Here is a 144,179-nt window from a genome sequence, read left to right as displayed (position 1 = left end):
CCTATACATAAGCTAAATATACATTTTGGTTCTGTAGATTTTGTTAAAAAGCTATTTTTATAATATGTAAATTACCTTGCTACCAGCAAGTAGGGCGGCTACTTGCTGGTAGCAGCCGCATCCTCCTCTCATAATGACGCCCCCTCCACTGTGTGATTGACAGGGCCAGGGAACGGGATCGTTCTCTGCTGGCCCTGTTTGAATTCAAAATATCGTGCCTGCGCCGTACCTGTCTTTAATCGGTGCAGGCGCACTGAGAGGCGGCCACTCTCTCGGCCACTCCATCCTCAATGCGCCTGCGCCGGGTGTAGATGTGACGTCATCGGCGCAGGCGCATTGAGGATGGAGCGGCCGCCTCTCAGTGCGCCTGCGCCGATTAAAGACAGGTATGGCGCAGGCGCGATATTTTGAATTCAAACAGGGTCAGCAGAGAACGATCCCGTTCCCTGGCCCTGTCAATCACACAGTGGAGGGGGCTTCATTATGAGAGGAGGTAGATACCTCCTCTTGAGAGGAGAGATAGGTCACCACACTGTTACAATCTGCAATGTATATGTGCCTAACATAAAACCGACTAATTGGCTGAAAGATGTATTGGGTATAATCGGGGCTTTTGCTTCTGGCATCATTTTGGTGGGCGGAGATCTAAATCTAGCTCTAAATCCGCTACTTGACACTTCTACTCGGAAATCAGCCATTTATTTTTGCGCTCTTAAATCAGTCCAGACTCACCTCAGAGGTCTCCATCTTAGTGATGTCTGGAGGTCGGTGCATGGTGACAGGCGTGATTATACATTTTACTCTAACCCCCACAAGTCATACCAGAGGCTGGACTACCTCCTTATTTCTGATAGATGTTTGCCTGAGGTGAAATCTTCCACAATCCATAATATCACGGTCTCTGATCATGCAGCGGTCTCCTTTGTTCTCAATTTTCCTGACCTGTGCAGCAGAGAGTAGACCTGGAGATTGAATCATACTCTCCTGGACTCAAGCACTCAGGTAAAGTCCATATCCCAGAAGTTAGAGGAATACTTTAGCATTAATGTAGATACCAGCACTCCTAGTGCCATTGTTTGGGAGGTGCATAAGGCGGTAATCAGAGGGGACTTCATTGCGCTTGGCTCCCATATAAAAAAGAGTCTAATGGGTAAAATGTCAGATTCTAGCATTGCCATACTAGAAATGTCCCACAAAGGGATCTGGAGGAATTGAAAGTTCTGAGGCAGGAACTAAAGGAGTTACTAAATGTTAAAGCGTCTAAGGCCTACATGAGGGTTAAGCACAAACAGTATGTACATGGTAATAGAGGGGGAAAAATGATGTCAGCTCTCATTAAAAAAACTAGATGATCAAGTCTTTATTAAATGCATGAGAGCGCAAGAGGGGACAGTTACCACTGACACTAAGCAGATTTCTAAGATAGTTAGAGATTATTATCATACCCTATATAACCTTAGACCTGAGGAACCAGTGGACGTGCGGTTGGCAAGGGATAGCGACATAGGGAATTTTTTGCAGCATTTGACCCTACCGGTTCTTGATGACCCCTCCAGATTGTCCTTGTTGGCCCAGGTTACTCTGGAGGAAGTTAAGAAAATTCTTGGTTCCACGCCGTCCGGGAAAAGCCCTGGCCCTGATGGGCTCACAGTGGCTTATTATAAGGATTTTTTTCCGGTCTTGGGTCCACAATTGGTTGTTTTTTTCAATTCATTATTGAATGGGTCCCCTTTGACTAAACAGGCGTTGGAGGCCCATATTGTTGTCTTGCCAAAACCGGGCAAAGACTTGGAAGTTCCATCCAGTTACAGACCGATCTCTCTGCTAAACGCAGACGTGAAATTGTGGGCTAAACTTTTGGCCAACAGGCTCTCCCCCTTACTGCCAGGGATTGTTTCCCCTGAACAGTCTGGCTTTGTGGGAGGGAGGGAGTGCAGGGACAGCACCTTGCGAGTTTTACAGGCCCAACAATTCGCTCTGAAACATGGAAAGAAGCTTGTGTTCCTCAGTACAGACGCAGAAAAGGCGTTCAACAGAGTTGACTGGAATTATATGAAGGCCACTCTGTTGAAATTTGGCCTCCCTTCTCAGTTTGTGGAAGCGGTGCTGTCCCTGTACTCTAGCCCTTCTGCTAAGGTCCAGGTTAATGGCATACTATCACCTGCCTTTAAGATTTCTAACAGGACCTGACAGAGATGTCTGCTATCGCTCACATTATTTATATTGTGTTTGGAAACATTTATCCAAGCTTTGAGACAGGACCCAGCTATTGAAGGGGTGAAGGTGGGCAGGGAGGTTCATACTGTAGCCGCGTTCGCAGAAGACATGCTTCTTTTTTTTTAACGAAGCCTGAAGAAGCATTACCTGTCCTTGTAAAACAGCTAGACGTATATGGCTCTTTGTCCAACTTTAAAATTAACCTATCTAAGTGCATAGCCTTAGGTATTAACATCCCCCGTTCGGCGTCAGAGTTCTTTTACGAGAGATTTTCCTTTCCAATGGCATGACTCCCACATAACGTATTTAGGTATTAAAGTGACGAGGGACTCCAACCAACTATTTCATCAGAACGTCCCTCCGTTGCTGTCAGACATCAAACAACAATTGATATCAAAATCCCCTTTCTGTCCTGGATAGGGAGGAAGAATCTGCTGAAATCTTATATCTTACCTAAGCTATTATACGCTATGCAGACGCTACCAATACCTCTCCCCCAATCCTTCTTAGCAAGGGTCCACAGCCTTTTCTCCTCTTTTGTTTGGGGTAATCGTAGAGCAAGGTTGGCATATAGAATCCTAGCCAAACCCATATTTAAGGGAGGTTTTGGACTTCCCGACACGCCCACCTATTATAGGGCGATTCAACTGAGATTGCACTCTGAAATCAGCAACCTTATGACAAACAAGTTAGGATGCAACATAGCCAGGCATTTATTAGGTCCTGGTGGCTTAGCGAGTTTATGGGATCCCAAATTAGCAGTGAGGTGTGGCAATTGCCGGGACAACCTTGACCCTCTCAGAGGAGTCTTAGCTGTATGGTCTAAGATGTCTGCACTTATTCGTCCTTCTCCTTGCTTGTCGCCATTTACACCCATATGTTATATCCCATACTTAGTTATGAAAGGTTTTCAGGACGACTTGAGACTATGGGCGGCATTAGGCACAGGGGCAATAGGAGACATACTGCAACAAAGAACGGTCCCTCCCATCCACAGCCTCCAGTCGAGGTTTCCACACATACCATGGTCTCCCCTGCACTATTCACAATTTCGGAAAGTATGTAACCAGTACATAGCCTGCACACCTGATCGTCTTGATCCCTCTTGGTATGATACGATCTTGCTTCAACAGACAAACAAAAAAGGGACCATTTCTAAGATATACAATAAGATACTAGATAGTGAAGATTCCGCTAGGCCCCTATTTATCTCCCAATGGGAAAAGGATTGGAGTACCACCTTTGACTCTAGCACGTTAGATAGGATCCTATGTCATTCTCACGGGTACTCCAGATGTATCCGGATTCAGGAAAATGCCTATAAGCTGGTTACCAGGTGGTATAACACATCGGTCAAACTTCATGCCACGGACTCCTCCCAGTCAGATAGGTGTTGGAGGTTTAAGGAAACAAAGGGAACTCTATTGCACATATGGTGGGACTGCCCCTTGATTTCCCCGTTCTGGGATATGATTTCTAGACACATTCAAGAGATTAGCCCTTCCCTCTCCACTTACCTCCATAGGGGTCCTGCTCAATTTGCATACTGTCAATTTCATATTAACAAAACACTCACTGCTGGCTTCATTAGTCGCAGCGGCAAAACTTTTAATTCCAATGTACTGGCTCACCAACAGATCAAGTGCAAGAGATACGCCAAATGGAGGAACTATCTAACATAGTAACATAGTACATAAGGCTGAAAAAAGACATTTGTCCATCCAGTTCGGCCTGTCATCCTGCAAGTTGATCCAGAGGAAGGCAAAAAAAAAACTGTGAGGTAGAAGCCAATTTTCCTCACTTTAGGGGAATAAAAATTCCTTCCCGACTCCAATCAGGCAATCAGAATAAATCCCTGGTTCAACAATCTCTCTCTAGTAGCTATATCCTGTAATATTATTACACTCCAGAAATACATCCAGGCCCCTCTTGAATTCCTTTATTGTACTCACCATCACCACCTCCTCAGGCAGAGAGTTCCATAGTCTCACTGCTCTTACCGTAAAGATCCTCTTCTATGTTTGTGTACAAACCTTCTTTCCTCCAGACGCAGAGGATGTCCCCTCGTCACAGTCACAGTCCTGGGACTGAATAGATGATGGGATAGATCTCTGTACTGACCCCTGATATATTTATACATATTAATTAGATCTCCTCTCAGTCGTCTTTTGAATAACCCTAATTTTGATAATCTTTCAGGGTACTGTAGTTGCCCCATTCCAGTTATTACTTTAGTTGCCCTCCTCTGGACCCTCTCCAGCTCTGCTATGTCTGCCTTATTTACAGGAGCCCAGAACTGTACACAGTACTCCATATGTGGTCTGATTAGCGATTTGTGGTAGGACTATGTTCTCATCACGGGCATCTATGCCCCTTTTGATGCAACCCGATATCTTATTGGCCTTGGCAGCAGCTGCCTGACACTGTTTTTTGCAGCTTAGTTTGCTGTTTATTAAAATTCCTAGATCCTTTTCCATGTCAGTGTTACCGAGTGTTTTACCATTTAATAAGTACAGATGACTTGCATTATTCCTTCCCATGTGCATAACTTTACATTTGTCAGTGTTAATCCTCATCTGCCACTTATCTGCCCAAGCCTCCAATCTATCCAGATCCCTCTGTAGCAGTATACTGTCCTCTTCAGTGTTACTTTACACAGTTTAGTGTCATCTGCGAAAATTGATATTTTACTATGCAAGCTTTCTACAAGATCATTAATAAATATATTGAAGAGAATAGGGCCCAATACTGACCCCTGAGGTACCCCACTAGTGACAGTGACCCAATCTGATTGTGTACCATTAATAACCACCCTCTGTTTTCTATCATTGAGCCAGTTACTTACCCACTTACAGATGTTTTCTCCCAGTCCGAGCATTCTCATTTTATATACTAACCTTTTATGTGGTACAGTGTCAAATGCTTTAGAGAAGTCCAGATACACGACATCCATTGATTTGCCGCTGTCAAGTCTAGAACTTACCTCCTCATAGAAACTGATTAAATTAGTTTGGCATGACGATCCCTCATGAAGCCATGCTGATATGGCGTTATTTGCTTATTTCCGTTAAGATGCTCTAAGATAGCATCTCTCAGAAAACCTTCAAACAGTTTACCCACAACAGGTGTTAAACTTACCGGCGTATAGTTTCCAGGCTCTGTTTTGGGACCCTTTTTCAATATTGCCACCACATTTGCCATGCGCCAATCCTGTGGGACATTCCCTGTCAATATAGAATCTGCAAATATCAGAAATAAGGATCTGGCTATGACATTACTTAATTCCCTTAGGATACGGGGGTGTATGCCATCCGATCCTGGCGATTTTTCTATTTTAATCTTTTTAAGTCGCTGATGTACTTCTTCTTGGGTCAGACAGGATACTTTTAATGAGGAATTTATTTTTACATTCTGCATGTCATCTGACAGTTTATTTTCCTCAGTGAATACATTGGAGAAAAAAATATTTAACAGCTTTGCTTTCTCCTCGTCGCTCTCTGCGACTTCCCCCTCATTACTCTTTAACGGGCCGACACCTTCAGATTTATACTTTTTAACATTTATATAATTGAAGAACATTTTAGGGTTAGTTTTACTCTCTTTGGCAATTAATCTCTCGGTCTCTAGTTTGGCCGCTTTTATTTGTTTTTTACATGTTCTATTTTTTTTCCTTTAAATATGCTTTTATATGCTTTCTTTTTGTCATTTATTGCTTTCTTTACAGTTCTATTTATCCACATTAGTTTCTTTTTGTTCCTTAACCTTTTATTCCCATATGGTATGTACCTCTCACAATGAGATTTTAGGATGTTTTAAAGATATCCCATTTTGTGGCTGTATTTTTATTTTTGAGGACTTTGTTCCAGTTAGTTAGGCCTATGGCCTCTCTTAGTTGGCTAAATTTAGCTTTTTTGAAGTTTGGTATCTTTGTTCCTCACTGTAGAAACGCTCTTTTGAATGATAATTGGAAGGTTATTACTTTATGGTCACTATTTCCCAGGTGTCCCCCAACCTGCATGTCTGTTGTTCTGTCTGGCCTATTGGTTAATACTAAGTCCAGTATGACCGTCCCTCTAGTTGGGTCCTGAACCAGTTGGGAGAGGTAATTGTCTTTGGTTATTGCCAAGAACCTGTTTCCTTTATGAGATATACAAGTTTTAGTTTCCCAGTCTATATCTGGGTAGTTGAAGTCCCCCATAATAACCACCTCATTATGATTTGCCGCCTTGTCAATCTCATTTACCAGTAGATTTTCTGTGGACTCTGGTATATTTGGTGGTTTATAGTAAACTCCTATTAGTAATTTATTATTGTTTTTAGCGCCATGTATCTCTACCCACAGTGACTCCACATGTTCATGTCCCTCACTTATATCTTCACGGAGTGTGGGCTTTTAGACCGGACTTTACATAAAGGCAGACCCCTCCTCCTCTCCGGTTTCGACGATCCTTTCTAAACAGACTGTAACCCTGTACATTAACTGCCCAGTCATAGCTATCATCCAGCCATGTCTCAGTTATTCCCACTATGTCATAGTCCTCCTCAAACATCACTAATTCCAGTTCACCAGTTTTATTAGTCATGCTTCTGGCATTAGTATACATACATTTGAGAGGTTTATGTATATTTTTTACCCTACACCTTTCCTTCTGAACTGTTCTAGTCCCTCCTTCCATTCCTCCCCCGGTCTCTATCTGCACTATCTTCCCATCCTATAACATAATTACCCTCCCCCACAGTCCCTAGTTTAAACACTCCTCCAACCTTCTAGCCATCTTCTTCCCCAACACAGCTGCCCCTTCCCCATTGAGGTGCAGCCCGTCCCTACGATAGAGCCTGTAGCCGATAGAGAAGTCGGCCCAGTTCTCCAGGAACCCAAACCCTTCCTAGTTGGAGTTCCCTGGCTCACGACAAATATTTGAAGGTTTGGACTCCATGGATGAAGTGGCAGAAAGGTCACTGCACCACTACTAGTGGAATGGGTTCTGCCCCTGCGTAGCCATATTCTACGCTGCTCCTTCTCTGGCCCGTGGGTATGGGACTCAGTTCATTTTTTCTTACCTGGGTGTATACACATAAGACTAAGGGATCTTGAGACTGATGTTTGAAAATGTATGACTATCTGCTTTGCCGTGCTTAGTTCGGGGGACGCGCAACTGTCACAATTGACAAATTTCCTGGATGATTTAGTAACCACGTTACTTAAGTTGTATCACCCATTTAAAACATCACTGCTATCTGTGAATTCATACATGTCTTCATGCTGTCTCTGTATCAGATCTAGGATGTACTGTTATGTCGTTCAATTTTTTGTGTTCTTGAAGTACACTTGTAAGTCTTTTTTTATGCAATGGTCATGATGATGAAAGAAAATCTAAATAAAGATTTGTTTAAAAAAATAAATAAATTGTTGTTATTTGTCTGCCAGAGCACCATACGTCCTGAAATTGAGCAGTTGCAGCGACTCTTAAAGGAGCCACATACCAATTCTGCTGCAGTCACCTATAGCAACCTGCATTTAAAATTGCATTGTAGCCAGTACTAAGCCCTCTAATCTAGTACTGGGCATCAAGGGACATGTCTGACAACAAAGATAGCACCCACTTTGACCGCAGCGATTCACCAGCAGCAGCTGTAGCCGCCTGCATTATGCCTCTCACTATGCCATACTATTTTGGGGCACCCTGGCTCCCAAGTTACTCATGAGAACCCCATTCACTCAGGGAATTCCGTGATAAAATGCTAGCCACGTTTAAACTATCTCCTGTATCACAGGATCAGAAAGGAAATCCTGATTGGCCAGTTACAGGGAGCTGCGCTCTGGTAGGTCAAGTCCTGGCCCCAGTCAGAGCGGAAAACCGCTGAGCAGATCCTAGACTGACTCAGTACCACCTTTGAGACTAGTATTGCCTCTGAACTTAAAATGCGCTTCTTTGGAAAGCGGCAACAGTCAAAGGAGACCTTGAGAGACTTTGCCCTGTCCCTGCAGGAAGCACTGCGAGCTGTTATTCAGATTGAACCCCATGAAACTAAGGGACAAGATCGAACCCTCAGGGAACAGTTTATTGAAGGTGTCCTTGATGAATCCCTCAAACGTCAGCTGAAGATGCTTTCAGCTCAGCACCCAGATACCCCTTTCTTGGACTTTAAGGAACTTGCTATTGGCATTCTAGGGGAAAGTCACAAAGCTGAACCTCCTGAAAACAAGAAGGCAGGGTCCGCACTACGGCCTGCTACTCACAGCCAAACAGCTGAGCACGGAGCTGAGGCACTCGTTCCAGATACTGTAGCAGCTCTGACTGCTCAAGTCTCCCTCTTAGCTGCGAATATGGAGAGGATGAGGAAACAGCTGGAGCGACTAGAACAGCAACCCAAGGTGGGGAAAGGGACTTCTGCAAACAGAGACCGCAATACACCCGTTCCACAAGAGTATCAACGTCAGCCAGTCTGTAGATTGCCAGACCCCGGTTATTAAAACATCAGGGAACAGTGATACCTGCATTGTCAGAGGTATGGACACATTGCAAAGGACTGCCATCAGTTAAACGGGTATGCCCTGAGGTCGAGGACCGCCCCTCAGGAGGAAGAAAACTAGGTCCCAAAAGATCCAGCCTTTATGCCAAGGTATGTGGGCGCCTGCCCCGTGATGGAAGTTGACATCAACGGAGTGAAGTTTTCTGCGTTAATTGATACCGGATCTCAAGTGACTACCATCTGCCAAGCAGCATTTGACACATGCCGAAACGGAGCCCAACTGATACAACCTCCTGAATCTTGGCTCCAGATCATAGCTACCAATGGCAAACCAGTGCCTATACTAGGTTATTGGGAACCTACCTTACAGATTGACGATACTGAACTCTCATGCCAAGGGGTAGTCGTGATTCAGGTCCCAGATGATGACAATTGCCCTGTGGTCCTGGGAATGAATGTACTCAGCAATTGCTACCCTGAAGTGCTAAAAGCCTTAAAGAAAACCCTACTGACTACACCCCATGAAACTCAATGGGTTATACACCAGACCATTCGAGTGCTTGCCGCCCAACAATAATTCAGCAATCAACGGGGCGAAATCTGCCGTATCCGCATCAAGGATGCTTATCCTATCAAACTCCAGCCTGGAGCAGAGACTCTGATATGGTGCAAGGCTTGCATCGGTATTCAAAGTCAAGACTATTAGGCCCTTGTGGAGCCAATACATCTTCAGGATCACCCCCTTGTCCTAGCCACCAGGAGCCTGATCATTGTGTCTCAAGGAAAGGTACCCATACGCTTAGTCAATCTGGGTTATGAAGCTGTGAAAATAAAAAAGCACTATCCAGTGGCCTGCCTATACCACATCTGCCCGCAGGATATCCTGGATTATCCCACTGCCGTGGCTCAACAATCACTCCAAACAGTGGAGGAAGCCAAAGACCCACCAGTACAGCCCTGGTGGGCCGAACTACACATTGGCGATACCACAACCTCTGCTGAGCAGATCAACTGTGTGCTGGACTTAGTCAAACAACACCATCAAGTCTTCAGCAAACATTCTCTGGACTATGGTCAGACTCGCTTAATACAGCACACCATTCCAACCGGCAATCATCCTCCAATCAAAGAGAGATACTGACCAATCCCTCCTGCCATGTACCAGCAAGTGAAGAAGATGGTTCAGGATATGAAGACAGCTAATGTCATCCAGGATAGTCACAGCCCCTGGGCTTCCCCCTTGGTCCTGGTAAAGAAGAAGGATGGAACCATCCATTTTTGTGTGGACTACTGTAAGATCAATAATATTATGCACAAGGATTTGTAACCCCTGCCACAAATTGAAGAATCCCTGGCAGCTCTGGGATCCGCTGCTTACTTTTCAACTCTGGATCTAACCAGTGGCTATTGGCAAGTTCCCATGGCACCAGAAGATAAAGAAAAAAATGCTTTTGCCACCCCAATGGGTCTGTTTGAGTTCAACAACATGCCATTTGTGCAATGCAACGCCCCTGGGACATTCCAGAGACTCATGGAAAGATGTCTTGGACACAAAAACTTTGAGACTGTGTTGTTGTACCTGGATGATGTGATCATCTACTTTTAGACCTATGAGGAGCATTTACAGCACCTGGCGGAAGTGTTCCAGACTCTGACCCAACATGGACTGAAAGTGAAACCTTCAAAGTGTCACTTACTGAAGCCCCAAGTGAAATATCTGGGACATGTTGTGAGTACAGAAGGCGTGAGACCAGACCCTGACAAAATAGCAGCAGTACAAAGCTGGCCGGCTCCCAAAACAGTCAAAGAGGTCAAGAGCTTCCTCAGATTTGCAAGTTACTATCTGAGATTTATCCCACACTTTTCTCAGATTGTGGAACCTATCCAGGAGCTTGTGAAAGGTCACCCTAAAGGATGTCAGAATTCCAAGATACCAGTGGAGTGGAATAAAGAGAGAGAAGCTCCTTTCCAACTGTTGAAAGAAAAACTTACAGAACCTCCAGTCCTGGGTTACCCTGACTACAGCCTACCATTTTGCCTCTATTCTGATGCAAGTAAGAAAGGTTTGGGAGCTGTACTATCTCAGACACAAGCTGGAACTGAAAGAGTCATTGCCTATGCAAGCAGATCTTTACGAGAGCCAGAGCAGAATGACCATAACTACAGTTCGTTCAAACTGGAGTTCCTAGACTTGGACTGGGTTGTCACTGAGAAATTTAAGGGCTACCTAGCTGCTACACCTTTCACGGTCTACACTGACAATAATCTGCTAGCTCACTTGAACACTGTATGTCTTGGAGCTCTAGAACAAAGATGGGCCTCTAGACTGGCGAACTTCAACTTTACCATTAAGTACCGAACTGGGAAATCTAATGACAATGCTGACGCTTTGCCTAGGCTACCTGCCCAGAAAGAACCAATTTCTACTGATGATCAGTGGGAAGATGTGGAAGTGCAAATATTCTACTCCCGATTTTCCCGACAGGAGGCCCTACACACTAGGCGCCCAACCTCTAAAGTCAGACCTGTGACCCCTCACCTCCAGTTGAGAAAGAGCTCTGGATTAAACTACAATCAGAGAGCAGAGCCATTGGAGAACTGTTGGATTATTTTTACAGCGAGCGCATACCGGAGACAATCCGACGGCGGAGAGCTGACTCAGAGCTAGTTCGCCTCTGGAGACAACGGAAACTACTCTTCCTACAAAGAGACCTACTCCTCAGGAGAACGCTTGATCCAGTCACCTGTGAGCGCCTACACCAGATAGTGGTGCCTCGAAGAGGTGCCAAGATGGTGATGGACATGTACCATAACCGGTCTGGGCACTTTGGAATCCCCAAAAAACAGAAGCCACCATCAGACAATGTTTTTACTGTATTGGCATGAGAAGTGACATTGAAACCTGGTGTCGAAACCCTTCATCCAATAGTGAGTAAAGGTCCTCTTGAAATCGTGGCAATCGACCACGTGAAACTGGAACCCAGCAGATCCGAGTATGTCTATGCTATGACAATCATAGACCACTATACCAAGTTCGTTGTGGCTGTACCTGTAAGGCTACTTTCACACTAGCGTTCGATCGGATCCGCTCATATTAATGCAGACGTTGGCTCCGTTCAGAACGGATCCGTCTGCATTATAACTTAGAAAAATTTTCTAAGTGTGAAAGTAGCCTGAGCGGATCCGTTCAGACTTTATATTGAAAGTCAATGGGGGACGGATCCGCTTGAAGATTGAGCCATATGGCTGCTTGCAGCGTTCAGGTGTCCGCTCACTGAGCGGAGCGGAGGCTGAGCGCTGGCAGGCGGATGCATTCTCAGTGGATCCGCCTCCACTGAGAATGCATTAGGGCCAGACGGCTGCGTTCAGGGCCGCTTGTGAGCCCCTTCAAACGGAGCTCACGAGCGGACACCTGAACGCAGGTGTGAAAGGAGCCTAAAGGACTTAACTGCAAAAACTACAGCTGCTGCCATGTGGAAGAGCTTCATTCTGCCATATGGGTGTTCTGACAAAATACTCACTGATCAGGGATCTGCATTTGAGTCTGTTATTCTATGAACTTTGTGCCTTGTACAACTGCAAAAAACTGAGAACTACCGCATACCACCCTCAGGGAAACGAACTGTGTGAAAAAATGAATCAGACACTGATCGACATGCTCAAGGCTGTGCCGCCTCACCAGAGGGCCGAATGGCCGTTACTCCTCCCTGAACTAGTGTACCTGTACAACTCATTGCTCCACTGGGTACACTCCATACTACCTCATGTTCGACAGACATGGCCGTCTACCCGCAGAGCTTGCCCTTGACATCCCTGTACCGGACGCTGAACCACTCCTTCCCCAATCTGAGTGGGTCAAAGAGCTTCAGAAACGCCTAGAGGACACCAAAGAAATAGTGGACTCTAAAATAGAGAAGGCTCAACAAAAACAGCACTTTGATATGCATGCACATGCTGAGCCCTTACAGCCTAGAGACCAGGTCTGGCTAAAAAACAATCACCCTGTAAGTAAACTGGATAGTCGCTGGGAGCATGAGCCATAGACAATAGTGGCCATCCCCTCATCAGAGGTCTACGAAGTCCAGAGACAGGATAAAGGTACTCAGTGTGTCCATCACAACAGACTGAAGAATTGCCTGCAGGAACCTGTTCAGGAGCAGCCAAGAGAAGAGGATACATCACCTGAGCTGCCATTGCCTTCCATGCTTGACCCCCTTCAGAGGTTTCTCCAACCTCAAATTCGAGTCCTGATGCCAGTGTCCGAGATTTCTCTGTCTACAGAACCAAGTCAGACAAATGACTCTAGCTCTAGTCCTGGACTCTAGCTCCACTCCTGCAGACTCTGGATTATCCTTGCGAAGATCTCAACGGACCACTAAAGGTCAGCTGCCTGCTCGTTATAGGGACTTTCAGCAGCAGCAACCAAGATGAAGCCTCCCAGCGCTTCCTGTAAGCGGTCTCTTGCTATGAGGAGAACCAACCATTAGACTATAGGAACCAAGCCATGGACACATTTTGACTGGTAAGAATAATTGCCTACTATTTATTGTGGACATTTTGGACCTTTTCCATCTCACCTTTTTGTGCCTGGACTTAATGGACTCCATCAGCCAAACCATACTTCACGTTGGATTACAAATTATTTTTGATTTTTGTGTTTTTTCCTACTTGATACAAGTTATGCAATGTTACAAGTTTGAACCCAAAGAAAGGACTCAAACGTGTACCTGAGCTCTTTGTGACTTGTACTGTTTAAATATTGCTTTAATTTTGCTTACATTTTTACAGGTTGAGCAACGTTCAAATATTTGTGCCCATTGTATGGACTCTTTTACAGATGCCGCAATGTGAATTTATGCACTGTATGTGAAACTGCACTAACTTTTGCCTTTAGCCAGAGCAGTAGTACCTTACTTTTGTGTGTCTTGCCTTACAGCTCTATTCTCTTTACACGGACTGCCTATCTGGACGCTTAATTCTAATGGCCTACACCTGGTGTTATATATCCTAGGTACCCAGGGTAGGATCAAGTGGTAAGTCCCAGGCAGTTCCAGCAAGGGTAACCCTGCTGCTTCGAGAATGGCTAGGGGAATAAGGTACCCCTCCTTCTCGCTTGTTATATGTACCAGGAATGGTAATGGGGCTTCTAAACCCCCTTCTTGGTGTGTCTTCCAGGAGTTCCATGTGATTATACTACCCTCCTCCTGTGACATTGCCAGAAGCGCATGGAGACGCTAAATACCTCCCCTTCTGAGCCTTTGCCTAAGGTATGGTACCTCAAGCCTTAGACCCACAATTTAGCTACCCCTTAGTCACCATAGTGATCGTGCTTTAAGCCAAATTTACCAGGCTTTGGTGCAGGAAAGGGAATACAGGATAAAGCCACCCTTCCATTTGCCAGTATTTAATTACACCATTGTGGGACTACAGAGTAAACACACCCCATGCTTTCTTTGGTATTGGTGGACGATATCCCAAAAGTCAGTCAGTAATGTTTGCTTTGTGCAGTATTTAGGTACACTGGTTATACCAAGAGAAGGAAACTGTATGTTGGACACCTTACTCTAGGCGGCAGGAACCTCAGGGTAGCCATTTTATGTTTGTCTTTGTTTGTCTTATGTGTATTTCAGGCAACCATTTGTATTAATTTGGGTACCCCCAGAGCTCATTCCTCTTATCCCTAGCACAAGCCAAGGACTGCTTGATTCAAAGTAAGGGGGAATGTAACATCCCAGAGTGGGGTTACTAAACGCTTTTACCCCGCTACAATCTACTAAGAGCATTAATATTGTCATCTGATGTGATTTCCTCATGTCATTCACCACTGTGTAGTTGAAACCATTTTAAATGTTATATTTTCTTTGTAATGTTTCAGGTCTACCAGCAGGTGGCGCATCGTTGGTAGGATTATTTTTAATGTTATGGTCATTCAGAATGGAACGCTCCAGTTCTGTTCTGCCCCACACCCTGCAGCAAGGGAAGGGAAAAACAGTTAGATCCAGTGTGTTCCAGCTCTCCTTTCAAGGGGAAGGCTGTGCAAGTAGAAGCTCCCATAAATAGGGATCCCAAACCAGGATCTTGTCTCGGTTGAGACCAAAGATCTTCATTCCCAGTCTGAGCCCTTCAGCCTCAACTGGTGACAAGCAAGTAGCCATCTCCAGAACTCCAGGAAAAACTATTCCCTGTGAGCATAACTGTGAGTACTATCCAGAGACCAGGAGAAGCCAAATCCCTCCTCAGCTAGTCAGTCCCATACACAGCAGAAGATAAACAGAACAGAAGACAGATTTCTGCCATATTCTCCAGTTATATGATAGCAGCCGAAGAGATAGTAATCCCTGCCATATATTGCCAATACCTGCTGGGACGCAAGACAATTGCTGTATCTCATGTGGATTAATGCTGCCTCCAGTAAAGACAAGTTGAACTATATTCCAAGTCTGGATCTCATTCATTGCTACCAAATCCCTCAATTACTCCTACTAGAAACACACTCACTTATTGCAAGTGAGCCAGGATCCAGGAAACCAGCTGTACCCAGGTAGGAGACACCGTTGACACTATACCCATTACTATACAGAGAAATTACACCACTCTGGCATTCCTAACCTGGTACGTGAGTTGCAACACTTTAAAGGGCCCTGAGACTGTACCCTGTGCACGCTGCAATTGGCGTCACGAACAAAAAACATAGACTATTATACCCATATCCGGACCTACTGCATATTTTGTCGTCCGCCTAACCGTACCACGGTACTGCTCATTGCAGAAGCCGAGGTCAAAATACCAGGATGGATGCGCAGTACAGGAGGAGCAGGCATAGGATCGTCAGGGAACAGGATCAGGTAAGTACAGGTATCCAACAAACGCCAGGAACCTAAATTAACAGGCAAACTGTGGCCAGCAGGCTGCCTGTATTTATAGTGGGGAGTGAGGGTCATGTGACGTAGCCAGCGTCACATGACCGACAGACCAACCAGTCGAGCACCGAGTGATCAGCTCGGCGCTCAAGGCAGACCTAGAAGCAGGGAGCCTCCCAGCTAGCAAAGCCGCCCTGGGAACGAGGTCAAACACAGATCCTCGCTCCCGAAGCTAAGCAGCAGGTCTGCAGCTGATGGGAGACCGAGTGCACCTTCGGCACCCCGTTACAAAGGGTGTAGAGAGGTGTGGCAATAGGGGTGGAGTTGTGGGGTCCTTTATACAGAGGGGCATCAGGAGGTCCGGTCGCCATTTTCGGAAAGCAGTTTGCAAGCGCCCACCCTCCCTCCCTGGAGGCAAAAGTGTGGATTTAGACTGAGAATGCAGTTGGGGGTACACAACTGGATGGGTTGTTAGGCGTGTTTGGTTTTATTTTGTCATGGAAGTTGAGGCGGTGGGAGGTCATCGAAGCTGGTGGAATGGGTTGGTGCTTCAGAATGGGAAGGCCTCAATGGTGGGGCTGGACGCTCATGATTGGGCACTTGGTTGGTTCTCTGAGGCGTCCATCCGTTGGTGGCTACGAGCTGGTGTTCTACGGCTGGAGGCAAGGTGGACTGGCCAGGTTGTTTGTGGATTAATATATTTCGGGCTTCTAGGACCTCCCTCGTCTGGGTTAAATTATTGTTTAAATATTATTGTTATTTATTGGTTAATAAAACGGCTGCTGTGGCAGATTAAAATCCGAATCAGGTCTCTGTTTTTTTTTATTATTTTTTTTTTGGGTAAAGGGGGAGGCAAAAAGGGGAACAGGAATGGAGCAAGGGTGGTAAGTAAAGAGGGCCACCAACAATTTATTCACGTAGAACATTTTTTTCCTTAGATCTGTTTATGAAAAAGTTATGAAACAATCAGCATGTCACCATTGCTGCATCATTGGGATGTGATACAATTTTGTAAGGTTCCTGTCAGTGGTGTGCCTAGGGTGTTTGGCACCTGGGGTCGGTCCTTTCTCTGGCACCCCCCCTCCCCCTCCCCTCCCCCCTCCCCCTCCCCTCCTCCTTAAAATGAAAGTTTACATGTGTTCCAATAAAGAAACAGTAATCCTCAAAATACAAGATAATTATATAATCAAATCAGGATTGTCTGCATGCATCAAACAGTATTCTAGAAATCCTGCAGACAACACAGTAATACCTTTCACATTTGGTTGGGTGGAGAGATGGCTCAGCCAAGGGGCTGGTTTAACAATTGTTATACCTTTGTTTGCAGAAATTGTAGAGAGAGGGAAGCTCCCCCTGCCTCTAATTGCAGCAAGTTGCCTTACAGAGAGACAGAAGACTGTGAGGGGTAGGAGGAGGGACTATATTTCTATATATAAGTTTCTATTGCAATAGGAAATAAAATAGAATGTAAGTAAAGAAAGAGAGAACACAAGGAATTGAGGGTCTATTTTTTTTATATCAATTTTGTTTGTTTCAGAATTTTCTATGTTATGTCCTATGTTAAGAGATATGTGTTAGTTTCTTGCATAAACGCGTATTTTGAGATTTTTATACTGATGACTAAAGATGAGTAAAGTTTTGAAAAATTCTATTCAGCAGCTTTGCCGAAGTTCGCCAAGAAACTCAATTTGTGACTTTGCCTAATCTTATTCTTCCCACTTGGTGGCTCAATCTCAGTGTAAAGGCTTGGAAGTTAACCCTTTTCATACCACCGACAGTAACTTTATGTCTGCAGCGGGTGCAATGGATGATGGTTGTCTTCTGTTTTAAAGAGCAGACACCCCTCATGTAGATGTCTGTGGAATGCTGTCCGTGAGATACTGGACTGGCATTGCAGGAGCACACGGCATCATAGCAACAGATGTCACCGTGCTCTTCTGCAATGCCAGTCTGGTATCTCATGGACCATGTTCCACAGACGTCTGCATGAGGCTTAATGCTGGTCACAAATGTTTAACCCTTTAGATGCCGTGATCATCAGAGTGTGCTTCAACTCCACCCTGCACCCCTGGCGGGGATCAGGGGAGCTAGAGCATGTCTGCAGCAACCCCTGTCCTCCTATGTGATGGTACCAAAGATGGTACACAGCATTGAAGTGGGAAAACCTTCCTCAAATCAATAAAATTGAGGAAGCCACAACAGGGATGCCATAATTTCATAAACATGAGAGGAGGATGCTACCGGCAGCCGAAGTATGGGCACTCTGATAAGCATCTCCCTGCACTGTCACTCTTAGAAACGTTATCCTGTTATGCCACCGCCCACATACATCGCTATGCAAACCGCCCACATACTACATGATCACAGACAAGATACTATCGGAGGCAGCTCCCTGACTCGGAGTCACTGCCAAGCCCTGCCCCCTTGTCCCCCCCCCCCTGCGCCCCGCTGAGCCCGAACAGCGCGCTCAAACACAACACATAAATAAGACAGAAACAAACACCATGCGCTGTATTTTTATGCTTTAATGTCCTGATGAAGGGGGCTGTTCGCCCCTGAAACGTGTAGACTTAGAATAAAGATATTCTTTACTTATACCAATCTGGTCCTGAGTCCATCTGTAGCAGTGCCAAACTAAGGGTATATTTTTTTTCCTCTATTTGTGAATCTCCTCATCCCTGGAAACCGTATCCCACGGTAAAGGGCAAAGACCCGGCAGCAGCAGCAGATACCCCCGAACACTGGATGGGATTTTTCCAGCAACGCGATACATAGGTGTTGTGACTCATCACAACCCTGAATGGTAAGCACGATCTGTGATAATTGTGTCAACTTTACAAACGGTACCACACACTGCCTCCTTTCTTTTCTCTTTTTCTTTGTATGCAAAGTAATACTTCCTGTTATTACTTTTAAACCTTTGCCTCTAATTTAAAACTATTTCCTCTTGTTGTAGCTTTTTTTTATTTTTATTTTTTATATTCTCTCCTCTTTTACCTTGTTGATTCCCTTTATGTATTTAAAAGTTTCTATCATATCCCCTCTGTCCCGTCTTTCTTCCAAGCTATACATGTTAAGGTCCTTTAATTTTTCCTGGTAAGTTTTATCCTGAAATCCATGTACTAGTTTAGTAGCTCTTCTCTGAACTCTCTCCAAAGTATCAATATCCTTCTGGAGATATGGTCTCCATAACTGAGCACAATACTCCAAATTAGGTCTCGCTAGTGCTCTGTAGAGCAGCATGAGCACCTCCCTCTTTCTACTGGTAATTCCTCTCCCTATACACCCAAGTCTTCTGAAATAATGATCCCTAAATCCCTTTCCTCAGATACTGAGGTTAGGACTCTATCACTGATTTTATATTCTGCTCTTGGGTTTTTACACCCCAGGTGCATTATCTTGCACTTATTAACATTACATTTTTCCTTTTCCATTAGGTGTATCCCTCCAGGAACATCAACCCTGTTACAAATCTTTGTGTTATCAGCAAAATGACATACCTTACCATCAAGGCCTTCTGCAATTTCGCTGATAAAGATATTAAAAATATAGGTCCCAGAACAGATCCCTGAGGTACCCTACTGGTAACAAGACCATGGTCTGAAAGCTAAACTGCTTCTGATTGTATCCTGTCCTAGAGGGAGAATCTCTAGCCTGAGTAGGATCTCTAGTCTGTGTGAATCTCTTGTCTGTGTATCTCTAGTCTGTGTTCAGCTCTGCCTGAGATCGCCATGCTTGCATTCCGCTTGTGTTCCAGGCATCTGCTTCTGAGCTAGTTTCCGTTCGTCTTGTTGTCTGTTCCCTGTGCTGTGGTTGAATGGGTTCCAGTTCTGTTGTTGTCTGTTTCACTGGTGCTTACACCTGTGTGGTTCCTTACAGGTAGGGGCCAAGTCCTTCCTGGAGGTGCGACCAGTGGGCCCTCAGCCCAGCTCATCCCCACCACCAGGGACTCTGTGAAGAATGGGGCTTGCTGGATTTCTGCCCTCTGGGTTTTGCCTCTGGTCTGCCGGTGCACTTGGTTCTGTGGTAGTGCTACCACTATTGCCTACCTGCTGTACTGTCATGTGCTTGTATTACATTTGTAATAAAGTTCTCTGTGGGTCCTTGGTCTGTTTTGCCGTGTCCTGTTTGCATGACGTCTTGAAGGTCTGCCTTGGGCCTCTGGCACATGACATACCCCCTGCTAGGGAAAGGAAGCAAGTGCTGGGAACGTCTCTGCTGGATGTGCCCAGACCAAGCAAAGCCAAGCCAGCCAGAGCACCTTCAGTCCTGCTGGATGTGGAGGCCACAGCTTAAAGCCTCAAGAGCCAGGAGGAGATTTCCCTGGCCTAATCTAGAGACAGACTACAAAGAGAGAAGTTGCAGCATAAAGAGGAATCTAAGTTATACAGCTAGCCTGCCAGTACAGCAGAGCCAGAGAGCAACCAATGTAGCAGAGTTGAGTTTGCCTGCCAGAGTTGTAATGCTAAAGCCTGCTGGGACCAAGACAACATTTGAAGACTCTTTTTGTTGAAATTTTATTCAAGTAAAGCTATTGAACTTCATACCAGGTCTAGACTCAAGATACTTCTTTCTTCCCTCACTTACTACCCCTATTTGTCTGCTTCAGAGTCAGGGTTGTGACATCACAGGGGGTGGCTATCTACAGATTGGCTGACTGCAAGACATTTTGGGTGATCTTTGGTTCCCTGGCTTCTTACTTTCACTTTTTAACATGCACAGCCGACATTTTTGGAAAACCTGATTTATTACTACGAAGCATGAGGAAAATCAGCTTAGTTGAGAATCAATGTTTCCTAAACTTCAGACTGAATACTGCTTTGAATGCTTCGCTCAACACTACTGATGACCTATCTTAAGGAATGGGACTAAGCTGCTCCTAGGCCATATCACAGATGAACGTATTGTCACAGTCCTAGGAAAAGCTGAGAGAAGGCCAGGACTCTCACTGCAGCGCTTGTGCCTTCTCAAAAAGCTGATCGGTGAGGTTCCCAGGTATCAGACCCCCACGATCAGATACTGGTGACCTATCCTGCAGATAGGTCATCCGTATAAAAATTTCGGAAAAACCCTTTAGATCAATGAGCAAAAACTTCTGTTGCTCATAAAAGTATTTCTACCACAAGATGCGGGGCACAACCACCAAGAGGACTAACCAGCTCAAAAGGATGGGGTGCAGAAGGAAGTCTGAATACATTGACTTTATTTATATAATGTGTACCTTCCTTACACAAAGTGAGCTTAACAGTAAGTGTGGCATAACTCCTTCTCTATCTCCTACAATCTGGTTCCTCCAGTAGTGAGAGATGATGAAGTGAAGGAGACAGGAAAGGAGTATTTGAATTGTATATTCCACCGTGTATAGAAGGCCTGCATTAACCATTTCACTGCCAATAATATGTCCTCACAAGGAAGCACTTCAATAGCCAAGAGTTACTACTCGCCAAGAGAACCAGGAGAACTACTCGCTATATCTCATGTTGTATAGCAGCTAGAGTTAAGAGTTTTAACCATTTCGGCCCTGGGCATTTTTCTGTTTTTGCATTTTAATTTTTTACTTTTACTTCTTTTTTTTTCTGTTCAGATAGCCGCATGGGGCTTGTTTTTTGCAGGCCAAGTCGTTCTTTCTAATCGCATCATTTAATATTGCAATGTAGTGGCAAGCTGGACAAATATTCCCACAAAAGAGGGTGGAGTTGGAAAAAAATGCAGGGTGTTTCTTTGCAGTAAAACTGACCTGTAATCTTCATTCTACTGGTCAGTATGATTGCAATGATACTACATTTATATGCTTTTCTTTTGTTTTAATATAAAACAAAATTAAAAAATTGTCTATGCATCACCAGATTTTGACAACCAAAACTTTTTTTTTAGTTTTTATTGATTTCATTTTTGAGAGTGTATAACTTCTTAATTACTTTTTATTCACTTTTATGGGGGTGAAGCAATGAAAAAGTAGTGAATTTTTTTTTCTATTCACCGTATGGGATACATGCTCAGCCGAACTGCTATGCTCGGCAGAGCAGATCCGAGTGTTTGGCCGAATAATTTGGGTGCTCGAATACAATTTAATACAATGGAAGTCAATGGGAGAACCCCAGGCACCCCCTGCTCAGAAAAGAAGAAAAAAGGTTAGAAATTGATGGAAACCTTATCAAAATGGTTTGGCAAAAGCATTTAGACAACAGCATTAAAACAACAGCATTAATCTCAATGAATAGTCTTGTCATAACACTACGCAACTAATAGAGGGCACTGTACATGAGAGATTCTGCTCATTTGCATGTCTTTCCCATATGCCCATGTTTCTGCAAATTAGTTTTTACATGACAATACTGTATAGAAAGGTTATTGAATATTATGTTAGAACAATCAGAAAACTAATGATATTGATCTAGGTGTGCAGGTTCACCCAAGCCATCCAACACATGCAAAATGACTTTGAGGTTAACTGGTTCTTAGTCAGATGAGAGCTGGTGTGGAATATCTCATAGTGCACAAGTCTGCCATTGTAAGGTATGCTGGCTGTTATCTGTCTCATGGATAGATTGATGGCTTGCACATACCTGGCTTTTGACATATAGCCTTTGTGTGGTTGTCTATTGTATGTCGTACATAATAAGAGTCTAAGATGCATCCAGCTATCTTCTTAATGCTGTTTCCAAACCATTTTGATAGGGGTTCTATCAGTTTCTAACCTTTTTTTATGAACCAGACACCCTCTTCTCTTCCAAGCAGAGGGTGCCTGGGGTTCTCCAATTGACTTCCATTCTGCTCGGGTGCTCGGTAGAACACATGAGCATACTGATATGTTTGGCCAGAGCACACGAGAACTTTGGTGCTCGCTCAACACTAATGCTTTTTAATAGTAAAAGCATTTTTGGGACACAGCAACCCCTATGAACTTGATATTATATTGTTTATTTTTATTATGGGGAAAGGCGGTTGACCCTTTGAAATTTAATATTATTTTTTATATTATTTTTTACCTTTTTTATGTCTCTTTCACATGACTCCTTCCCTACACTACAATGAATTACCTCTGCAGTATATGGGAGATTTAATATGTTCCTATAGATCCCTGTCACCAATTTTAACAACCTAGGTTCCTTCAGAGAGACCCAGGATATTATAGAGTATAAAAGCTTCCCTGATCTCTGTACTTGGAAGCCATTTGGTCCTTGGGAGCACAGCACTCCTGGGAAAGATGCCCCAGATGTCACTGTCACAATAGACCACAGCATTTGAGGGTCCAATGGGCTCATTTATGAAACCAGGTACACCAGTTTTTTTCAATCTTAACAGTGCTTATTTGCGACTTTTGGGTCCATTCACCATTTTCTTCATGAGAACGTCTGAGTAGACCTGGATTACGGCTCATTTAGTCCACTAGAAAAAAACAAAAAAGGCCAAGTTCGACGACCAGATCTATTTACTCCCAAAACAATATGGCAAAGGTACTAATCCCATAGGGGACAGAGGGGTAAAACTTAACATTTAATGTAGGTACTTCTAAAATAGACGCTAGAGGATGGACCTCTGTAACAAACAAAGATGAAACAGCCCTGAGGGCCTAGACTAAACATGCACAGTATGGTGAACAATACCATAAATATACAGAAACTTTCTCACCTGGATGTAGAAGTGGACCGAGGGTTCTCTCAGTCTTTGCTGGAGGTGGAAATGGACTTGTATTGGTAGGTCGCCATGCTGGAATGTGCCAAGCGTATTCTCCCCTGTATGTTGTTGAATAACAGGGCAAAAGCCCTAGAACACCCTATGTGAGGGACAGGGGCTATTACGCCCTACCTATCTATACGAGGAAAAGGGGCGTCCCCATCCGGATACCTGACCCTGTGGGGGCGGAATCCCTAATAAACCCTATGTGGGTACTCCCGACGTGTCACGTTTCATTCCGTGAGTGAACTCTTCAGGGAAGAAATGAGTAATAACAAGACTATGGATGGGGCTTGTATTACCAAAAAAAGATGGTAGAAGGAGGGTTTGCTAAAGGTCAGTCAATGTAATCATAGGTGAATGGTCAGTCGGACGAAGCACCGGTGAATGATCGCAGCAAACCTCTTAGCTAAAGTGCAGATTCACCAGTGGGTGATACCTGTCAGAGTCAAAATATGACCACAGGGTACATGTGATCCAATTAGGCTGTCAGCAGAGATTGCCCACCTGTCAGCGCCTTTTAAACTGTGCAAGAGATCGCGCCTGTTTCTCTGTGCCGCCCCACTTCCGGTCACGTGACTCCGGTGAGAGGAAGTCACGTGTCCGGTGGAACGCACGGAAGTGAGCATGCATTCCAGAATGATGCGATCCGGAGTGTGTGGCGCCATGCAATGACGTCACACATCACGTGACAAAGCACATAATCGGGAAGCAGCCGACTGCAGAGCGCATCACCACCAGAAGGCCACGCCCACAGACAGTGCGCCATAGAGGGAGCGGTTATAAGTATCAACAGGGGGCGGGACTGGGCACTAAGCGACCACATTGTCACACAGTGAATGCGGACAATCATGGCAGCGATTGGGGCCCATAGTTAGAGGGATCCCCTGGTAACAACATAATAAATACAGCAAGACCGAACTATTAGAAGCAGGCTTTAGGAGACACCAGCCCCAATGAGGAGCTGACTGGCAAGATGCCAAGAGAGAGCATGGAGACAAGGAATTAGAAAAGGGGGAGAGAGAAATTCGAAGTTTTAACTGCTCATTTTAGCCCAAGGGGGCCATGGTTTCTGACACAATTGGATGCCCCTTTAGTGGATGTGTCCCCTTGTGCAGCTTAGGCAAGCAATAAAATGTTGCTAAGCGAGGATGGGTAGGTAACATGAATTTATATTCATCGTCTGTGATAATTAGCAAGGTCTTGGCTTCGTCTAAGATAGTTTTGAGCTGTGCTCTAAATTTGTCCAACGGGGTTCTGTGACAGGACCTCGTATGTGGAGGAGTCCCTCAGCAAGGGCTCGCACATGTCGGTATATTGACCATGGTCCATAACCACAGTGTTACCCCCCTTGTCCGAGGGCTTGATCACTATGGAGTGATCGTTCTCCAAGTTTGTAATAGCACTGGTTCGAACCAGGTCAATATTAGAGAAATGTGAGGGACGTAGGTTCTCAATCTCTTTCGAGACCGTGTTGAGGAAAACATCCACACACGATAGCTCACCTAAGTTGGGGGGCATTTTGTTGCTTTTCAGCTTAAAGTTGGTGAAGGGTCCTTGACCTTCCTGCTTGTCAAGTTCTTTATCAAATCCGTACAGGAGAGGCAAGTGAATGCCCAAATCGCGGCAGTTTTTTCTCCTGTAATTTGTAGAACTTGTGCCAACGGAGCTTTCAAAACAAACAGGTTTACGTCTTTGATGATATCAAAATGGTTAAAGGAATTAGTAGGGACAAAAGAGAGACCAAGTTGCTCCTCCTTGGGGCTGGTGTCTGCTAAAGCCTGCCTCTAATAGTTCGGTTTTGCTGTATTAATTATGTTGTTACCAGGGGATCCCTCTATTTATGGGCCCCAATCGCTGCCATGATTGTCCGCATTCACTATGTGAGAATGTGGTTGCTTATTGCCCAGTCCCGCCCCCTGTTGATACTTATAACTGCTCCCTCTATGGTGCACTGTCTGTGGGCGTGGCCTTCTGGTGGTGTGCGCTCTGCAGTCGGCTGCTTCCCGATCATGTGCTTTGTCACGTGATGTGTGACGTCATTGCATGGCGCCTCCGGATCGCATCATCCTGGAACGCATGCTCACTTCCGTGCGTTCCACCGGACTCGTGACTTCCTCTCACCGGAGTCACGTGACCGGAAGTGGGGCGGCACAGGGAAACAGGCGCGATCTCTGACACAGTTTAAAATGCGCTGACAGGTGGGCAATCTCTGCTGACAGCCCATTTGGTACACACGTATCCTGTGGTCATATTTTGACCACTGGTGAACCTGCACTTTAGATAAGAGGTTTGCTGCGGTCATTCACCGATGCTTTGTCTGACTGTCCATTCACCTATGATTACATTGACTGACCTTTAGCAAACCCTCCTTCTACCATCTTTTTTTGGTAATACAAGCCCCATCCCTAGTCTTGTTATTACTCATTTCTTCCCTGAAGAGTTCACTCACGGAATAAAACGTGACACGTCGGGAGTACCCACATAGGGTTTATTAGGGATTCCGCCCCCACAGGGTCAGGTATCCGGACGGGGAGGCCCCTTGCGGGGAAAGTTCCTCGTATAGCTAGGTAGGGCGTAATAGCCCCTGTCCCTCACATAGGGTGTTCTAGGGCTTTTGCCCTGTTATTCAACAACATACAGGGGTGAATACGCTTGGCATATTCCAGCATGGCGACCTACCAATACAAGTCCATCTCCACCTCCAGCAACAACTGAGAGAACCCTCGGTCCACTTCTACATCCAGGTGAGAACGTTCCTGTATATTTTTGGTATTGTTCACCATACTGCGCATGTTTAGTCTAGGCCCTCAGGGCTGTTTCATGTTTGTTTGTTAGAGAGGTCCATCCTCTAGCGTCTATTTTAGAAGTACCTACATTAAATGTTAAGTTTTACCCCTCTGTCCCCTATGAGATTAGTACCTTTGTCTCATTTAGTCCACAGTTAAATACTTTGCCCAGTACATCTGTACAGTGGAACTAAATTGATTATAGTGAATGTCTTCTGTTAGCTGTTGGTTTACATAGCGTTAGTATTAGGCCATGGTTATATATTTCACCCTGTACATATGTCAAGTGGTGCAAATTTTTTTTTTAAATTGAATGCCTACCATTAACAATACAATTGTTATACACTACAGCCAACCCACAGTTGCCTGGGCCCTCCAAAGGAATGGGCAGTGGCAAAATTGATGCTGTTTCCTAGTGGTAGCAGCAGGTGCAGCAACAGGCCAAAGGTGCCACTGTCATCTACTGTTTGTGCTTTAAACAATAATTCAGCTGTACTGTAATGGCTAACTCACTCTTCACAATCATCTTACGTTACAACAGATACACACAGCCAGCAATCGGTGGGTACCTCTGACAGCACGCTTAGTTGGCATGGCTCAGGAACTGCCTCTCTGCACTGAACCTGTCCTGAACATGCCTCTTGGTTTTGCTGCTCAGTTAGCCAAGTAATGTATGCCGCCGGCTCTGCTCAGCTTTTCAGCAATGATGACCTTTGTGGGAACAGTCAGCAGTTACAAGCCAGTACAGACTTGGAGGAGGGAGAGGTCTACTGCACACTCCTTTAGGCATGCAACTACCAATGATGGGAGCATATATAGGAGCACATGTTGCAAGAGGTCAAGGATGTGTACAAGAGTCAGGTGAGAGTGACACACATGACTCGCAAACATACATGGATGATGCTGCAGCCAATCGCATGTGGGAGTTGGGTGAACAAGGGGCTTTATCATTATCAGGTGGTAGCACGCCCTTGAGACAGCAGGGTGAAAGCAGTGGGAGATCTGGAGCCGAACACGGGAGAGGTATAATATCTACTACTCGGTAGACTACCTGTGAGAAACACACTAGCAGTGCACATGTTCATAAACAGGCCTAGGAATTGGAAAATCTCAGTTAGCATCAGTTTGCACTAATCCGTATTTTTTGGGCATCAGTTATAATCAGTTCTGTCAAAGATGAGTTATTTTTGAACGGAGAAAGAGTCATTTTAATTTTTTTTGTTTTTTTGTTTCCTGTTCGTCTGACGGATCAGAAAAACTGAAAGATAAACAGTGATGTGAACTAGCCTTACAAAGCTAGAAGTTTTCTGGTTTCCTGGCTCCTGCTAGCCCACCTAAAGGTAAGTACGCATGCATAGTTACAATACTTCATTCTTTAGGAACTCCAGGTATCACCATGTACCACTAACCAACTACTTTACAAGAAATTAAAAAGGAAGAACCACTTAATACTTTGCTATGCATAAAGTTAATACAAGGCACTTATTCATGTATTGTGATTGTCCTTATTGCCTTCTTTGCTGGCTTGGTTCATTTTTCAATCGCATTATACACTGCTTGTATCTAGGGGTTACAACTACCACACAATCAGGCAGCAGCGGCCGTGCTTGCACACTATAGATAAAAGCACTGGCCTCTCTGGGTCCTGGGAAAGCAGAAGTGGACAATTAAACTCTACCCAGTTGCAGCATGTATGCATTGAGGGGATTGACACCTCCCTCTTTTATTAAGCAGTGGCATTCTGGCAGTCTGAGCATGCTCTGAATGGCAGGTGAGTACTGTGTGAAAGTTTTGTAATTTTTACAAAGTTTGGGGCATTACTAGAAAGTAATTACTTTTACTTGCACTGGACTTAATATCTTGTTATTTGTACTGACTGATCAGAATATCACCAGTGAACTTGTCCACAATATTTTCAACGTCATGTTTGTATGAGCATAGTGGTTTTGGTTAGGTCCAGAATATACAGGTATGTCTACTGTTCTGCAAATCACAATAAGGACTCATGGTACTGCATGGTACACATTTGATACATTCTTATGCAGACACATAAAATATAGCATAAACAACAAGTGACAGAGTTAGGGAAAATGTTCCTTTACAAATCTGAAAGCTGGTCATGTGCCACTTATCTCAAAGTATGTTGATCAAGAGGAAAAGTAAATAAAGACATGCTGCATTTTATTATTAATCATTGAATTAAGGAGTTGCATTTAGTCCTATTGCCACAGTTATATAAAATCCAGAACCTAGCTATGCAGTCTGCCGTAACCAACATTTGTGAAAGAATGTGTTGTTTTGGAGGGCTCACTAAATATGAGCATGGTAGGATAGAATGCATGCTACCATTGCAACAAGTCAGTTTGTAAAATCTCTTCCCTCCTAGATATTCTACAATCAATTGTGACTGGTATTATTGCAAAGTGGAAGCATTTAGTAACTACAGCAGGTTAGGCTAGCAAGTGGCAGACAAAGTAAAGTTACAGTGCAGAATGGCTGAGTTCTGAGGTGTATACTAGTCACCAATCCTCTGCTGACTCAATAACTGCATAGTTCCAAATCTACTTTGTCAGTAAAATTAGCACAAAAGCTGTGTGTGTGGAGCTTCACGACATGGGTTTCCATGTCCAAACAACTGCATGTTAGCCTTACATCTCCAAGTGGAGTATCTGGGTATATACAAAAGTTTAATATGAAACGCATTGCCAATTATTCCATTTGATTAAGCAACAGTTGCCAAGAAAAGGGGCTAACCACCTGGTTCTTCCTCTCTTGGTAGAGGTAGGCAGATCCTATTTCCTGCCAGGATGGGGAGAATGGAGGAGAGAGCCCAGTATACTAATCAGTGTTTCTCAGTAATACGTATTGTTCGGGGGGAGTGCCTAGTATGCATGGTACGTGTGTGCACCATTGTAGCCAGGCAATGCCTCTGTAGGTTTCTGGGAAAGATATTTATAATGAGCATTCCTAAGCCTATATGATGTTAGCATATATAAGATGTGCTAAGTTTTAATATTTCTTTCCCAAAAACCCAGGGCAACATTAACCGGTCTCCATAATAAAAATAATACCCACACAGAGGCCTCTTATCCAGCAAAGCTGGATTGTAAAACAATCAGGGTTTTTCTATCCTTTTGGAAAGAAAGCTAAAGTACATGGGTTTTTCCCACATGTGGATATCTCTTTACTTGTCTGAAAGTAATTGCAAAATATTTGAGCTTGTTAGAATTAAGAATGAGCAAATCAATCTTACCATTTCCAAATAAATTCCTGATGATCCTAAGAGAAACTCCCAAAGTAATATTCAGCTGAAAGTGAGACAAGATAACTAAAATATCCCAATCAGGATCACACTGCTCTCAATGAGAGAGGGAAGCTAGCACTTTCAGAAGATCCAAAGAACCAGACTGCCTCAATAATATATTGCCTTGCTTGGCTGACTTGCCTTTGGAAGGGTACTCTTTAAGGTGCTCTTTTTCATTAGGGAGATTTTGGTGGTAAAATAATTTTTAGATAGCAGAGTAGGAGAAAAAAAACACTGACATTCTTGTGCCTGGCCATAAAATTATTGATGTTTTATTCCCTAATCCACTACACAAGGTTTAAACAAAACCAAGGGAAGCAAAACAAACTTCACACTGACCACATAATACTCAATTTAAACTCTCCACTGGGATTCCTCAGAGCCCTCTAGACCTAGGGAAGCCTTCAAAAGGTCAGATAGAGGATACCATGACCTGCAGAAGAGGTCAAATATCAAAAAACCATACAGATGAATATTCATGAAAGAAATACTGGGCGTAATCCATAATTTGTGCTACTCATGATTGGAATTGGGCTATCAACCAGCATCACTTGTGTTATTGTCAACTCAATCAGAGCTCTGCAAGATGTGGTAATTAAATAATGCACCCCGTGCTGCCTCTAACTCTTCCATGTTTGTTATGCACGTGTGTGGAACATTATGATTAGAGATGAGCGAATCGAAGCTGACGAAGTGGAATTCGATCAGCAAAATTTAAGGAAAAATTTGATTTGCACCAAAGCCAAATTTCCTCGTGAATCATGGTAATGAATCTAATTTTTTCCTAAAATGGCTGCTGCACATGTGAGGACATGGAGCAAGGAACTCTGGGAATGCGGGATCACTGATAATGCCATACATGCAGCCAATCAGCAGCCAGACAGCCCTGGGATGTCACAGCCCTATAAATAGTCTCAGCCATCTTGGATTCTGCCATTTTCCAGTGTACTTAGTGCAGGGAGAGACGTCAGCAGGCACTAGAGACAGTGCTAGAAAAAACTTAATTCTGCTGAAAAAAACTGATTTACAAGTGCAGGGAAAGATTATTCAAGGTGTAGGGAAAGGATAGGGAGGAATCATTCTGCAGCATTTATGCTGAACAGGGTTGAGTAGGGGAGGTTACAGCCTGGTTAATACAAACAATCCTATTACACCTTGCTGCACTGACTGGGCACCTACATTGTCATTATACAGCTCTGTAATTCCAGCAAACCGTTCTGGTTATTGGGGTACAAGTGCTGTTTGATACAGCCATTAACAGGGTTTATTACAAGGAAATATTTCTACGTCTTATTTGCCCTTGTGCGGTGGAGTTAACTGTTCTAAAGCATTATTTGGCTTGTATAAGTGGACAAAAAAAGTGTTTATTAGCAGCTGTATGTTGAAGTGATACAATTAATGTGTGGTGAAGTGCTAAAATTAAAATTTTGTTGTGTATTAGTGGCAAAAATAAAATATGTTTGCCGCTTATCGGTGCAGTTACATGTTCTAAAGCCTTTTGTGGCGTGTATTAGTGGAAAATATATATATATATATATATATATTTGCCGTTCAGCGGTGCAGTCATTTGTTCTGAAGCCTATTGTGGTGTGTATTAGTGGTAAAAGAAAAAGCGAATTTGCCATTCAGCAGTGCAGTTATATGTTCTAAAGCCTTTTGTGGCATGTATTAGTGGAAAAAGAAAAAATATATTTGCCGTTCAGCAGTGCAGTTATATGTTTTAAAGCCTTGTGGCGTGTATTAGTGGAAACAAATATATTTATAGTAAAGGCTGTGTACAGCCTGCAATTGTGGGAGGAGCTCCCTCCCCTATTTATTCCTCACGGTACAAGCAGGAGGGTGCTCGTTTTGTGCTTGGTTCTCACCGCGGCTGGTCTGTGACACCACTTCCGGTTCCGTGTTCCAGAGCGCGGCGCCAGCAGTAAGTTAGTGCTTCAGCACATCCATGCGGTCGAGGCCTACCTCCAGCAACAGGCGCTTCTCCCCTTGCCCCGTCTGCCTCCTGCCCGAACGCTCCCTGCAGCCGAGATGGGCACTAGGCCTCGCTCGGGGTACTGGTCGCCGGCCACGTATGTCACGGCCAGTCGGCTTCCCCTCCAGGTACACTGGCACCCAGCCAGCACAGACTTTGCGACCGGGGGGCGGGTCCGTCTGTCATGGGGGCGGCGTTCAGCTGCCGCACCCACTATCCAAGGCTAGCTAGGTTCAGGCAGCAAACGGGACTCCATGCTGGCATGACCTGGGTTCTAGCAGGGTCCTGGGCACCGCCTGTGCTTCCAGCAGGGGGGAGAGGCTCCACAGATCCTGCACAGTCAGATCAGCCACTCGCACACCAGCAGTTCACTCTCACCCCCTGGGTTAGTGTGGGGGTCATGATGGTCCAGGGAGCCCGAGGGCAGCGGGGCTGGCAACTGCAGACAGCCAATACCTCTGTCCCAGCAGGCTCAGGCAGTGGGCGCCGCTTCTCCGGTCACTGCGGGTCAGCAGCTGGTGTTGTCTGTCTGGCAGTTGCTGCCCTTAACCCCTGCACTGCTGAAATAAAAAAATAGAATAAAATTTTAAGGGGGCAATAGCAGTCATCTCTAACGACATCTGGTTATTCAGGCCACACAGGGGCCCCACCTCTGCCCTTTTTTTAAGTTCACCACCATCTACTCAGTCCAAGTTTCCATGTTGCGCTCATGTATTTTCAGGTATCATGTATTCCCCGGATTCACTCAGGTGTTATGTTTCCCTGATTCACTCAGGTGTTATGTTTTCCCCGAATCGCAAGGTGTCATGTATTCCCTGAATCGCTCAGGTGTCATGTAATCCCTGGTGTCATGTATTCCCTGAATCGCTCAGGTGTCACGTATTCCCTGAATCGCTCAGGTGTCACGTATTCCCTGAATCGCTCAGGTGTCACGTATTCCCTGAATCGCTCAGGTGACATGTATTCCCTGAATCGCTCAGGTGTCATGTATTCCCTGAATCGCTCAGGTGTCATGTAGTCCCTGAATCGCTCAGGTGCCATGTATTCCCTGAATCGCTCAGGTATCAGGTATGGCCCAGGTGTTATGTATTCTCTGAATCACTAGGTGTTACGTACTCTCTGAATCGCTCAGGTGCCATGTATTCTCTGTATCGCTCAAGTGTCATGTATTCTCTGAATCACTCAGGGGTCATGTATTCTTTGAATCGCTCAGGGGTCTGGTATTCCCTGAATCGCTCAGGTGTTTGCGTTGTTTTACAGGTTGCATATTTTTCCTTAAACAGTCTTGTTATTCCCCTGAATCACTCAGGTTTAGGTTGGGCCTGAATCACTCAGGCTGCTGTATTTTCCCTGGTCGCACAGTGGGTAAGTAGTGGCCAGGTCCACTCAGGTTCAAGGCAATGCCCGACGCACCCAGGTGTCCTTCATCTTAACGAAAGGTGTATGTTTCGGCCTGATTCTCTCAGAATTCCTTGTAGCCTGAACCGCTCAGGATTCTACATTTTCCTGAATCGCTCAGGTTCCATGCATCGCCTGTAACGCTCAGGGTCTTTTCTGCAGGGTCCGGCTGGCTCCTGGTTCCCCGGTTCATGTCCTGCATGTCTGGATTCCCTTTTTCCACAGGTTTTGTTGCATGCTGCGCAACTTCGGGCCCTGAGGCTAGCAGTTCAGGGTCATCCAGCAGTCAGCCATGGTGCCCAGGCTGCATCCTGGCTCTCCGTCGCTTCATTCCAGTGCCACCAGTTCGCACCTCTCTCCGGGTCTCGTACCAACACAGGGTTATTTTTTCATGTAAACAGGGCCTCAGGCCACCGGAACTTCGAACCATCCTCAATGGGTCGCTGGGCTCCTCCGTGCCCAGTCACTTTACAGTGCAACTTTAGGTAAGGTCCAGCCGAGTGGCCGCAGCGCAGAGCTTTCCTTTATCACGGTCTCCAGTATCGCTGGAGAGTTGGGAGCGCTATCCGTTGATTCGGGTAGGTGGTGATCCTTCCTATTCCATGTTCATTTCCGTTTCCTGTCTGCTCTCGCTCGGTCATTCGGCCACCGCTCAAAAAAAATATATATATATTTTTCGGGGGGAAGCTTTAAATCACTTGTGTATATGCTTACCTCTTCCCATGCAGTTTAAGATGTCCCAAGCTACAGAGTCGGATGATAACCTGTCCTTACTCGGGTCTTCGCTGTCGGGACGCGTCAGTAACCCGTCCCTGCGTAGCTGGACGATCCCGAAACTCATCGCAGAGCTTAACAGGAGAGGAATCCGTCATCCCGCGTCTGCTAGGAAGGTGGAACTCTACCATCTTCTGATGACGGAGCCAGAGGGTTCTAATGACCAGCCCTCTCTCTCCTCCATCCAGCTGTCCCTGCTGCAGTTGCAGTCCACCATCGGCAGTCTGGCCAGTTCGGTGGCTAATATCCAAGCCAGAATGGGGGAATTGGAGTCCCGGCCTCCGGCGGCACCACCATCTCCAGCCCCACCTTCCATTCCTTAAACATCCCAGGACGCGGCGCCAGGTACGGTCCGTACCAGCCCTCAGATTGCTCCCTCGCACTTTATCCCGGAGAACTTAAAAAGGGATATCCTGACAGGGAAAGATGTAAACTTGGCATCTATTCTCATCGCGTCTCAGGACGTGTCTGAGAATAAAATAATTAATTGTGGGGAAGTATCAGTGGTTCTCAGGGCCAAGGACGCCCGTTTGAACCGAAAGCTATCCATTCCAGAATTCGTCCTAGCATTCAGCCTCTACCGAGACACCATCTGCTCCGTCCAGCCACACAGACGTGAGGAACTGGACTCGTACTTGTACTGGGTCACTGACTTGGGGTACAAATACGGTGGTACCAATTTCTATGACTACCACCGGTCATTCTCGGCCAAGGCAGCCGCTGCCCTCGCCCAGTTTCAGTTCATCACTGACTGGGCGAACCTTGACATGGAGTTATTCTATCGTCATTTCGCTGGGTTAAGGGCTCCCACTTGCGCGGCTTGCCAGTCTATCCAGCACCCCGCAGACTGGTGCCCCAACCTCCCCACCCCGGCCCGGGAGGGTTCCCTGCCAGGTCCCGCCCAGCGCCCAGCGATTCCAGGCCTCAACCGATAAGCTGGGTAGGCCTATCACGTATTTGGGTCAGAGTCAGGTGTGCAACAACTTCAAAGCTGGAGGTTGAGGGTTCAATAGTTGTACAGCGCAGCATATATGCTCTCTCTGTTTCAGGGCCCATCCTCGCCCCAGCTGCCTGAAAAGGCAGCACAAGAAGCTATGACTGGCCGACATCAACATCAAGCTCTTGGGCGTTCTATTGCAGGACCATCCCGAGCGCCAGTTAGCCCAGTTCCTTCTCGCCGGATTCGAGAGGGGTTTCCACACGGGTTTCATTGCCCTCCCTCAAGTTTCCTGGGAGGGAAGGAACTTGCTGTCGGCTACCCAGGAGCCGGCGGCAGTGGCCACCTTATTGCAGGACAAGGTCCGGAAAGGGTTCCTGCTGGGCCCGTTCCAGTCCATCCCCTTCGCTACTTGGAGGGTGAACCCAATTGGCCTGGTTACCAAAAGGGGGTCCAACACCGTATTAGTATGGTGCTCCTAATAATGAGTGTATATTTGCAGTTTAGCGGTGCAGTTATACAGTGGCGGAAATAATTATTTGACCCCTCACTGATTTTGTAAGTTTGTCCAATGACAAAGAAATGAAAAGTCTCAGAACAGTATCATTTCAATGGTAGGTTTATTGTAACAGTGGCAGATAGCACATCAAAAGGAAAATCGAAAAAATAACTTTAAATAAAAGATAGCAACTGATTTGCATTTCATTGAGTGAAATAAGTATTTGAACCCCTACCAACCATTAAGAGTTCTGGCTCCCACTGAGTGGTTAGACACTTCTACTCAATTAGTCACCCTCATTAAGGACACCTGTCTTAACTAGTCACCTGTATAAAAGACACCTGTCCACAGAATCAATCAATCAAGCAGACTCCAAACTCTCCAACATGGGAAAGACCAAAGAGCTGTCCAAGGATGTCAGAGACAAAATTGTAGACCTGCACAAGGCTGGAATGGGCTACAAAACCATTAGCAAGAAGCTGGGAGAGAAGGTGACAACTGTTGGTGCGATTGTTCGAAAATGGAAGGAGCACAAAATGACCATCAATCGACCTCGCTCTGGGGCTCCACGCAAGATCTCACCTCGTGGGGTGTCAATGGTTCTGAGAAAGGTGAAAAAGCATCCTAGAACTACACGGGAGGAGTTAGTTAATGACCTCAAATTAGCAGGGACCACAGTCACCAAGAAAACCATTGGAAACACATTACACCGCAATGGATTAAAATCCTGCAGGGCTCGCAAGGTCCCCCTGCTCAGGAAGGCACATGTGCAGGCCCGTCTGAAGTTTGCCAATGAACACCTGAATGATTCAGAGAGTGACTGGGAGAAGGTGCTGTGGTCTGATGAGACCAAAATAGAGCTCTTTGGCATTAACTCAACTCGCTGTGTTTGGAGGAAGAAAAATGCTGCCTATGACCCCCAAAACACCGTCCCCACCGTCAAGCATGGGGGTGGAAACATTTTGCTTTGGGGGTGTTTTTCTGCTAAGGGCACAGGACAACTTATTCGCATAAACGGGAAAATGGACGGAGCCATGTATCGTGAAATCCTGAGCGACAACCTCCTTCCCTCTGCCAGGAAACTGAAAATGGGTCGTGGATGGGTGTTCCAGCACGACAATGACCCAAAACATACAGCAAAGGCAACAAAGGAGTGGCTCAAGAAGAAGCACATTAAGGTCATGGAGTGGCCTAGTCAGTCTCCGGACCTTAATCCAATCGAAAACCTATGGAGGGAGCTCAAGCTCAGAGTTGCACAGAGACAGCCTCGAAACCTTAGGGATTTAGAGATGATCTGCAAAGAGGAGTGGACCAACATTCCTCCTAAAATGTGCGCAAACTTGGTCATCAATTACAAGAAACGTTTGACCTCTGTGCTTGCAAACAAGGGTTTTTCCACCAAGTATTAAGTCTTTTTTTGTTAGAGGGTTCAAATACTTATTTCACTCAATGAAATGCAAATCAGTTGCTATCTTTTATTTAAAGTTATTTTTTCGATTTTCCTTTTGATGTGCTATCTGCCACTGTTACAATAAACCTACCATTGAAATGATACTGTTCTGAGACTTTTCATTTCTTTGTCATTGGACAAACTTACAAAATCAGTGAGGGGTCAAATAATTATTTCCTCCACTGTATGTTCTAAAGCCTTTCGTGGCATGTATTAGTGGGAAAAGAAAAAAAATATTTGCCATTTGGCGGTGCAGTTACATGTTCTAAAGCTTTTGTGGCGTGTATTAGTGGAAAAAGAAAAATATATATTTGCCGTTCAGCGGTGCAGTTATTTGTTCTGAAGCCTATTGTAGTGTGTATTAGTGGTAAAAGAAAAATATTTTTGCTGTTCTGCGGTGCAGTTATATGTTCTAAAGCATTTTGTGGCGTGTATTAGTGGGAAAAAAAAACACTGTATTAGTATGGTGTTCCTAATAATTCTTTAGGTGAGTGTATATTTGCAGTTTAAAGGGTGCAGTTATATGTTCTAAAGCCTTTTGTGGCATGTATTAGTGGAAAAAGAAAAAATATATTTGCCGTTCAGTGGTTCAGTTATATGTTTTAAAGCCCTTTTTTGTGTGTTTTAGTGGGGAACAAAATGGTTTGTTAGCCATTGTCTGGTGAAGTGAAAAAAATTACAGACTTTTTTGGGGTGTATTAATTTCCTTTTTATTTATTTATTTGAACTAACAATATGTCAGGCAGAAAAGTACCAGGCCCTGCACAGGGGAGCGGCAGAGGCCTAAATGTTTCTCGTGCAGGCAGAGGCCGCAGCAGAGTAAGGGACCGTGGAAGCAGGCATCACTTCGTTGCAAGTGACATCAGACACCCCTAGCCTAGAGTAAGTGGGTTCGTCAGACACAACCCTTAGTTGGCACGGCCCGGTACCAGTCCCTGTGCCCTCACCTGTCCTCAACCTGCCTCTGTTCTTTTCTGTTCCCCCAGCCAGACAAGTATTGTATGCTATGGGCTCAGATACTAGAGAACAGTCAGCAGCTACTGGTCAGCCAATATGTGGAGGAGACATCTTCCACTTTCTCCGCTAGGTGGGCAAGTAGTGATGAGGAAAGTGGTGTGGGAGTTGGTGTTTGGAGTGGTCAGGCTCCTGACTCAGAGACGGTTGAGGAGGATATCAGTGATGTGCAGAAAGTACTCAATGATAATGGTGTAGCTGATCGTACTTGAGAGCCGGGTGACTAATGGTCTTCATCATCATTGGGAGAAGAGGGTGGCAGCTTGCCCGTGAGGCAGCAGCGGAGGCAGCAATTGGCTAGCGTGGTCGGGAGTCAGCAGGGTGGCAGCAGTGGGAGATTGGGAGCCAACTGTTCCTGGGGTAAACCACCTGCTTTGCATAGCCTACCTGCCTGGAAAGTAGCAGTGTACGGGTTCACGGAGGCAGCGGGGGAAGCAGTCTGTCAGTGCATAGTGTTGGGGGTAAAATCACCTACTCGGCAGTGTGGTAGTTTTTTGTTAGGCAGCCAGAGGAGGTGAACACGGCCATATGTAGAATCTGTGAGCAGAAGGTAAAGAGTGGTCAGGGTGTCAATGTTGGCACCACGGCCCTGTTTCAACATATGCAGCGTCACCATAAAGTGGCCTGGCAGAATCGTGGCTCCAATGTGGTGGTCCAGCCTGCCGCAGCAACCACTGCGTCACCCAGTGGCATGCACCCAGTTGCAGGCAGTCAAGGCTCCACCACCTCAGCCAAAGGGAGCTGTCTATCCTTCCCATTATCTGCTGGTCCTGATGCTCCTGCTCCCCGGCCTCCTTCTCCTCGTCAGTCATTCCATCAGCAATCGATCATCGAATCGATTGCCAAGAGACAACAGTATGTGTGCACTCATCCAACAACACAGAAGCTGAACGTGCTCCTGTCCAAGTTGCTGGTGCATCAGTCCCTCCCTTTCCAAGTGGTGGACTCTGCACCTTTCAGAGAACTGTTGGCTTGTGCCGAGTCGAGGTGGAGAGTCACAGGCCATTATTTTGTTGCCAAAAAGGCAGTACCAGCCCTGCACACACATGAAGAACAGAAGGTGGGCTGGTCCTTGAGCCTGTCAGTGTTTGCCAAAGTGCACGGCAGCACCGACGTGTGGAGCAGTAACTAAGGTCAGGGACAATACATGTTCTTTCCGGCTCACTGGGTGAATGTGGTTTCTGCACAGCCACACCAGCAACTTGGCCAGGTGATGGCGCTTCCGCCTCCACGTTCTCATGCCGATGTTCCTGCAACAAAGTCCACCTCTGCCTCCTCATCCTCCACTGTGTTCTCAGCCTCCACTGCAGGGACAATTCACAGTGCCCCTCCAGCATACCACATGTGCAGGGCAAGGCAGTGTCACGCTGTTCTGCACCTCATTTGCCTGGAAGAACACAGGGGAGGAACTGCTCCAGGTCCTTCTTCAAGAAATTGAATCCTGGCTAGTGATGGACGAACATCTGCCTGTTTGGTTCGCGAACGCGATTGCGCAAACGCGATCAAATGTTTGCGAACCACAAGTTCACGGTGGGTCCCAATTATTTAAATGTGAGGTGAACCTGAAAAACCTTCAGCTCATTTGCAGCCAAGAAAGAATTACTAGAAGTGCACAAATAGACCCACAACATGGACAGTGACATATCAGACGTATTATTAGAATTTGCGATCTCTATTGATTATTTTTTTCAATGCAAAATATTGGCAATATAATTTTCTTGTTTGCGCATGCGCAAATGCACTATGCAGTACCCAAATGCACTATAAAGAATGTATATTGGTATATAACACCCTGCTTCAATCAGATTTTTTGGGGGATAACTGGTATATCACACCTGTAGAAATGATTTGTTCCAATAACGCTTGTCCCTCTATATACCTGCAGTATCACAGCAGAACCGCACACAACTGCCGCACAATACAAATGCACTATAATATACTGTCTAACATAGAAAGTATATTATAACATTGTGCAAGGAAGGCAATCCATTAGAATATACATAAAGATAAAATGCAACCTTTAATAATGTTACTATGAGGGTCCAGTCACACATCCGTAAGTGTTTAGCGGATCCGCAAAACACGTACACTGGCAATGTGCATTACGCAATTTGCGGACCGCACATCTCTGGCACTATAATAGAAAATGCCTAATCTTGTCTGCAATTACGGACAAGAAAAGGACATGTTCTATTTTTTTGTGGAAACTGAAGCGCGGAAGTGCGGATCCGCAAATGCGGATGCGGACAGCACATTCCGGCCCCATTAAAAATGAATGGGTCTGCACCCGTTCAGCAAAATTGCGGAACGGATGCAGGCCCATTTTGCGGACGTGTGCATGGAAAAGATATCCCTCAAAATGAAAATAAATTAAACTATTAAAGTTAAGCAAAAAGCATAGATGTGGTAGGCGAGAACAAGTGCTTGGTGGTAGGGTTTTTGGACCCCGGACCCGAACCCAAACATTTCAGTAAAGGTTTGGGTTCGGTGTTCGGCGCTTTCTTGGCGCTATTTGAAAGGCTGCAGAGCAGCCAATCAACAAGCGGTTAACTGTCTGACCTTAGAAGCCATCACAGCCATGCCTACTAATGGCATGGCTGTGATTGGCCAGAGCAGCATGTGACCCAGGCTCTATGTAAGCTTGAGTCACATAGTACTGCACGTCACTCTGGTGTTAGAAGTGTAGGGAGAGGATGCTGCTGGACTTGTGATTTCAGGGAGAGAAGAGGAGAGAATCTAACTCAGCGATCTACCTAGAAATAGTTGTGTGGGTGCAGGGCACAATCGTTTTACCCTGCGTACAATAAAGGAATTCAAGAGGGCCCTGGACGTATTTCTGGAGCTTAATAATATTACAGGCTATAGCTACTAGAGAGGGGTCGTTGATCCAGGGAGTTATTCTGATTGCCTGATTGGAGTCGGGAAGGAAGTTTATAGTCCCCTAAAGTGGAGAAAATTGCCTTCCTCTGGATCAACTTGCGGGATAACAGGCCGAACTGGATGGACAAATGTCTTTTTTCGGCCTTATGTACTATGTTACTATGTTACTACTATGTAATTCTGTTAGTTAGGTGGGCGGCAGTGGCGACCATTTTATGCAAGCTCAGTGCACCAGCACTGCATCTGAGCTTTTGGATTGCAAAGCAACATATTTTTGGCAATTTGCAACATCTGGATTAGTCAGTGTGCAATTTAACCCCTTAAGGACGTAGGGCGTACCAATACGCCCTATTTCCCGAATCCTTAAGGACTCAGGATGTACCGGTAAGTCCTAACTTTAAATCGCGATTCTGGCGCCGCGGGTGTTAATCGGAACGCGATGCCGGGTGAAATCATTCAGCTGGCATCCTGTAACAACGCCAGGGGGGGTCATTTGACCCCCCGTATCGGCGATCGCAGAAAACCGCAGGTCAATTCAGACGTGCAGTTTGCTGCGTTTCCGGTCCATTCGGGTCTTCGGTGACCCGATGAACCGGAAAAAGACTGCGATCGGTGGCGTTATTATACACCACCAATCACAGTACGAACATTTGGAGAGCCGGTGCTGGCCCTGGTGCTGAATGCTGCTGTCCAGGGTGCTGATTGGTGCAGGGGAGAGAGGCGCGAGATTCAAACTTCCTGCGCTCCTCTCTCCCCTCCTCTTCCTGTTCTGCATGAGCACCCTGCAGCAACGTCCAGCACCAGCTCCTGAGTCCCCCCAATCGGCATCCATCACCCTCCTTCACCTATCGCCATCCAGGTAGGTTAGGGTCAGTGAGGGAGAGGCACCGTTAGGCAGGGATAGAAGGGAAAAGTTAGTTAGGAAAAAAATAAAAATAAATAACTTTTATCTAAACTTTCTTTGTTCCATCTTTCAGACCCCAGACCCCCCTGCCACTTGCCCCCACCACCAGCCCCCCCTGATGTAGCCTAGACTAGAAACTCCAAAGAAGTGACCCCATCTAAGAAACTACACTCCTCAAGGTATTTAAAAGTTACTAGATAAACTATGTTAACCCTTTAGGTGTTCCACAAAACTAAATAGCGAATGTAGAAACAATTTTAGAATTTCATTTTATTGTTACCTTGCCTCAAAAAAGTGTAATATAGAGCAACCAAAAATCATATTTACCCCTAAAATAGTCCCAAAACAACAGCCACCTTATTCTGTAGTTTCTTAGATGGGGTCACTTTTATGGAGTTTCTACTCTAGGGGTGCATCAGGGGGCTTGAAAGGGTACATGGTGTAAATAAACCAGTCCAGCAAAATCTGCCTTCCAAAAACCATATGGCGTTCCCCTTCTTCTATGTCCTGCCGTTTAGCCAAATAGTAGTTTACAACCACATATGGGGTGTTTCTGCAAACTACAGAATCAGGGCAACCCATGTAGAATTTTTTGGGGCAGTTAACCCTTGTTTTATTCCTGGAAAAAAATGATTATATTGGAATATTTTCAAAAAAATAGAAATTTCTAAATTGTTTCTCCATCTGCCATTAACTCGTGTGGAACACCTAAAGGGTTAACAAAGTTTGTAAACCCAGTTTTGAATACCTTGAAGGGTGTACTTTCTTAAATGGAGTCACTTTTTTTGAAATTTCTATTCTCGGGGTGCAACAGGGGGCTTCAAATGGGACATGGTATAAACAAAACCAGTCCTGCAAAATCTGCCTTGCAAAACCCATATGGTGTTCCCCTCCTTCTATGTCCTCCCGTTTGGCCAAACAGTAGTTTACAACCACATATGGGGTGTTTCTGCAAACTACAGAATCAGGGAAACCCATTTTGAGTTTTGTTTGACAGTTAACCCTTGTTTTTTTCCAGGAAAAAATAGATTATATTGGAAAAATTTTCAAAAAAATCTAAATTCTTTAAATTTATGTCCATTTGCCATGAAGTCTTGTGGAAGACCTAAAGGGTTAACAAAGTTTGTAAAAACTGTTTTGAAAACATTGAGGGGTGTAGTTTCTAGAATGGGGTCATTTTTGGGTGGTTTCTGAAAAATTTAAGAATTTGCTTCTAAACTTCTAAGCCTTGTAACATCCCCAAAAAATAAAATATCATTCCCAAAATTCTACAAACATGAAGTAGACATATGGGGAATGTAAACTCATCAGAATTTTTGGGGGTATTACTATGTATTACAGTAGAGAAGTAGAGAAACTGAAACTTTGAAATTTGCTAATTTTTCCACATTTTTTTGAAATATGGTATTTTTTATGCAAAATAATTAATTTTTTTGACCCAATTTTAGCAGTGTCATTAAGTACAATATGTGACGAAAAAACTATCTCAGAATGCCCTGGGTAAGTCAAAGCGTTTTAAAGTTATCAGCACTTAAAATTACACTGGTCAGATTTGCAAAAAATGGCCAAGTCCTTAAGGTGAAATAGGGCTGAGTCCTTAAGGGGTTAAGCTAGAGTCCTTAAGGGGTTAATCATTTTATGGGGTTTTAAAAGCACACTTATTTGCCAAAAAACTGCATTTTCCTGATCTGCAAGTGTTAAATTCAAGTTTAATATATGCAGCTTTCATATTCTGTTACCAAAAAAACACTTTTTGGGCAATCTACAACATTTGGATTAGTCAGTGTGCAATTTAAGCTAGAAATACACCCTTCATTTTCTGGGGTTTTAAAAAACGTATTTTTTTGCCAAAAATGCAATATTGCTCCTGATGAAGGGACGTGCCTGTCCCGAAACGCGTTGAGCCGGATTTTACATGTATTGCAATAGAGACAAGTGAAAAGAAGCACCCGTGTGATTGGCTGCCTTCATCTGTTAAGATTCTAGAAGCGATCCAGGCTGGGGGGGGGGGTGTTTTGTTCACAGGTGTATTATGCTTATCCTGGTAAACTGCCCCCCTCGTGAATTGAGTAAATAAGCATACCATACTACAGTATTTTTTATTATATTTACTTGTATCCTCTTAAACAGATTTTACCTATGTGTTACAACTCTCTTGCCCTACTACACCAAACTATGTTGTGTATGACACTACAGAATACGGTCTCTTAGGCACTTGAGACAGAATGTAGTGTACTTATGCTCATCCGAATTTGTTCCTACCTTGCCTGTATATTTTTATATATTTTTTTAGATATCTTATATATTATATGTTATATTTTTTTTAGATATCCACACATTTTTATTACGCTTTTTTTTTTTTTTTTTTACAAATTTGAAGTTGGGGCAAAATCCCCTGCACCCTTGAATATCTTGACACTGACCTACCACTATTGGCCCCAAAAAGGGTTTTTCCAAGAACAGGCAAGATGGAGGTGGTACCAATACCCATCAGTCCCCTTAGTTTGGCATACTCTCATACCTCCACACAATGTCACCTTGCCACTCTGTGGCCCCCTGATGCTGCTGCCACCTCCATACTAAGCCACCTTGCCATTATGTGGTCTTCTGATGCTGCTGCCACCTCCACACTATGTCACCTTGCCACTCTGTGGTCTCCTAATGCTGCTGCACCTCCACACTATGTCACCTTACCACTATGTGGTCTCTTGATGCTGCTTCCACCTCCACACTATGTCCCCTTGCCACTTTGTGGCCTCCTGATGCTGCTGCCATCTCCACACTATGTCACCTTGCCACTTTGTTGTCTCCTTATGTTGCTGCCACCTCTACACTATCACCTTGCCACTCTGTGATCTCCTGATGCTGCGGACTCCTCCATACTATGCTACTCTGTGGTCTCCTGAAGCTGCTGCCACTTCCACACTATGTCACCTTGCCACTCTGTGGTCTCCTGATGCTGCTGCCACCTCCACACAATGTCACCTTGGCACTCTGTAGTCTCTTGATGCTGCTGCCACATCCACACTATGTCACCTTGCCACTCTGTGGTCTTTTGATGCTGCTGCCACCTCCACACTATGTCACTTTGCCACTCTGTGGTCTCCTCATGCTGCTGGCACTTCCATACTATGTCACCGGGTCACTTTGTGGTCTCCTGATACTGCCGCCACCTCCACACTGTCATTGCGCCACCTGTGGTCTCCTTTTGATGCTGCCGCCACCTCCAGACTCTGTCATTGGGCCACTTTGTGGCCTCCTCATGCTCCAACCTCACCACTATGTCTTAGGGCCACTCTGTGGACTATTCATGCTGTTCCTACCCTTTCCACTTCATGACTGGGCCACTATTTTGCCGTTCGGCCTGGCTTACATCGTCATTTATTTGACCCTTCTTCTGATCGGTCAGAAGGAAGGAAAAATGAGACGGACAATGAATCCTGTCTGTGTAGCAGCTGTAAGGCCTGTATGGTCCTATCAGATTTAGCTTGTGATTTGTTAGCCAAAAGCAGGAGTGGGTACAAAACACAGAAGACATGCAAAAATTCCATTCATGTCATCTCTGTTTTGGATCCACTCCGTTTTTGGGGGCATTAGCAATACAGATGGATTACTGACCAAATGCTGACCGAGTGAAGGTGGATACTTAACTGACAAGATCTGTTTTTTGTGGGTTATTGTTCTGACGGATCAGAGGAAGGGCAAAATAATCAGTGACATCAAAACAAACTTACTGCTGACACCCTCCTTACTCTGTTGGGGGGCTCTACTTGTTTAAGCGTTGAATAGAACAGCTACTGTAGACATCTATGTGGAATCAGCTGATAATGGTGTAAAAGGAGTGCGCTTCTTCTTGGCGCTAACATCGACCTGTAAGGCTGAGTTCATACTTGAGTTATTTGGTCAGTTTTGGCCCAGTGACTGCCCAAATAGGTGAAGTGTGCAGTCATTTTTAGGCTACTTTCACACTTCCGTTCTGAGCGGATCCGCCCAGATGGATCCGCTCATATAATGCAGACGATGGGATCCGTTCAGAACAGATCCGTCTGCATTATATTGGAGAAAAAATTCTAAGTGTAAAAGTAGCTTCAGACGGATCCGTCCAGACTTTACATTGAAAGTCAATGGGGGACGGATCTGTTCGAAAATTGAGCCATATAGTGTCAAATTCAAACAGATCCGTCCCCATTGACTTACATAGTAAGTCTGGACGGATCCGTTTGCCTCCGTACGCCCAGGCGGACACCCGAACGCTGCGTTCAGATGTCCGCCTGCTGAGCGGAGCGGAGGCTGAACGCTGCCAGACTGATGCATTCTGAGCGGATCCGCATCCACTCAGAATGCATTAGGGCAGTACGGATGCGTTCGGGGCCGCTTGTGAGATCCTTCAAACGGAACACAAGTGGAGCCCCGAACGCTAGTGTGAAAGTAGCCTAAGGGTGACGCCTGTCATCTGCATGTCATACTGACTCACATTATTATTTTAGTACCTGAGCATATTTATTGTCTAGCAAATTAATAAGTTTTTTGTTGTCCTGTATTTCTATCTGTAGGTATTCCATATTTAATAACATGATATCCATGGAATACAGATTGGATATCAACTCAAATTTGGCACCAAAGTCTTTGTTATTTGGTAGAAGGATTGCTCTAAGATGGGATCTAAGTCCCCTGGGAATGCGTTCAGCTTTATAATATTCCCATAGTGTAGAAAGATAGAGTTCATGTGATATAAGCAATTTTTTTTTCTTGTTCTAATTTACGTTTTATAAGGTCTATAGTTGGTACTTTTAAAAAAGAGTCATCTTCTGTAGTGTTGCCCAGTATCCATGCCACATCGTCCTCCGTATAGACTAAGCTACTAGCTGCCACCATTTTCAGAATAAATCCCTCATAAGTTAATTCGGTATGAAACCAAAGTCCATAGTCCTGTGTGCATGCTCACAAGCCACGTAGTAAATAAATGCAAGGTAAGCAGCACTACAGATCCCAATCTGGGAAAGACATGTCAATGATAGCAGCATGATTAAGGCTAACTCCTTTGTGTACCCTCGAACAGGTATGAGGTATCATATTAAACAATTTTACACATGTAATTCCTTGCATTTAATCCATATTTTACAATGCTCTTGTGGATTACTACTGAATATGTGGGCGAAACCACACAAGAAGTCAAAAAGAGACTAAAACAACACAAATAAAAGATTTGCAACTCAGCTCTGGAACTCCATGTCCCTGAACATTTTTTTTCAAATTTGGACATAACATTTCCCAACTGAGGTTCCAGATAATTGATGGGATCACACAACCCCGTCAGGGTGGTAATCGAGAGACTTTACTTAAAAAAAAACTTGAACTTAAATGGATCCACAGATTAGATACTCTGGAACCAAAAGGACTCAATATGGACTTTAATTTGAGCATCTTCATTTAGTGTCTTATTTTCCAGTTATGTCCTCCATGCTTCCTCTATATGGATTAGATATTGCAACATGAGTTTAGTGCCCAACAATAATGTATTCTTGTGTTGGTTTTATTCACATCACTTATTTCACTTTTTTCTTCTTCAGGTGACACACCTTGTGAAGTCTATAATCATATCTTTTCTTTTGGCCCACCGATTCTTCCAACTGCGCCTGTACTGATTTCTAGTCCATCCCTCCATTATTCCCCTTGGAAATACCCAGCAACTATTATAGACATAGAGGGTGAGTTGTTATTTTTTTTTCCAATAATAGGTTGGCCTTAATCACTGGTTTGAATGTTAGGGTAAGCATTCTTTGCCCTTGTGACTGGATTGTCATTTAAAAAATGACCCGTCAGGGGGCATTTATTTGCGACCCTTTTACCTCTCCAGTGTGGATGGGCTTATTTTTGATACGCTGTCCATAACTATATATTTTGGGGATGTACAGTACAGACCAAAAGTTTGGACACACCTCATTCAAAGAGTTTTCTTTATTTTCATGACTATGAAAATTGCAGATTCACACTGAAGGCATCAAAATGAATTAACACATGTGGAATTATATACATAACAAAAAAGTGTGAGACAACTGAAAATATGTCATATTCTAGGTTCTTCAAAGTAGCCACCTTTTGCTTTGATTACTGCTTTGCACACTCTTGGCATTCTTTTGATGAGCTTCAAGAGGTAGTCACCTGAAATGGTTTTCACTTCACAGGTGTGCCCTGTCAGGTTTAATAAGTGGGATTTCTTGCCTTATAAATGGGGTTGCGTTGTGGAGAAGTCAGGTGGATACACAGCTGATAGTCCTACTGAATAGACTGTTAGAATTTGTATTATGGCAAGAAAAAAAGCAGCTAAGTAAAGAAAAACGAGTGGCCATCATTACTTTAAGAAATGAAGGTCAGTCCGAAAAATTGGTAAAACTTTGAAAGTGTCCCCAAGTGCAGTCACGAAAACCATCAAGCGCTACAAAGAAACTGTCTCACATGCGGACCGCCCCAGGAAAGGAAGACCAAGAGTCGCCTCTGCTGCGGAGGATAAGTTCATCCGAGTCACCAGCCTCAGAAATCACAGGTTAACAGCAGCTCAGATTAGAGACCAGGTCAATGCCACACAGAGTTCTAGCAGCAGACACATCTCTAGAACAACTGTTAAGAGGAGACTGTGTGAATCAGGCCTTCATGGTAGAATATCTGCTAGGAAACCACTGATAAGGACAGGCCAGAAGCAGAAGAGACTTATTTGGGCTAAAGAACACAAGGAATGGACATTAGACCAGTGGAAATTTGAGATCTTTGGTTCCAACAACTGTGTCTTTGTGCGACGCAGAAAAGGTGAACGGATGGACTCTACATGCCTGCTTCCCACCGTGAAGCATGGAGGAGGAGGTGTGATGGTGTGGGGGTGCTTTGCTGGTGACACTGTTGGGGATGTATTCAAAATTGAAGGCATACTGAATCAGCATGGCTACCACAGCATCTTGCAGCGGCATGCTATTCCATCCGGTTTGCGTTTAGTTGGACTATCATTTATTTTTCAACAGGACAATGACCCCAAACACACCTCCAGGCTGTGTAAGGGCTATTTGACCATGAAGGAGAGTGATGGGGTGCTGCGCCAGATGACCTGGCCTCCCCAGTCACCGGACCTGAACCCAATCAAGATGGTTTGGGGAGAGCTGGACTGCAGAGTGAAGGCAAAAGGGCCAACAAGTGCTAAGGATCTCTGGGAACTCCTTCAAGACTGTTGGAAGACCATTTCAGGTGACTACCTCTTGAACCTCATCAAGAGAATGCCAAGAGTGTACAAAGCAGTAATCAAAGCAAAAGGTGGCTACTTTGAAGAACCTAGAATATGACATATTTTCAGTTGTTTCACACTTTTTTTGTTATGTATATAATTCCACATGGGTTAATTCATAGTTTTGATGCCTTCAGTGTGAATCTACAATTTTCATAGTCATGAAAATAAAGAAAACTCTTTGAATGAGAAGGAGTGTCCAAACTTTTGGTCTGTACTGTATGTATGGCCGCTGTGGCCCCTCATCTGAGGACTGATGAATGCCTATGAATATTGCCTCTTCTCTTTGTTTCAAAACGCCCTCATGTCCTCCTCTAGTTGTTGGTCACATCCTCTGTTCTGTAATTTATTTATGGAGGCTAATTGGATGAATCAGATAAGAATCGATCCTGCGGTTTCTGAGATCGCTTTCTTCTTAGCAACAGTGGATGTCGGTGTCTGTGATGCCTGCTGTTCTTATTGGTGGGAGTAATTCTACTGCTTTTGGGATCGCTGCCTTCCATTGGTAACAGCTAACGTCACCGATACCCATGACATTCATTTTTTCTATTGGCAGCACGATTTACTCTGTTGGAGTTTGGCGCATGCGCAGTTGGATTTCAGGTACACTGAACATAATCATGCACTCGTGGTCCCTTACGAGTGCAGCGCAGGACTTCACATGGATCTTTACCACCTGTAAATCTGTTTTTATTGAAATATGATACATAAAGATATATAGTGTGGAGATGGCAGCATCAGGAGGCCACAGAGTGGCAAGGTGACATAGAGTGGAGATGGCAGCAACAGCAGCATGATACCACAAAGTGGCAAGGCGACATAGTGTGGAGGATGGCAGTATCAGGAGGCCACAGAGTGGCATGGTGACATAGTGTGGACATGCCAGCAACAGCAGAAGCATGATACCACAGAGTGGCATGGTGACATAGTGTGGAGATGGATGATCTAATCTAATCTATCAGGCATTGGTAGGTGGAAATCCTGGCCAATCTACGCCTGATTCATCTTGACAAAAGTGAGTCTCTACACATTTTGGGTGGACGGGGGACTTGCGGAAAGTATGGTCCCCGGCTCACTAAACACCCACTCTGATGCCACACTACTGATCAGGCAGGACAGCTTTTCCAGGGCAAACTCGGACAGTTGCGGCCACAAATCTAGTTTGGCTGCCCAGTAGTCCAGTGGATCTTCTATGACAGCTGGCAGGGTGCTGTCAAAGTATGCCACCACCTGCTGGTTCAGGTCCTGTTCCAGGTCTACCTGCTGCTTCTGGTGAATAGTTTCTTCACTATGCGGCTGATGAAAGCTGCTCCTTAGCGACTCTAGACTCAGGCTGCTGGTGCTGCTGCCACTTGCGAAGAAGTCGAAGATCGAGTCAACAATCAAGAACCGCTGGGTTGCTGGTCAAGACACCACCGCTAGCTGATATGCGGACCTGAGGCCTCGGGAAGGAACCCCTGCTGTCACGCCCCCTTACTCTGCTGCTACCTATGCCTGCGCCAGAATTATTTACGCCTCTGCCACTCCCCTGTGCAGAGCCTGGCACTTCTCTGTCTGACATACTTTTAGCTGAACTAAATAAATAAAGGCAAATTAAAACACCCTTAAAAGCACCAAAATATATTTTTCTTTTTTTTACTGAGACCTTTACTGAACCTTCTAGTAGGAGGGGTGGAGTGGAGAAACACAGCAGGTTTTCCAGAGAAGAACAAGTTTTTAGACATAACAACATAGTTAAATACAGACATTTAAAAGGTCAGGCTGTCTTCTATTTAGTGGTAAACAAGCTTGGATTTTTCCCTCCAAAACATGGTGGTAAACAAGTCAGTTTTTTTTCCCCCTCAAAAACATGGTGGTAAGCAAGTCTGGGTTTTGCCCTCCAAAAATGGTCTTCTTTAAACCCTATGGCAGTTGCGGAAAATTAACCGGCTTCTCAATCAAAACCTTTACAGGCTCCCAGAATTAATTTACCGTTTCTACAGAGCATGTAAATACAGTGATAATGAACAGGATATATATCACAACATATATATAAAATGCATTAACACAGTAATAATCAGTATAAGTTAACCCTTTTAGGTGAAAGTAAGAGGTTTTAACTTTGCATACCGTAGGTGAAATCGGCAAATGTCCAAAAATGTTCAGTGCACTACAATTAGCATTCTTCTTTTTTTTTTTTTTGCAATAAAAACTAATTTGAATTTCTTTCCCAGAAATCCAAGGTTATGCACATTAGCTTGCTTGGCAAAAAAAAAAGGTATTATGCCTAATACCATCAGAATTAACATATGCAAACTTGCATCTATTCTTCCCAGAAAGCAAGAGCAGTGTTGCCTGTTATACAATACTCCTCATTAATATTTTTGGTCTCCCTAATAATAAGAGCACGACAAAGGCCCCAAGGTCCCAAGGCTAGTAAGCTAAGCTAGCCACATTCTAGTTTTTTCTGTCCGGAGTATTTAGTGATTTAAAGGTTAGTTGTTTATGGTAACACGGTTACAGGTATAAAACATTTATATTCACAATGTGAGTCAGAATAGTTTAAATGAGTGTCCTGCATAAAGCTTCACAATCATAATAGTATATATTCTTATTTTCCTCATCCGGGTACCAGACTCCTGTATACTTCAATAGAATCATCCAATTCTTATTTCAATAATCTTCATTAGTTCTTGTGTAAATGATACTGTACTGTAACAGTAATGACAAATTTAATAGCAATTTGTGCAATCAGAAAAATAATCAGATTTCACAGCTATAACCAGGAAAGCAGAAATCGCTAAAAGACAGATATATTATAAAGAAGAGGGTAGAAGATACAACATAGCAGGAAATGAAAACCATAACCATAAATTACCACTGTAAGAGTGCTTCTCTAATTTTTATTGTTCTATTCCCCTCCCAACATATGCTGTACATATGCAGCAGAATGACAAATAGAATATATGGAATGGATTGAGCAGCAGAGCCAGCTCCATATGTGGCAGGTGATAGCTGTGTCACACAGCTGCCTGTGTGACCGATTTTGGTTTAATGTAGGCCCCCAGGCCAGCCATGTTAGGACAGCTATTATACCTCTGCCAGGGTAAATATCATGCCTTTAAATGACAATACACTACAATACAGAAGTAGCAGGGGACTAAGATAAAAGTTTAAAAAAAGTTTGTTTCTAAAAACAGCAAATGTTTTAAAAAAAACGTATTCTGAAGCTTTTTAAAGCTGTGGCAGTTACAGGAAGAGAGCTGCCAACCTAAAATAAATCTAGCAGAACATTTAGAGTTATGAATGGGGGAGCTCTGGATTCATCTAAAGTGCAAGGTTTGTTCTAGCTTTGTTAGAAAGACATTGTCATGTACTATATGATATTTTTCTTTCTTTTACATAAATCTTGGGATAACCAATTTTAATTTATTTTTTTTAAGTAGTAAAATTTAACAAAAGCAATATAATCACCATAATCATATTGATTTTAGATGTAAAGTTAACATTTCACTGTAAAAATACCTCCCCCACAAAAATATTGAAAATGGGCTAATGAGGTTAGGTAGTGGGATTCGTCTCCCATTGCCTTGCAATTGGAGCCCACACAATGAAACTACGGGACTCAGTTACTATGACAGCCTGGAGCCTGCTGAAGGTTCCTAAGCTTGTAATGGTAAACTGCATCCAAAGCCATACATGAGGCACAGCTTACCAGGCAAGAGCATCTAAATCCTATTTACTATAATAAATCTGTATTATGGTGAATGGGACAAGGGATCAAACAATATCAAGTTCTAGCCCCTTAAAGGGCTTCTGTCACCCCACAAAACTTTTTTTTTGTGTATAAACCCTATACTGCGATTTATCCATACATAATGTGATTAATCATTTTGGTTCAGTCGATTTTGCTAAAAACGTACTTTTATAATATGTAAATTACCTGTCTACCAGCAAGTAGGGCGGCTACGTGCTGGTAGCAGCCGCATCCTCCTATCATAATGACGCCCCCTCCGCATGTTGATTGACAGGGCCAGAGAACTGGATCATTCTCTGCTGGTCCTGTTTGCATTCAAAATCTGGCGCCTGCGCCGTACCTGTCTTCAATCGGCAGAGGCACACTGAGAGGCAGACGCTCGCTCGGCCGCTCCATCCTCAATGCGCCTGCGCCGATGACGTCACATCTACACCCGGCGCAGATGCATTGAGGATGGAGCGGCCGAGCAAGCGTCTGCCTCTCAGTGCGCCTGCGCCGATTGAAGACAGGTACGGCGCAGGCGCCAGATTTTGAATGCAAACAGGGCCAGCAGAGAATGATCCCGTTCGCTGGCCCTGTCAATCAACATGCTGAGGGGGCGTCATTATGATAGGAGGATGCGGCTGCTACCAGCAAGTAGCCGCCCTACTTGCTGGTAGACAGGTAATTTACATATTATAAAAGTGTGTTTTTAGCAAAATCTACTGAACCAAAATGATTAATCACATTATGTATGGATAAATCGCAGTATAGGGATTATAAGTACACAAAAAAAAAAAAAAAACAGTTTAGTGGGGTGACAGAAGCCCTTTAAGGGGGCTAAAGATATTGTGTAAAAGGTTAAAAAAAACATAGAAATGTTAAACATTCAAATCCTCCCCCTTTTCCAATTTTACATATAAAAATATATAAGCAATAAAAAAATTACAGGTATTGGCACGTCTGAAATGTCAAACTTTTAAAATATTTTCAAAATTTTTGTTTGCAGTGAATATTGTAATAGAAAAAATAAAAACAAGTGTATTGCCATTTTTTTTGTCACCTTGTCCCCCCAAAAAGTGAAATAACAGTGATCAAAAAGTTGAATCTACCCCAAAATTGGTACCAATAAAAACTATAGTTTGTCCTTGAAAAAAATAAGCCCACAAAGAGCTCTGTAGATCGAAATATAAAAAAGTTATTGGTCAGAAAATGGTGATACAAAGAAAATTGGTTTTCATAGGTTTTTATTAGATAGGATAAATAAAACTAAATAAAAACTATACAAATTTGGTATTGCCATAATTGCAATGAGCTATTTGTAATTTTTAGCTCACAGTGAAGGCCATAATAACAAAACCCCAAAAACCTTGGTGGAATTTTTTTGTATATTTATTGTACCCAAATAATTTTTCCTTTGTAGCACAGCGCTCTCGGGCCCCGAACAGCTTTCCCACACTGACATTCATTTGCTGTGGTATTCTCAGATCCTTCAAAGGGAAGGATCACAGAGGGAAGGGAAGGACCAAAGGTATCATCCCTGTGGAGCCCTGCAGCAGACTCCATAGAAATCTATTGAAATTCATATAGGCTGCAAATGTAATTAATTGCAGTGTATGGGACAAGTGATGGGACAAGCAAATGGTTGCATGTTGAAATCTTCTAAAAGGATTTAATATAAGAGTAAAAAAAAATTAGAAAACTAAAAAAAAAAAAATAATTAAAATAAACATAAATAAACAATAAAGATAATTTGCATTATCACATACCAAAAAGCCATACTATTAAAATATAAATGTATTTATCCCATACGATGAATGGCATAATCTGAAAAAAATACATTTCTATTTAGTGCCCACAAAAAATGTACTAAAAAAGGTCCCGTATATACACTCCAAAATGGTATCACTGAAAACTACAGATTACCCCACAAAAATAAGCCCTTACTCAAAAAGGCTAAGTGGGGTTAGAATTTGACAACCCCATAAAAATGAAACCCCTATGGTGGAATTTTGTTTTCTTTCCAATTCAAATTTTCCACCCCTTTTGGACTATTTTTCAGCCTCCCAGTACATTGTATGCACTATTATGTTGCCATTAGAAAAAATTAATACTCATATGGCTATCTGAATGGGGGGAAAAAAGTAAAAAAAAAGGCAGGGAAGTAAAAAAAAAAAATTAAAAAGCAAGACTGTAAAATCCCAGGTTCTTGAAAGAGTACCATTAAAATGTAAAGCTTGTCCCATGAAAAATAAACCCTAACATGATAAAATGAAAACTGACTTTGGTGGGAAGGGGATATTTTCCCTGAATAATGTTCCACTATCAATTTGTTTAAAATACCATGTAGCCATTATTTTGTTTTAAACGTCACTCTATGAAGCCATCTCACTAATGTACCCACAGGTATTGTCACCTAACCTCCCAAGATTCCTGACAGGCAAATCGACAGTACCTATTTATAAGGGTGGAGGGAGATATAAGCAGTACTGATGAGCAAGCATGCTCGGACGAACTGCTGTTTGGCTCGAGCATCGCTATGCTCAGCAGATCCGAGTGCTTGGCCGAATAATTTGTGTGCTGAAATACAATGGAAATCAATAGGAGGACCCCAGGCACCCGCTGCTCGGAAGAGAAGAGGGTGTCTGGTTCATAAAAATGTACGACATACAGTAGACAACCACACAAAGGCTGTATGCCAAAAGCCAGGTATGTACAAGCCATTCATCTATCCATGAGACAAATAACAGGCAGCATACCTTACAATGGCAGCCTTGTGCACTATGAGACATTCCAAACCAGCTCTCAGACTGAGAACCAGTAAATCTCAAAGTTATTTTGCATCTGTTGGATAGCTTGGGTGGACCTGCACACCTAGATCAATATCATTAGGGCGACGAGGAGGTCAGAGACCAGACCATGACTCATGAACAGCACCCTCTATTAGTTGCATAGTGTTATAACAAGACTATTTTCTGAGATAATATTCGCTATATTGCTCTATATTTGTTTTTTTAGAATATTTGTAACATTCTAAAAAATTAATATAGAACAATATAGTGATTATTCTGTAATAATTATGTAGTAAGTCAGTGATACTATTTGACACTGGAAAAGCTGGGTAATAACTCAGTGTAGATCGCGAGTTATTACCCAGCTTTCCCAGTGTCAGATTTTATCACTGAGTTATTATGCAGCTTTCCCAGTGTCAGATATCATCCTAGTGTAGTTCGCCAATATTCTAATCGCAAATTTTCCATGCAAAAGACTACACTAATAAGCTTGTCATAAGACTCAGTCTAATATTCTTGTCAGAAGACTATGAAACCAATAGATGGTGCTTCATTGAGTTATGAACAGCACCCTCTATTGGTTTCATAGTCAAGAATGATGAAGAATGACTTATGACAAGAATATTAGACTTGTCATAAGACTGTGAAACCAAAAGAGGGGGCGCTGTTCATAACTCAATAGCGTCATCTATTGTTTTTTATGGTCTTAGGATAGCTGAAAAACAAGGCAGATTCTGCTCATTTGCATGTCTTTCCCATATGCCTATGTTTATGCAAATGAGTTTTTACATGACAAAATTGTATAGAAAGGTTATTGAATATTATGTTAGGACAATCCAAAAACTTTTTGTTGTCCTAATGATATTGATCTAGGTGTGCAGGTCCACCCAAGCCACCCAACAGATGCAAAATAGCTTTGAGGTTTACTGGTTCTCAGTCAGATGATTGCTGGTTTGGAAGATCTCATGGTGCTCAAGGCTGCTATTGTAAGATTTGCTGACTAAGCCTGTCATCTGTCTCATGGATCTCTTCTCGGCCTTTTGGCTAAGATCAAGTGTAGGGATACACGGGATCTTGGCTGGAAGGTGCCTGGGGTACCCGACTGCTCGGCCTTAAGAGCGGGCCCTTTTGCTGCTATAGGGCAGGAGGCTTAGTCCCCAGGCAACGGGAAGCGATCACCTCACGTCTCTTTGGAGGTGTGGAGGTTTTACTTGCCAAGATGGCGAACCTGCGAGGAGTCCTGGTTGATGAGGATGGATCAGCGATTCCTGAATTTGAAAAAGTTCAGCACACACTGCGCTTTCTAGTCCTGGATGGATATCGAGAGAACAAAGGTTTCCAATATGTGATGAAGGAGATTTTGTTGGACCTTTTAAAGACCCAGAAACAGGACGTGTTGGCTGTTATGGATTATCCTAAAAGAGGTATCTATGATGTGGTATACCTGAATCAAGAATTTTGTGACATGTATGTGGAGAGGATTCGTGCTTCAAGGGATCTAAGGTGGGAGGGAATGAAGGTGATACCTCATTTTCCCTGCCAAGAGAAACTGGTAATTATTAAAATGTATTCGCCATTGGTAGATGGTGAAGATATCTGTACCTTTTTAAAGAACTATTGCGAGTATATTGTACCAAAAGGGAAGATTTATAATGAATTTGGATTTTGGACAAGCAAATGGAAATTTGTTGTGAAATGGAAAGTGGATGGGCAGAACTGCCCTTGTTTACCGCCTGCAAGATTCAAGATTGGCAAAATTAATGGTGATATGTTCTTTAAAGGGATGCCTGTTTATTGTCGTCAATGTCATAAATATGGACATGAGAAGGGGAATTGTCTTAGAAATGGTTGCGGTATATGTGGTGTTAGTACGCATTTGCCAAATGAATGTCCGGGGAGGTCGAGATGTAATTTGTGTCAGAGTTTAGAACATAAATTCAAAGAATGTCCTAAGAGAAATAGTGGTAAAAAGAAGAAAAAGGATGAGTCTATTGTGTTGCAAGAATTATCAAGTGAAGTAATAGAAGCTTTTTTTGAGGGGATGTCAGAGGAGCCTGTTGAGAGGTCTGAGGAGTTAGTGGATGATGATGGTATAGAAGATGAGGTTCATCAGGTTGAAAAACCTAAAGAAATTGTGAGGGAAAGTCAGTTTGTGTTTTCAAAAGATATTACTTCAAGAATTAAAAGGTTAAGAGAGAGATATGATGAAACCCAGATGAAAGCGAACCGTTCTAAAGTAATGGGGGGTATTGACTTTATTCCTAGAGATAATTTTAGGCGATTTAATCTAGAGGAGGTAATTATGATGGGTTTGGAGAGGAGGTCTCAATTGTCAGAAGTAGACTATAATTATGTCGTTGATGCTTTCATTGTAAGTATTGAAAAAGCTGGATTTGGATGGGGAGCAGCTTAAAAAGGTTAGTTTAAAAGAGGAGGGAAAATTATAATATGTTTTGTTAATATATTTGGTTTATTTTGTTTTTGTGTTTTATTGTTTGTGTTGTAAAATAACAATATATATAGTATTTTAATCATATAAAAATAAATGAAATGTAGAATTCCACGATGATGGTTGATGAGAAGTCTAAACTTTGTAAAGTTGAAGATTCTAGTTTAAGACTTAAGATCTGAGTGGAAAAAAAAATAAAAATCGAGAGGTGCTGCCTTGGTCTTGGCCGGAGGTGCTTAGGGTACCCGGCTGCTCGGCCTGGGGGGATCGTCCAGGTTCATAGCCTGGACTTCACCCCCCTGCTGCTTTTGGGCAGTCGGCCTAGTCCCCAGGCAACGGGAAGCGATCACCTCACGTCTCTTCGGAAGGGTGGAGGAAACTTTGTTGAGATGGCGAACTCTCAAGGAGTCCCGGTGGAGGAAGCTGGATCAGCTATTCCGGAATTTGAGAAAGTGCCACACACAGTGCGTTTTTTCGTCTTGGACGGATATCATGAGAGAATGGGATTCCAGTACGTCATGTAGGAGTTACTGTTGGACCTTGTGAAGATCCGAAAACAGGACATTTTGGCCATAATGGACTATCCTAAAAGAGGTATCTATGACATTGTATACTTAAACCAGGAGGTTTGTGACTTTTATGTTGAGAAGATGCGCTCTTTAAGAGATGCAAGATGGGAAGGTGTGAGGATAATACCTAATTTTCCTTGTCAAGAAAAAATTGTAATTGTGAAGATGTACTCTCCGTTGGTAGATGGTGAAGACGTTTGTACCTTTCTAAAGAGTTACTGTGAATATATTGTACCTAAAGGGAAAATCTATAATGAGTTTGGCTTTTGGACCAGCAAGTGGAAATTTGTGGTAAAGTTTAAGGTGGATGAGAAGAACTGTCCCTGTTTGCCGCCGGCAAGGTTCAAGATAGGGAAGATAAATGGGCATATTTTTTTCAAAGGTATGCCTGCTTATTGCCGTCAGTGTGACAAGTATGGGCATGAAGGGGGCAGCTGCCCCAAGGATGGTTGTGGAATTTGTGGTGCCAATTCACATTTGCCAAATGAGTGTCCAGGAAGGTTAAGGTGTAACTTGTGTAAAAGTTTAGAACATAAGTTTAAGGATTGTCCTAAGCAGAATAGTGGAAAAAAAAGGGGAAAAAGTGACGAATCAATGGTCTTGCAAGATTTGTCAAGTTAAGTTATAGAAGCTTTTTTTGAAGGGGCTTCAGGTAAGCCCGCAGAGAAGTCTGAGGAGTCTGAAGATCCATCAGATTTAGAAGAAGTTGACGATATAGAAGAAGTAGAAGATGAGGAAGAGAAGCCAAAAGAAGTAGTGAAGAAAAATCAGTTTGGAGTCTCAGAAGAAATCAATTCAATAATTATGTGGTTAAGAAAAGAATATAATGAAGAACAGTTGGATACGAGCCGTTATAGAACATTGAACAAGTATGATAAAAACACTGGAGAATTTTGTGAAAGATATAAAGTGGAAAAAGAAATAAAAGAGGGTATGGATAGGAGATTTAATTTGACGAATAAAGACTATGAGTTTTTGGGCGATGCTCTTATTGCAAGTATAAAAAGATCGGGATATAGATGGTAGTTATGTCGGAAATAATAGATGACAAAAATTTGTTTGTTTAAAAAACAATTTTTTTTTCTTTTTTAAAAATAAATAAATAAGAAATAAGAATAAAAATTAAAAAATATATGTTGATGAAGGATGATAAAGTGTTTATATACTGTGATTTACATAATATATGGCGTCTTCTGACGCTATAAAAAAAAAATTAAAAAAATCTGTTCTTATCAGTCTGCCTTGACTTGCTGGCCAAGGTTCTTGTGGATACCCCCTGCACTCTGCCTTTGAGCATTGTTTATTAATTTCAGCTTCAGCTCACTGCTGCTATTGGGTGTAGGGCTATTCCCCAGGGAACAAGAGTGCTCTGGTCTCTGACCTCCTCTTGGCCTGTGGCTTAATAGTCTTGGTGTACGATGTTAGACAGTGCTTACTTGGCTCTCGATAGCCCGAAGACGACTATTGGAAGATTTTCTCCGACTGCGATCAAGGAGAAGATTTTCAAGAAGACTCAAGGGGAAATCCCGATGGTGAGGACTGAAGACTCCGGCCTCTAGGAACCCCAATGAGGAAAAGAAGCTTGCAAGTGTGGAGGCCATGGATGATCCTCTGACGGTGGGGGAGGTGGTCTCTGCAGGTAGATCCTTTTGGTTTGGCAGGACCCCTGGCAGTGACGGTCTCCCAGCGGAGCTCTATGTAGCGCTGGGGGATTTGATCTGTTCGGACCTGCTGGAACTCTATGAGAAGATGGTGGTGGAGGGTAGAATGTCCCCATCATTGAGGGAAGGAATGGTCACGATCCTGTATAAGTGGAAGGGGGAGAGATGTGACTTGAAAAACTGGCGTCCCATCTGTCACGGATGGTGTAACAGAAAATAAGAAGTTACAAATAAGGATCCGACTGGCTTGACCCAAAACTAAGGAACAAAAGGGTGACCCCTATTAAAGCCCTGAGCTCTCCCTGTCTTCTCATCCCACACAAAGATCTCAGTGATAGAAAGTTGCATGTCCACGTACCTAGACTGAATGACACCTGCAAACCCTATAATAGTGAGGAACACGACCACCAGCTCCCTGCGCTTAATACGGAGGGAGTCAGGGTCACCTAGAACCAAGCCAGTGTTCGTCGGAATCTGAGGACAGCAAAAGGCTATGTCTCGCTTCTTCCTCCTACCCCTCTGGAGGGGCCAGGGCTGGGATAAGTGGGACAGCTCCATCCCTTACAACTGGCACGCTCCCTGGTTCTATGGAGACATCACCAAGTTTGTAAGGGAACATCAACTGAAGGGGCTCAAGCCCAACTTGTGGAAACTGAAGACCATCCACAAGCTCATCAGAGAAAAGGACGTGGTGGAGTCAATTCCAGGGATCCATGATGACACAGTAGAGACAGTCTGGACTAATGTGTTGTCAGACAGGTTAAGCAACGGGCACAAGGACTTGTCATGGATGGCCATACAGGGAGGACTGCCTATTCGGTAATTTGTGCACGCCTGCAACCTGTGCAAAACCCGGTACTGCCCCAGGTGTCCTTTCGTGGAGGAAACATCGTACCACCTGTTTTGGGAGTGCCCCTTTGGACAGGGCCTGTTGGATGCCCTGGAACATGAACTCAAAGACTCAGACTAATTTCCTGGGAGTCATACTGTTGGAGCCATCCAAAAGGCTTGGCGCCATATGAATTGCTTTAAGGACGCTATTTGGTTTTCCAGGAATCGGCTCATTCTCAGGCGGGAGAATAAGTCCGTCCTGGACTGCTGCAGACTAATACACAGTCTGCTGCGGGATTACAGCATCTTGGACATCGACGACGAAGAAGAGGACTAAACCCCTCTCCTTCCACCTCTCCCTCTGTTTGTTTTCTGTCTTCTCAATAAAGCTGGGGGCATGTGATTTCCCCTCACTACCCCTTCCTTCCCACCCCTCCCCTCATCACTGTCTAAATGCTTTGTGAGAAGGTTTTGTGATTGAATAGGTGTGATAGTGTAGCATTCATTGTGATGTATAGTGTAGGTTAGACTGTGCGTTACATAACAATGCCATGATCGCAAAGATGATAGTATCTAATTTATTGAGTGCTGTCTAGCACTAAAGCATGTATCTATATTGATTGATTGCAATAAAGGTGTTTTCAATAAAAATTCTGTCTCATGGATAGATTGAGGGCTTGCACATACCTGGCTTTTGGCATATAGCCTTTGTATGGTTGTTTATTGTATGTCGCACATAATAGGAGTCTAAGATGCATCCAGCTATCCTCTTAATGCTGTTTCCAAACAATTTTGATGGGGTTTCCATCAATTTCTAACCTTTTTTTATGAAACAGACATCCTCTTCTCTTCCGAACAGGGGTTGCCTGGTTGTCTCCCATTGATTTCCATTATACTCGGGTGTTCGGCCAAGCACACAAATTTAGCAATGTGTTCGGGCCTCTCATCATTAATAAGCAGCTGTGCTATTTAGGAGCCTATCACATACTTTGGTTGACAACTGGCCTTCTTGCAATAAAATTGCAATAAAGGGAAGCTTTTTCTGAGAAACTGGATGACATCATAGCAATCTATGAGCATTGTACTATGGATATGGAGTATGGGCACACCAGTTGAATCTTTAAGTCAGGGGCATAAGAATGGATTTGGCTTGATGGAACCATATGGAATCCAATAGAAAAAAATAAAATAAAATTAATTACCATGCCTCCATATGAAACTGGAGACATAGGGCAGTACTGTAGATCCAATGTACCTCTATGGGAGTCCTATTATGTCTTCGTACAAAATAAAGCTATAGTATAGCTGTTTGCATTAGTATGAATAACAACAATATGTATGTACTAGGGTCTAGTTACTAACACTGCTAATAAAAAATGATAGCCATTCAAGTAAATAAATGGTTAGTTAAAAAATAATGCAAGATCCAATTACAGTTTTTTCCCCACAATATAAAAATGTAATAAACCCCAAATCAGTTAAATCTTAAAGCAAACCAAAGAACCAAACAATAATGATAGTATGGGGGTCTATTGTTCTGAGTTTGATGGGTTGCATCATGTTAGAATATAAAAGGTATTCAATGTAAGTGATTTTCCAGCAAATCCATTTTTCAAAGCTCAGAGGGGTATGAAATAAACAAAATAAGGGATTGTTTATATCTCATTTTGATTCATGCCGAGTGCACGAAATATTTAGCTTGAGGTATACATAGTCTATAATTGAGTAAATGTATATTTCTATGCTTTTTAAACAGGCAGAATAGCATAGCATACCACTCTATTCTGTCTGACAAAAAAAAAAAAATTACACATAATGATTATAGATTTTATAACATTGTACTCTATGAGAGATAGATTAAAACATCAAGAATTACATTTCCTTCTGAGCATATCCATTTTTTTCATGTACATTTATGGTATATGCTAAATGTGCATTAATAGCTAGATGTCAACAACCCCTAAATCATGACAAACAGTAGAAAAAAAGGACATACTTACCTCCGCAATCCCTCACTACTCCCATCGTGATGCTTGCCAGGTTCCCAGTGATTTCTGGTCCCTTTTCATCAGGTTGACACCTGGGCAGTAAACCACTGGTCTACTAGGCAGACAGGAGGCCGGTGCTTACTCGTAGTTTGTAACAGCTACAGTTATTTTCAGTACCCAAGTAGGTATGAGATAAATCCTTGCCATCAACAGCTAAATATTAGGCTGTATACCAGCTAGATATATGATCCTGTTCTAGTTTTAAAGTTAAACTACAAAAAAAAAAGACCAGTATCGTGGTGCTAACAGATTAGATTATGAGTGAAAGTTGCAGGTATTATTGGCCGGTATTTTTTGTTTGGCCAAGCCATCATGTCCTCTATGCAACATTTCCACCTTTCCAATCACTGCATGAGGCAGATTGCCACTGCAACCAGTGATTGGCTAAGGCATCATTTATTATATCTCGATAAGCACTAGGAAGCAGAGACTAGTTAGGACCCAATGTTATAGTCTCACCTGGTGAAGTGGATAAAGTCACTTGTCCAGGGTAGAAGGTGTCATGAACCAGTGTGAGTGAACCCACTGCGCCACTTGTCCTATCTCCTCTAAGGGCGTTGTCTAAGTGAACCCCTCGATCTTCACAGTACCCCTGATGGTGAGAATAGACTTTCCCAAGGGAAAACCAGGTCGCTACCTCTTGAGGAGGATTGGAAAACAAGGCATCTGGTCCATGCAGACCAGCAGGTACCCGAGTAAGGTACCAGAGGTACAGATGTAGTCAGCAGGCTGAGTCGTAACCAGGAGCAACAGTGCAGGACTGAAGGATGAGGCAGAGGTGAAGAAAAACAAACAATAGGTCCGGGCAATCAGCACAGGTACAGGTCAGGCAATCCGGATCGGCAACAGGAGAGTAAAGGCAAGCAGGCAGAGATCAAACAGGTAGCGGAGTCAAGAAACACAAGCATGAGTCAGGTACACAGGACCACAAGCAGAGATACAGCAACCTTAGCAGGACCCAAGGACCTTGACACTGAGGCATCTGGGAAGGGTGGCTGAGCCACTTATATATGTGCAGGAGGGCTAAGATTGGTCAGCGAGATCACATGATCTAACCCATAAAGCACAGGAAGTGACACGCGCCAGCCCTTAAGGAAGTGCTGCAGTGAACAAGCAGCAAGCATGCTGTGGCGAGGGCTGACAGGAAACTGTGGAGCAGATCCCAGAACAACAGTACCTAAACAGATAGAGCCCAGGACTACAGAGGTGAATGGGGAAGCACTTACAGCAGACCACCAATGAACATGGCCCCTGGGACCGCGGCGGTAAGCAGGGGAACAGCGGTGCATAGCAGCCACTGTTACAGCAGGTCTTGAGCCTCACAAATAAAAGGTATTGTGCATCTACGTATACATGTATTGGAGCAGAAAAAAGGGGGTTGGCAGATTGTAGACCTGATGCAGTGGCATCAAATAGTAGCACTAGCAGAGTTGAGGTTTAATTGTAGTAGGGTCAATGCTTCGGTGAGTTAGCATTGATTCTGCAATGTTGGCAGGACTGATGTAGCAGGACTGTATGCTTGTAATGACACTCAGAATGGAAACAAAGTAACAAACATTTTGGATCCTGCCTGCCGGTTTTGATCACCCAGCAGGATGATGTCATTGCTGTGTGGCAAGTTGCCACAGAAACCATCATGCAAGAGAAGCATTCAAATCAGGCAGAGGAGTGGCGCTGGACACCTCTCAACCCTGAACCTAGGACATATTAATGCATAAAAGGTTGGAAGTACATCAAACATACAGTATATGTATAGTTGTTTAAATACCTAGAGACAAAAACTGTCTAGAGGTCTAAGGCATACCTTTTTCTTTGGTACATATGACTGACATGGTACATAAGAAATAAGAGAGGCTACTGTGGACTTCCAACATGATACTTTCTGGACAAAGATGGCAGAAGCATGGACATTGACAGCTAATGCAACTGTTCAGTATTTTCCAGTTACCAATACAATATTCTCAAAAACAATTTATACTAACTTTACAGAAAATAATCTGAAGTTCTCCAATGATAACCTGGAGAAGAATGTCTTGCCCTAACAACAGATATTCTACATCTTTTTACATCTCTAGTCTCTATCATGACTTCAAGTGTTCCATTAAGTGGCTCTAAATGAAGATAAGATGTAATAATGTAATAGCCTAAATCCATTTCTGTTCTAGTCAATATGGTTTGAAGACAAAAAAAAAAAAAATCACCTAGTTTTGCAGAGTTACAAATAAATAACCTAGATTTAGTGACAGTTTTTCCTGTTCGAGCATCTTGTCACAAGTTGCAATATGTACAATAACGTCCTCATGTACCCATTTTTTGCCAGTAAGTAAATGTAAAGTTCTTGTCCTTGAGCTATAAGAAATGTTTCTGACAAAAAGAGGTAATAACTGGATTTTGCAGACCAATAACCCGTATCCTGGTTATATATCACTGTTAATATCTTGAAGTGTAATTATCTTCTGGATTCCAATATTGCCCTGAGACATAGCAGTGGAGATCAAGTGGGATTTGACACATTATTACAAATAAATATGATATATTTGTGAGGGATCTCATTTGGCGTTAACAAAACAGTATGCATCTCCATGGCAACTTGAACAAGAATTACAGACTTCAAATGTGACCAATTCATTGAGTAACAAAGTGTAGTTGTTGTTTCAACCCCTAAAAAATGGGAATGACATTTATGTTGATAATTTTTAAATATATTTTATTAGAGAATACGACACTTTAAAAGGCAGAAGTTGGCTTCTCAGCCTGCCTCTGCCTTCTCTGCCCCAGTCACAGTCTCCCTATGTGTAACTAACCAAATTTTCATAAGGAGTTTACAATGATTTGTACCAAGAGTCCCTTCCCTGTTCTAAATGTCCCTATCTATATCCTCCGTCGTTAATACTGAAGGCTGCAGTCCGGCTCCTCTCCCTTAGTTCCCTGTCTTAACTTCTATGGGAGTTCCTGTACTCTCGGTTGGCTTTTTTCAGAATTCCCATAGAAGTACGGTATATGGAGAGCATGTGCAATGCACTCTCCATCATTTTAGGGGCTTCATTTCCTTTATTTTTCCTTCCCTGCACTAACCAAAATCATACTGGAAGATAGAGAGGAGCAGGAGAGCAGAAATCAGCACTGACAGTAAGTGTATAGTATGCCTGTGTTTAGCATTTACTGTTAACTGCATTGATGTCCCCAGTACCATCCCTTGTCTGTTATTAAAGGGTTGCCTGGGGTCAGAGCTGAACCCAGACATACCCACATTTTCACCAAGGAAGCCCCCCTGATGCCCATGAAATGCTCCAATGCTCTCCCTTGCCCTGCGCTGTATAGCATAGGGTGAGGGCTTCTTTGTTTATAATAAACACATTACTAGGCGGGCTCTCCATAAAGACGGCTAGGCAGAGGCTTCTACCCAGCAGTGAATCTGATAGTCGGTCTTTAGTGCTGCCCTAGCCATTTTACAGGCTAGGGCAAAGCTAAAGCTGCCCATTAGTTCCGGTGAATTCATCGGGCTCACTGCTGGGCGGATGCCTTTGCTTAGCAGTCTTTATGGAAAGCCCGGTACGTCACAGGAACTCCATAGAATGCCTTTGCTCTGCACAATCCAGCATAGGGCAAAAGGAGAGCCAGCTTGCGTGAAAATGTAGGTATGTCCAGGTTCAGCTCTGAACCTGGACAACCCCTTTAAATGACAGAACAGCAATGCAATAAACAGTAATATAGTGTACACTTACTGTCAGGGCTGTTTGTTGGAGCCAAGCTCCACTCTGTCTTCCCAGTGAGTTTCTGGTTAACACAAGCAAGATAGGAAGAAGAGCAGGACTAAACTGAGAGCAGATGGCTTGGGCGGGTTCTCTAAGTACAGGGAAGGGACTCAGTATAAATCACAGCATATCCCTTAAAGAAGTTGGTCTATCTTACGCATTGGAAGCATATTGCTAGGATATGCCACCAATGTCTGATGGGTGCAGGTCCCACCTCTGGGATCCAGACTTATCTCTAGAATGGAGCCCCTAAAGCAATGGAGAGTGCACCACATATGCTCTCTATTCACTTCTTTGGGAGTTCCCCAAAAAAATAAAGCCAACCGAGGGCACCTGGTTATTTCTGGAACTCCTATAGAATTAAAGAGAGAGAGCACCACACAAGCACGGCCACATCTCCATTCACCTCTTTGGGAGTTCCAAAAATAGTCGAGTCAGCTCCCATAGAAGTGAAGAGAGGTTGGCCGTGTTTGTGTTGTGTTTGTGTCTATAGAGAGAGTTTAACCTCCTAGTGACCACCAAAATGCCTCTTTATGGCAGTAACTAAAGGGCCTTAGGCTGGGCCGACGCTTTTCTATGGCGACCCAGTCTAAGTGCTGTGGTCCTGCTCTAACAGACCGGCAGGAGTGCTGATCTGGGCTAATTTTTTACATGCCACGGGCAATGGCGCCCGCCGCATGTAAAGCACTGACAGAGGGAGCAGACTCCCTTTGTCACCCATCGGCACCCCGTAAATGCGATTGCGAGGTGCTGATTTGTGTAACAGCAGGCTGGGGTCTTATGAAGGCCCCAAGCCTGCCTTGAGTAGTTTCCAGCAGGCTGTGCCTCTCTGGCGCAGCATGTTGGTCAATGTCAGTATAGCACTGACATTAAAATGCAGTGCACTATAGGGATAATGAATTGCATTTTAAAATAAATCAGAATATTGTCTGTTATAGTCCCCTTGTGGGACTATTAAGTGGTAAAATAAAGTAAAAAAAAAAAATTAAATAAAAAAAATCCCTTTAAAAGATGCCCTTTTTCCCATTGAAAATAGCACATTTATTCTTAGTTGCCACTGAAAAAACTTAATAACAAGCGATCAAAAAGTGTGATTTGCTCCAAAATGATACCAATGAAAGTCGTCCTGCAAAAATCAAGCTCTCACATAACTCCATAGAAATAAATAAAAAAAAGTTATGGGTCTTTTTAAAAAAAAATGGGGTTTTAATGCAAAAAAGTAGTACAATGTAAAAAAATAAATAAAAACCTATATGTATTTGGTATCACTGTAATCATACTTACCTACAGAATAAAGATATTATGATATTTATACCGAAAAATGAATGCCGTAAAATGTATAACGTAAAAAAGCATTGGCAGTATTGATGTTTTTCCCATCTCCCTTCCAGAAAGAATTAATAAAAGTTAATCACAAAGGTATGTGTAACCCAAAATGGCACCACTAAAAACAACATCTTTTCTTGTAAAAAACAAGCCCACATACAGCTATATAGACAGAAAAATAAAAAAGTTATAGCCCTTGGAAGGTAAAGATGAAAAAGAAGAAAAAGAAGAAAAACGCCTGGTCAGTAAGGCCCAAAACAGGATGGACACTAAGGGGTTAAAATATGTATGCGTCCATGTGCAGTCTGGATTATAGCAAGTGCATCTAGATTTCACAGAGTCTCTTTCAGACAGCACTGAGAGCTATATCATGCAGTTTTTTCATTAGACCTCTAGCCAGGCTGGGACTTAATGCTATCAAATGGGTGCTAAAATATGCTCGATTACAGGTGTCTAAAGGATCAATAATACATCATATGGTCTCAGTAGTTATGTTTTATGGATGTTATATGATCCATAAATTTGGTCATATTTTGGATACATAATATACTAGTTAATATTTCTCTACTAAATCTCATTCATTTATCAATGAATTCAAGAGTTTGTATTAGCAGACAATGTAAGGGACACTGAAATACAATGATAACAGTTCATATATTACAGGTGCTTTTCACAGAGCGAAGGCTTAAGTTTTTTCATAGTTATAGTGCATTGTTTTATCTGTAATAACAATTTCGAATTTAGCACAATCTAAGTGAATTCCACAGAAGTCCAGAACACAAAAGAAATACATGCAAAACAAGAAAAGTACAACATAAAAATGGAAATTCAGACTGACACCACAATCCTCTCCCACAACTCAGATGAAAGGGATAATTAGTGCTTCAATAATGGACAGCTGGTTAAATAAATAAGACAAGAGAATGTATCCGCTTCATTTTACTAAATTATTTCAGCCATTTATTCAATCATTTGTTAATTTTTCTGCAGCATTAAATCAATGAAAATAAAAAAATGATCATGTTTTTGACCAGTTTTTTTTTCTTGGTTTCTATATCCTTGGAACACAAATAAAATTGCAAATTTCTCACAATTTGTTTAAGGTCAGATTAGATTCCTTTAAACTTTGTGTATGACACTTTGAGGTCTCCTATGACTGTATTCAGCCCCTTTCAAGCATGTAAACATCAAGACTGTACTAGTAATATCAAAATTACAGCAACTTAGATGGGTAAATCGGTGGTAGCCAGTGGTAAGAAACAGCCCATTTACACACCTTAAAAATGGTCCCAAAATTATTTTTTGGAGGCAGATGCGTGCCACTGTTTACACACACATAGTAGTATCAAAAGAAACAATGTCTTGTTTTGAGCAAGAGGTCCAACAATTATGTGTTTTTGTGGACAGGTTTACTGCTAATATAAAGAAAACACATAAAAATGGACAGTTGGGCATATTCCCATACAATATATAGCAACTATGATTTAACTCAATATATCTAGTCATTAATTTGTTATCAACTTTATTTTTAAATACATTTTCCAATACTTTTTTTTAAAATGTCAATTGGACCGGTCTCACACCGGTGACAGGTTTTGGAAGGTCAAAAATTAAATAAGATGTCGCACTTGAATAAATGGACCCCAAATCGGTGCACCTGTGTATTCAGACCACTCATTCAATGCAATAAGTAAATATTAAATAGTGTAACAGGGCACTCAAGAAATCCTGACCATGTGGTACAATTTAATATCTTTATTACTATTGTGAATAATGTTGCTCAAACCAATCAATTGTAATAATCAATACATGAATCAATAAAATATTTCATATCATTGAATAAAATATTTGATAATATTGAATAAAAATAAATCGATTTACACAAGGGCTCAGAACAATATAGTGCAAATATCGACAATCATAAAATAAAATCTCAAATTCAATTGTTCAGTCCAAATTTGGTATAAACATCTGGGTATTGGTGCAGTCCAATAGAATATTATTATGTCCCACTTCCAATTACAGCAGCGTCCCGCTGAACATGAAGTAGATAGCGGCGTCCCGCTATAAAATTACTTGCAAGTAAGATTTACCTTATATCAACCGAAGGTTCTCCAGACTTTAAACTTTGGGTCCTCTCCTCTCCTCAGAAGTGTCTGTGACACAATGTATCAAGAGGTTTACCTAGACGACTCTGTGTTTCTGTTGAATTGAACTGCCAAGTCCACCAGATCTCAATCTGTTGGTGGAGAAACTGCAGTGATGTTTGTAGCAGAGATATTTCGCCAAAGGAGGCTTCCAAGTGAAGTCTGTAAGTCGGTCGGTTTGGGGTACTTTGTTCCTTCAGTATACAGATGGGGGGTGTAGCACCAGACGCGTTTCGGGGTCCAAGTTATTGCCCCTTCCTCAGTGGTATGCAGCACCCCTATCAATACCCCTCTTATATACTATGTCTTCTGTGGACTCATTGGACACACCCTGGAACATCAGATCCTGTTTTTCAATCAACCCAGGTGACCAAAATTGCTGTTTGGACTTGCTCTCAAAATGACAGTTTTTGAAGTAGTGTTTTCTAATACTTAGCAATATGCTATATTCATATAATTACACCTACTGATATAACTTAAGCTTATCTTTCTCCTAGACCAAAAAACGCATGGTCACCCCATGTATTTTTGATGCGGTTTCCATGCATTTTTCCGGTTTTAAAAAATTTGTTAATTTTTTATTTATTTTTTCATTCAGCAAGCACTTAATATATAGTTTATACATAAATATTAATCATAAATAGTAATAAGTGAGGGGCACAAGTTTACACATAAAACATTGTATAGACTCCAGTAATAAATGTTCTTACAAATTTTAAAATTATAAAATGATGAAGGAGATGAGATGGGATAAAAAACAAAATAAAATCTGTAATAGGTTTTGGAAGGTCTCAAAGATTATCTGCACATTAGTGATCTGACAGCCTCTTTTGGTTTTGGTTTCACTTTGTCTGTGTGTTGCTTGTATGTCCACACCTCCTGTTCAGGTGTGGATCATGTGACCTTTACCTCCCCCTATTTAGTCTGACTTTACCCATCACTCCTTGCTCTGGATAGCTTCACTTGGTTTTTGGAAGAGCTGGAGTGTGGTTCTAGTTGAAGTCCTGTTCATACATCATACATCAGCCTCAGAAGTTAAGTGTTCCGCTTGTTGTATTTTGTATTCCCCCCACCTTTGTTGAGTACTAGGCCTCAGCAAGACACTGGTTCCTTCACCAGGGAAGGAGAGGGTTGTCTCTGCCCTGTCATTACCATAAGGGCATCCAAGGGCCACCAGGGTTTTCTAGGTTCCTGTGTATGGGCATCTCTACTATCTAGAGGTGTCTTTTCCCTTCCTTCTTGTTGTCTTTTGGTGTTATCCCCTACTACATCCGTGGCTACTTTGACACTAGCGTTTTTACTGGATCCGGCAGGGTTCAGCAAAAAAACTTCCGTTCTGAAAATTCAACTATCTGCATCCGTTATGAATGGATCCGGTTGTATTATCTTTAACATAGCCAAGATGGATCTGTCATGAACTCCATTGAAAGTCATGGGGGATGGATCCGTTTTCCTTTGTGTTCGATTGTGTCAGAGAAAACTGATCTGCCCCAATTGACTTGTATTGTGGGTCATAACTGATCCGTCTGGCTTTGCATCCCAGGACGGAAAGCAAACCACAGAATGATGTGGTTTTCTCTCTGGTATGAGAACGGAACAGAATGCATTTTGGAGTAGCCTTAGTCCAGTATAATATACAGCAACATTAATGAAGAAGAACATACTTCAGGCATTACACTATCAGTACCTGTTCCTAAAATAGTTCCTGTGTGAAATGTCAGTTACAATAACCTAAGCTTGGTAGAGATTCCATTTGTCTATTCATAGTGTGAATATACTAGAGCACCAGGAGAAGATAGTGAAGAGCTAGTGTGGCAAAGTGCAAGGTCAAAGAGTTACTGCACACTTTTATCATATAAAAGGTTTTGGTGTCCAAGCACTGAGATCTCTGTTGATTGCTAGTTCCGCTGATTGCTTTCTCTGTTGGCTGCTGAAGACAGAACTCAAGACAGCCTCAAAATAAAATTTGTGAAGTTATCTTAACTTTTGTCTTCAGCAGCGAGGAGAAACATCACTTAATGATCATTTGTAACTCCTCCTTTTAGTTCTCCGTTCTCTATGCAGGAAGTATTTGTTTGCCATGCCTTTCTGACAAACAGAGCATGTTTTTCTTAATTCCATCTGAATGCGATAGCATTTTCAGCACTACCAGCTCTCCGTCAGGAACTGCTGCTCAACTAAGACCGGCCGTCTGTCTTGCTCGCCATCTCAGTCTGTCGAAAAGATCTAACCTCCAATTTCCTCTTTCTGTTCTCACAGCACCAGATTATCATTTATCACAAAACAGATAAAGATTTGCTGAAGGGACGTCACCTTTGGAATGCACAATTAGCTAGTTACCTCCCAAGAGAAGATATATTTCACTGTATTCTGATTGTATCTTAAAACTTCCCCTGCTGCAAACTACTTTCAGTAAAAGATGTATATATAATGTATTACTAGCATGTCCTTCAATAATGTGATAACTGCTGATAAAAGATGCAGTGTGTCACAGACTTTGATTTCAGCACAGGGAATACATGTGATGTTGAATTCATGTTTCTGAACAGATTTTTTTTTTTTTTACTTTTCACTGTATCACAACCAAATGGATTTTTCACACTGCAATGCTAATATAGATTAGATACAGCAGGCTGGTATTCCCTTGAAGACGCAGATGATGGATTATTAGATTTTGCTGAGGCAATAAGGGAGAGGTAACATAGCCAAGGGAAGAAGTAAGCACTGCTGTTGAACTTGGAAGTCTTTGAAGATGTAATTTGGAGGGTCTAATTCAAAGCACAACACTGCAATATAAACAGCATAGATGCCAGAGAGGCATTCGTATATACGTTTCAATAAGAGCTCGAAAAGCAGAACCAGCTGTGTTTGGAGGAAAAAACACTAAGATCCTTGTTGGTTTAGCTCTTTAAAGAGGGATGCATAAATGTATATGTTATGGCTTCCGCTTTTTACAGTAGTTAGAGAGGAAGAATGCTCTAACCCTTTTTGGTTGGAGTGATTGCAATCAGGCACTCCAGGTGTAGGGTTACTTGGAGATGACCAGATGCTGAGCTCTCTGATGGAACTATTTTAAGTCCAAATTTCAATTCAAATATTTCATTTTCCACTTATTACTGTGTGATCTGTACTAGTACACTAGATGTTGCAGATTTTATTTAGTTTTGCCAACTGTGCAGTATCCCACTCCATGTCAGTAATTCCTTCTAAACAGGCTGTGCACATCCTGCATGTCATTAAATCCATTCACCCCTAGGTGGTGCTGGCACCACATATAAATATACAATAGGGTGTGGCAGAGAAGAGGAGAGGTGAGCAGATAAGCAAGATGAGTGCAGTGTGAAGTGCAGCAGGGGCAGCACATGTTTGCCCCCTAGCTAAGGGAGGCTGCCTCTGGCATCAGACCCCAAAAACATCAGATGCCTTAGTCAGACTGAAGAGGGATAGATAAAGGAAGTAGAAGACCAAGGATAGGGCTGAACCTGCTGGACCTTCGAGAACTGACATTGAGCTACCTTTTTGAGTTGTGCGCTCATTTAAAGCAGTTTATTGATGTGTACTCCACACATAGAAGATAGTTAGCCAGAAGTGACAACAGCCTAAGCGCGATCAGAGTCTATACCGCACCCAGAGCCTGTTACTAGGATTACAGCCTCATCTACTTGTAATGAGCTTGGTATGGATTACAACTACCTCTGCCAAGTCATTGAACTTGTACAATTACCTCAAGACAACTAATTATCACTAAATGTTCCAGTTATTTATAAAAACTGACTCCTCTTCATTTTACGCTTCATTTGCACCCAAGGGTGCTGACGTCAGAGATACCAGGGACAAAATGTTCTAGAACGAGATTTTGTGCAGGTTCTTCAATCAAGATGGCTGTGGTAGCCTCTTTGCGCTCAAATGGATAAGGTGAGTAAGTATGTTTTTTTTTTTTTACACCATTTTAGGGAAAATTGATTTGTTACCATGAAGCCAGAGGAAATTCAGCTTTGTGGCGAATCAGATTTTCCCTGAAATTCTGATTAAAGTCAATTTTGGATACTTTGATTTCCTCAACCATAATTATGGTTTACAGCTAATGAAAACCCCAAAGTCAGTATTTCAGAGCATTAGTAAAAAAGTTCAATACTGTAGACATGTGGCTAGTGTTGAGCAAATTGATCCGAATTTCAGGTAATATTCGATTCCCTGCAAAGCCGAATTTACTAGTGCTTTGTGGCATTGAAGCGATTTTCACTGAATAGCAGTAAAATTAGGGCTGCAGTAAACAATTAAGTAATCGAGTATTCTATTATTTTTTTATGATTAATAGAGCAATCTAATAAGAAAAACCTTCTTAAAATAACGGATTCCTTTTTTTCCCAGTGCCTCCTATGCCATCCACCATGTCCCCCACTCCCCCAGTGCCATCAGATCAGCAGCCCCTCCATGCCATGTCCCCCAAAGCCCCCATCATAGCACTGTGATCAGCCACTCCAACTATATTGTCATGATGTTCCCCTTCCCCAGTGCCTCCTATGCCATCCACCATGTCCCCAGTGCCATCAGATCAGCAGCCCCTCCATGCCATGTCGCCCAGTGCCCTCATGATTGCACTGCCATCAGCCCCTCCATCCAGATTTCCATGATGTCCCCGTTCACTAATGCCTTCTATGCCATCCACCATGTCCCCAGTGCCATCAGATCAGCAGCAGCCCCTCTATGCCATGTCTCCCAGTGCCCCCATGATGGCACTGCCATCAGCCCCTCCATCCAGATTGCCATGATGTCTCCCTTCCCCAGTGCCTCCATGCCATCCACCATGTCCCCCACTCCCCCAGATTAGCCCCTCCATGTGCCAAATCACAGGTGCCCCCATTAACTCCTCTCCCCCCACCAATAACGATATACATGCCAAATCACAGGTGCCCCCCGCCAATAACTTTAGACATGCCAAATAACAGTGCCCCCATTTCCCCATGCCAAATCACAGGTGCCCCCATTTCCCCCAGCCTATGCCAAATCACAGGTGCCCCATTACCCCATGCCAAATCACAGGTGCCCCCATTTCCCCCAGCCTATGCCAAATCACAGGTGCCCCATTTCCCCATGCCAAATCACAGGTGCCACCATTCCCCCCCGCCGCTGTGTCTGCTGCCTCTGCTAACTTTATACTTACCTTTCAGTGCAGAGTGCGCCAACACATGGAGTCCACAGGGGACGCGCCTTCATCCCAGCATGCACTGGGGACCTGACGTCATACACAGCGTCAGCCAAAATAAAAATCTGACTTACATCATCCATTTGATCGTGAATAGCTGGCTGCCACCAACTTGATTAAAGATCTCGCATGAAATCCGTGTGCTGTGACTTATGACGTCACAACGCCAGCCAACGTGATGAAGTCATCACTGGCTGCGTGAGATTTCGTGCTAGATATTCAATCAAGATGGCAACGGCCGGCTCGTCACAATCAAATGGATGATGGATGCAAGTGTGATTTTTTTTTTCTTTTTTTATCAGCCATGGACACAGTATCTGAGGGATACAATGATGGGGAGCAGCACAATCACCTCTCCCTGACATTGCACCACTACTTACAAAGAAATGCGCTTAGTAACAAAGTAATTCATCACAAAGCAATTTTTTTTGTAAAATTCTGTGAAGTAGCCAAATTGAATTTTTTAATACTTCGCTCAATACTACTCGTGGTGTCACACTTCATTTAGCTAATCAATATAACACACCTGCAAAGTTTACCTACAGTCAGTCTGGTTCAGTAGGCTATACAATCATGGGGAAGGCTGGTGACTTGACAGTTGTCCAGAAGACATAGACACATTCCACATGGAGGGTAAGTCAAAAAGGATAATTGCTAAAGAAGCTGTCTGTTTACAGAGTGCTGTATCCAAGCATATCAATAGAAAGTTGAGTGGAAGGAAAAGGTGTGGTAGAAAAAGGTGCACAAGCAACAGGGATTGTCAAGAAAGGGCCATTAAAAATTTTGGAGGGGGTTCACAAAGAGTGGACTGCGGCTGGAGTCAGTGTTTCAAGAGCCACCACACACAGATGTATCCAGGACAAGGACTACAACTGTCACATTCCTTGTATCAATTGACTCAGAACTGTCTTACCTGGGATAAGGAGAAAAAGGACTGGACTGATGTTCAGTGGTCCAAAGTCTTGTTTTAGATGAAAGTAAATTTTGCATTTAATACGGAAACCAAGGTCCCAGAGTCTGTAGGAAGAATTGAGAGGCACACAATCAAAGCTTGAGGTCCAATGTGAAGTTTAAAGTGTTGTATCAAGTCCAAAGTCAATGCAGCTGTCTACCAGGAAGTTTTATAGCATGTAATACTTTCCTTTTCTGAGAAGCTTTATGGAGATGCTGCTTTCATTGTCCAGCAGGAATTGGAACCCGTCTACACTCCCAAAAGAACCAATACGTGGTTTAATAACCACGGTTTCACTGTGCTTGATTGGCCTGTACACTTGCCTGAGAATCTCAGAGGTATTGTCAAGAGGGGGTATTGTCAGATTGAGACACCAAACCCAACAATGCAGATGAGCTGAAGGCCACAATCAAAGTAATATGGGCTTCCGTTACACCTCAGTAGTGCCACAGGCAAATGAAACCCCAATCAAGTATTGAGTGCATACAGTACATACTTTTCAGTAGGCCAGCGTTTCGGTATAAAAAAATATTTTTTTAATTGGTGTTACATAATCTTCTACTTTTCTTCTACTGCCTTTATGGGTTTTCATGAGCTGTAAGCCATAATCATCAACATTTAAAGAAATAAATGCTTGAAATAGATTGCTTTGTGTGTAATGAATCTATATAATATACGAATTTCAGTTTTTGAATTACTGAAATAAATGAACTTTTTGATGGCATTCTAATTTATTGAGAAATACCTATATATGATGTCTGATTTGAATTTTTCACATCAATCAATTTTTTACAACCCTTTAAAGGGGTTGTCTGAGTTATTTTTTTGTTCTTTGTATGTTTCTAACTAGGCAAATTAAAGGACTTTACAATTGACGTACTTTATCTCCAGTTGCTAGTTTCTCAGATTTCACTGAGGGTCACATGACCTGTGATGTCAGCTTCTCTCCCTGCTCTGATGATGTTTCATGCACAAAGCCTGAGAGATCACATATGAGTCTGTACAGGAGATATCACTGTGTTGGCCACGCCCCCCTGCTCTGCGATCTGCTGCTGCTGCTGTTCTCTGCCCTGCGTCTCCCTCCCACTAGAAAACTTGCTTAGATTTACAGTACTAAATATTTATTTATTTTTTTCAGAAATTGAACAACCCCTTTAAGGACACCGTTCTCTCTTGGTTTTCTTTCGATCTCTCTGACCACTTTTTCAGTGTATCTTTTGCTGGCTCTATTTCCCCTCCTCTCTCTCTTGCTGTCTGGGTTCAGTCCTAGTTTCTCTTCTCTTTTCTTTCTACACAGCCCCTATTAGACAGATTATCAGCAGATGTATTTTTTAATACTATTCAATACTATGCCGATGACACCCAGCTATACACATCAACCAGTGAGATCACACCTGCTGTACTACAGAACACCAGTGACTGTCTGTGGCTAGAATCACGCCTAGGCAGCACGCCTGCTGTCTCAATGTTATATTTGACACTGATCTTTCTATACCCACTGTACACAATTGCTTGCCCACTCATGTCACCTCTTCTTTCTTACTATAGAAACAAAAAAACTTTCATTCTGACCCTGGTCCATTAATGTCTTTTTTTTTTTTATATTAACAATTTTTATTGTTTTTCTTATAACAAACATACATAGCGATGGTCAGATAAATCGGACATATGTTCACAGGTGTTCAATCTCGATAGACCAGATAATTAGACAATTCAGGCATTCTGGAAATAAAATAAAACAATCCAAAACACCAAAGGAAGTAAGGTAAATCACAAAAGGGTCCGTAAAGGTCCTGACAAGATAGGTAGAACAATATTCAAGAATCAAGAATTCTCCCTATAAGTGCCTTATGTATATGTCTCTATGGTGAAAGGTATTGCCATTTAAACAACTGTAAGTCAGGAGCTGTATCTTTGGCATAGGACTGATACGTTATTTATATGGAGGCTAAATAGCGCGGTTTAAATTGCATTATCTAAGTAAAATTTCTATATTCTCTCCAAGGGGTCCAAATTTGGAGAAAGACGTGTCTGGTACGTAATTCCCAATGGGAAATTTCTTCTAAGCGGTAAATTTGGTCGACTCTATTAACCCAATGTTCTAGATTAGGGACATCCGTTGACAACCAGAGTTTAGGAATTAGTAGTCTGGCGGCTACTATCATGAAAGAGAAGAGCGTCGTTTTGCAAGGCTTGGTCTTTCCAATATCCAGGCTGAGTAATGAAATCTCAGGGGTGCAAGGGAAGGAGGTTTGGCATATCTGATTGCTAAGTTTGACAATCTCACACCACCAAGGCTGGATTAGCTTACACGACCACCAAATGTGGAAGAAAGAGCCCCTCTCGCTACAGCATCTCCAACATATGTCAGAGTAATGTGGATTGTAGAGGCAGGTCTTATCTGGGGTCTTGTACCAACGCATCACTATTTTGTAGCTATTCTCCTGTATAAGAATACACCTGGATATCCTATGTGGAGTTATCAAGATCTTTGATATTTCAGAGGGAGACAATTTACGTTGCAAGTCCTTTTCCCAGAGCCCAATCGCAGCAGGTTTAGCAGCGGAGGGGGGGGGGGGGGATTTAAGTTGTTTGTAAATACTTGATATGGTTCTGGGGGGATATAGAGATGCACCAATCATATTGTCAAACCAGAGAAGGTCTTGAGCGGGAGAGGTTTTTTTAGCAATAAGGAGCGATTCCTTTCTAATAAAACTTAAAAGAAAAGGGTTTTTGATTGTAACCTTAAGAAGGTCACATATGTCTTGATCCGAAAGGATACCTCCGTCATCCTTGAACAGTTTTGAAACCTCCATCTCTATCTTTCCAAGGGCCAAAGGACAACTGTCTCTTAATTCTTTAGGGGCTAGGGCGATTACATCTTTAATAGAGGTGAAAGGAGAAGGGAGGGTCAAAGCCCCCATGTTGGCCGAGAACCACCCCCAGACCTTTAACGTGTTCCTAATCAAGGGATTCGGTATAGTGCTGAGTACCGGGGGGGGCCTATCGGCCAAGACGAGGGCTCGAATAGGGGAAGGCAAGAAAGAGTTCTCTAGTACTAACCACAGTTTATGGGGGGGGCTTCTGATCCAATCTACTACTCTCGCGAGTTGAATGGCTTTCATATATAACTCTGGATCAGGAAGTCCAATACCTCCTCTGGATCTTGGTTTTCTTAAAGTTTCAAAAGAGATACGAGGCTTTTTCCCCTGCCATATAAATTTACGTATAGTTTTATTGAGGGAGGAAAAATAGGATTTGGGGATCTCGATGGGAAGTACTTGCATCAAATATGTGAGTCTAGGTATTACCAGAGACATAAGGATATTTTTTCTCCCAAACCAGGACAAATAAGGGAAATTAAGGGAGTCTAATTGTGTGATCATAGAAGCTAAGAGAGGTTTGTAGTTGAGTTTGAATAGTTCTCCAAGGCAAGGAGACAATTTTACTCCTAGATAAGACAAATGTTGGGCCTGCCAATTAAAGGGGGATTTATTTTGGAGAGATGTGAGGGTGTGTGGGGATAGACCCATGTGGATAATCTGGGATTTAGTTGCATTAATTTTGAAGTTTGACAAAGAGCCGAAACAAGTGAGGTTGGACAGGATTACAGGTATCGATCTAAGTGGGTTGGTGGTGATTATTAACAGATCGTCTGCAAATGCGGCCAGCTTAAATTCATGGTCACCAACCTGTAAACCTTTAATATCAGGGGTTTGTCTTAAGGACTGTAATAAGGTTTCCATCACTAGGACAAAGAGAAGGGGGGAAAGTGGGCATCCCTGTCTTGTTCCATTACTAATGGGAAAGCTAGAGGATAGTGTATCGTTGACTGACACAGACGCCGAAGAGCGGGTATACATGGAAAAAATAGCATTAATGAATGGTACCGGTATTTGAAATTTCGATAGGGTCAGAGAGATGTAAGTCCAATCCACTCTATCAAATGCTTTTTCGGCGTCTGTGCCAAGCAAAACTAAGGGGGAGGATCTATGGGAGGCATAGTATAAGGCATTTAGTATTTTAGTGGTATTGTCTTTACCTTCTCTACCTCTGACAAAGCCCACCTGAGGCAAGAGGCACTGCAGTCTAGTGGCTAGCATTTTTGAAAGTAGTTTAAGGTCTACATTTAAGAGGGAAATAGGGCGAAAGTTCGAACATAGGGTGGGATCCTTGCCTTGTTTAGGGATAACTGTGATAATGGCTTTAGTCATATCAGTGGTAAGTGGATGTTTGTCTGAAGCCTGATTGTAGATTGGGAGCAGAAAGGGTAGGAGAATTTCTTTAAAGGTTGAGTAATAAGTTATGGGTAATCCATCTGGACCTGGGCATTTTCCTTTAGGAGTTGATTTAACGGCCGATATTAATTCCGGGATGGTAAAAGGTTTGGACAGGGATTCTTTTTGGGGTATAGTTAGTGATGGTAGTTTAAGGGAAGATAAGAAGATATTAATGTTGGATTCTCTGTCCAACGTGGGATCTGGGAGTGTAGTACTGGGGAGACTCGTAGAACTTCTTAAATTGGTCTGCAATTTTTTTTGCTTTAAACAGGAGAGTGTTTTGAGGCGATCTAATGCTTTGTATATAACGGGACGTCTTTCTCTGCTTAATTCTCTGCATTGCAAACTTAGATGCTTTATTTCCATGTGCAAAGACTTTTTGTTGTGCGGATAGGTAATATTTGGCAGATTTCTCATTAAGAAAGTTCTTTAATTCTGTCCTGAGAGAGGTAAGTTCTGAGAGTTGTTGGGCTAACAGAGATCGTTTATGTGCTTTTTCCAGAGTATGGATTTTGGATAGTAGGGTGGAAAGTTTCTTTTCAGATTGTTTTTTAAGAAAAGAGCATAGGCTAATTAGTCTGCCCCTAATAAAAGCCTTATGGGCATCCCATAATATTTAAGGAGAAATATCATTAGTGTTGTTAATAGAGAAATATTCTTCTAAGAAGGAAGAAATTTGGGTTATATGTTTCTTATTCCCTAGTAAGGATTCGTTAAGTCGCCAAATGGATTCTTTATTGGATCTATTGGTTGGATGTATATCACAAAATACAGGCGAGTGATCAGATAAAGTTATATCTCCAATCTTGGCGCGTGAACATAACTGTAGGTGTTCTTTTGAGATAAGGATGTAATCTATCCTACTATATGATCTGTTGGAGGGAGAGTAGAAGGAGTAGTCCAATCCCTGGGGGTTAAGACAGCGCCAGATATCTGTTGCTCCAAGATTTGCGAGTTTGGTTAGAAGGGAGTTAAGGGCTTTTTGAGAAATAGCTGATTTTTTGGAAGTGGTGTCTAGTAGCGGATTGAAGGCCAAGTTAAAATCACCAGCCAATATTAGTATGCCTTCTCTATGGGTTTCTATTAAGTCTATTAACGTGGAGAGCCAAGGGACTTGTTCCGTATTTGGAGCATATACATTCACCAAAGTATACTGTGAGCTTCCTATCAGGCCTTTGAGTATAAGGAACCTGCCTTCCGGATCCTGTATATGCGAGTTGTAATGGAAGGGTAGGTTTCTATGAAAGCCAATACTGACTCCCCTCGAGGCGGCACCCCCAGCTCCACAGTGGTACCAAGTAGAAAATTTAGAAAAAGAAAGGTTAGGGTAACTTCCATGTTTAAAGTGTGTTTCCTGAAGGAAAATCAGGGAACACTTTTCTTTATTCAAAAGAGAAAAGATCTGGCATCTCTTTGACGGGGACCTTAACCCTTTAACATTATAAGTTACTACTCTTATGTCTGACATATTTGTAAAAATTATAGATAGTGGACTCAACTAAAAATAAGGGTGTCAATTGTGTATGAACGACCAACCAGAATGAAGGGAGGGTACCACCTCGAGGTAAGCGATGGCTCCAGCACAGGTATGAGTTTTCACCAAACAGAAGATGCACATCAGTATATGGGCTGTACATTTTAGAGAATTCTTGAGACCTATCAAAGGACAAAAGGAGGTTAACAACATAACAAGTTAAACAAAAACATAACAAAAACAAAAAATAGCACCAGCATGTTACTAAGAAGTAAAAGCAGGCAAGTGCTAGAGGCAAGGGGGGGTATTGCATTACTTTTTCAGTAAAATGCAAATATGACGATTCCTCTTTAAGGGGAAAATTTTTATGGGTTTAAGTCTCAGCTACAAATGTAGTAAAACAGACTAGTTTATTTTACTGGTCTGTCAGGATGACCTTTACAGATGAACAACTGTAAGGAGACTGACAACATACAAATCATACAAGGCAACTTATTCTCAACTTAAAGCTGGAAGGATAAACGTGAGGTGGGACAATCAGTCCTCTGTGAGTGTCAGTCGCTTAGAAGAAGATGATTGGCGGTTTCTTCTTATCTTGCGAGACCTTTGGGTGCGAGGGGTTTCCCAAGGTCCATCTGAAGTCAGAATGGGTGTATCAGAGGCATCTCGGACAAGCTCCCAGTTTTCAATGGGAAGTGGCAAAATTTGCAGGATGTCGTACGCTTTATCCAAATCTGCGTAGGATTGAATAGATATTCTGCGCCCATTGTGAAAGAAGGATAATCCAAACGGGAATAACCATCTATACATGACTTTTTTGTTTCTCAGCAAGTCAGTGAGTGGTTTTAAGGATTTGCGCTTTTTCAGCGTAGATTGGGCCAAGTCCTGATATATGGAGATAGGGTTGTCATCCCATGAAACTTGTGGGGTATTTCTTGCGCCTTGTAGAATAGCTTCCTTGACGGGAAAGTGCAAAAATTTGCAGATTATGTCCCTGGGGGGATCCGTGAGTTGAGGCTTGGGGCGCAGTGCTCTATGAGCACGCTCTATAATCACTTCATGTGTGGAGTCAGGGCCCAGGAGATTCAAGCAGATCTGCATCACTGTTTCAGAGATTTCATCTGGGCCTACAGATTCCGGAACTCCTCTGAAGCGGAGGTTATTTCTCCTGCCCCTATTCTCTTGGTCTTCAAGCTGCATATAGAGGGTGTTAAGGTGTTTTTGGTGAACACTTAGATTTTCTGAAGTAGCGATCTGGTGAGCGGTAAGGGCAGCATTTGCTTCTTCCAGCGCTTCCACTCTTCTCCCTATATGCCTCACATCCTCCTTAATAGAACTAAGGTCAGACTTGAGCGGTTCTAGGGCTTCAGATAAAGCTTTCTTTAGGAAGGATCTGGAGAGCGACAGTGCGTCCACATCAGGGGATTCGTCTCTCACCTTCTCAGCTGCGCACTCAGCCTGCTGCTTGTTTTTCGGTGTGCACGGAGGTTCCGGCGCCATTTTGGAATCTCTGGCTACATAGGTTTGTGCCGCCTTCTTTATAAATTTCTCCATTCCACCCGTTTGGGAAGTAGACCTGATCGATTCTGGGGCATCAGCGGGTCTCGGTCCCCCGATCTTGACCATTTTGGGCTTAATTAGCTGGTTGTAGAGGCTTCAGTAGGAATCGTCAGTTGCAGAGCCGCACTTCACACAGCCATCCGGCTCAGACGCTGGCTCCGCCCCCGGTCCATTAATGTCTTAATTATTATAATTTATAATTAATTTGTCTCCCCCTCACAGTCTTTCATCTTTCCAGTCTATCCTAAATGCAGCAGCCAGGCTGATCTATCTGTCAAACCACTTCTGCGATGCCTCCACCCTGTGCCAGGCATAGCACTGGTCATACAGTATAGGATTCAATTTAAACTGCTCATTCTCATCCACAAAGCTATCAGGTTAATTCATAAAGCAATTAGGTTAATTCATATCATCTGCAGTTTTAGGCACTCCCTAAATACACATCCTTTTAGGTTGAACTATTACATCTCCCTAATCTAACTTTTCCCCTTTAACTCTCCCTTCATCATCATTCTTCTGAAGCTGATCCATCATCAAACATTCAAATCCAGATATCGGCTGGTGAATGGCTCATGTAGTTTTATATCTACTCCCCTAATGTGTTACAATGGCTGGACCAATGTGCAAAACAAGTACTTGTTATGTTTTGTGTCACCCCTATCTCCTCATAGATTGTAAGCTCTTGCGAGCAGGGCCCTCATTCCTCTTGTCTTAATTGTTGACTTGTTTGTCCCTATGTTATTTATGGCTTTGTTTGTACATGACCCCCCTGATTGTAAATGTATGCAGAATATGTAAACGCTATATAAATAAAGGTTATTATTATAGCCTTCCCTGTATGACTGGGCATAGCTGTCAATCACTATGTGGGACTGCCCACTGAACTCCTAAGCATAGCATGAACAGAGATTTAAAGGAATAAAATATTCATTTTACCAATTATTTTCTACAATATAGTTCAGTCCCCAAGTCTTCCTGCCATTTAACCACAGTATTAGTTTTGGTAATCGAGGTTTTACGGTCCAAGACATGATATTCGCTGATATTTTCTTTTTACAAGTGAGAGACCAATTGAGAATACCAAAAACCAATGGGTCCACAATGTATCTCCCCAGACTGTGTGGGAGTGAAAAATCTTGCATCTGTAAAATGTATAAAAGCCAGCTTAGGGGACTCCATATTCATCTCGTATGATATATACTCAGAATGTAAATTGCTAGATAAGACATGCAGCTGGGCTATTGAAATTATGCCTTTCAAATGCTAGGTAGAAAGAGACAGACCTGGTATCTGGGATTCCAGAAAGTTTAAGGGAAACTGTTAGAAGGGACAAATGGTGGTTCAGAAGGAATGTGATAGATATTTCCAAGCATTGTACATAGTTTGTATTAATAAGTATAGTCTGTCGACCACCTAATATAAAAAGCGATCTAGATTTCATGTGGATTCTGGCACATAAATGACTTCCCATTTCCACACATAACTCATCCAACTTTAGAGTCCACTAGTTTAAAGACTGGTCTGAAATTCTGGCATAGTAACAATGTCTAAAGTGGGATTTACACTGCCTGATTGTTGGCAGATTCCCAGGAAGAAAGTTCTTGCAAATGCTCGTTCCCGACAATCTGCCCATCTAAGTTTGCCGCTGATCACCCAATGAACGAGTGAAGGAGATTGTTGCATGTAAATGCAGTGTTGTTCTTCACTGAATTAGCAGCCGATTTTCGGGAAGTAACACTTCCTTACCGACAATGAACCGCAACATTGTGCTGTCTAAACCTGCCTTATGTCTTGGTAAACCCAAGCCCCCTACTGATCTGTGTCGAGCAAAGAATGGCGTTTCAGTATTGCTGATACAAAAGTATGCAAAACAGAATCTGCCCTAGCGAATAATGTCACAGGAAGTACAATAGGAAAAGTACCAAAACTATACAACTGCTCAGGGACTAACAGCATTTTAAAGGCTGCCACCTATCCAAACCAGAAGTTTATACATTTAGAATAGGACCTAGTTTGTATGTCTGCCAGGAGAGGCTGGAGGTTTTTAGAATAGAGTAGCAATGTCAGAGACGCAAGCTGGATACCTAGATAAGTAATCTGGGATTCCTGCCAGTCCATGGAGAATAAATCCTGCAGGGAATTGGCAACATCTGGAGAAATGTGGAACTGCAAGATTTGAGTTTTATTGGTTTTAATCTTGTAATAACTTACCAAGCCATACTGCTCTATAAGAGCAAAGGCCGATTCAAGAGATGACAAGATGTTTGTACATGTCAAAATAATGTCATCTGTGAAAAGAGCTATTTTATGATCCCTATGTTCCATTTTAATTTTAGTAATACCACTGTGACATCTAATGGCTTTCACCAGGGGTACTATAACTAAACCAAAAAAACTAAGAGGAGAGGGGACAACCATTGCGAGAGCTATTGGTTTGGAAAAACTCAGGGGACAGAACCCCATTCATAAAAACCCTGGCTGACAGATCGCAATATAATGTTTGAATGGCTTTTTGGATAGGAACATGGATACCAAGTTTCAATAGCGTTAAAAAGGGTATTGTCAATTCATCCTATCAAACTCATTTTCTGTGTCTTTGGATTCCACGCTTCTCACAGTGCTGTTTGAGAGAGATGACACACTTAGTGTTGTCAGGAGCTTTTCTCTTAAGGGTAAACCCCACTTAATCGCTGTAGATAAGAGAAGACAGAACTGTTTTAAATGTTCTGCTAATATATTTGCATATAGTTTAAAATGGTTGTCCAGGAGTAGAAAAAGCATGGCTGCTTTATTCTAAAAACAGCCTCACATCTGTCTATGGGTTGTTTCAAGTATTGCAACTCAACTTAATTGAAGTGAATAGGACTGAGCTGTAACTCCACTTACAACCTATGGACAGGTGTGATGTTGTTTTTTAAATAATCAGCCATCTTTTTATAGCCCTGAAGAACCCATGTAACCACTTCCAGACCAGGCCATTTCCCCCCTTCCTGACCAGGCCAAATTTTGCAAATCTGAAGTGTCACTTTATGTGGTAATAACTTTGGAACGCTTATACTTATCCAAGCCATTCTGAGATTGTTTTCTTGTGACACATTGTACTTTATGTTAATGTTAAATTTGAGTCAATATGATTTACCTTTATTTATAAAAAATCCCAAAGTTAATGAAAATTTGAAACAAATTCACTGTTTTCTAAATTTGAATCTCCCTACTTTTAAGACAGATGCTGATTAGAGTTGAGCGGACACCTAGCTGTTCGGGTTCAACGGGTTAGACCAAACGTCACAAAAAAGCTTGAGTTCGGGACCCGAACTTGACCCCGAACCCCATTGAAGTCAATGGGGACCCGAACTTTTGAGCACTAAAATGGCTCAAAAAATGTCACGGAAAGAGCTAGAGGGCTGCAAATGCCAGCAAAATGTGGTTAAGAGCATGGCAAGTGCTTTGCAAACAAATGTGGATAGGGAAATTACTTCAAATAACATAAATACGCAAAAATTTTAAATAATAATCTTGATCTAGGAGGATGAGGTCCATATGGAGTAGGAGGTTGAGGGGGCGGTGGATGTGGTGATGTAGTTGGAAGCGGTGGTGGAGGAGGAGGAGGAGGTAGCCTACACAGTTTTTTTGTTTTAAATTTATTTAAGTTTTTTTTTAAATTAGGGTACACTTCAAAACATTGGGAAATGCAACCTGTGATAACCCTCTCCAGTCGTGCTAAACACACCTTCAGACAATACACTGGATGCAGGGCAGGCCAGCACCTCCAAGGTGTAAAGGGCAAGCTAAGGCCATGTGCCCAATTTGGAGACACAGAAGTTGCAGGCGGCAGAACCATCAGTCAGTTCGAGTAGGTGTGTGCAAACATACTGCCCCACCATGTTGCACGTCCCTGTGATGTTCACGATCCAATTGGATATCTGCTCTATCAACTTTTGATGTTCTTTTCTGCACCTACCATGTTGATCACGGTTAGCGGCGATTCAGGGTTTTACCCCGGACAGGGAACGTGAGAAAGAGAGACCACATCCAAGGGAGATCAATGCGTGAAATTTAATTGTGATCGAGCGGAAATGTTAGAGAAGCTATTAAAACGGAAGAATTGAAGGAAAGGAGGGGGAACGCGGCAATTACCCACTCCTGACTCGGGGAGGTAGTGACGATAAATAACAATACATTTCTCTTAAGATGCCCTGTTATTGGAATGATTAATAAAAAATTATAGGGAATGTCACTGTGGTATTTTGGATTTGGAAACATTAGCCAGGAGAGGCCCTGCTGCTGCTTTGTTGACTCTAGATAACTTCTGCCTGATCGCACTTCCCTGTGACGTCCACCATCCATTTGGATAGCTTCTCTATCAACTTTCAATGTTCTTTTCTGAGCCTACGATGTTGAGCACGGTTATCGGTGAATCAGGATTCCACGCTGGAGAGGAAGCATGAGAAAGAGAGAGCACATCCAAGGGAGATAAATGAATGAAAATTTTGATCTGGCAGAAATATGGGAAAAGTTATTGAAGTGCAAATGTGGGACAAATTATTGAAGCGCAAATGTGGGACAAATTATTGAAGCGCAAATGTGGGACAGCTAGTTAAAGTTTAAGCATTGAATGAAAGGAGGTGGCGCGCATCAATTAAAGAAGAATTTCTGAAATTGTATTCCCTGTCACCTATGCAGAGCAGGGGTTTATTCACGTCTAAAAATGTAAAATGTCAACCCCAAGAATGTAACAGATAAATTTGTGAAATTTATTGACCTGTCTACTTGGTAGAGCACGGGTCTATCACAGAAAAAAAAAAAAAGTTTAATGTCATCCGAAAATGTAAAATTAAAATTAGTGAAATGTATTAAGCTGTCAACTAGGTAGAGGGGGTATATTACACCCAAAAATTGGTGAATTTTACCTGAAAATGTAACAGACAAATTAGTGGGTTTTTTTTGTTTTGTTTTTTACCTGTCTACTAGGTATTGCAGTGTTACATCACATGCAAAGATTGGTGAATCTCACCCAAAAATGGTAGTGAAATTACATATAATAAAATAAATTACGAACAAATAAAAAAATATATAGATTTATGAGGCAAAGGTCCATATGGAGTAGGAAAATGAGGAGGCAGTGGACGTAGCGGTGTAGATGGAAGCAGCGGTGGAGGACGAAGTAGCCAAAAAAAAAAAAAAATGAGGGTACACTCCAAGAGTGTGAAATATCCAAAATACAAGAATGAGCAATTGCGCTGTAGTATACCAATGGCTGGTTAAGGCCGGTATACATGTCTATTCTGCACAAGGTGCGGACAAGTCCTGTGGGATCCATGCCTGGTTCATTTTAATGAACGTGAGCTTGTCCACATTGGCTGTGGACAGACAGCTGCGCTTGTCTCTGATAACGCCCCCTGCCATGCTAAACACACGTTCAGATAATACACTGGCTGCAGGGCAAGCAAGTCCAAGGCGTAAAGGGCAAGCTCAGGCCATCTGCCCAATTTGGAGACTCAGAAGTTGAAGGGGGCAGATCAGTCATTCAGTACGTATAGGCGAATGCGCACATACTGCTCCACCATGTTGGTGAAATGCTGCCTCCTTCTAAGACGTTCCAGATCAGCTGGTGGTGCTGGTTGTTGTGTCGTGCTGACAAATCATTTCCACTTTTCGGTCATGCTAATCCTGCCTTCTGAGGTGCTGGCGGTGACCCAGCTGCATTGGTGACCTCTTCCTTCGCCTTGTGCTTCCACTGTGCCCCCGCTGTCAGATGGGAATGCCACCAGCAGCGCGTCTGCCAGTGTGCGGTTGTACTCGCGCATCTTACGATCACACTCCAGTGACGGAATTAAGGACGATACATTGTCCTTGTAACGGGGATCCAGCAGCGTGGCCACCAAGTAATCAGCATAAGTTAGAATGTAGGCAACTCGGCGGTCATTGCGGAGACACTGCAGCATATAATCGCTCATGTGTGACAGGCTGCCCAGAGGCAACAAAAAGCTGTGCTCTGTGGGAGGTGTATGGTCTGTGTCCCCTGTATCCCCCCAGCCATGCACCAGTGATGGCCAAGAGCTGGTCTGGGTGCCAACCTGCTGTGAACATGGTTCCTCCTCCTCCATCTCCTCATCCTCCACCTCTTTGTCCTGGTTGGACAATTGTGTACCTGGCGTTTGTGGGTGCAGGAACCCACCCTCGGAGCCACTGGTGAATGACTGTCCGGAAACCCTACAAAATGATCCCTCTTCATCCTCCTCCTCCTGTGTCACATCCTCTTCCATCATCGCCAGCAGCGTTTTTTCAAGGAGGCATAGAAGTGGGATAGTAACACTGAGAACGGTGTTATCGGCACTGGCCATGTTGGTGGAGTACTCGAAACAGTGCAACAAGGAAAACAGGTCTCGCATGGAGGCCCAGTCATTGGTGGTGAAGTGGTGCAGTTCCGCAGAGCGACTCACCCGTGCGTGCTGCAGCTGGAACTCCACTATCGCCGGCTTATGCTCGCACAGTCTGGCCAGCATGTGCAAAGTGGAGTTCCACCTTGTGGGCACGTCGCATATGAGGTGGTGAGCAGGAAGGCCATTGTTAAGCTGCAGCGCTGACAGGAGAGCAGCAGCAATGTGGGAATGCCGAGAGCGCGGACAGACGCCCCGCACTTTATGCAGCAGCTCTGACATATCGGGTGTAATTTTTAAGGAATCTCTGCACCACCAAATTCAGCAAATGCGCCAGGTAGGGGATGGGCATCAAACTGGCTAGTCCCAGAGCTTCTACGAGATTTTGCTTATCATCGCACACTACCAGGCCGGGCTTGAGGCTCACTGGCACCAACCACATATCAGTCTGTTGTCCAAGGCCCGTTGTCACTGCCAATTCTGTGAGAAGGTCTGGCAGACGTTCTTCTCTACCTCTTGTATGATGTTCTTTGTTTTATTTTCACTTTATCATCTCCTTTCCTTATTTCTGCCAGGTGTCACTTATTTCGACGAATCATATTCCTTTATATTCCCTCCCATACTGCCTCACTTTGCGATTTATACTGGATGAAGTGTTCACTGCTGGAGGCTGCTTCTGCTGTTTGTTCAGATAAGTCTTTTACTTTTTTGTGTTTTCTTGCTGGCTTGATTCTAGGTGACGCTGACTCCGTCCGTATTAAGTGCAGGGAGCCGGTGGTCGTGTCCCTTCACTATTATAGGGTTTTCACAGTCTTAGGTACATGGGCATGCAATCATCTACCATACAGACCCTTGCATGTGGATAGGAGTCAGGGAGAGCTCTTAGGGTTTTATAGGGCTCACCTATAAGCTCCTTAGTTTGGGATCAAGCCAGTTTCTTGTTTATTTTTATGTTCCAGCTATCTGCTAACTTCATCCGTGACACTCGTCCACAGCTCCTGCATGGTGTGGGGTTTGTCCCCCAAACAGTTGTTTACCCCGAATGTGCTGAAGTTGGTGGTGTTACGCTGACCAGATGAGGAGCCAGTAGAGGATGAGGAAGCGGAGTAGGAGGAGGAAGGAACAGGAGACAAACTGAAGCGCCCTGCAATCCTCGGGGGTGGAAGGACATGTGCCAAACTGCTATTCGCCTCAGGCACAGCCGCCACTGAATTTACCCAGTGTGCTGTTATGGAGATATAACGTCCCTGACCGTGCTTACTTGTCCACGTTTCCGTAGTGAGGTGCACCTTGCCACAGCTGGCATTGCGCAGTGCACACCTGATTTTGTCCCCAACTTGGTTTTGCAGGAAAGGGATGGCTCGCCTAGAAAAGTAGTGGCAGCTGGGTACAACATACTGTGGGACAGCCACTGCCATAAGGCCTTTAAAACTCTCTGTCTCCACCAGATGGAATCACAGCATTTCAAAGGCCATTAATTTAGAAATGCTGGCATTCCGGGCCAGTGATCACGGATGGGTAGGGGGGTACTTCCTCTTCTGCTCCACTGTTTGGGAGATGGAGAGCTGAACGCTTCCGTGAGAAATTGTGGAGATGCTTGGTGACCCAGGTGGTGGTGTTGCAGGCAGATCCTCTGTTTGTGGGATGGCAGGTGGCACTGTCACTCCAGAGGTGGATGAAGAGGCCGAGACTGCAGAAGAAGAGGAAGCAGGAGGAGCCAGAGACCTTTCTTGGTTTTTGAGGTGTTTACTCCACTGCAGCTCGTGCTTTGCACTTAAATGCCTCATCATGCAGGTTGTGCTCAGGTTGAGAACGTTTATGCCTCGCTTCAGGCTCTGATTGCACAGCGTCCAAACCACATGTGTCTTGTCGTCAGCACATTGTCTGAAGAACTGCCACGCCAGGGAACTCCTTGGAGCTGGCTTTGGTGTGCTCGGTCCCTTGCTGTGGTGAGTAGTAGCAGGCGTACTGTCTAGGGGACGGCCGCTCTGCTTTTGCACCCTGCTCCCTCTTCTGCTGTGCTGGTGGCTCTGAGCGACCACTGCCTCTTCCTCCGAACTACACAGGTCACTCGCATGACCTTGATTCCATGTGGGGTTGAGGACCTCATCGTCCTCAACATCATCTTCCACCCAGTCTTTACCCCTTGCCTCCTTGTCAGTCTGCACACTTTCAAAAGCCCCAGCAGTTGGCATCTGTGTTTTGTCATCGTCCAAGACGTGCTGCGATGGTCATCCCATGTACTCATCTTGAAACATTAGTGGTTGGGCATCGATGTACTAAATCTCATCCTTTTCTGGGGCAAGGATAGGTGGATGGCCCTGGGAAACCCTGCTAACAGAGTCATCAAAAATCAGAAGAGACTGCTGCATGACTTGGGGCTCAGACTGCTTAGCTGATTTGCAAGGGGGTGAGATGAAAGACTGATGGACATCGGCTGCAGGTGCCAACTCTGATCTTTCAGAAGGAGACTAGGTGGGAGACAATGTGAAGTAACTGGAGGCACTGTCAGCAACCCAATCTACCTTTGCCTGTACTTGTTCTGGCCTCACCATTCGTAGAGCCGCATTAGGCCCGACCAAATACCGCTGCAAGTTCTGTCGCCTACTCGCACCCAAGGAAGGGGTTTCACTTGTGCGTGTAGCTGGTACAGATCAACCACATCCTCTCCCTGCAACAGGAGCTCCACTAGCAGCACCACAACCTGGGCCACATCCCTTATTTGACGCTCTCCTCATATTTCTCAAATTTAGGATCTTGCCCTAAATTGGTGTTTAATTAATAGCAAAATAGAACGACAGTATGTAAATGTTGTATCTCACACGTACAGATGCAGACTAGGCCACAATTAAAGTTTTTTGCCCAAAATGGGTGTTTGTTTAATAACAGAATATGACAGCAGTATATAACCCTTGAATTTCACACGTGCTGATGCAGCAAGTGCTGTGAAATTGTGTATTTTGCCCAAAAAGGGTGTTTTACTAATAGAAGAATATAACCACAGTATCTTAAGTGTGTATCTCACACGTACAGATCCAGACTAGGCCGCAATTTAAGTATTTTGCCCAAAATGGCTGTTTTTCAAATAACTGAATAGAACCACAGTATCTAAAGTGTGTTTTTAAAAACCCAGAAAATTATAGCTGTTTTCCTAGCTTAACCACCTCCCGACCACCTAACGCACGGATGCGTCCGAAAAGGTGGTTGATTCAATCCTCCTGGACGCATCCGTGCGTCATCTCGCGAAAGCCGAGATTTCCTGTGAACGCGCGCACACAGGCGCGCGCAATCACAGGAACGGAAGGTAAGCGAGTGGATCTCCAGCCTGCCAGCGGCGATTGTTCTCTGGCAGGCTGGAGATGCGATTTTTTTTAACCCCTAACAGGTATATTAGACGCTGTTTTGATAACAGCGTCTAATATACCTGCTACCTGGTCCTCTGGTGGTCCCTTTTGTTTGGATCGACCACCAGAGGACACAGGTAGCTCAGTAAAGTAGCACCAAACACCACTACACTACACTACACTCCCCCCTGTCACTTATTAACCCCTTATGAACCCCTGATCACCCATAATCACCCCATATAGACTCCCTGATCACCCCCCTGTCATTGATCACCCCCTGTCTTTGATCACCCCCCTGTAAGGCTCCATTCAGACGTCCGTATGATCTTTACGGATCCACGGATACATGGATCGGATCCGCAAAACGCATACGGACGTCAAGAATGGAGCCTTACAGGGGGGTGATCAATGACAGGGGGGTGATCACCCATGTAGACTCCCTGATCACCCCCCTGTCATTGATCACCCCCCTGTCAGTGATCACTCCCCTGTAAGGCTCCATTCAGACGTCCGTATGATTTTTACGGATCCACGGATACATGGATCGGATCCGCAAACACATACGGACGTCTGAATGGAGCCTTACAGGGGGGTGATCAATGATGGAGGTGATCACCCATATAGACTCCCTGATCACCCCCCTGTCTTTGATCACCCCCCTCTAAGGCTCCATTCAGACGTCCGTATGATTTTTACGGATCCACGGATACATGGATCGGATCCGCAAAACGCATACGGATGTCTGAATGGAGCCTTACAGGGGGGTGATCAATTACAGGGGGGTGATCACCCATATAGACTCCCTGATCACCCCCCTGTCATTGATCACCCCCCTGTAAGGCTCCATTCAGACGTCCGTATGCGTTTTGCGGATCTGATCCATGTATCTGTGGATCCGTAAAAATGATAAGGACGTCTGAATGGAGCCTTACAGGGGGGTTATCAATGACAGGGGGGTGATCAGGGAGTCTATATGGGTGATCACCCCCTGTCATTGATCACCCCCCTGTAAGGCTCCATTCAGACATTTTTTTGGCCCAAGTTAGCGGAAATTTATTTTTATTTTTTCTTACAAAGTCTCATATTCCACTAACTTGTGTCAAAAAATAAAATCTCACATGAACTCACCATACCCCTCACGGAATCCAAATGTGTAAAATTTTTTAGACATTTATATTCCAGACTTCTTCTCACGCTTTAGGGCCCCTAAAATGCCAGGGCAGTATAAATACCCCACATGTGACCCCATTTTGGAAAGAAGACACCCCAAGGTATTCCGTGAGGGGCATATTGAGTTCATGGAAGTTTTTATTTTTTGTCCCAAGTTAGCGGAAAGGGAGACTTTGTGAGAAAATTCCCAAAAAAATCAATTTCCGCTAACTTGTGCCAAAAAAAAAATATTCTATGAACTCGCCATGCCCCTCATTGAATACCTTGGGGTGTCTTCTTTCCAAAATGGGGTCACATGTGGGGTATTTATACTGCCCTGGCATTTTAGGGGCCCGAAAGTGTGAGAAGAAGTCTGGGATCCAAATGTCTAAAAATGCCCTAGGCTGCATCTAGGCTGCAAAAAAGTGTCACACATGTGGTATCGCCGTACTCAGGAGAAGTTGGGAAATGTTTTTGGGGTGTCATTTTGCATATACCCATGCTGGGTGAGAGAAATATCTTGGTCAAATGCCAACTTTGTATAAAATAATGGGAAAAGTTGTCATTTGCCAAGATATTTCTCTCACCCAGCATGGGTATATGTAAAATGATACCCCAAAACACATTCCCCAACTTCTCCTAAGTACGGCGATACCAGATGTGTGACACTTTTTTGCAGCCTAGGTGGGCAAAGGGGCACACGTTCCAAAAAGCACCTTTAGAATTTCACAGGTCATTTTTTACACATTTTGATTTTGAACTACTTACCACACAATAGGGCCCCTAAATTGCCAGGGCAGTATAACTACCCCACAAGTGACCCCATTTTGGAAAGAAGACACCCCAAGGTATTCCGTGCGGGGCATGGCGAGTTCCTAGAATTTTTTATTTTTTGTCACAAGTTAGTGGAATTTGAGACTTTGTAAGAAGAAAAAAAAAAATAATCATAATTTTCCGCTAACTTGTGACAAAAAAAAAAATTCTAGAAACTTGCCATGCCCCTCACGGAATACCTTGGGGTGTCTTCTTTCCAAAATGGGGTCACTTGTGGGGTAGTTATACTGCCCTGGCAATTTAGGGGCCCTAATGTGTGCGAAGTAGTTTGAAATCAAAATCTGTAAAAAATGATCGGTGAAATCCTAAAGGTGCTCTTTGGAATGTGGGCCCCTTTGCCCACCTAGGCTGCAAAAAGTGTCACACATCTGGTATCTACGTACTCAGGAGAAGTTGGGCAATGTGTTTTGGGGTGTCATTTTACATATACCCGTGCTGGGTGAGATAAATATCTTGGTCAATTGCCAACTTTGTATAAAGAAATGGGAAAAGTTGTCTTATGCCAAGATATTTCTCTCACCCAGCATGGATATATGTAAAATGACACCCCAAAACACATTCCCCAACTTCTCCTGAGTATGGCGATACCACATGTGTGACACTTTTTTGCAGCCTAGGTGGGCAAAGGGGCACACATTCCAAAGAGCACCTTTTGGATTTCACCGGTCATTTTTTACAGATTTTGATTTCAAACTACTTACCACACATTAGGGCCCCTAGAATGCCAGGTCAGTATAACTACCCCACAAGTGACCCCATTTTGGAAAGAAGACACCCCAAGGTATTTTGTGATGGGCATAGTGAGTTCATGGAAGTTTTTATTTTTTGTCACAAGTTAGTGGAATATGAGACTTTGTAAGAAAAAAAAGAAAAAAAAAATCATAATTTTCCGCTAACTTGTGACAAAAAATAAAAAGTTCTATGAACTCACTATGCCCATCAGTGAATACCTTAGGGTGTCTACTTTCTGAAATGGGGTCACTTGTGGGGTGTTTGTACTGTCTGGGCATTGTAGAACCTCAGGAAACATGACAGGTGCTCAGAAAGTCAGAGCTGCTTCAAAAAGCGGAAATTCACAGTTTTGTACCATAGTTTGTAAACGCTATAACTGAACCCTATACAACTGAAAGTGAAAAATTTCATTTTTTGCAAAAAAATTGTTAAATTTCGATTAATAACAAAAAAAAGTAAAAATGTCAGCAGCAATGAAATACCACCAAATGAAAGCTCTATTAGTGAGAAGAAAAGGAGGTAAAATTCATTTGGGTGGTAAGTTGCATGACCGAGCAATAAACTGTGAAAGTAGTGTAGTGCAGAAGTGTAAAAAATGGCCTGGTCATTAAGGGTGTTTCAGCTAGGGGGGTTGAAGTGGTTAAATTGCACACTGACTAATCCTGCAAAGGCACCAGATGTTGGATATTGCCAAAAATTGGCGCTTTTTCAAAGCTAGATTATTATTGCAGTATTTGAAGCTTGGATTTGAATGTCACAAAAGCACAGATGCTGTGCTGGTACACTGAGCTTGCATAAAATGGCCACCGCCGTCCACCTAACTAACAGACAGATAAAAGTTATTTTTCTCTGTCACTGGGCTCAGGGCAGGGTAAAAAGATTGTGTACTCACCCACACAACTTTATCTATGTAGATTGCTGAGTTCAATTGGAGTTCTGATAACAGATTCTGTCCTATTCTCTCCCTCACAGCATCATCATCATCATCCTCTCCCAACACTAAGCACATTAGAGTGAAGTGCAGCGCTAAGTGACTCCAGCTTATATAGAGGCTGGGTCACATGCTGCACTGGCCAATCACAGCCATGCCATTAGTAGGCATGGCTGTGATGGCTTCTAAGTTTACACAGTTAAACGCTTGTTGGCTGCAGCCTTTCAAAAAGCGCTAAGAAATCGCCGAACACCGAACCGGAACACAAACTTTTATTGAAATGTTCGGGTTCAGGTCCGGGTTCCAAAAATCAGTTTGGGTTCGCTCAACCCTAATAGTGATGCCTCATAAAATATTAATTAATTAACATTCCCCATATATCTACTTTATGTGGGCATTCATTTTGCTAATTAGATTTTTATTTTATTTTTAGTTTTAGAATTTTTTAAGCAATTTTTTTAATTTTTAAGAAAATTTCCAAAGTCACCTCTAAGGACCAGTACAGTTCTAAAGTCACTTTGTGGGCTTACTTAGTGGAAACCCCCCCATAAATGACCCCATTGTAGAAACTACACCCATCAAGTTACTCAAAACTGATTTTACAAACTTTGTTAACAAGAATTAAAGGAAAATTGAGATGAAATTTCTAAATTTCATTTTTTGGGCAGATTTTCCATTTTAATAAAAAATTTTCTTTAACACATGGAAGGTTAACAGCCAAACAAAACTCAATATTTATTACTCTGATTGTGTGGTTTACATAAACACCCCACATGTGGTCGTAAACTGATGTAAGGGCACACGGCAAGGTGCTTAAGAAAAGGAGCGCCGTATGGTTTTTGGAAGGCAGATTTTGCTGAACTGCCATGTCCCATTTGAAGCCCCCCGATGCACCCTTACAGCAGAAACTCCCAAAATGTGACCCCATTTTGAAAACTAGGGGATAAGGTGCCAGTTTTATAGGCACTATTTTGGGGCACATACATTTTTTAATTACTCTATATTAAGTTTTTGTGAGGCAAGGTAACCAAAAATGGCTGTTTTGGCACTGTTTGAATTTTTTCTTTTTTACAACAATCATCTGACTGGGTAGCTTATGTGCTATTTTTATAGAGCAGCTTGTTACAGACGCAATGATACCAAATATGTCTACTTTGTTTGTTTCAGTTTTACATAATAAAGCATTTTTGAAAAAAAAAATATGTTTTTGTGTCTCCATTTTCAGAAATTGTTTTGTTTTTTTGATAATTCATTATTACACTTTACAGTTTTTATTTATTTATTTTTACAGCGTTCACCTGAGGGGTTAGGCCATGTGACATTTTTATTAGCAGATTGTTACGGACGTAGCAATACATAATATGTATACTTTTTCTTATTTATTTAAGTTTTACACAATAATAGCATTTTTAAACAAACAAAAATGATGTTTTAGGGTCTCCATAGTTTGAGAGCCATAGCTTTTTTATTTTTTGACTGATTGTCTTAGTTAGGATCTAATTTTTTGTGGGATGAGATGACAGCTTCATTGGTGCTATTTTGGAGGGCATATACCTTTTTGGTGTTGCAATTTTTGTGATGTAAGGTGACAAAAAATGGCTTTTTTTGGCACTGTTTTTATTTTATTTTTTTATGGTGTTTATCGGACGGGGTGGATCATGTGATATATTTATATAGCCGGCCATCACGGACGCAACAATTCCAAATATGTCTATTTTTTATTTTTTTTTCAATTTTTAACATTTTTTTCAATTACTTAATTGGGGATTTTTTTCCGTGAAACCTTTTTTTTTATTTTTTTTATAAAACACTTTATTTTTTTTATTTTACACTTTGCATCCCCCCATAAGGTCATACAAGACCTCTGTGAGATATTTAACACCACTTTTTTTTTTCACTGACATAGTTACCCTAGTTACAGGGCAAATACACCCCTCAGAGAGGCTGTACAGCAGAATACAATGCTGTACAGCCTCAGTGCAGTGCTGATCGAGGTCTGTGGAAGACCCGACAGCTCCTGCACTTTCCCGGCCCCGACAGTCACATGACCATTGGGTCGGAACAGGATGCGCATAGCACTTGGGGCTAAAGCATGATTTTATTATGGGGCTAAAGCATGATTTTATTAGAAAAAAAAATAAATACATTTTAATTTTCACAGCCAAGTATATCTAAAATCTATAAAACACCTGTGACGTCAGAACTAGGGATGAGCGATCCTAGATCCTAAGTCGCTTCACTCAAAATTCCAGATTAATGCTGTATGGAGTCCCAAGACTTCAGTGAATAACTTTGGTATTTGATTTTTAAACTTGGATTCAAACTTGGATAACTCAGAACTAAAGACAAATTTGCATCCAAGTTTTAAAATAGTTTTCCAGCTTAAAAATCAAATACCGACGCTATTCACGGAAGTCTTGCAATACTTCAGGAATATGACTTTGCCTCATCAGAGGCCATACATTTTAATGCTGTATGGAGCCGGATTTATGTACAGAATTAATCTGAAGTTTTGAACAAAGTGACTTTGGATCTTGGATCCAAAGCTCACTTCGCCCATCCATAGTCAGAACATTCAATTGCAAAATTGCTTCTAAAATTCTTAGCCTTCTAATGTCCTAAATAATAAAATGGAGGTTACATGTCATATGTAGGCATATGCTAAATGTTAATTAATCACTATTCTATGACGTATCACTATCTGTCTGAAAAGCAGAGAAACTCAAGTTTAGAAAATTGCTATTTTTTTCAAAATTTTCTGTAAACTAAAAACTTTTTTTTAAATAAAGGTAAAACATATTGACCCACATTTGCTGCTAACATGAAGTAGGATTGGTCAGAGTTCCCAAGTTCTTAGCACATAAAGTGACACATCAGATTTACAAAATAGTGCTGGTCCATAAGGTGGAAGTTGTGTCCTCAAGGGCCCTATATCATGATACAAAGAAGTTCCTTTAACAGTCACATCTTCTCACTGCTCTTATATAAGTATGACGGTGGCTGAAGAAAGAAGTGCCATTCCTTGCTTATTAGCGGCAACTGAAAAATGTTCACACCGAATTGCTTTGCAATCGAGCTGAAGAGACTGGCACTTTTGAATAACTCAGTTCTGTTTCTTCACTTAAGTAAATTAGGCCCTCGCTAAAGCAGCGGGCATGCCTCATTACTCTGCCCGCATTACATATTCAGTATGTGAAGTCTTATTTATATGCACTGTTACTACAATGAGCTGCACGGTGCACACTAACACGAGAATAATGAGTTTACATCGCAAGCTCTGTTTGCTAAGATGATTTATTCTTCTTCAAGCAAATTTTTCACATCCCCTCTTCAATTATTTTCTCCTGACTAGTAATAGAATTTAACCATTTATGATATCCTTCCATACATTGTTTTTATCACCTTTAATGTAAAATAAGTACTCACCGCGGATTAGCACTTGCGGGTTTTCATGTGGCAATTCCACAGCATGGAGCAGTACCAGCAAAGTGGATATGATTTTCAGAAATCTTATGCACACACTGCATACAGCATAAGTTGACCTGTGGTCTGAATTTGAAATCTGCAATTTAGTAGTGCTTCCGTAATGCTTCTGTGGGGTTCCATGCCTTGATTCTGCACCGGACCTTCCGGATCGCGGACCCATTCAAATGAATTGAGATGCACACGGCTGGTGCCCGCATATTGCGGATCCGCTGTTTTTGGGCCACAAGACGGGCACGGTCAGGCAACGGCCTTGTGCATGAGGCCTTATGCAGTGAACCTTCCCAGCAGATTTCACATTTTGCAATGGAGAGGGTGAATTCCTCAGGCTTTTCCTCCACAAAAGCAGCATGTAGTACATCAGATTTTTGTGTCAGAATCATTACAAAAAACGCTGCAGACTTTTCTGCTAGTTTCCAGTACATGTGGACTTACCCTTACATATACTTTTTCTTCTCCAACTTGTACTGAAATCTTTTGGTGAGTCTAACAGTCGGAATGCCATCAGCTGACTCTGTAGGGAAGAAGTAGAGTCTAAGCTAGATGAGAATGGTCCTGGCACTACAGTTGTGTGTCAGCAGCAGGTACTGTACTGAAGTCACATCTTACAAGCAGACTTGTGTAAAATTTGACTTTTTTGTCTATTTGTATTGAATTTTCAAACTTTACAAAAAGAAATATTGAGGAACCCAGAAACCACACACTTGACATCCAATTAGTGATAATTAAAAGAACCAAGGCGGAGAAATAGGCTCTCCATATCACTAACTAATATAGGCAACTCACTCAGAGGTCTAAAAATAAAATACATCTGAACCTCAATCAGTCAAAAAAAGAGAAATTGACCATTAACACTGGACATGCAAACCCGCACTCCATGATACATTCTGTGCTATGGAAGCTGTCACAGTTTGGTCGTGTATCCATTAATCCCAGATCTGCATAAAAGGATCTGGAGTTCCTCTCACCATATACTGTATTTTGTACTGTGGCAAATCTGCATTAATAAATTTGATCTACTGAGTGGCGTGATGACGTGATGTGAGAGACGCGTCTCGCTCTCCCTCCTCGCCAGCCTCCTCCCTCCAGGCTCCTGTTCCCGCTCCTGCCGAAACAGCTGATGCCTTGAATGCGGCGGCTCCCTGGCCTACTCTCGTTGGTGTCGGCTTACCTCCCTCTCTGCTGGCTGGGGGCCGGCTGTTCCATTGGTTGTTGGTCGGTGTCGCTTCCTGGGGGGTCTGTTTTCCTGGTTTCCCTTGAGGAATCTGCGGTCTCCTCCTCAGCTTGCCTCCGGCTCCTTACCCTGGTGCACGGCACTCGTCTGCGATCAGCTGTTCCTTGGCTGCTCCTTGGCTTGTGGCAGCCTGCCCTCTGCTGGTGATTCTTGGGACTGCAGGCATCTATGTTGTTTCTTTTTTTCTTCTGTGACCTGGGTTCTCATCCGCGGCTGAAGGCGGCATCTGGATGGTTATTTTTTGGAGAAGATTCCCTGGCTCATCACCTGGCTTACTTAACCACCCGGGCGACCGCAAGGATTTCGTGCACCTTCGTTTTTGGCCGGTCCTGGACTTTCTGCTAGGCTTGAGGCGCATGCTGGACACGTGAGAACATTGCAATTTGCTGTTTGTGACGCTATTCTTGTTTTTCTTGCTAAACTCCCCCGCTATATTTTTTTTTTTTTGGTCTTGCTCCCTCTAGTGGTGTTTGGAGAAGAGGGGATAGAAGGGTGATAAAGCAAGGGAAGGGAGGAAAAAAGGGGGAGAAAGAGGATAAGAGGAGTAAAGAGGGGGGGAAGAAAATGGCCCCAAAGCGACGGTCAGTGGATTCCTCCGCAGCAAAGATGGTGTCTAAGACCCCTGACAATAAAATAGATAAGTTCCTGAAATCACCCCTCCCAAATGAAAAGAACACAGCTAAAATAAAATCGACTGCGAACTTAAAGAAACCTGCGAGAATTCCCCAAACTGATGAACTATCCGATAACGGATCAGTGGAGGCAGGACATGAGACAGGAGAGGAAAGTCTCTCTGCACAAATGCGAACTGAATACGATCCTTCAGTTCTGAATAAAATCTTGTGCGCCGTGGAAAATAACGGCACCTTAGTGCAAGGGATGGCTACCCAGCTGGGCTCAGTGCAGAGTGATATTGCCTTAATTAGAGAAGATCTTGTAAATATCCGGGAGCGAGTCTATAATGTTGAAAAAATAGTTGATTCCTTGCAAACCGATGTGGAAATGCTAAGATCCAAAACCGTGCTCCTGGCTTCAGAAAATCAATCATTACAAAATAAGCTGGAGGATCTGGAAAACAGGGCAAGGCGAAATAATGTCCGCATAATTGGCTTTCCAGAAGGAGCTGAAGGTCGACAGTTAGAGGAACAACTCAAAGATGTGGTTTTGAACAATCTTGGTAGTGATTACTTTTCCTCGATGTTTCAAATAGAAAGAGCCCATCGAATACCAGGGGGGAAACCTACTCCAGGGAGGCCGCCGCGAGCAATTATAATGAAATTATTATTGTCTGCTGATAGAGATATGATACTGAAAAGAGCAAGAGAGTGCACACCTACTGAATATCAGGGCACTAAATTGCTCTTTTTTCCAGACTTTGCTCGGCAGACCCAGGAAAAAAGAAGAAATTTTATAGAGATTAAAAAACGCTTGGCGTCCAAGGACATTAAATATTCTTTACAGTATCCAGCGAAACTAAGAGTGATCCATAAGGGAATTGTTCAATTTTTTGAAAAACCACAACAAGCGCTAGACTGGATGGAGCAAATGGGCATATGAAATTGCGCAATATCATTATGGAGGGGGCGGGGGGGTTGGGGTAAGGGAGAACGGCCGGAGGTTTAGAGGTTCGCTGATTAGATCGGGCGGATCAATGGAGAGGGGAGGGGGGAACCCACCTTGCAGGTTTGGGGTTGTGTGGTTTTTTTTTTTTTTTTTTTTTTTTTCCTTTATTTTTTTATTTTTTTATTTTTTTTGCTTTGGTGTTTTTTTTTTTTTTTTTTTTTTTCTTTCTTGCTACAGTGAAGGATGTCCACTAGAATTGTAACTTGGAATATTAGAGGGCTTGGGGAAAGGGTCAAAAGACAAGCTATCATGGATGCACTTAAAAGATATCTTCCAGCAATTATCTGCATGGTAGAAACTCATCTTACTAGAGAAACCGTGTCCCGCTTGACAACGGGATGGTACTCTCAATCTTATCACTCTACCTTTAGCAGCTCTTCTAGGGGCGTCTCAGTTCTGATTCATAATTCTGTGGACTTTACCCTTATAGAATCCTATATAGATGACCAGGGAAGATTTATCTTTTTGCATGGTAAGCTGCATGACTATAGTTATATCCTTGCTTTCTTTTATATACCTCCGCCTTTTTCAATGTATCCACTGATCCAGCTAACACTTTTTTTTGAAGGGAGATCAGAATGCCGGCTAGTTCTGATGGGGGACTTCAATGCAGTAATGGACCCCAATAAAGATAGATTTACATCAGATGCAGAACGGGGGAGGAGCTTATGTACTTCCCCGCTGCCACAATTCTGCCTGGAGGTTGGACTGGTGGATATATGGGAACATCTTGGCGGAGGTAAGCGAGTATATTCTTGTGTTAGCAGGGGCGGTAGAGCAATGTCTAGAATTGATTTAGCATTTACTAATGAGAGTAATCTGAGTAACATCCGCAAGATACGATATGGGGTAAGAACAATTTCGGATCATTCACCCGTACTGGTTGAGGTTTGCACTGGGAAGAACAAGGATAATAGGGGGCTAGGATTTAAGTTGAATCCATATTGGTTTACTATTATGGACAATCTTCAGTCCACTAAATCTCTGATATCCTCCTTTTGGGAGGTGAATCGCCCCTCTGCCAACATCAATATAGTATGGGATGCCCTGAAAGCATATCTGAGGGGGGTCTTTATAAGCGAGATTGCGGCAGTAAAGAGAACATTTAAAAAAAAAGAGGAGGAACTGGCCAAGGCTGCTGCAGACACAACTGAGCGATTTTCCAGTCAACCTACTGAGTATAACAGGGAAGAGATGCAGAGGGCCAGTTGCTCCTTGGAAAAATATATAATAGAGAAAGCAAATCATAGAGTATTTTTCAAGGGCTTAAAATATTTTTCGGAGTCTGGACGTCCTGGTAGGCTGCTAGCTAGGATAATCACACAACAAGACAAGAAAAATCAATCTATTGTCGCTATTCGTAATATAGCGGGGGAAATTATAACAGATCCAGAAGGAATCAGGGACACTTTTCTACAATATTTTATTCAGACATACAGTCCGCCTTCTGGCCTGTCACCCGACCTGGCGACGCGGTTCCTGGAGAGGATTTCACTTTCTACTCTAAACGAAGCCCAAATAGAATATCTGGAAGAGGAGTTGTCTCTTTCGGAGCTCCAGGAGGCTTTGGGATCTGTCTCGGGGAATTCGTCGCCAGGTATGGATGGTCTTCCATATGAGGTCTACCGCAAGTACAGCGATGTGATTTTCCCTCAGCTGTTAGAGGTCTTCTCCCAGGCAACACAGGCAGGGAGCTTACCATGTACTATGATGGAGGCTCTTATCGTTTTAATTCCTAAAAAGGACAAGGACCCGATAGAAATGAGCTCTTATAGACCAATTTCGCTACTAAACACAGATGCTAAGTTATTATCCAAAGTTTTGGCTAGGAGGCTTTCACGGGTCATATCCACTATTATCCACCCAGACCAAAATGGTTTTATGCCCAAAAGGGGTACCCATCACAACCTGCACAGGCTATTTATGAATATTCAGTCCCCGGGGTGCGGCGCCCGCTCCATCCTGTCGTTGGATGCCACCAAAGCCTTCGACAGGGTGGAGTGGACTTTTCTCTGGGAGGTGATGAAAAAAATGGGCTTTGGCCCTAGATTTATGGCGATGGTTCAGTTATTATATAGCTCCCCAGCTGCTAGGATCAGGATTAACGACACGATTACAGAGAGCTTCACCTTAGGAAGAGGCACCCGTCAAGGATGTCCTCTCTCCCCTCTTTTGTTCAATATTTATATTGAACCTTTAGCAGCCAGTATAAGGCAGGATCTGCAGGTGGCCGGCTTCGGTATAATGGGGAAGTATGACCGTGTATCTCTTTACGCAGATGATATCTTGGTTTTTCTTCATCAAACAGAAACCACTCTCCCTCGTATAATGAATTTGGTTGGTTCTTTCTCTGCTCCGTCTGGCCTGGAGATCAATTGGGAGAAGACTGTTCTCCTCCCTATAGACGAGCTGCGAGGCGATTGGGATAATCAGTTAACAGTCTCTGAATCAATAAAGTACCTGGGGATTTCAGTTTCTGCCAAACCTCAGGAATATCTTCAACTTAACTTGATTCCCCTGCTGATAAAGTTGAGGGCTAAAATCAAGATATGGCAAAAAATTCTGCATACAAGAGCTGATAGAATTTCTCTAATAAAAATGGTAGTACTTCCCCAGGTTCTTTATGTCCTGCGCAACTCACCTGTATGGATCGCAGATAAGTATTTTAGATTGATAGAGCGGATGCTTAATGATCTATTATGGGGGAGGAAGCGTGTTAGATTGAAGGCGCTTTATTTCTCCATGCCTTATAACCAGGGAGGCCTTAATCTCCCCTATTTTAGGGGTTACTTTATGGCCTCTCAACTCTGCCTTTTTAAGGACTGGGAAAATAGCAGCTTTTGCAGTAAAGTGGTGAAAGACTCAGGTTTTACGGATTTCCTTACTGTATTGGAGTCCGACTATTTATCAAATATACAGACCGGGCATACACTTTTCTGCAGAATGGCTATAAAGACCTGGCGGGTTATTAGGAGCTGGTGTGGAGTTAAGGCATCACTTATATGTACCCCACTATGGCATAATCCAAAGCTTTTGAATTTAAGGGACTTGAATTGCTGCCAGTATTGGAGGACTAGGAATGTTGAGTACTTACATCAGGTGGTTAGTGGTGGACAAATTCTGTCCTCGATGGAATTGGGGCAAAGGGCTAATCTGAGTGAGGTGGCCTGGTACGCATATTTTCAATTGAGGTCTGCACTTTCTAGTACTTTGAATAGTCACCTTTTTCTTATAGATACTCCTGAATTTTTACACGATTTAATTATTAAGAAACCCGCCACGAAAATTAAAATATCACATTGCTATAGACACTTAATGAAACATTTTTTTTTGGGTCTTCTTTCACCAGGACAGAAGTCCTGGTCTTCGTTACTTTTAGAGGTGGGTCCCCCAGATTGGGAGAACATAGGGGAAAGTTTAAAATATGTTTCACACAATTTTAATCACACTGTTGTACAATTTAACATTTTGCACAAAATATATGTGACACCTATGTGGTTATATAGAAGAGGACTTAGAGCCTCCTCCGATTGCCCACGTTGTGGCGACTCCGAGGCAGACCACTTACACCTGTTTTGGGACTGCCCAATGGTGGGCAGCTATTGGAGATCGGTCCAGACCACTCTGGCTCGTAAACTCAACATTGCTGTTCCTCTGTCTCCCAGGATATGGGTCTTGGGAGACTTATCGGAGGTTAATTATCAGCCCATAAAACGTAAATTATTGATTAAGGTTATGTTCTTGGCCAGGCTTCTTGTTTCCAGGTTATGGTTTAGTTCCTCCGCTCCAGATTGCAGCAATTGGCTGGCCTTGGTAGAGAAAGTGAAAAGCTATGAGAGGATTCTGTATAAACAAAGAGGATCCTATTTAAAATGGGGTAAACTGTGGGAAGACTGGGATATGGTTAATTAATTTGGATTTCATTTATTTATTTATTTATTTATTTATTTTTTTTTTTATTATATATATAAAAATTTTTTTTTTTTTTTTTTTATGTGTGTATATGTATGTGTATGTGCATGTGTATATATGTATATGCACGTATGTATGTGTGTGTATATGTGTATGCATGCATATGTACCTTTTTTTTTTTTTTTTTTTTTTTTTTTTTTTTCCTCCTGCAAGGTTGGGAGGGGGGGGGGGGGGGAATAGATGGGGTGGGCCGGGGATGATCTTAGACTTTATAATATTATAAATGTTATGTGGATATGTTTTTTTGCACTATAAATAAAATATATATAAAAAAAAAAAAAAAAAAATTTGATCTACTAAGTCACAGTGGAGGCCTTTGGTAGTTTCCAATTAAGAGAGTTTTCCTTTCATGAACATAAGGTGACAATAAAGCTTCTTACAGTACCATATTTGGTAGGAATTAGGTCTGTCACCAGACACAGTAAACATACCATGGGGGTACAAATACCAGGGAGAACTAGTTTGGTATTATTAAAAGACCTTCAACCAAAACTGATTCATAATGAGGCATGATTATAGCATGGGACCCAGGGGCGTTAATAGGGTCTCAAAAGATCCGGGGCCCAAGCCCCAATGCATACGGCCCAATTCTCTAAGTTGACCAATGCCCCCCCCAACCTGCCCCCCATCCCTGCAAATACTAGCACTACAAGACATTTTACTGCACTTTCTATACAGCAGCACATACCTCTCAACTTCAGGGTCACCAGATGACGTCTCCTCCGATGTAGATCTTCTCTGTCATCATCTTCTCCATTTGGTCCGTGCAACTTCTTTCAGCCACGTCTTGTCTCTGCAGAGTGTGACACACGGACATCTTAGGTTCCTCGCGTTTATATCATCATCCCCCAACCTTGAGTCCCCACAGTGTTATCCTGCTGCTTGCTGTGCTACCCAATACCCCTAAATACTATGCTGAAGAAATATTAGTGCCCCCATAGTAATAGTGCTCCTCATAGTCCCACCAATAGTAATTCCCTTCTTGAATGCCCTAATTAGTAATACTGCCCCTACAGTGCCCCCCAACAGTGATAGTGCTCCCCAAGAATGCCTTTATTAGACATTCTGCCCCCTACAGTGATAATGCTCCCCAAGAGTGCTTCCATTAGTAGAAGAGCCCTCCAGTATTAATAATGCCCTCACAGAGCCCCCAGTAGAAATAAGGTGCCCTTATTTACCCCCAGTGGTAATAAAGCTCTCTGCAGACCCCTCAGTAGTAATAAGTCCCCCATAGTAGAAATAAGGCAGATCTATAAGTCACTCCTATAGAGCCCCCACTAGTAATACGAATGCCTAATGTCCCCTGGATTTAAAATGCCCCTATAGTCCCCCAGTATTTATACTATCCCTACTGTTATAATGCTTGCCCAGAAGCGCCCCCAGTATTTATAATGCCCCCTGTAAATATATTCCTCAATTTAGTGTCCTCAGAAATTATAATTCTTCAGCCCCTCTATCATACAGTCCCATGTAAATAACATTATTTCCCTCCCTCCGCCTCAGAGTCCGATGTAAATAACATCACACCATATTTCCAGTCTCATGTGAATAACATCCCTGTCTATCTACAGCCCCCTCCAATATACAGTCCCATGTAAATAACATCACACCCTTAACTTTCAGTCCCATGTAAATAACATTACTCCACCCCACAGTCCCATGTAAATAACATCCCTCCACCCACAGTCCTAAATATATGTAAATATCATCCCTCCCTTCAGCCCTAACAGTGATTAAATGGCCAAAAAGAAAAGGGGAGAAGGCGCTCATAGGTGGTGGTTGACAAGAAAAGTTGTTACTTGTTCCTAGCCAGGGTGAGTGATTGCTACTCACATTGGTTAGATTGTACTTTTGGTAGTACAGTTCTGGTGGAGGTAAAATCGTGGGGTGATGTTGGTTGGTGCAGCCGATTGACGTCCAAGTTGACCATGGGCGGGAGCCAAGCCGCCACTTTGGTGCGAATTGTGGTGTATAGGGAGGGGGCTCGTCTGCACTGGGTTCATGCAGTGAGCTGATGGACACAAGTTGTGAACCCAGTGCAGACAAGCCCCCTCCCTATTCAGCCCTAACATACAGTCCCAGTTAAATAACTACAACTCCCAGCATTGCTCTGCCTGTCCCTTCACTTACCTCTCCTCATGTAGCAGACATCACCACAGCTTCTTCCCCTGGGACTTCTCCTCTTCACTGCTATCCTTTCCTGCACTGGTCACATGATGGGACATCATCACAGGTCCTTTTTAGTTACTGCATTCAGAACTGATCACATGGACTGTAATGTCATCACAGGTCCTTCCGCTCTTGCAGGGCATTAGATTCAATTGTATTGCTGTCCTGAGGATGGCAATACAGTTGGATCTAGCTGGCAGGAAGGACATTCATGGCCTGGGACAAAACATCAGGGGCCGGGCCCCAAATGTTTTAAACTAGAAATGGCCCTGATGGAACCCTTCATTTCCCCACATCTAGTAAAGTCAGAGAGTCTACACATGTGCAACAACCAAAAAGGCGTCAAATAAATCCTATGGGGGGAATTTATTATGGGTCAGTTTTGCTGGAGTCTTACCTCATGCCACATTTATCAAATGTCACATTTTTTTAAAATAAATTTGTCTTATTCTTAAACCTAATGCTTTTGTCTAGAAAATCTGCTTCAGTTTTCCTACTCCACTCTCCTACTGGAGTGAGATTGGGACTTTTTTTTGCAACTGTTTAAACTCATTAACATAGCTAACCACACCTACTTTTCCACCCACATCACAAAGCCAGAATTCTGGAGTGAAGGCATGATAAATCATGGCCTGTGTATCCTTTTAACCTTGAATGAGTTTATCCCAAGCAATAACAATGGTAGTAAGGATGAGCAAAGATTTTCAGGTTCGCTTTAGATGAATTCAGTAAAACAGCGTAAATTTACTGCACAAATGTAACACCCCAGAATTGTATTACTACATGCCTCTACCCAGCTACTATCTTCTAAGAGCTTTGTACTGTCATCTGATGTAATTTATATTATGTATTTTACAAATGTGCATCTAAAACCATGTTAAATTCCATTGTTCTTGTAATTTTCTAGGTTCACCAGCAGGTTGCAGAAACAATTGGCAAGTAAAAGTCCCAGTTTAGTGAATCTGAGCTGGAATGGATTATTCCAGCGTAGCTTCCCCTCTGTGAGAGAAGTAGACTGTTCCCACATCCTGCAGCATGGGTGGAGAAGGAAGTTAGAGTCAGTGTAGCCTCCCCCTTGCTTGGGGAAGGCTGTGTGATAGCGTTCAGGAGACCCCCCTGCATAGGGAAGACAGCAAGGATCTTGTCTCAGCTGAGACTTGATCATATTACCAGTCTGAGTACCATCATCCTCACCTGGATGAAGAAGCAGAAACTGCAGACAACCTCCAGTTCCAGGAAGAAAGCACCCCCTAAGAAATCATCTGTGAGTTAATTCCAGAGACCTAGGAGAAGCCATTCCTCCTCAGCTAGTCAGTCCCCATGAAGCAGTAACAGAAAAGTGCAGATTAATTCCTGCCACCAGTACAGAGCTACTAAGCGGACGACTTATCCTGCAAGCTCCAGATTTTAAGCAGCAGCATTCATTTCCTGCCAAAACCTGCTGGTACCAGAGACCAAAGCTGTAGACCGCTTGGATACAAGTTATCTTCAGTAGAGAAACATTTCAATTACTGTGCAAAATTCCTCTATTACTCCTACTATCACTACACTAAATTTTTTTGCAAGTGAGCCAGGAGTCCAGCCATACCCAGGTAGTAGACACCGTTGTCACAATTATCACCACCCTATAGAGACATTATAGGCCATTACACCACTCTGGAATTCCTAATCTAGAACGTGCATTATAACACCTTGGAAGGGCCCTAGGATAGTACCCTGTGCACTCTGCAATTGGCGTCACGACAAATACAGAACATTAAAGGGGTATTTCCACTTTGCCTTTTTATACTTACCTGCTGCCACCGCACCGTTCACTTCCTGGATTCTGGCTGGGGGCAGGCTTCATCTTGATTGAAGTCTTATCCCGGCCAGGCATCGCTGGACTGAACGCGCACGCCGCCACCATGGCAACTTATTTCTGGCCAGTATAATACAGAACCGGCGTGCGCGTTCGCAGCTCTGTACAATTCTGGCCGGGTAGAAGTCACTATCGCGCATGCGCGGCAGCGTGCGCATTCAGGGCAGTGAGTGGCCCGGCCGGGTGTCACGGCTGTAAGTGAGCAACAAGAGCCTACACAGTGAATAGCAACTGACCGGACCCAAACTAGGGAGGATAAAGGGTGACCCCTGTCAGACCCTAAAAGCTCTCCCTAAGCTGCTAAGCACATGTCCGGATCCGAATGGTGGATCGAGACATGCCCGCGTACCTGAGGCTGATGACCACTGAAACCCCTACAATAGTGGAAGGGGCACGGCCACCGGTGCCCTGCTCAGTATATGGACGGAACCGGGGTTGCCTCGGATCCAGTCAGCAAAGAAACAGAAACACACAATGTCTGAACACTTAACTGAAGGAGTGGGAGCTGCAGTGAAACAGATCCAAAGTCAACTGACAATATCCAAGGTACTTGCTTCAGCAGAACACAGATCCAGTGAAACGATATCACACAGGTGAAGATACTCAAGCGAGAGATACAGCTCAAATGAAAAGTATAATCCGCACCTCTACAAAGGAGGAGGGGTGATTTAAAGGCAGCGAAATCAAACATAGGAGGGACAGCTGGGAGGAAGGAAACCGAAAGTAAAGACCTCATCACAGGGGTGGAGAAACAGGGCAGAGGGAACTCCTCCAAGCTCTAGTAGTGACATCATCACAGGGGTGGAGAAACAGAGCTGTGAGAATATCTCAAAGCTCTGGTAGTGACACCGGGAAAAAAGAATGAGTCTTCTGCGCAAGCGCGGCCACCGGGATTCTGAAAAAGAGCAGTGGCCCTAACCAGGGGAGACCGAGTCACAACAATCAGGTAAGTGGGGATGAATTTTATCCTAAACGGTGGGAATTTGTTAATATATTTGCAAAAATGATCACTGTCAAATCATTTACAGATTTAACAGTGATCATTATGATGGGAATACCCCTTTAACAACACATATCCTGGCCATCGCACATATTAGTATGCAAAACCATGAGGGAGGAAGAAGAAGGATGACCCTCATAGGACCCTGGAAGGAAATGGGAGCACATCCCTCACTGGCCCACAAACTGACAGCCTGGGTCAGCCAATCAGTGAGGCAGCATGCATGGAGATGCCTGTGCAGAGTAGAATGCCATTCTGTGTTGAGCTGCATGCAGGTGGATGGACATATGTAGTGTCTGACAGAAAATGATCTAAAGACAGTATATAGTGTCATAAGCAAGCATCTCTTCTAGTGTAACAGTGTAAGGAAAGAATAGAAAGAAATAATTGTGTAAAATACTAGGGATTTTGATCCGGAAAAGCAGTTTGAGGGAATAAGGAGCTGGGGCACAGTGCCTAATAAAACAACTGCTACAGAACTTCATTCTTGACGTTCTACACTACAAAGCCAGCCACCTGCAAGTAAAAAACAGTGCATTATATCTTAAAGGTGGTACATTATAGCAAAAGCATTTTACAGCAATAACACTATATCACAGAAATTAAATGCAAATTACATCAAAGACATAAATATTACTGACTTTACCACATTTTTATATTGTTGGTGTGTGGAATAATCACATTACAAGTCTGCAAGGTGTGTTATACAGTAGAGAAAGTGCTGGGGTCTGGCCCAGGTGGTATGGTGGGATTCTTGGCTACTTTGTTAAGTCCACTCCTATATGGAAAATATGACTCGTTGGTCTGCAAATGCGGCACACTTCCACACTTTAACCCAAACCTAATTATTCTGGGCTCTGGTCCGGGCTTTGTGGTTGGGACTCTTGGTTTGTGCATGACATATGGGCAGGCATTCTGATCCGATTAAGGCATCATTTTTGGATGTTTTGTCCACCAAAGAAGCCACAGTTGTATCCCCCCCCCCCCCCCCCATAATACCGTGTGTCTTTAAACACCACTTAACCCGATTATAGAGAGTTTTTGGAAGCTTTGTAAATACAAACACATGTGCGACACAGCAGTGTGTTTTTAACACTCTGTATATTAATGCATCAACCATGACTTCACCTATAGCTATATATATATATATATATATATATACAGACGTGGACAAAATTGTTGGTACCCTTTGGTCAATGAAAGAAAAAGTCACAATGGTCACAGAAATAACTTTAATCTGACAAAAGTAATAATAAATTAAAATTCTATAAATGTTAACCAATGAAAGTCAGACATTGTTTTTCAACCATGCTTCAACAGAATTATGTAAAAAAATAAACTCATGAAACAGGCATGGACAAAAATGATGGTACCCCTAACTTAATATTTTGTTGCGCAACCTTTTGAGGCAATCACTGCAATCAAACGCTTCCTGTAACTGTCAATGAGACATCTGCACCTCTCAGCAGGTATTTTGGCCCACTCCTCATGAGCAAACTGCTCCAGTTGTGTCCGGTTTGAAGGGTGCCTTTTCCAGACTGCATGTTTCAGCTCCTTCCAAAGATGCTCAATAGGATTGAGGTCAGGGCTCATAGAAGGCCACTTTAGAATAGTCCAATTTTTTCCTCTTAGCCATTCTTGGGTGTTTTTAGCGGTGTGTTTTGGGTCATTGTCCTGTTGCAAGACCCATGACCTGCGACTGAGACCAAGCTTTCTGACACTGGCTAGTACATTTCTCTCTAGAATTCCTTGATAGTCTTGAGATTTCATTGTACCCTGCACAGATTCAAGACACCCTGTGCCAGACGCAGCAAAGCAGCCCCAGAACATAACAGAGCCTCCTCCATGTTTCACAGTAGGGACAGTGTTCTTTTCTTGATATGCTTCATTTTTTCGTCTGTGAACATACAGCTGATGTGCCTTGGCAAAAACTTCGATTTTTGTCTCATCTGTCCACAGGACATTCTCCCAGAAGCTTTGTGGCTTGTCAACATGTAGTTTGGCATATTCCAGTCTTGCTTTTTTATGATTCGTTTTCAACAATGGTGTCCTCCTTGGTCGTCTCCCATGTAGTCCACTTTGGCTCAAACAACGACGGATGGTGCGATCTGACACTGATGTTCCTTGAGCATGAAGTTCACCTTGAATCTCTTTAGAAGTCTTTCTAGGCTCTTTTGTTACCATTCGGATTATCCGTCTCTTAGATTTGTCATCAATTTTCCTCCTGCGGCCACGTCCAGGGAGGTTGGCTACAGTCCCATGGATCTTAAACTTATGAATAATATGTGCAACTGTACTCACAGGAACATCTAGTTGCTTGGAGATGGTCTTATAGCCTTTACCTTTAACATGCTTGTCTATAATTTTCTTTCTGATCTCTTGAGACAGCTCTTTCCTTTGCTTCCTCTGGTCCATGTCGAGTGTGGTACACACCATATCACCAAACAACACAGTGATTACCTGGAGCCATATATATAGGCCCAATGGCTGATTACAAGGTTGTAGACACCTGTGATGCTAATTAGTGGACACACCTTGAATTAACATGTCCCTTTGGTCACATTATGTTCTGTGTTTTCTAGGGGTACCATCATTTTTGTCCATGCCTGTTTCATGAGTTTATTTTTTTACATAATTCTGTTGAAGCATGGTTGAAAAACAATGTCTGACTTTCATTGGTTAACATTTATAGAATTTTAATTTATTATTACTTTTGTCAGATTAAAGTTATTTCTGTGACCATTGTGACTTTTTCTTTCATTGACCAAAGGGTACCAACAATTTTGTCCACGTCTGTATATATAGGAAAAATGGCAGCACTGGAACACAATCAAAGAAAAAAAGGGTGCACGTCTCCAGGGGAATAGGCTTCTTACCCCAATGTATAATCCAGAAAAGTAGGCGGCACTCCGAGAAAGATGACAAGTGAACTTTATTCACCCAGGTGGTGCAACGTTTCGGTTCTGCACTAGAACCTTTTTCAAGCAAAGTTACAACTCAAATCACAGCATTATATACAGGTGAATCAATTAGCATGTTCAACATGTGACCACACTCCACCCAGTGGGTGTGTTACAAATCTTGATCATCCAATGAAAACAGTGTACATATCAAAAAAGGAAAAAAAGGACATAATATAAATACAATGAGGCATACATAAGAAAAATGACATGAAAAAATCATTAGTGATATACATGTTTATAGACAGTGTATCCATAATCACATACTGTATCGATCAGTTACAAAATCGATGCCCAATAGTGCACTGTGATATGTTAAAAGGAGAAATAGCAGAGAGGATGGGGAGGCGATCGGAAAAACATACCAGAGGGACAAGAAGAGACCTGCCATGCCGTTATTCCGCGTTGTTTATGTTCCACTGCGCAAACGCAGTACCGCACCAATCAGGGATATCCCGGCCGAGGACCTCTGATGTCATCAATCGGGCCGCAGCGTCATCTTCCCGAGTCTCACCCCATGCGCATGCTCAGTGGACAAGTCTATTCCCAGCGCCATCTTGCTTAGTGGAAAACAGACCGCTACGTCAATCACTCAGTGTAGTACATCCAAACCACTTGTTAGAGGGTATCGGCAACTCAGAAGAGAAGGGACAATCTAGAAACCAGAATGTCATCCCCTCATCCCACGTGAAGCCATGCTGCGGCCACGGAATCCGCGGTCCCTGCAAAAGCAACCCTATGGTTACTGAGTGCCCTCATACCCGGGAGGGATCTCCTCTTCTGGGCATAAGGATGTCACAAGAGTGTGGACAGCAGCTAGGTGTCATTGTCGCTCAGGTTTCCCATGGTGCTTATCAGAAGTAGGCATGCGGCAATTCAAAAAATGTAATACAGGTATCTGAAAAATAATAAAATAACCATAAAGGGACATAAAACGTCCCACATAACCCTCTCATATACGGTATGTTGCGATCAACCCGACCGCCTCTGCCAATCTTCCAGTAGTGAAGTGTAGATGAATCTGTGTAAAGAAAAAGAAAAATTAGTTACTAAAGCAAGAAAAATGTATTAATTGAGTTAATTAACTCCCTTAGTGTATACATGAGGGGCCTAATGACACCCGACCTGACATAGAGGCAAACCACCCTACAGAACGTCCCCAAAATTGTAATCTACATTTAGGCCATAAGGCTTCAGGCTGCCTAACCTGTGAATCCAGCTAGCTTCTCTGTGTCTCAATACTTAGATCTATCCCCACCTCGTCTGGGTTGGGGAATATGATCCACTATCCAGCATCTCAGGTCGCCTCCCTATGCTTGGCTTCCGTGAAATGTTTGGATACCGGTAAGTCTATCCTTTTTTTTCTAATGCTCAAGCGATGGTTGTTAAGGCGAGTCTTAACTCTGTGGTCGTTTCCCCTACATACAATAAATTGCATGGACAAGATAGTATATAGATAACGTAGCTGGAGTCACAGGTTAGGTGAAAAAGAATTTTGAAAGATTCTCCCGTCACAGGGTGTATAAAACTCTTCCCCTTACGAATATACCTACAGTTGACGCAGTTAAGGCAGGGCTAACAACCCAGGCCCGACTGCGCCAACGTAGTCTGTTTCAAGGAACCCTTTGAGCCTATGTCCGCCTTCACCAACTGATCCTTCAGATTCCTGGATCTACGGTAGGAGAGGAGAGGTAGGCGCTGGAATTCAGGGATGTCACTGAAACTAGTGCCTAATAGGCCCCAATGCTTTTTCAAGATTTTATTGACCGAAGGACTATGTTCACCATATACAGAAATAAATGGAATTCTGGCCACCTTGTGTGTAGCTTTACGTGGTGTTAATAGGTCAGCTCTATCCAAATTCTGCACTCTATTGATGTGTTCTTTTAACAACCGCTTGGGATAACCCCTATCCTGAAATTTCAGGGCCATGGAGCCCAAGGTCTCTTCTAATTTGGTCTCATTAGATACTATACGCTTGGCTCTAAGAAACTGGGAGAAGGGCAATGATTGTATCATTTTCCTCGGATGGGAACTGTTGAAACAAAGCAACGTATTCACATCAGTGGGTTTGGTGTACAATTCGGTATGCAGCACCCCTTCCTTAAGCACCACTTTAGTGTCCAAGAACTGGATCTCAGTCGTGGAGTGAATGAGAGTAAACTGCAGATCCGGATCATGGCTATTGAGGAAGCCATGAAAGTCGACCAACTCTGCCTCAGAACCTGTCCATATGAGGAAGATGTCGTCGATGTATCTCCACCACCTCAGCACATGTCTGAAGTGGTGGGATAAATAGACGACATCTTCCTCATAGCACCGCATGAAAATATTTGCGTAGGTGGGGGCCACATGGGACCCCATTGCCACACCCCGCTGTTGCAAATAGAATGTATCTCTAAATAAGAAATAGTTGTACTGCAGTACAATCCTGAGCAAATCCACAATGAACTCACAGGCCTGTGGGGTATATGTGGATGTCCTCAGCATTTTTTCAACTGCCTGAATACCCCTCTCGTGCACTATCGAGGTATATAGTGACGTGACATCAAACGATGCCAGTAGTGTTGTGGGTATCTGTGTCAAATCAATGTCATGAAGTTTAACGAGAAAATCTTATGTGTCTTGTATGTAGGAAGAGCCACCAGTTGAGAAATCACGTAAGACTTTGTCCAAAAAAATGGCAATGCCACTGAAAATAGAGTCACTCCCCGAGACAATCGGTCGTCCCGGGGGATCAATGAGGGTCTTGTGAATCTTGGGCAGCACATAGATCACCGGGGTGACCGGATGTGCTACCTCAAGATAATCACAAAGACCCCCATCGATAATGCCTGCCGTCATGGCTTCCCTCAGGCATCTACCTATAATGTCGATGATCAGAAATTTGGGATCCGAGTCAAGGACTCTGTAAACATGTGAATCTCCCAACTGTCGCATGATCTCACCTACATATTTCTCAGTGTCCATCAATACGATTGCACCCCCCTTGTCGGCAGGCTTCAAGGTAAGGGTGGGATCAGTTCTGAGGGACCTTAGAGCCTCAGCCTCAGCAGTGGTCAGATTGGGATGTCTGAAGTCCACGTCACCTTGTGAGGATGACCTGAGTTCAGAGATACCCCGTCTGACCGCAGCTAATATAGGCATCCACTGCCGGTTCATTGATGATTGGTACAAAACTGCTCTTATGGAATAGGTTGAGAGACCCCATGGTGAACTCACTCAACTTGGGCCTAACAACTCCATCCTTTTTATGCGACCATACTGCTAATTTAATGCGACGAAAAAAAGAAAATAGATTACATTCCAACTCAAACCAATTAGTGCGTGAACTAGGACAGAATGAAAACCCCTTTGAAAGAACACTCACTTGAATGGGGGTTAATTCTTTGGAAGATAGGTTGACTACAGTCATTTCCTCTTTACTGTGTTGGTCTTGGATGTCATGGGTCGAACCTTGTTGTTCCGTAATTTGCCTGCACCTCCCGTGTCCACGTCCACCCCTCCTGATGCGTCGCCGTGTTCCTCCGGCATTCGTGGAGTCATGTCTAAAAAATACTGTTTTTAATTTGAAGGTGCCTGAGTCGTTTTTCTCCATCTCCTTACATCCCGCTGCTGTGTGCTATATTGCCTCTCAGTTTGCCAATTATAGACATTGCCTTTTTTATAGTCCTCTGTATCCCTGCACCACTTGGTTCTTTTACTCTCCTCCGATTCCAGCTGAAATTTTTTCATTAAGTTAGATGTGTCTTCCATGTACTTACTGAAGTCCTCAGGTGATAGCAGAGACTGTAAAGTCGCCTCCACATCCCCTATTTCAGAGTGTAAAGTTGAAAGTTCATGCTGTAAATATTCAATATTAAGTAAAATGAAGTCCAGAGAGTACCGATTGGATAAGGCTTTGAATTTCTTGCAAAACAGGGGATTATTGTAAAAAATATTAGGTTGGATGCTGGATCGCATCCCTCTGGGAATCTTCTGTGTTCTATGATATTCCCCCAGTGTTGTCATATGTAGACGGAGGGATACCATACGCTTGGAGATTGCCTCAAACTTGCGCTTTAATTCTTTAGTAGAGGGGGTGTTAAGAAAGGTGGCATCTCCGCCAATGTCACGCAGGATGCGTTCAGCATCTTCGGTCGTGTATACACAACCACCGGGTGAAGCAGGTTCAAAAACAGACATAATGCAGAAAAATCAGATATATGGATGGTGCCGTGCTCTGCCAATAGGCCACAATATTCAAAGGAAAAATGGCGGCACTGGAACACAATCAAAGAAAAAAAGGGTGCACGTCTCCAGGGGAATAGGCTTCTTACCCCAATGTATAATCCAGAAAAGTAGGCGGCACTCCGAGAAAGATGACAAGTGAACTTTATTCACCCAGGTGGTGCAACGTTTCGGTTCTGCACTAGAACCTTTTTCAAGCAAAGTTACAACTCAAATCACAGCATTATATACAGGTGAATCAATTAGCATGTTCAACATGTGACCACACTCCACCCAGTGGGTGTGTTACAAATCTTCATCATCCAATGAAAACAGTGTACATATCAAAAAAGGAAAAAAAGGACATAATATAAATACAATGAGGCATACATAAGAAAAATTACATGAAAAAATCATTAATGATATACATGTTTATAGACAGTGTATCCATAATCACATACTGTATCGATCAGTTACAAAATCGATCTGCCCAATAGTGCACTGTGATGTGATATGTTAAAAGGAGAAATAGCAGAGAGGATGGGGAGGCGATCGGAAAAACATACCAGAGGGACAAGAAGAGACCTGCCATGCCGTTATTCCGCGTTGTTTATGTTCCACTGCGCAAACGCAGTACCGCACCAATCAGGGATATCCCGGCCGAGGACCTCTTTATTGCACCACCTGGGTGAATAAAGTTCACTTGTCATCTTTCTCGGAGTGCCGCCTACTTTTCTGGATTATATATATATATATATATATATATATATATATATCAGTGTCTCTCTGGAATTATTTGCTATTGCTGTCAGTTTAGGGAGGTGAGAGAGAAAATGCAAAAATGAATTAAAAAAAAATTATAAAAAGAGATAACATCTTTTCCTAAAAGACTAGAGGGTGTTATATACCAAGAGTCAGGGAAATTGGAGCAACTGTAGTTTGGGTACTATCAATTCACGCCTGAACTGAACTTTTTGAAAAATTTGGCGAACCTGAAACAAACCGGATCTCAAAAAGGTTTGCTCAACCGAAGATCTCTATGTGGGACAGAGTTCTCTCAAATAATCCCAACCCTGACACATCCACATGCCATCTATCCAACAATCACTGTAACAGGCAATCCTGTCTCACCAGTATCTCTCTGTAGAAAGTCGATAACCAACTCCCTTCAGGGACCAAAACATAAAAGCCTGGTACATGGAACAGCTCTTGTAAATTCACATTTGTGACCCACTAAGGTAAGAGATTACACCTGACAGGTATATAATCTCTCTCTGTAATAAATATTTAAACACTAGGGAGAAAGAGTTGTATAACAACGTATTTTTAAACTTAACTTTTATTAACAATTTACTAACATAATAAGCCCTATTGTCTAGAAATCAACTATGCAGACATATTTATGTCTGTAAGTGTCATTTGTCACGGGAAGGATCTTATTGCTAGATTCCTTTACTTTGTCAGATGTTGTATCTCATGAAAATACAGGTGAATTTGATTGCTGTGTGGGCAGAAAGTCAGCGTCACCCACACAGTATGCGGGTCTGATGTGAGAGAGACTATGCTATTCAGAGTAGCTCCTATTTCTGACTAGGTTATAATAAAACTGTAATAAAAGTGACCGTATGCCAGATATGAGCAGAGCACTCTGCCAGATAAGGACGACTCCTGATCCCTATCTCCTGATCCCTTCCCCTATCATATCTGTGTATATATACACTCACCTAAAAAATTATTAAGAACACCATACTAATACGGTGTTGGACCCCCTTTTGCCTTCAGAACTGCCTTAATTCTACGTGGCATTGATTCCACAAGGTGCTGATAGCATTCTTTAGAAATGTTGGCCCATATTGATAGGATAGCATCTTGCAGTTGATGGAGATTTGAGGGATGCACATCCAGGGCTTGAAGCTCCCGTTCCACCACATCCCAAAGATGCTCTATTGGGTTGAGATCTGGTGACTGTGGGGGCCATTTTAGTACAGTGAACTCATTGTCATGTTCAAGAAACCAATTTGAAATGATTCGAGCTTTGTGAGATGGTGCATTATCCTGCTGGAAGTAGCCATCAGAGGATGGGTACATGGTGGTCATGAAGGGATGGACATGGTCAGAAACAATGCTCAGGTAGCCCGTGGCATTTAAACATTGGCCAATTGGCACTAAAGGGCCTAAAGTTTGCCCAGAAAACATCCCCCACACCATCACCACCAGCCTGCACAGTGGTAACAAGGCATGATGGATACATGTTCTTATTCTGTTTACGCCAAATTCGGACTCTACCATCAGAAATCAAGACTCATCAGACCAGGCAACAATTTTTCAGTCTTCAACAGTCCAATTTTTATGAGCTCGTGCAAATTGTAGCCTCTTTTTCCTATTTGTAGTGGAGATGAGTGGTACCCGGTGGGGTCTTCTGCTGTTGTAGCCAATCTTTCCTTCCCATTCTGACATTCAGTTAGGAGTTCAGGAGATTGTCTTGACCAGGACCACAACCCTACATGCATTGAAGCAACTGCCATGTGATTGGTTGACTAGATAACCGCATTCATGAGAAATAGAACAGGTGTTCCTAATAATTCTTTAGGTGAGTGTATATATAAATGGCTTGATAAAGGCCTCATTGAGCAGGCCGAAACGTCGCTTGGATTAAAGTTTGGGGTCTTCACCCGTACACTGAAAGCTGGAAGTGCTGCCTCGTTATTTATTCATTATATATATATATATATATATATATATATGTATATAAAAATATATATATATATATATATATATATATATATATATATTGTGTGTTTTGGTCGCAACGCTTTTTGCAAGTCTTATACTAGCTCATCGGGAGTCACTGACAGCATGGCATTCCAGACAGAGAGTAATTGCAGTGTCAAGAATCACCGCCACATTCTTATATACATACTTTATATACATTTCACCAGTATCCAGTCTCAGACTCGCCCCTGCCTAGTTGAAGCCCCGCCCCTCGCCTCAGAAGCCTGACATCTCTCTCACTAGGAGCAGCTCCAGAAACTAGTTTGTGGTTACAGGACCTGTGGTGATGTCACAGTCATCTGATCAGCCATGTGTGTGGGAGGAGTTAGGGGAACAAAGGCTGTTTTATGGAGAATGCAGAGATACTTCATGTATGGAAAGTGTGTATAAAGCAGAGCAATGTCAGGGGGCCCTCTGTAAATTGCAACTCCTAGCATGCCCTGTGAGATGCAAACCTTCAGGACCTGCTGGGAGTTGTAGTTTTCCTGCAACATGCTGTAATTTTATAACACAATTAATATTGCATGCTACAAAAATTTCAATAAAAATCGCTAAGAGTCATACACGCTCCAACATACGGTATTAATAAAGTACAGATTCGGCCCCTCAAAAAATGAGTCCTCACACAGCTCCAATAACGTAAATGTAAAAAAAATACAGTATTTTTTGTTTCATTTTGTGCTTTAGTTGTTGTTTTTTTTGTATTAACCTGTAGGATACCTAGGTTTTAAGTAAAAAAAAACAAAAAAACGCAGCTTTCCCATAATAAAGTCATATCAAATTATAAATAACAGGAAAAAAAAGACATATATAAGGTATTGCTTCATCTGTAACGACGCTCTATAAAAATATCACACCAGCTATCCCCTCAGGTGAATGCCATAAAAAAAACTTATTAAAAACCATGCCAAAACAAAGTCTAATGCCAAGCAATCTAAAAAACGAATGTACTCCGAAATTGTACCAATCAAACTGTCACCTCATTCTGCAAAAACAAGCTCCTACATGAGACAATCGCCCAAAAAATAAAAAAAATATGGTTTTCAGAAAATGTTAATACAACAAGATATTTTTCACTGTGTAAAACTTAAGGGGATTGTCTTATCTAAGACAATGGGCGCATATGGCTTGTCTTATAGATGTGGGTCCCACCTATATCAGTAACGGATCTCCACAAGGTGGTGGCTGGAGGGCTCCGGTCCGGCCGCCAACAAGAGGTCTGCCCATAGAAGCGAAGGGGATTGCACTGCCCAACGGAAATAGCAGAGCCAGCGCACTGCTATTTGTGGCAGCCCCATAGAAAATAATTGGAGGGCGGCTGCAGCACACCCTCCACCCCTTTCAGGGCTCCATTTTCAATCTACAGTCAGGTCCATAAATATTGGGACATCGATACAATTCTAACATTTTTGGCTCTATACACCACCACAATGGATTTGAAATAAAACACACAAGATGTGCTTTAACTGCAGACTGTCAGCTTTAATTTGAGGGTATTTACATTCACATCAGGTAAACGGTGCAGGAATTACAACAATTTACATATGTGCCTCCCTCTTGTTAAGGAACCAAAAGTAATAGGACAGAATAATAATCATAAATCAAACTTTCACTTTTTAATACTTGGTTGCAAATCCTTTGCAGTCAATTACAGTCTGAAGTCTGGAATGCATAGACATCACCAGACACTGTGTTTCATCCCTGGTGATGCTCTGCCAATCCTCTACTGCAACTGTCTTCAGTTCCTGCTTGTTCTTGGGGCATTTTCCCTTCAGTTTTGTCTTCAGCAAGTGAAATGCATGCTCAATCGTAATCAGGTCAGGTGATTGACTTCACAATTGCATAACATTCCACTTCTTTCCCTTAAAAAACTCTTTGGTTGCTTTTGCAGTATGCTTTGGGTCATTGTCCATATGCACTGTGAAGTGCCGTCCAATGAGTTCTGAAACATTTGGCTGAATATGAGCAGATAATATTGCCAGAAACACTTCAGAATTCATCCTGCTGCTTTTGTCAGAAGTCACATCATCAATAAATACAAGAGAACCAGTTCCATTGGCAGCCATACATGCCCATGCCATGACACTACCACCACCATGCTTCACTGATGAGGTGGTATGCTTAGGATCATGAGCAGTTCCTTTCCTTCTCCCTACTCTTCTCTTCCCATCAATCTGGTACAAGTTGATCTTGGTCTCATCTGTCCATAGGATGTTGTTCCAGAACTGTGAAGGCTTTTTTAGATGTCGTTTGGCAAACTCTAATCTGGCCTTCCTGTTTTTGAGGCTCACCAATGGTTTACATGTTGTGGTGTACCCTCTGTATTCACTCTGGTGAAGTCTTCTCTTGATTGTTGACTTTGACACACATACACCTACCTCCTGGAGAGTGTTCTTGATCTAGCCAACTGTTGTGAAGGGTGTTTTCTTCACTAGGGAAATAATTGTTTGGTCATCCACCACAGTTGTTTTCCTGGTCTTTTGGTGTTGCGGAGATCAATGGTGCGTTCCTTCTTTTTAAGAATGTTCCAAACAGTTGTTTTGGTTACGCCTAATGTTTTGGCTATCTCTCTGGTGTTTTTTTTTTTTTAAGGCTAACAATGGCTTGCTTCACTGATAGTGACAGCTCTTTGTATCTCATCTTGAGAGTTGACAGCAACAGATTCCAAATGCAAATAGCACACTTGAAATGAACTCTGGACCTTTTATCTGCTCATTGTGCAGCGTCCCACTACATGTGTGTGGGCACTGCTTAAAAGCACTTTTTGATCTTAATAATGTATTAGGTTGTAATGTATGACTTTGTACTATTATATCTGCAAAATCCCTGTTACCAGGCAGATTAGGTGTAATTTATACATCCCACCACTAGATGGGGATATAGCTTAGGTCTTATATATATATCTAGGTCAGGCCTAGTTAGTGAGATGATGATGATGATAGTGGAGTAAAAATGTAGTTAGAGAAGAGAGCAGATCTGAGGGAGTCAGATTAGATTAGTGGGAGAGAATGTAGAGTGAAGACTCCATGACACAGATTAGTGAGTGGAGCCAACTTCGCTAGGAGGTGATACTTAAGATGTGAGGCGCAGAAGAGCGTTTTCCTTCTGTGGCCGGACTATAGACTTGCATCCCTGACCAGTAGGAGAAGAGTTTGCCTCCATGGAATAGAAACAAGCTTCCTAAGGAATCATCGGTGATAAGAGCCTTTATTGAGGGCCACAGACACCTTTGCATGGTTGAGGATTCATAGCTTCTGGCAGCCACACCATACTGCTGAGAGACAGTTGAGTTTTCCTGTCTAAATGTTCAGCTTGTAGGGAAAGACAAGGAATAGGATCCAGCACATCAATAGGAACACGGCACACCTAACCCACAGCATCAAGTAAAACCTGAAAAGCCTAGAAACAGTGGATTTGCTGAATCAACTCTGTACCATCAAGAGACTGTATTTTTGTACTGCTGCAACCAAAGTCACCAAAAGTAAAAGTTGTGAGTTGCATCTTACCACTGTCTACCTCATTATTACCACTATTGGTTGTACCACCTTTAACGGTACTGGCGTCACGACAAAAACCATCAAGGGACTCAGCCGCAACAAGCTCCCTAAGCACCCCTAACATCAAGGGCACCTCAACCACCATCTTGGCTGATGCTTCCCTATACAGAGCGTGCCCCGGAGGATTTCGTGCTGTGAGTAAACTGATAAACTGTGTGTTATAAATTTGGCCCCTCATCGGTCCACCGTGCACCTCACGTGTTGCCCCTGCACTACTGGCTGGCTGCAATTGCAATTGGGATAATGAGGGAATAACACACACCTGGCCATGGAACAGCTGAGAAGCCAATTGTCCCATTACTTTTGGTTCCTTAACAAGTGGGAGGCTCATATGCAAACTGTTGTAATTCCTACACCGATTACCTGATTTGGATGTAAATACCCTCAAATTAAAGCTGACGTCTGCAGTTAAAGCACATCTTGTCTGTTTTATTTCAAATCTATTGTGGTGGTGTATAGAGCCAAAAATGTTAGAATTGTGTCGATGTCCCAATATTTATGGACCTGACTGTAGGTGTGGGTCCCGCACCTATAAGACAATGGGGTCCCAATATAGGTGTGACCCGCACCTATAAGACAATGGTGGCATATGCTAGCAATATGCCCCCATTGTCTGAGCTGAGAAAATCAATTTAACAGAAAAAAAAAATAGACATATAAGGCATAACTGCGTCTGTAGCGACCTGCTCTATAAAAATGACATCACCTAACCCCTGAGGTGAATGCCATTTTTTGGTCCCCTTGGCCCAAAAAAGTGTAGTATTGAACGATCAAGAAATCATATGCACCCAAAAAAATGCAACAATTAATTTGTCAACTGTTCCTGCAAAAAATGAGCCCCTACACAAGAACATTGGCAGAAAAATGAAAAATATATGGCTTGCAGAAATGGAAACATGATTTGAAAAAAAAATGTTTTATTATGTAAAAAAAATATAACGATAGGCATATTGTCACACTATAGTTCACTGTGACACAGATTACCGTGTTGCTCGCTCTAGTAGCTCTTGGGTGTAATGGCTGCGGTGGATGCCGTGTAGGTTGATTACCTGATGAACTAATTAAATGCTCATTCATCGTGTACAGTAATTCGATCGTTTGTGCGCACATAAAAATGATCATTTATTGGAATTAGATTGTGCCGTGTAATCACGATCTGCTGCTGGCAAACAAGTAGTCAGTATGGGGAAGAACAATAACATTAGTGATCACTGCTCCCCATACAATGGAGATCACTGCATGTAAATACTGCCTTTAAGAGCAGACAATTGTCAGGAAGGAACGCTTCCTTCCCAACAATCTCCTGCTCTGTCGCCCTGTGTAAGGGCACCTTAACAGATTAGGTTATCATCTACAATGAGCTGCTTAATGAGAAACAATTTGATATAGAGCAGTGCACACACAATAACGTTCTGTTTTGCACACTGTATTGTGTGCTAAAATGCAAATATTCATGTGCATGAGCCCGAAAAATGAACAATATAATATTTATAACTGTAGGGTGGGCCCCTAGAATAATTTCCATAGGTCGGCCCTAGGCACCCCAGTCTGACACTGTAGTATCTCTCTATAGAAAGATGATAACTCCCTCCCTTCTGGGACCAAAGCATAAAACTCTGGTACATGGAACAACTCCTGTAATCTCACACAGTATAATAAGCAGGGGCATCGCCAGGTCAAACCATTCGGGGCTTGAGCCCCTGATGTTTTGTCCAGGGCTCTGAATGTTATGGCTAGTAGCTATACAAGTGCCTCGCCGACCTAAGGACGGCAATACAGTTGAATTAATGTGGCCACTTGCTTGTAGAATGGCACAGGCGGTGGCCAAGCAACTGCCTGTGCCAGGTCTCAGGCGGCGTGATGATGTCATTGTGCATGCCTGCGCCAAGAAACAGACGGTGCAGTGACTTCAACATGCCTGTTTGAATCCAGAAGCCTGCAACTTGAACCTCAGTGGTGGGAAGTCAGGTGAGTATTTTTTTTTTATATATATATATCTAGTCCACAGTGGGGGCTTTGTGAATGCTATGGGCACTAAATGTTGGCATTATACAGTAGCTGCTGGAGCCACTGGGGGATTGGTTATAACTGCAAGGGGCTTTTGCAAGTACTGGGGACACTGAAGATGTTATTTTACATGGGGGAACTATGTGGGGGCTATTATAACTGTTCGGGGCACTATAAGTATTATTGGAACTACAGGGGGTATTCATTATACCTTGGGGGAACTACAGAAGGGTATTAAAACTATAGGGGGAACCACAGGAGAGCCTTATAACTACTTGGGCACTATACAAGGATATTATACCTATTGGGGGCACCACAGGAAATCCTTATTACTACTGGGACACTACAGAAGGGTATTATACCTATTGGGGGGGACCACAGGAGGGCCTTATTACAACTGGTGCACTACAGGGGGGTATTATACCTATTGGGGGCACCACAGAAGGGCATTATTATTACTGGGGCACTTCAGGAGGTCATTATTCCTATAGATGCACTACAGGAGGGCCCTATTACTGCTAGAGCACTACAGAAGGGTATTATACCTATTGGGGGCACCACAGGAGGGCTTTATTACAACTTGTGCATATAATATAATATCCTCTTGTAGTGCCCCAGTAGTAATAAGGCCCTCCTGTGGTGCCCCCAATAGCTATAATACTCTCCGTATTATAGCTATTAGGGGCACCACAGGAGGGCCGTATTACTACTGGGGCACTACAAGAGGATATTATACATATTGGGGGCACCACACAAGGACCTTATTACTGCTAGGGCACTACAGGAGGGTATTATACCTATTGGGGGGCACCACAGGAGGGCCTTATTACTACTGGGGCACTAGAAGAGGATATTATACATATTGGGGGGCACCACAGGAGGGCATTATTATTACTGGGGCACTTAAGGGGGGCATTATTCCTATAGAGGCACCACAGGAGGGCACTATTACTGCTAGAGCACTATAGAAGGGTATTATACCTATTGGGGGCACAACAGAAGGGCTTTATCACAACTTGTGCATATAATATAATATCCTCTTGTAGTGACCTAGTAGTAATAAGGCCCTCCTGTGGTGCCTCCAATAGCTATAATACTCTCCGTATGATAGCTATTAGGGGCACCACAGGAGGGCCTTATTACTACTGGGGCACTACAAGAGGATATTATACCTATTGGGGGCACCACCGGAAATCCTTATTACTACCGGGGCACTACAGGAGGTTATTATACCTATTAGGGGCACCACACAAGGACCTTATTACTGCTAGGGCACTACAGGAGAGTATTATATCTATTGGAGGCACTGCAGGAGGGCATTAAACTACTGGGGCACTACAGGGGAGCACTATAACTACAGGGGCACTATAGGGAGCATTAGACCGTAACTACTGGGGGTCTTATAGGGGACATTATAACTACTGGGGACACTGTAATGGTGGATAAGTACTACAAGGGGGCCTTATTAATATTATAGAAAGCCTTATTGCTGCTGGGTGCACTATGGTGAACATTATTATTGGGCACAATATGGATGGCACTATCACTAACAGGGGCACTCTTGGGGAGTAGTATCATTATTGAGGGCATTGTAGGGGTCAGTATTACTAAGAAGGGCACTTTGGGAGGGAATTATTGCTATAAGTAGGACTTTTATATTACTATAGGTGGACTAATCTGAATGGCAGTATAGTTTCTGTGGTATAGTTTTTAGGAGCATTGGAGGGCACAGTAGGCACAGTATTCTGGGCAGCACCAGGATAATAGTGTTGGGGTAGCAGGGTGGGGAGGATGATGATATTAGAAAAGTGAGGAACCTAAGATGTCTGTTTGGTAAATTGTGCAGAGACTAGACGCGGTTGAAAGAAGTTGTCTGGCCCGAATGGAGAAGATGGGGAAAGAAAATGTCTACATCAGAGGAGACATCACATGGGAGGCACTGGATGTGAGAGGTATATAGTGCTCTATGTTTGTTAGTGTCCATGCAGCAAGTAGAATATGTGTGTGTGTGTGTGTGTTTAGGACAGATACTTTAAGAATATGGCACATATGTATTGGGGCTTGGGCCCTGGATATTTTGAGACCCTAGCAATGCCCCTGATAATGAGCCAGTCTCACTGTCACCTGACAACCTTTACTCTGTATTTATTGTATATCCTCACAGTCCACCATAATTTCCACTATGTATTATAACGTATATCCAAAGTGTACTGTAGGTGGTGGGGAGAATGAGGGTATGCAATGTATACATACAGTATATACTTAGTGGAGGTGATGAGGGACAGTGAGGGGATATAGTATGCATATCCTCACTGCCCCCATCCCTAATATTCAGTTTTATGCTGTACACCATCACTCACCCAATCACCTCCACTTTGTATACTGTATACCCTCTCTGTCCATATCACCTCCACTCAGTATTTAGAATGTAAGGCTTCAGCAAATCGAGCTTTGGATCACAGAACCAAAGTTGATTTGTTAAAATAACTTTGTTTGTAATGCTGTTTCTGTACAGCAATAAAATGTATGGGTTTTGTGTTGCAATGCTTCATCTCGGACGAAGTTGTGAGGGACTTTGGTGAATGACTTTTGTATTTCTATTTGCGCATTTAAAAACATTTTAAAATAGGAATTTGAAGTCAGCTTTGGTACTGGCTGTCCAAAAATGGTGTTGGAAAGAACATTTAGATCCCACCCCCAAGGTTTATAGGTAGTAAAAACATTTAGATCCCCCCCCCCCCCAAGGTTTATAGGTAGTAAAAAATAATAATAGAAACTATACAAATATGGTATTTTTGGCATATGGGGAAGAAAAACTAAAATGAAAAAATGAAAATGGACCCGTCCTTAAAAGGGTTGTCTTACGTCAGCAAATGGCATTTATCATGTACAGAAAGTTAATGCAAGGCACTTACTAATGTATTGTGATATATTTATGATGCTCTATATTTCCTCCTGTGCTGGCTTCATTAATTTTTCCATCGCATTAAACACTTCAAGTTTCCAGAGATTACTGCCACAGCTGCAGAGCAGATACAAACAGCGACAATTTGTCTGTTTCTGTCTGTCTGTCTGTTCTTTATGCACGACCAAATAAGTGGACTGATCTGTGCCAAATTTGGCACACAGGTACATCAGGTATCCGGGAAGGTTTTAGACTGGGTCTCAGCTCTTTAGGACATACCGTTCCTAAGATATTGCCAAAAACATGCAAATATGGCACCATCACATGACCTGCATTAGCTAATAGAAGCCTGCAGGTCTTTTATTTATATCCCAACTGCCATACACGGTCACATGACCCTTATCAGCCAATATAAGCTTGCAGGCCCTTAGCCTTCACATACACACAGTTTTACACCAGGTTTCCATAACAACCTAGCCATTTTTCTTCACTGCTGTAGGTCAACTTTAAAGGAGAAGGGCGGCATGGATGACACTGTTAAGGGAGCAGAGTGCTGTGGAGTTCACAGTTAAGGGGGTGGGTTATTGTGGAAATCACTGTTAAGGAGATGGGGTACTGTGAAGGTCACTGTTAAGGGAGCGGGGTACTTTGGAGGTCACAGTTAAGGGGACGGTCTGCTATGGATGTTAGTGTTCAGGGGCGGAGTGCTGTAGAGTTCACTGTTAAGTGGGTGTTGTTGAGGTCACATTTTAAGGGAACGGAGCTTTGTGGAGATCACTGTTAAGGGTGTGGGTTATTATGGAAATCACCGTTAACGAGACGGGGTACTGTGGAGGTCTCAAAGAAAGGACAGGCCGCTGTAGAGGTTACTGTTAAGGGGATGGGCACTGTGGAGGTCACTGTTAAGGCAGCAGGTAACTGTGAAATCACTGTTAAGGCAGCTGGATACTGTGGAGGTCACTGTGAAAGGTGCGGGTTACTGTGGCAGTCACTGTTAATGGGGCAGGCGCTGTGAAGGTCTATGTTAAGGGGGTAGGGAATGGTGGAGGTAACAGTTAAGGGGACAGTCTTCTATGGAGGTTATTGTTAAGGAGAGGGGTGTTGTAGATGTCACTGTTAAAGGGGTTGTCTGAGTTATTATTTTGCTCTTTGCATGTTTCTAACTAGGCAAATGTAACAGCTTTACCATGCACTTACTACATCTGTAGTTTCTCCTTACTCAGATATCACTGAGGGTCACATGACCTATTATGTCAGTTTATTTCCCTGCTCTGATGATGTTTTGTGCACAAGCCTGAGAGATAAGATATGAGTCTGTACACGAGACGTCACTGTGCTGGCCACGCACCCCTTCACTGCTGTCTGCTGCTTTCTGCTCTCTCCCTGGATTCTTAACCGCTTAAGCTTTACTGAGTAGCTACAGGTAGTGAGGAGACAAATGATGGGCAGAGGAGCTGACAGAGGAGTTATGCAGAGCATTGCACAAGTACAGGTAGGGGGAAGATCCTGTGTGTATCAGCAGTGTCATTGTACAGCTGGGACATGTAGTCCTACACATACAACATGCTGCTGCGTCTCCAAGCAGGCAGACATGTCACTCAGGGCAGCACTTGTATTTACTCCTTTTGCAGAGCAGGAGGAGGGACAGAGATTGTTGTTATTGCAGGTAAACAAAGGGCCAGAAAAGAAACGAGAAAATAGATTTATTTATTTTTTGCCGAAAACTTGCTTAGCCTAGTTATATATTGCTGCCCAGCAGATTTACAGTGCTATATATTTTTTTCATAACTCAGAGAACCGCTTTAAAGGGGCGGGCCCCTGTGGAGGCCACTGTCAAGGGGGTGGGCTGCTGTAGAACTCCCTGTTTAAGGGATAGGTTGCTGTGAAGGTCAAAGTTAAGGGGTTGGCTGTTGTGGAGGTTTCATTTTAAGGAGGCGGGGCACTGTGGGGGGGGGTCAGTGTTAAGCAGTGGGAGGCTGTGGAGGTCACTCTTATGGGGGATACTATTGATATCCTTTAACAGCACAAAGAAACATTAGAAGAAATAGATGAAATTTACCCATGCGAAGCCGGGCCCTTCTGCTTGTATATGCAGTATATATAAAGAAGGACATATATATGTATTTATGTATGTGTGTATGTTCCGCGATCACTCAAGAACGCAACCATCGATTTCAACAAAACTTTGTATACACATTCCTCGCTACTTAAAAGAAATCTTGTGGGGGGTCTTAGCTCTCTAGGACAAACCGTTCCCGAGATATTCCCAAAAAATGACCTGCATTAGCCAATACAAGCCTGCAAGTCTTTCTCTTCATATCCCAACTGCCATACACATGGTCACATGTTCCTTATCAGCCAATAGAAGCTCACAGGCCCTTAGTCTCCACATACACACAGTTCTACTCCAGGTTTCTATAACAACCCAGCCATTTTTCTTCACTGCTGTAGGGTCCACTTTAGGCTAGGGCTACAGGACACATAGGGCACAACTACACTGCTACATGCAACCATCTTGGATGTATTTTTTGAGACTGTCATGTTGCAGTCACAGCATGTTGCAGTGCAACACCATAGCCTATCATTATAAAAATAGTTGCGTGACACATGTCATCATGTAGCCCTAGCCTTAAAGGGGCAGGGTGCTGTGGAGGTCACTGTTAATGGGGTGGGGCCACTATTAAAGGGGCAGAGCGCTGTGAAGGACACTGTTAAGTTGGCAGGGGTCACAATTAAAAGGCCAGTTGCTGTGGAGGTCACTGTTAATGGGGCAGGGGCCACTATTAAAGGGGGAAGGCCGCTGTGGAGGTCACTGCTAAAGGGATGTTCATTGTGGAGGTCACTGTTGAGGGGGTAGGCCACTGTGGAGGTCACTGTTAAGGGGGCAAGCTGCCGTGGAGGTCACTGTTAAAGGGGAGGGCACTGTGAATGTCACTGTTAAAGAGGCGGGCACTCTAGAGGTCACTGCAAAAGGGGCGGGCACTGTGGAGGTCACTGTTAAAAGAGCGGGAACTGTAGAGGTCACTGTTTAAGGGGCGAGAACTGTGGAGGTCACTGTTAAAGGGGCGGGCACTGTTGAGGTCACTGTTAAAGGGGCGGACACTGTGGAGGTCACTGGTAAGGGGACAGACACTGTGTAGATAACTGTTATGGGGATACTGTCGATATCTTTTAACAACACACAGAAACATTACAATGGGATGCGAAAGTTTGGGCAACCTTGTTAATCGTCATGATTTTCCTGCATAAATCGTTTGTTGTTACGATAAAAAATGTCAGTTAAATATATCATATAGGAGACACACACAGTGATATTTGAGAAGTGAAATGAAGTTTATTGGATTTACAGAAAGTGTGCTATAATTGTTTAAACAAAATTAGGCAGGTGCATAAATTTGGGCACCACAAAAAAGAAATGTAATCAATATTTAGTAGATCCTCCATCCGCAGAAATTACAGCCTCTAAACGCTTCCTGTGGGTTCCAATGAGAGTCTGGATTCTGGTTGAAGGTATTTTGGACCATTCCTCTTTACAAAACATCTTTAGTTCATTCAGGTTTGATGGCTTCTGAGCATGGACAGCTCTCTTTAAGTCACACCACAGACTTTCAATTATATTCAGGTCTGGGGACTGAGATGGCCATTCCAGAACCTTGTACTTGTTCCTCTGCATAAATGCCTTAGTGGATTTTGAGCAGTGTTTAGGGTCGTTGTCTTGTTGAAAGATCCAGCAGCTGCTGATACTGAGTGGAATCCATGCATCCCTCAACTTTGACCAGATTCCTAGTCCCTGCAGGCCACACAGCCCCACAGCATGATGGAACTACCACCATATTTTACTGTAGGTAGCTGGTGTTTTTCTTGGAATGCTGTGTTCTTTTTCCTCCATGCATAATGCCCCTTGTTATGGCCAAATAACTAAATTTTAGTTTCATCAGTCCACAGCACCTTATTCCAAAATGAAGCTGGCTTGTCCAAATCTGCTTTAGCCCACCTCAAGTGGCACTTTTTGTGCTGTAGGCTTCCTCTGCATCACTCTGGCATACAGCATCTCCTTGTGTAAAGTGCGCCGAATGATTGAACGATGCACAGTGACTCCATCTGTAGCAAGATGATGTTGTAGGTCTTTGGTGCTGGTCTGTGGGTTGACTCTGACTGTTCTCACCATTCGTCGCTTCTGTCTATCCGAGATTTTTCTTGGTCTGACAATTCGAGCCTTAACTTGAACTGAGCCTGTGGTCTTCCATTTCCTCAATATGTTCCTAACTGTGGAAGCAGACAGCTGAAATCTCTGAGAGAGCTTTCTGTATCCTTCCCCTAGACCATGATGGTGAATAATCTTTGTCTTCAGGTCATTTTAGAGCTGTTTTGAGACCCCCATGTTGCTACTCTTCAGAGAAAATTAAAAGAGGAGGGAAACTTACAATTGACCCCCTTAAATGCTCTTTCTCATAATTGGATTCACCTTTGTATGTAGGTCAGGGGTCACTGAGCTTACCAAAACAATTTGAGTTCCAATAATTAGTTCTGAAGGTTTTGGAATCAATAAAGTGGCAACAGTGCCCAAATTTAGGCACCTGCCTAATTTTGGTTAAACAATTATAGCACACCTTCTGTAAATACAAAAAACTTCATTTCACTTCTCAAATATCACTGTGTGTGTCTCCTATATGATATATTTAACTGACATTTTTTATCGTAACAACCAACGATTTATACAGGAAAATCATGACGATTAACAATGTTGCCCAAACTTTAGCATCCCACTGTAAATGAAATAGATTCAATATACCCGTGTATAGTAAAGTACGATACTGCTATGATAATAGAAAATAATATATTTATATATATATATATATATATATATATATATATAGTTTTTAGAAGATATAGATTTCTACATTTTACAAAATAAATTATAGGAAAAATAATTATAAAAAAAATGCTATAATTTGCATTAACATTACTTTAACATTTTACCCCTAGAGGTGAAAAATCTGCTGTCAGCAATAATAAATCCACATATATCTGGATATTGTGACTATGTGAAGACCTCCGGGTGACCTCTTGCAGTGAAGGGGTTCCTCTGTGTTTTTTATAGAATGCATTAGCAGTTCACTTTCTCCCCGGAAATGATTGATCTAAAGTACTAGAAATTGCTGTCTGACCTAGATCAATAGTTAACCAGAGTGGCTTTCACTGAGAACTGTTTTCTGCACCCCATGCAACCTTCTATTCTATCTTCCCATGGTGCCTATCACTCTTTCCCTGAGTTTTCCCTGTCTTCTAGCTACAACGTCATTAGGGTAAACCAGTCCAAAGAAAACATTTCATACAAAACAAATCTCTCATTTTGCGGTCTAGTCCTGAGTTCATTGTACTTTGTGCTGTTTTTCCAGACTGCCAGCTAGTGGGGAATAGAAAGTGAAATTTTATGGGAAGGAACAGAATAACTTAAAAAGCAATGAGACAGAGCAAACTGGGGTGATATAAGGAGATGTATGGAAATCTTGAGAATACACAAGGCAGTGCCAAGAGATGGAATAAATAATTGAGCAGCTGAATTCAGCAATACTTAAACTCTTGGAGAATAAGTAAAGACATGTCAGTGCTGAGGGAAGTTTAGGGAGCGCACTTTCCAGTAATATTGTATTGTTACTAAAAGAGAATATAGTAAATTACTTGAGTTCCTTCTCATTTTTATAATCTTAGTGGAAATGTCACTGAGCAGCTTTCTCACCCCGACATAAGCTGGTGCAGCGATGAAAATTTACATAGTACGTTTTTAATTAGTCTAGGAATCTAAATAGTCAGACATGGTCTCTAAATGTTTTTTATTCAGATGGTAATATAACTGAGGATATAGTAAAATTGCATAAAGAAATCTAGCATTGTTAAAAATATTTCAGTGGAAGCAGAATTAGATAAAATCAAGCTCCATTTTGTATAAAAATGTGTGAATTCTTGCTGCTTATTTCTGTGCTCCCCACTTTTCTAAAAAAGTAGGAGGGGCGTTGGCAAGGCCTAAGGAGCCTGATAAATGTAATATTATTTGTGCCAGAAAATCTATCTAAGATAGATTTCCATTTCTGGCGCATGGACCTCCTGACATACTGTACTTAGCTTATTAAAGCCTATGGACACTTTGGGGTAATTTTTTATTATTATATTCTACTCATTGTGGGCTGAAAACTTATCCAATTGCTGGGGAACACTCACTAAATCTAAATGATTATCTTTTTGATGAAAATGTAACTTAAATGAGTGTTTATGAGCTGACAGAAGTAAAGAGATAAGGGCTGCAGATTGAGCCGTCACAACAGCTTACCGACAAATTCACCAAGCAGATGCACAGTGAAAGCTGTGGAGAATTATTTTTTTTACTTTTTTTTAAATAAAGACCACATGAAAAAGTTATGTTAGCCCCCAATGGGTAAAAAGTTAAGTAATAATTAAAAAAATGCTTCCAAAGGTGTCCATAACCTTTAATGGGGTTGTCTCACCTTAAATAGCATTTATAATGTAGATAAAGTTAATATAAGGCACTTACTAATGTATTGTGATTGCCCATATTGCAACTTTTGCTGGCTTCATTCATTTTTCCATCACATTGTACACTGCTTGTTTCCAGGGGTTATGACCACGGGTAGCCAGGATGGGAGGTGCTGTGCATGCCCACCTATGCTCACACCCAGCAGTAGTGGTCATGCTTGCACACTACAGGAAAAAGCTCTGGCCTCTCTGGTGGCCGGAAACATGGGATAGTGCGTAGGCCATCTCCTTTTCCTACAGAGTGCATGCACAGCCACCACTGCTGGATTGCAGGGTGATGGTAACCCCTGGATACTAGAAGTGTATAACGTGATATTAAAATGAATCAAACCAGCAAAGGAGACAATATGGACAATAACAGTAAGTATCTTGTATTAACATTGTTTACATGATAAATTCCATCTGCTCAAATGATACAACTGGAGATGAGCGAATCAAAGCTGATGAAGTGGAATTCGATCGGAATTTTAGGAAAAAATGTATTTGCTGTGCGAATTTCCTCGTGCTTCGTGGTGATGAATCAAAATTTTTCCTAAAATCGTGGCTACACGTGTGAGGACATGAGGCAAGGAACTTTGGGAAGGCGGACTGACCCATAATGCCATGCAGCCAATCAGCAGCCAGCCCTGTGATGTCGCAACCCTATAAATATGACAACCTGATTGTGAAAAAAATAAATGAAAAAATGATTTATAAGTGCTGGGAAAGGATAGGGAGGAATGATTTCAAAGCACCTTAGTGCAGGGAGAGATGTCAGAAAGCGATAGTGACAGTGCCATAAAAGTGATTTACAAGTGCAGGGAAAGGATAGGGAGGAATAATTTCACAGCATCTTTGTGCAGGGAGAGACATCAGAAGGAGCTAGGGACAGTACTAGAAAAGCAATTTGCAAGTGCAGGGAGAGACATCAGAAGGAGCTAGGGACAGTACTAGAAAAGCAATTTGCAAGTGCAGGGAAAGATTATTTGGGGATCCAAATAGCCATCATACAGCTCTGTCATTCCAGCAATTTGTTCTTGGGGTGAAAGTGCTATGTTGAAAAGCCTTTAGTGGCTTATATATTTTCAAACAAGAAAAATATATGTGGTTCACTTCTGCAGAAATGTGTTGAAAGCGTACAGAAAGAAAAAAATATATGCTCTTCACTGGTGCACTTATTTGTGGCAAAAGCGTTTAGTGGCCTATTTCATTATAGAAAGAAAGAAATATATCCGCACTTCACTTGTGCACATATTTGTGGCAAAAGCGTTTAGTGGCCTATTTCAGTACAGAAAGAAAAATATATACGCACTTCACTGGTGTATTTATTTCTTCTGAACGCATTTAATGGCCTATATCAGCGGCGGTTATATGTGTTATTTTGTATTTCAGTACAAAAAGAAAAATACATTCTCAGTTAACGGCGGCGGTGGTTATATGTCTTGAAAGCGTTTAGTGGCCTATTTCACTACAAACAGAAAAATACATCCTCAGTTTACACCAGCAGCGTTTATATGTCTTGAAAGTGTTTAGTAGCTTATTTCAGTACAAAAAGAAAAATACATTCTCATTTCACATCGGCAATGGTTACATGTCTTGAAAGCATTTAGTGGCCTATTTCAGTACAAAAAGAAAAATATATTCTCAGTTCACATCAGCGGTTATATGTGTTGAAAGCATGGCTGGGAGTCAGCAGGGTGGCAGCAGTGGGAGGTCAAATGTGCCCGGGGTAGAGCACCTGATTTGCAGCAGCCTACCTACCCGGGAAGTAGTGGTGTAGGGGTTCACGGAAGTAGCAGCAGTAGCAGTTAGTCAGTGTGGAGGTTATATCAGTGTTATTTTGTATTTCAGTGCAAAAAGAAAAATACATTCTCAGATCACGTTGGTGACAGTAATATGTTTTGAAAGCGTTTAGTGGCTTATTTCACTACAAACAGAAAAATTCATCATCAGTTCACATCAGCGGCGTTTATATGTCTTGAAAGTGTTTAGTAGCCTATTTCAGTACAAAAAGAAAAATACATTCTCATTTCGCATCGGCAACGGTTATATGCCTTGAAAGCGTTTAGTGGCCTATTTCAGTAGAAAAAGAAATATATATTCTCAGTTCACATCAGCGGTTATATGTCTTGAAAGCATGGCTGGGAGTCAGCAGGGTGGCAGCAGTGGGAGGTCAAATGTGCCCGGGGTAGAGCACCTGATTCGCAGCAGCCTACCTACCCGGGAAGTAGTGGTGTAGGGGTTCACAGAAGTAGCGGCAGTAGCAGTCAGTCAGTGTGGAGGTTATATCAGTGTTATTTTGTATTTCAGTACAAAAAGAAAAATACATTCTCAGATCACGTCGGTGACAGTAATATGTCTTGAAAGCATTTAGTGGCCTATTTCAGTACAAAAAGAAAATACATTCTCAGTTCACATCGGCTGCAGTTATATGTGGTAAAATCTTTATTAAAGTATTTTGGTAGAAAAACTAAATTTATTCAGTGGTCAGTGCTGCGGTTATATGCGCTAAAATCTCTAGTGACGTATTTTTATGAACTTTGCGACTCTTCCGGGCTCAAAGCTATCTTGACACTTAGTCTTCTCATTCTCTGTAGCTACTACAGGCCTGTTCATTCCAGGCAGGTTCCCCCAGAAGTATCTGGGTCAATGAGCAGCCGATACTGCACTTGTATCAATCTTGACAGGATTTGTTTCCAGCTGGAGAGAAATTGTTTTTTTGGAATGCATTCTCCATCAAAACCACATAGTTGAATAAACAGAAGACTGGCGGAATCTCTCCTGTCTTAGGCAACACTTAATTTTTATTATCACATTTATTAAATATTGAATATTAAATTGAACCAAAACTTGATTAAAATTATAAGAAAGTAAATTTAAATTTGCCAATATATTATCCCAATTTTTGAGGGCAATTAACGAACAACCAATTTGCCAAGTCTTTTGTGCCAGAGAACGTGTATTTTTTAAGCAACAGTTTATAAAGTTGAGAAATGTTAACCTTCTGTTCTGTTCCATATTCCCTATAAATGAATAGACAAAGCGGCCACTCTGTAGCGTCCTCATGCTGCTGCCACCTCCACAATCTCTCGTCGTCGTGCCACTCTTTGGCCCCCTCATGCTGCACTCTCTGTCATTTTGCCACTTGGTGGCCTCCTACTGATGCTGCTACCGGCACCTCCAGACTCTGTCATTGTGCCACTGTGCGGCCTCCTAATGCTGCCGCAACCGCCAGACCCTGTCATTGGCCTCATGCTTTTCCCACCCTCCCCACTTCATGACTGGGCCACTATTTTTCCTTTCGACCTGGCTGACATCATTTTTTTTACCCTTCTTCTGATCTGTCAGAAGGAAGGAAAAATTAGACGCACAACGGGTCCTGTCTGTATAGCAGCTGTGAGGCCTGTATGGTTCCATCAGAATTGGCTTATGATTATGTAGCCAAAAACAGAAGTGAGTACAAAACACAGAAGACATGCAAATATTCCATTCACATGTCATCTCTGTTTTGCATCCACTCATGTTTTTTTTTTTTAGCTTTAGCAATACTGATGGATTATTGAGCAAATGCTGACCGAGTAAAGGCGTATGTTCCTCCAACAGGATCAGTTTTTTGTGGGTTATTGTTCTAAAGGATCAGAGGAAAGGCAAATTAATCAGTGACATCAACACAAATTTACTGCTGTCACCTTCTCCACTATGTCGGGTGGGGGGCTCTACTTGTATAAGAGTTTAATAGAACAGGTTCTGATAACATCTATGTGGAATCAGGTGGCAACGGTGTAAAAGGAGTGCACTTCTTGATGCTAACATCGACCTATAAGGCTGAGTTTATACTTGAGTTATTTGGTCAGTTTTGGCCCGTGACTGCCCTAATAAGTTAAGTGTAGAGTGATTCTCAGAGCAACGCCTGTCATGGCCTATGGTGTACACTGTGACACTGTTGCCACACTTGCGGTTGCCCGTGGCAACGTGTTGCTGTGAGAGCATGCGGTGGCAGTGTCTCGGCCTTCTGGGTGATTGCCGTGACATGGTTGCCACGCATGTTGTTGCCGGTGGTTACGTGTTTGGTATGCTTGTGTGTGCACTTCCCCTTTAAGTTGTTGCCTCCCTCTGTCCGTTGCTGTAAGGGTTAACTCCCTGACTGGGTGTGATCACTAGGGTTTTATCCCCTGTGGCTCCCTGGCTGGAGTCAGTTGTACTTCATCTGTCGTTGGTGCAGGGTGTTCCATCTGTCCAGTGAGGGCCACCCTTGTTATCCCTGTGTCTCCTTCCCTTCCTGTCCCTATTTGTATGGAGTGGGTTATGTTGAGGGTGTTTGTATGTCTAGTTTGGTGTTACATGTCTGGTGGTGTTTGGTGTCCAACATGTTTACTAGACATTCCCCTGTCTCATGTCTATTGCAGCTATGGTTATTCTGGGTTCCTGTGTGGTTTGTGGTGTGTGCTGTGTCCTATAATGTTGGTGTGGACAGCAACACTAGTGCACGGGTTTCAGTCAGTGTGTCTGTGGCAGGTAAGTGTGTTATTGGTTTTGCTTACCTGCCATCTCCATATGCTGTAAGTGTTCCCCTCTCCTTGCAGCCTGGCCTCAGATAGAGACTCCTGTTCCTCCATTACTGGGATGAACAGGTCGTCTCTTCCCTGTTCCTTGGTGAAGGATTACCAGGGCGACTTAGGGTCTCTAGGAATCCAGAGTATGAGTCGTCCTACCATCGGGGTCCGCTCATACGGTGAGGAGTCAGGGAGAAGATTAGGGATGCTGCAGGAGGTAACCTGCTCCCTTATTACTCCTTTTGGCCGGGCTGATCCACTTTTTACCCTTTGACACCACACGGTGGGGGGTTTCCCCCACTCCCCACCGTGACAGTATGACCACAAGGGTGGCCCTCACTGGACAGATGGAACACCCTGGACTGGAGCAGAGCTCCAGCACCTACGACAGCTGAAGTACAACTTACTCCAGCCAGGGAGCCACAGGGGATAAAACCCTAGTGACCACACTTAGTCAGGGAGTTAACCCTTACAGCACCAGACAGAGGGAGGCAACAACTTAAAGGGGAAGTGCACACACATACATACCAAACACGTTACCACCGGCAACAGCATGCGTGGCAACCATGTCACGGCAATCACCCAGAAAGCTGAGACACTGTCACTGCATGCTCTCATGGCAACACGTTGCCGCGGGCAACCACAAATGTGGCAAGAGTGTCACAGTGAATTTTAAAAAGTGTCAGACCACTATCCGGCGCTGCAGGCACAAAGATCAGTTCTTGAGATGAATAAGATTCTTTTTATTAAAGTCAACGCGTTTCAAGGGCGCAGTGCCCCCTTCGTCAGGACAATATACAGAAAATTGTCCTGACGAAGGGGGCACTGCGCCCTTGAAACGCGTTGACTTTAATAAAAAGAATCTTATTCATCTCAAGGACTGATCTTTGTGCCTGCAGCGCCGGATAGTGGTCTGACACTTTTTAAAATTCTCTGCATATCTACTTTCCTGGAACGATTGGAACAGGAAGAGACCCAGGCAGCAGCACGGCATCCCCTAATGCTGGTGGGGAAATATACCAGCCAAGGCACATCTAGCTGTTGTGACTCCTCACAACAGAATCCGGTAAGCGAAATACACACCGTAAATTTATATTATCTGTAAGACGTTACGACACATGAGGTGCTATGTTTTTTGTCTTTTTTCTTGTTCAAGAGTGTCACAGTGTACACCATAGGCCGTGACAACGCCTGTCATCTGCATGTCATACGAACTCATAGTATTATTTCACTACAAAAGCATACTCCCTTGGCGTGTTACTACAAGGCACAGTGTTCTACACCACTATGAAGGCAATCAGCAGCCAGGAAATAGCCGTTTTTTAGCATAATTCACTGCAAATATATTCGGATCGAAATGAATTTTCCCCGAAAAATTTGTCGAACCGACAAATCAAATTTTTGAAATATTTGCTCATCTCTAGAGACAACCCCTTTAAGATTAACCCCTTCCCTCCAGTGGCCTTTTTTCTAAGAATGGGCATGTCAAATGCCAGTCTTTAGTAAATGAGCCCCATTGCTATAATGTTTATAGAATGATCAATGTGTAATTTGTAAATTGGATGCATATAGAGATCATCTTTGAATGTCTACAGGCAATTGTACAAGCTGTCACTAGATCAGTAGATCAAAATAAAATTTATAGTAATATACTATAGTCTAGTATTCTATAGCAAAAGTGGACTGAATATTACAGGATTACTACCATACCCATCAACATTTTCATACTTTCCATTTCAACACCACAACTACATTTGTGATCCTTAGCAAAGTTTTTTCAAATCAAAACTGAGACAAGTTTGCAAGCGTTAAGCAGGTGAGCTTGGAGCCAAAGCGTAGACAATATCCCTCCTAGTTCCTGCACGTTGAAACAGAAGAGCACCAGTGGAGGAGCCAGATTGACACAAGTAGATATTGTACATGGATACAGAGTGACTAAATGCATGATGTGTATCGCAAAGAAGGGAGGTAGTGTAGCCTTTTTTTTATGTATAGGTAGACTGTGCATTATTGCACCATGAAGAGAGAGTTGCCATGGCCTGTAATGGAGACACAGTGTGCCACAAAGAAAGAGTTGTGTTGACCTGTCAAGCAGCTTAACCGTAGTGAGACCTCAGCACACGTCTAGTTGGATGGTTTTTGTGGGTGCTCGTCTCCTGATAGCCTCCTTCCACCCGCGGAGTGAAATAGTAGCTTTAAAGAGGACCTTTCACTACTGTACAAACTAAAAACTGCTAGGCTATGAGCTGTGCGCTGCGATTGGCCAGCAGTGCAGCAAGGGACACGCCTCCTACAAAAAATCAGTCAGAGGGAGCGCAGACACCGGAGCCTATACCGCGCGAACGGAGCGGCGCCCAGGCATACTAGTAAGTGCAGGGGGACCCCTGGGCGCCGCTCTGCCCACTGATCTAGTTAGTTTTTAGTTTGTACAGTAGTGAAAGGTCCTCTTTAAATAAGTTTTCAGAGACAGCACACCAATGTAGCTTTATATTCAACCTTTATTTACCAGTGGTATATTCTCAATATATTCTTAAGACATTTATTGCTATTTGCAAATAGCAATAAATGTCTTAAGAATATATTGAGAATATACCACTTTATCACTGTCAAGCAGCAGGAAACTCAGAGAAAGAGTGCAGGTGCCCAGGAAAGTTGTGTCCAATGACTGCAAAAAAGGACGTCTGTTGCCATCAAAAGAAACGGTGTATTTACCAACTCTGTTACAACAAAGGGCGGCTTCACATAAGCCTTACAAATTCCGTTATTGTTTTCTGTTAAAACATGCTTATAAT

This window comes from Bufo gargarizans, chromosome 9 (assembly GCF_014858855.1).
Source record: "Bufo gargarizans isolate SCDJY-AF-19 chromosome 9, ASM1485885v1, whole genome shotgun sequence".
Lineage (NCBI taxonomy): Eukaryota > Metazoa > Chordata > Amphibia > Anura > Bufonidae > Bufo > Bufo gargarizans.
The sequence above is the reverse complement of the archived record's forward strand: the minus strand, read 5'-3'. Positions refer to the sequence as shown.